The sequence below is a fragment of the Acomys minous genome (genome assembly GCF_964271855.1).
Source record: "Acomys minous genome assembly, chromosome: 14".
In the NCBI taxonomy this organism is placed as follows: domain Eukaryota; kingdom Metazoa; phylum Chordata; class Mammalia; order Rodentia; family Muridae; genus Acomys; species Acomys minous.
Window position 1 is genome coordinate 92,523,750 of NC_140496.1, and position 142,943 is coordinate 92,666,692.

A 142,943-nucleotide genomic window follows, 5' to 3' on the forward strand; every position below is an offset into this window, starting at 1 on the left:
ACCCCACTGACATTTACCAACATTTGTCAAGTGGCAAAATGTTTAGTGTGAGAAAGCTGACACATAATAGCTTTGATGTTTCAATAAATCAACTTAAGACAGTAGGCTATAGGTGCATCCCATTGCTGTGTGGAGTCTCTGCCAAAAATACGGCTGATGATTTCATTATCATAGCGTTTCATCCTAAGCTTCCTGTGTGTAGACAAAATTATTTGTTATCACCAAGGTTACTTGGCCCCACTGTTATTATGAGACAGGATGAGCGGTGAGGCGTCAGAAGAGGTGAGAAAAGACGTGGAGGAAGATGAAAAACAATCAACCTCTGAAGGGGGTGGGGAGGCTTAAGAGACAGTCTATCAGGGAAGTGGTTCACCAAACAGGGGACGACCTGAGCTCTTCTCACTGGACGCCGCTTGTCAGAAAGGAGGAGTCCGGAAGGAAGCCGAGACGTGCGGAGATAATGCGCCAAGCAGGATGGAAACTGCGAGGTGGTCAGCGAAGGGCCACGCTAGACCCGGAGCAGAGCTCACGTGGCCTCCAGAGCACCACGGGAGGCGGAGGCTGCGGTGGGGAGGACGCCAGCGCGCGCCCCTCCCCAGGCTTTCAGCTCCGCCCTCCAGGCACGTGACGCCACCGTCCGCTCTCTCGGTGGCGCAGCGCTCTGTTTCTGCCCTCCCGCCGCGGCGCCCTTCTTCTCCCGGTCCCGTCCCGCCGCCTCCCCCACCCTTCCCGCGCGCGCCAATCACCGCTCGAGCTCGCGAGCGCCCGCCCCTCCACTCCGCTCCTCGCTCTCCCATTGGCTGGAACCTCAAGGACGCGTCCCGAAGGCGGGCGGCAACCATTGGTGGGCCGAGCCAGCCGAGTGCCCGGATGAGGGAACATTCTGCAGTATAAAGGGCGCGAGGAAGGCGGGAGACGGCGCAGTTTGAATCGCGGTACGACGGAGGAGTGGGCGCCGGGATCTCGCTGTGCGTCCGCCTGGCCTCGTCTCTTTCTCGCTCGTCCGAGCTTCAGCGCAGTCCGAGATGGTAACGTGTGGGTGACGCGGGGCCGCCGCGGGCTGCGGGCTTCGAGCGGGCGGGGCTGCCGTCCCCGGGGCTTGGGGTGAGGCGGCGGCGAGTGGGAGGGTACGGAGACGGGATCGGGACTAGCGGAGGGAGGTGTTTTTTTTTAAGCCCGGAGCTCCGGACGGGAGGCGACGGTTGGGTGGCGCGCGCGCGCGCGCTCGGCGCAGTTGGGAGCCGGCGCGGGGGCGCGCAAACCGCGGCGGGCGCGCGGCAGGGGTCGGCGAGGGCGGGGGCGAGCGGGGCGGCCCGGGGACCCAGGGCGGGCAGAGAGCGCGCGCTTGCCTCCTGGACGCGGCGGCGGTGGGGGAGGGGCGCGCCCGCCTTGGTAATTCTATCTTCTCCGTCCCTCCCGGGCTCGCGGGCGTCGGCGGCGCGGCAGGCTGGCGGTAAGGCTGGAAAGGACTCCGGAAAGGCCAAGACAAAGGCGGTTTCCCGCTCGCAGCGAGCCGGCTTGCAGGTAGGTAGCTTGCTGCCGCAGTCGGGTGACCGGGCCTTTATGCACCCCCCTTGCTTGTTTGTCGGCGCCCTGCATGGGTGTTCCATCATTGCGTGGGTGATGTGTCGCGACTCGGCCTACGGAGGCAGTGAATATTGGGGGTGTGTGGTGGTGGTGGGGGGTCGTCGATCACATGTGTTGCTACCAGGGCGCGTTGGTGCACCACCGTCCTTCCTTGGCTTTCGCGCGCACATCGTCTTCCTATCTTTGAATCTATCTTTGTGCATTTTTTTTTTGTTTGTGTGCATAAAAATCAAGTTCCCTGTGGGCCGTATTCATCGACACCTGAAATCTAGGACAACCAGCCACGGGCGTGTGGGTGCGACCGCTGCTGTGTACAGCGCAGCTATCCTGGAGTACCTCACCGCAGAGGTAAACGGGAGTACGCCTGTGATCTGGAAAAGCTTTTGGGGGGGCGGGGGGAAAGTGGCGAGAGGGAAGGAGGAAAGTGATGCAAGAAAACTCCCAAGCCTTGAGCTCGGCGCGCAGACCGAGCGAGCGCTAGAGGGAGCTAGTGTTCAGCTAAGGATCCTGCTGAGCCAGACTTTGCTGCTCTTGCAAATGCAGTTGCGTGCCCCTTCTATCCTTTGCATAATTTGCATGATTTTGTCATTCGGGTAGTTGGGGGGGGGGTTGACAACAGTTGGTAGATAAAGATCATTGAGGTTTGGTCAGCTTGGTGGATCTTGAGGAAATTACGTTGGGAGGTTGATCATCAGATTTTGCCTTTTAGGTACTTGAATTGGCAGGAAATGCATCAAAAGACTTAAAGGTAAAGCGTATTACCCCTCGTCACTTGCAACTTGCTATTCGTGGAGATGAAGAATTGGATTCTCTCATCAAGGCTACAATTGCTGGTGGTGGTATGTCATTACTAAAACTCATTACATTCCATTTAAGAATATTTTTTAAATTTCCATTGCTTCTAAAAGGGCAATTTAGTGTATTTTGATAAATCATAGTGGTCTTAGCGAAATTTGGTTTACGTTTATTTTACACCATTCAGTTTTTGCTAAGAGTATTTGCTTTTTAATTTAAGTTTTACTTTCTATTTGAACTTAAATGTTTTTATGGCCTTCCGAGTTGTAGAGTTACCTGCTTTGGTTCCGTGTACTGTTAAAAATGTTTCAGCAAGAATTGATTAATTCCTGCCACTCTCCTAGGTGTCATCCCACACATCCACAAATCTCTGATTGGGAAGAAAGGACAACAGAAGACCGTCTAAGGATGCCTGGATTCCTTACTATCTCAGGACTCTAAATATTCTTAACAACTGTCCAGTGTTGGTGATTCCAGTGGACTGTATCTCTGTGAAAAACACGATTTTGCCTTTTTGTAATTCTATTTGAGCAAATTGGAGGCATAATTAGCCTTCCAGCCAACCAAATTTCTGCATTCGAGTCTTAACCATATTTAAGTGTTACTGTGGCTTCAAAGAAGCTATTGATTCTGAAGTAGTGGGTTTTGATTGAGTTGACTGTTTTTAAAACTGTTTGGATTTTAATTGTGATGCAGAAGTTATAGTAACAAACATTTGGTTTTGTACAGACATTATTTCCACTCTCTCGTGGATGAGCTCAATAAAGGTCATATCCCAAACTAGTTTTAAACTTGCCTAATAATTGGGACTCGTCTCTTAGTTCTCTTCAGCAACAAGTACATGTCTTTGCAAGATCCAAGTCATAACACAGTGTTTTGGGGTTTGTATTTTCGAATAATGAACTGTTAGTATCTTAGAACCTAGGCAGAAGCTGGAGGTGGCAGATGTTTGTCCTTTGTACAGTTAACAGTAATGGAAGACACTTAATATCCTAAGGTGGGACAGCTGGTCGGGTACACACAGACCCTCAGGGTATAAGGAAACTACCTCCACAGAAAGAATTTGGAATGTGGAAGATAAGCGTGCTCTCACTGACCAGACACAAGAGAAACGCTAATCACTGGGAGTGCATGGACCAGGGGAACATGGGTTTAGATAGCGATCAGGCTTGTTGGTATACATTGTCTCCTTTCCCCTTACTGAAACTAAAGCAGCGATGTGCATGCATGGTACTTCCTGAAGCAAAACAAACAAGGTGCTAAGCAGCCTATGTAGGTGAAAGAACTGCTTCCTGCTTTATGTTTACAGCATTACAGCTGATATAACTAAACAAAAGAGCTGCATTATACCTGCTGGGTAGCCCAGTTGTGAGTCAGGAGTGTGGCCTAGAGGGGCAGGGAAACCCCTAGTAAGGGTTGGGGGTTCCACAGCTTAGACACAGGAACTTTCTATGGGATCCATGCCTCAGTCTTTGCCCCTAACGGAGGCCTGGGGCCTTGCCATACCTATGAGCCCAGAGGCGGGGCCTCGGGTCCTTAGGAATCAACTGATAGTGAGGGGCCCTGTCCCCGACCCGATGGCGCGGAAGGCAGGCTCGGGTCTGCAGCCGAGGCCGGGGTCCCTAGTCTTCCCGCTCCCCTCCCCGGGTACCCGCTTCGGCTGGGTAAGCTCGCCCAGGCCCGGGAGGGACGCGGCTGGCGCCGCTGCGGCCGCGGGGGGGGCGGGGAGGCGGCCGTGAGGAGGCGGAGCTGCGAGGCTGCCCGTCGCCGGGCCGCCGCCGCGGTGCCCGCTCCTCCCCGCGCCGTGCCGCGCCGCGCCCCGCCCGGCAGCCTCGCCTCCTCCGCGGCGGGCCCCCCTCGCAGCTGCGCGGCCGCGGACACCCAGGCAGGCGCGAGCCATGGAGGGCAACCGCGACGAGGCGGAGAAATGCGTGCAGATCGCTCGCGAGGCCCTGAGCGCCGGCAACCGCGACAAGGCCCAGCGCTTCCTGCAGAAGGCCGAGAAGCTGTACCCGCTGCCGGCCGCGCGCGGTGAGCCCCGGCCCCCGCGTGACCCCGGTCCCCGCGCCCGCCCTCCGCCCTGCCGGCCGCGGCTGCTCCAGCCCTCGGGGACAGCGGCGGGGTGCTGCGGGGTGCTGGGTGACGGGTCCCCTTCCCAGGACAGCCTAGGCCCCTATGAAGTGACAGGAGCGGGGACTCCAGAGGCTTATCGGGCTTCAGCATCCCCGGGCTCTGTATGTAGCTAGCTATTCCTTAAGTATCTTCTAATACCTTAGATGACACTGCTTTTCCCAGGGAGAGGGAGCGAGTCCCCTACAAGACAGCTCCACTTTCGACAGGGATGGTGAAGTTATTAATGATTCCTAAATAGTGGCTGATTTGGTGTGACACCATAAGTACCCTCAAGTTCTGTACATTGCTGAAGAGTAGGCAATGGACTTACCCTACTTTAATTCACCTTATTCATTGTCTAACTCTAGGCTTTGAGAGCATACAGTCAACACAACATTCACAAAGCGCCAAGAGTTGTGCCTAGTATTTTATAAGACGCCCCCCTCCCCTGTATTGCTCAGAAAAGTCCCATGTTACTTGACCAAGAGCGGCTACTTCGGCAAACGAACAAATGAATGGATGAATGAATGAAAAATACCTTGCCCAAGGTCGTACAATAAGTGGTAAAGTCAGAGTAGTAGCTGAGTTTTAATCTCCAAAAGGCCTAATTTAACTACTACCGTTTTGCCTTGCCGATGGGATGACAATTACTGGTTTAAAGTATTTCTAGGTTAAGAGAATTAAGAAGAAACTTAGTAAGCAGGGCCCCTGCTTGACTTTTGTTTTCTTGATTCATTTTTTTTTTTAATTGTTGAAACCTTTTATCTCTGCTGCTTTTCACTTTATTTTTTTTGTTAGTATTGGGTTAGGACAGGAAAATATAGTGAAAGGAAAGTTAATTTTCATGTAAAAAGTGCGACATAAAATTTACCGTTCTAGCTGGACACGGTGGCTTACATCTGCAATCTCAGCATTCTGGGAGGCAGAGGCAGGCGGATCGTTGTGAGTTCGAGGCTAGCCTGGTCTACAAATTGAGTCCAGGACAGCCAAGGCCAGACAGAGAAACCCTGTCTCAAAAACAAAACAAAGTATCATTCGAATCATTTTCAGGTGTACAATTTAGTAGCATTAAGTATTTTCACGTTGTGCACCATAGGATCTGTACTTTTTTATCCTACACCCTCAAAAATGGTCCCAGTTAAATAGTCACCTTTACTCTCTGTCTCCTGGCAGCCACCTTTCTACTGTCAGTTTTCATGGATTAGACTAATTAGGTACCCGATCTACGTGAAATCATACAGAATTTGATTTTGTGTGCCTGCCTTATTCACTTAATAACTTAAGATTTCATCCATATTGCAACATTTGACAGATTTCCTTTTTAAAAAATGCTGAATAATATTCCATTATTTATGCACATGTGTGCATAGGTGTAGCTGTGCACATACACAAACATCACATTTTCTTTTGGAGGGGTATTTGTGTGTGTGTGCGCGCGCGCGTGCGCGCGCGCACGCATGCGTGGAGATCAGAACACTTGCGTGTAGGGAAATGTAGGGACTGAACACAGGTCTGCGCCCTCTCACCAGCCATCATTGGTTCTTATTCATTCAGCTGTCAGTGGGTGTTTGGTGCCCTTCCACCTCTTGTCTGTTGTGACTAATGCACCAATGAGCATGAGTGTCTACAAGCCTGCTTTCAGTTCTGCATACATACCCAGAAGTGGGATTATTGGGTCATATGGTAATTCTAATTTGGGTTTTTAAGGAACGACCACATTGTTTTCCAGAGCGGCTGTGCCATTTTGTACAACAGTATGCGTGGTTCCAGTTTCCCAGTGTCTGGTACAACACGACACTCCCAGTTTTGGTTTTCAAGGCAGAATTTCTCTGTATATCTCTGGCCATCCTGGAACTCACTCTGTAAACCAGGCTGGCCTTAATGTCACGGAGATCTGCCTGCTTCTGCTTTCCAGTGCTGGGATTAAAGGTGTGTATGCCTTCACCGCCCAGCTGTTGTTTTGATAGTGGCTAATCTAGTGACTATTCGGTGATACCTGTAGTTTTGGTGGCATTTCCCTGGTGACTAATGATGTTGAACGTTTTTTTAAAAGTGTTTTCGGCTATTTGTATATTCTTTGGAGAAATGTTGTAAGTTGTTTGCCCAGTTAAAAGTCAGTCTGAGCTAGTTCCAGGACAGCCAGGGCTACACAGAGAAGCCCTGTCTCAACCTCCCCTCCCCCACCCCCTAACAACAACAAGTGGCTGTTTTTGTTGATATTGGGTTATAGGGGCTTTTTATGTATTCTGGACATTAACCCCTTGTCATCTATAGCTTACAAATCTTCTCATTTGTTGTATAAGTCATCTTTTTACCCTGTGGATTGTGTCATGGGGGCAGGGGGCGGGACTTGAGCTTTATGTAGTTGGTTTCATTTGTCAATCTTTGTTATGTTGTCTGGGCTTTGGGGGTCATATTCAAGAAACCATTGGCAGGAATTATTCTTGGATCCCTTCTGCTATGTAGGTATATTTCAATTAGTTGTCATCTGGTCCTGGAGGGACAGTTTTAACAGTGAAGTAGTAGCTACTCTAGGCAATGTAACCTGGCTTTGGTGGCCTGGCCACTCACCAGCTGGTTTGTAACCCTAGACAATTTTGACTAAGTTCTTGGCCTTTTCATTTGTGCGTCAGAACAGTGTACTGACCCTGGGTACTCTGAAGACTAAATGAGTTGATATAAACCGTCTACTAAATGTTACTATCCTTTCTATTTTACAAGTGTAATCATCTAAGAATCCTTAAAATGTGCCCAGATTAAGCTGGGTGATGGTGGCGCATGCCTTTTGTCCCAGTACTTGGGAGTCAGAGGCAGATGGATTGCTGTGAGTTCGAGGCCAGTCTGGTCTACAAAGCGAGTCCAGGACAGTCAAGGCTACACAGAGGAAAAAAAAAAACTGCCCAGATTTATAGCTGGTCATGTTTCTATCATGTAAACAGCTAGAGTGAGTCTACGAGGACACTGCCAAATAATAATTTGACAATTATTTCATACCAACATAATTATTGCTATGCAAGTCATGGATGTAGGGAAAATTAAGAAATGGAAGGGAGAAAGTCAAAGATATAAGGGTGGTAATTATCAAATAAAGTGGTAGGGTGTAATTGTGGAGTTGTCTAAAACAGTTCAAATGCAGACTTTATCTGCTGGCTCTGTAACCAGGGACAAGATACTTAGCCATTCTAAGCTTTAATTATAAGCAAAACGAAGATATCACCACAGAGTTGATGTGACCCAAAATAAAACAGTATGACTGGTTCTGTGAAAAATGTCTTTTACACAGAGAAGTCCCAGGAGATGTTTATGGGAACAATTTAAGAACTCAGAGGAGGGGGAAATCTGGACTATTCGTGAAAGATCCTAATAAAGATTTTGTTGGTTTGGTTTGGTTTTTTGAGACAGGGTTTCTCTGTGCAACTAAGCCCTGGCTGTCCTTGTAGACCAGGCTGGCCTTGAACTCACAGAGATCCATCTGACTCTGCCTCCCAAGTGCTGGGATTACAGGCGTGCACCACCGTGCCCAGCATAAAGATTTTATATAAGAGAAAATTGGAAGCAAAGCTTCAATCAAGGCAATATCTTCAAGTGAACATGTCTTGCTGTTGCCTAGCTGCCTGCATCCACCCTTCAAGGGAGAAGGGGGTCAGGTAAGGAAACTGAACATTGTAAAAGGAGGAGGAGGAAAAGGAAGAGGAGGAGGAGGAAGAAGAGGAAGAGGAGGAGGGGGAAGAAAAATTGGAGCTTTTGGTTGAATTGAAGTTTTATTCCTGAATTTCACCCATTCTAGATGACTACCAAGCTAATAGCTCATGAGAAAAATTGGAGCTTTTGGTTGAATTGAAGTTTTATTCCTGAATTTCACCCATTCTAGATGACTACCAAGCTAATAGCTCATGAGAAAAATTGGAGCTTTTGGTTGAAGTTTTATTCCTGAATTTCACCCATTCTAGATGACTACCAAGCTAATAGCTCAGGAACATGACTGGACAGTCTTTTGGATCTACGTGTACTGAGGCAAAAGAAAGAATGCGTTTTCACGTCCATGATTATGATGAACTAGAAACCCCAATATTAAATTCTAGTTACCCTCCAGGATTTTGATGTCTTAAAATTTTATATCAAGTAAGAAGGAAATCTGGTAAAACAGTTTAATGAACTGGCAAGATATTTTCTTGAAGAAAAACTTGATAGTGAAATGGGTGGAAGGTGTTCCTGCATTCCATGTTTGGCTTGGGACTTCTCTTCTCCGTATGCTTACTGACTAGCACAAACTTCGGATGTTCATGCTTGAGTTCCGTTTGCATGTTTGTTTAACAGATCTGGTTTATGCTTGGTAGAAGGTTACACTACCACTACAATACAGTTTTAAGGCTCAGAGCACATCCTTTTAATTTTTAGAGCCAGGCGTGGTGGCACACGCCTTTAATCCCAGCACTGAGGAGGCAGAGGCAGGCAGATCGCTGGGAGTTTGAGGCCAACCTGGTCTACCAAGTGAGTCCAGGACAGCCAGGGCTACACAGAGAAACCCTGTCTCAAAAAACAAAACAAAACAAAAAACAAAAAAAATTTTTTTTGTTTTAGATTTTTTATAGTAAGTAGGGGATAGTTTGAAGCATAGTTTTTTCTTTTCCTTCCCTCTCTCTTTTCTTCCTTCCTTCCTTCCTCTCTTTCTTCTTTCTATCTTTTTAATGAGACAAGAGTCTCATTGTGTAGACCATTAACTCACAGAGATCCACCTGCTGCTACCTACCAATTGCTAACATGCTAGGTAAGATTAAGGGCATGTGTGTACCACCGTGTCTGGCCAGTAGAGTTTTTTTTGTTGTTGTTTTGTTTAGAGAAGAACATTTTTCTGCTTGTTCTTTTTAAGAACATGGTAGCATTTGAATCAAATGATGGAAAACAACCACAGAAAAGCATTCGCTGTAATGAGTGAACGGTTTAACCCATACATGCTACCTGCTTAAACATTTAAAACATTCTTTTGAGTTTATTTTCACCCATGTGAAAGATGATGTGTATTTTTCTACCTGTTTTTCTCCTGATACTTTGTATTTAATACAAAACTGGAAGTGTTCCCCTTCCGGCTCACCGCAACCCATAGCAGTTTTTAAAACTGTCATGTGCATCTGAATCATTATACATCCTAGTTCCTTTAAGATCATCCCATTCTCTTTCCTAATTGGCTTAATTAAAATTCAGCGATGAGAACATTTAAAACAATTATTTCTGTATCCTCCAGTTAAGTGTTAGGAAATGACTTCCGAACTTCCATTAGGTTGGGAGCGGCTCAGACGGTAAGCGCTGAGGAGAGTTTGGGTTTGAACTTACCGTAGTGTGCCTTGCATACACGGTTCCCCTTGCTGAGCTGCAGTTTTCTCAGTTAAATGAGCGTTTACTTATCAAACGCGTACTTCTCTGTGCCAGGTAGCATTTTGTTTGTATATATATATGTATATATATATATATATATATATATATTAATTTATTCATATTACATCTAAATTGTTATCCCATCCCTTGTATCCTCCCATCCCTCCCTCCCGCCCACTTTCCCCCCACTCTCCTCCCCTATGACTGTGACTGAGGGGGACCTCCTCCCCCTGTATATGCTCATAGGGTATCAAGTCTCTTCTTGGTAGCCTGCTGTCCTTCCTCTGAGTGCCACCAGGCCTCTTCATTCAGGGGACGTGGTCAAATATGGGGCGTTTGTTTTTATTTTATCTTACGTGTTTGGATGTTTCTCCTGCGCATATACGTCTTCACCATATGTGTGCCCATTTGCCCTCAGAGGTGGGAAGAGCACATCGGATCCTCTTGAACTGAAGTTATAGACAGTTGAGAGCTGAGCCATCTCATCTCCCCAGCCTCCGACAGTGTTAGGTACTAACTAGGGAGTAAGTGGTCACATGACAGAATCTTTTTTTTTTTTTTTTTGACAGAATCTTTTTTCATGGCATTTACATTCTAGGGGAGAATTAAGTATCTGTTCAGTGTAACAATGATAATATAATTTCTATAGTTCAATTTTCTTTCTTTTTTTCTTTTTCCTCCTTTCCTTTCCTTTCTTTTTTCTTTTCTTTTTTGAGATAGACTCTAGCTCCAACTCTATAGGCAGCTGAGGATGATCTTTAGCTTCTGATGCTCCTGCCTCTGCTTCTCCAGTGCATCACTACATCTGTGGACACTTAGAACCTCATGTATGCTAGGCAAGCACTCTTCCAAATTACCTATGTTCCCAGCCTACCTTCCGTTTTGTTTGTTTGTTTTTTGTTTTTGTTTTTGAGACAGGGTTTCTCTGTATAGCTCTGGCTGCCCTGGAACTCACTATGTAGATCAGGCTGGGCTGGAACTCCCAGAGACCCTCGTGCTTCAGCGTCCCCCCATTATCATATTGCTATACAAAGGCTTTCCGAATTCCGTTTTTAAGATAATAAGACTGGATTTTGAGCTCCAAAATAGTAGAATTTGTCCCAATTTCATTTATTTAATTAAAAAAGATATACTCATATATATGTGTGCCTGCATATGTTTATATTGCTATGTGCATACTGGAACCCATGGAGGCCAGAGAGAGTTTTAAGAGTCCATGAAACTGAAGTTCAGACAGTTATGAGTCGCCTGCCCCTCCCCCCATATGGGTTGAGTCATTTTCCCAGCTCCTGTGCTGATTTTTAACTTAGTGAATCCAAGGAGTGTCTTTAACATGCATGGACACACACACACACACACACACACACACACACACACACAGCCATTGTTAGGGAGAGAGCTCCTGTGCATAGAATTACAGAAAATTTTTCATTTCTCATCGTAACTACTGAAAAATCTAAAGCAGCCATATAAAGCCCATTTTAGCATCAACCCGTAATCCAGCTGTTAGTGCAGATGTCTAGCACATCAGGAATGATGTTTTAGCTAAGAATGAGACAATGAAGAGAGACACTTTGTATTAGGGTTCTCTAGAGTCACAGAACTTACGGAACGAATCTCTACCTATATGTCTGTCTGTCTGTCTGTCTGTCTGTCTGTCTGTCTGTCTGTCTCTCTCTCTCTCTCTCTCTCTCTCTCTCTCTCTCTCTCTCTCTCTCTCTCTCTCATCTATTGAGCTGTAAATGGGAAGTCCAAGCATCTAGTAGTTGCTGGTCCCCCACGAGGCTGGGTGTCTCAGCTGGGCTTCTGTATAACCTGGAATCCCAAAGGAGTCGGCTCCAGGGCCAGTGAAGGAATGGATGTGCTGGCCTAGCGAGGGCAAGCAGGCAGAGAGCAAGCAAGTGGCTTCTTCTCCCATCGTCCTTACACATGCGTCCAGCAAGAGGTCTGGCTGAGATTAAAGGTGTGCCTCGGGATCCCAGTCAGCAGCTGTGTCCTTCAGCCGCACGGTCTGGATCACAGGTGTGCCCTCCATTTCTGGATTCCAGATACAGTCAGGCTGACAACCGAGAACAGCCACCACAACCTTCAGCTCCATGGACTGAATGTTTGTGGCCAGTGTTAGTATCCAATATGACTCTTTCTCTGTCCCCACAGCTTTTACAAATAACGGCTTCGTTCTTAATTGAAATACTTCTGTAAAGAGGCACTCAGTTAATTTCGGAAGTGCGGGCTGAGGTTTGGTTGTTTTTGTCTGGTTTTGTTGGTAGTGGTGGTGGTTTTGGTGTTTTGTTTTTGCCAACACAGGGTTTCTTTGTCGTAGCCTTGCTTGTCCCGGACTCGCTTTATAGACTAGGCTGACCTCAAACTCACAGAGATCCACCTGCCTCTGCCTCCCTGAGTGCTGGGATTACAGGCATGCGCTACCACTGCCTGGCTGGCGTTTTGTTGTTTGAGACCGGTTCTCACCATGTAGCTGTGGCTGTCCTGGGACTCAATTGGTAGACCAGGGTGACCTTGAACTCAGAGATGTACCTGCCTCTGCTTACCAAACGTTGGGAGTAAGGCGTACATACCTCCCCCTGGCTACTTTGCTCTGTTTTCAAGCAAAGACACTGGCTCTCTTTCTCCCCAGACAGCTGCTTGTTATTTTTGAGGTCTTTGGTCAGTGGAAACCCCTTTATAATAAGCGAATAAAGCTCCTGAGTCTTATAGGTCTTTAGTTACATAGCTCTTTGGTATAACAGTGTTTCAGCTTCCTCTGTATATTTCCTATGCTACATTTGGAGTCAGCCCCGTGTCTTATAATCTTGGTTCCTTTCTGTGGAAAATGGTGTTTCAGCATCATGGGACAGGGACTAGGGACACTGCGACCACTAGGTTGCTCATTGTTTGGGGTTCTACTCAAAGCAAAGGGTTAGGAAGTGAATAGTGGCTGTGGGTTTGTCTGTGCACATCTGTCTGTTTTGTTTGGTTGGTTTGGTTCTGCTTGTTTTTGTTTTTGTTTTTGTTTTTGTTTTTGTTTTTGTTTTGTGACTGGCTGACGTTGAACTCACAGAGATCTGTCAGCTTCTGTTTCCTGAGTGCTAGAATTAAAGACCTGGGTCACTGTGCCTAGCTAGAATCTTGTCTTTTTTAAGCTTAAGAGTGTGTATCATCCCTTCCAGTTCTAGGTAAGCATTTGAAGTTCTTTGCTTAAATGTTTTCAGCCTCTATGTCTGTCTTCCTTAGCTATAGTGCTGGTTCTTGAAAACTATGGCGTCATAGTTACATCTGGATCTCTTTCTCTGTTTGTGCTGGATCGTGCACATAACAGTTTCAGAAGAATGTAGTCAGAACTAACCTACCAGGATAATTGTCAAAAACAGTTTAGAGTTTTTTGCTTTGTTTTTGTTTTCCAAAACAGGGTTTCTTTGTGTAACAGAGCCCTGGATGTCCTGGACTCACTTTCTAGACCAGGCTGGCCTTGAACTCACAGAGATCCACCTGCCTCTGCCACCCAAGGGCTAGAATTAAAGGCATGCGCCACTGGGCCCAGATGCAGTTTAGAATTTTTAATGTGTTTTTCTTCCCATTTACACATTTTACTTACGTACGGAGCTGCACCTAGGCTTGGGAAAATACACTCTGTGTTCCCACAATGGTAAAGCTGCCTAACAGCATTCTAGGACACATCCCTGTAGTTAAGGAATGCTGACTATAAAGCCATGCAAGGCTCTCCTGAACAATATGAACTTTGTACATGTTTAAGTTAGGCTTCAGGCTAACTTTTATGACTAATCATCCTCTGTTCTACACACTTACAATTTGTCTGTTTTTCAGCAATTAGGGTCGTGGTAGATAGGCTCTCTCATTCCTGAGTAATTCAGAATACATTTTATAAGATAAGGACATCCATACATAGCCACGTTATAGTAATCACATTTAGGCTATTAGTTCATGCATTTGTTTAAATTCTGCCAGTGGACCCCATTGTATTCCTTATGATAAAAAAAGACATGTGTTTTGTTTTGTTTTGTTTAACTGGGAAATACACAGATACACATGTATGTGTATATATATGTTGTGTTGGCATTCCATTGTATTTAATGGCTATATTTTGTATATGTATATATATATATACATATATATATATGTAACATACATATACACATATATACCTGTACTCACCTCTTATTTTCAGTCCAGTAAAACATTGTCCATTCTTACTGTCTTAGTCACTGTTCTATTGCTGTGAAAAGACACCATGACCATGGCAACTCTTTTTTTTTTTTTTTTTCGAGACAGAGCTTCTCTGTGTAGCCTTGGCTGTTCTGGACTCGATTTGTAGACCAGGCTGGCCTCGAACTCACAGAGATCTGCCTGCCTCTGCCTCCCAAATGCTGGGATTAAAGGCGTGCATGCCACCACTGCCCTGCTGACCACGGCAACTCTTATAAGAGAAAGCATTTAACTGGGGACTTGCTTACAGGTTCAGAGGCTTAGTCTGTTCGCATCCTTGGCCGGGAGCGTGGTGGCAGGTGTAACGATGGAGAAGTAGCTGAGAGCTGCATACTGTCAGCCTTGGCAGCAGCTTTCCAAAGCTCAAAACCCACCCCCAGTGACACCGCTTCCAACAAAGCCACACTAGTCCTTCTAATCCTTTCAAATGGTGTCACTCCTTAATGACTAAGCATTAAAAAAAAGATGAGACTATGGGCGGGGAGGCTGTAGAAAGATTATCTTGTGTATTGTATGGATACAACACATGCCAATTAAAAAACCTCTGCCCTATAGGAAGGTAGAGTAGAAGGTGGGACATCAGGCAGAGAGGATTCTGAGATAGAGCCAGGCTCAAGAAATTTGTCCAGGAAGATGTGAGGAAGACAGACTCATGGTACCTGAGTAAAGGTAACTGGCCATGTGGCAGTGTGTAGATTAGTATAAATGGCTTATTTTAAGTTATGAGCTACTCGGAGAACAGCCTAGCTATATGGCCTAGGTATTTGTAAATATATTTTGAGTCTCATGAATCATCAACCCGCAGCATGGGTCAGAAGGAAAAACAATCATCACAACAGGGACGGTTCTTGTTTGGACCACCCCACCCACTTTCCTTATTTCACTGCCTCCGATGCTACTCACTGAATAAGTGTAGCCCTCACTTTTTGTTGTTATGTGTTGTAAATCAACTCTTTAACCCCCATAAGCTCAGTCATGTGTTTGTCAGTGACAGCCAGTTTGATCTCAAAAAATGTTTCTTGCCCCAAGCCAATTGGCCCTGCCAACCTCAGCTGATAAAAGAAACAAAAGGAAAGAGAAATCGTCTAACTTTCTAGCCCACTATTTTAAGAATATTTGCAGAGGATTTATAGCATCACAATACAGTATTATTACACTCCATCTTCTCTCCATCATCTTCCAGTCTTAATTCTACAAGTTTCCATGTGATGTTTGTCACCAGTCCCCATGCCAAGGTATATGTCACTATTTTGGGTTTCTGAAGCTTGTTTCCTAGTGGGTCTCGGGGAGAGTTTGTGGAACTATGTTCCCTAAGTTCTAGAATGCTGGAGACAGTTTACTTGTGACTTTACTGTTGACGTTTGGAGGCTGTATTAGGTTATTCTGCGAGTTGCTGGAATAAAATACCCAAACAAAACCAATCTAAGGACGGGGGTTTATTTTGGCTCACAGGTCTGTGGGAGAGCCCACAGGGAAGTCATGCGGCAGGAGCTTGAGGTTGCTCAGTCATACACATCTGCAGTCAGAAAGCAGAAAGATGAATGCTAGTGCTCAGCTCACTGTCGCCTTTTTATGGAGTGAAGGGCCCGAGCCCAGGGACAGGTGCTAGCCATATGTAGAGTGGCTTTGCCTGCCCCAGTTAGGCTCATGTAGAGCATCCCTCACAGTCATGGCTCAGTCACGCCCACTCATCAGTCATGCTAGATCCTGCCAAGCAGATGGTCAGGGTTAACCATTTCCGGGAGTCATTAGCTCCCACTTGCTCTTCTTGGACATGCAAGTGTGACAGTCCAGGGTCTTGTGCCAATGATGGACAAAGTGTCTGACAACAGTCTAACTTTTCTTCTGTATGAGGCGTTTGAGTGTCTATTTTTGTGCAGCTTTATGTGAGTGTGTCTCAGGTGCCATTTACTCTTCAGACTTCTGATATTTTTTTATGTCATTTAGATGCTTTTGTTTACATGTCAGAAGTCTTCTAATTGTGTTTGTTTTGTTTCTCATTTTATTTTTCTTCAAGGTTTCTATTTTCCATATATTCCACAGTCTTTGCCACTTTCCTTCAAAGTTTTTTATTTTTCACTGTCGAACCTTCCAACCTTTATGCGTTTTATTTCTCTGTATGGTACTGCTTGTTGTTTTAAACAACCTTGTTTTTTCTACCTTAGCCTCTCAGGCTCATGTAGTCCAGGCTGGCCTTAAACTTGAGACCCTCCTCCTGCTTTGGCCTCCCAAGCTCTGCTGCTACGCGTATGCGTCCTTGTGCTAGACCTTTGCTCACTTATGGTCTCACTATTAGCTTGAGCTGGTCCAGAAATTGCTGTGTGGACCAAGTTAGCCTTGAGTTAGTGGTGATTTTTCTGTCCCTGGCTCTGCTTTCTGAGTGCTGGCATTAGAAACCTGTGCCCCCATGCCTGGCCAACCCTGTCTTTTTGGATGGATTTTTTTTCCTCTTTGAGTTCATAGACCTTATTTATTATGTGTATGTATGTGTCGACATGTGTGCACACATGTATGCACACATGTATGGGTGTGTGCATGCCAGCTTTGGAATTGGCTGTCTCTGTTCACCTTCATGTGGGTTCTGGGAATTGAACTCAGGTGGTGAGGCTTGTACAGCAGGCACCTTTATCCGCTGAGCCCTTCCTCACTCTTTGCTGTATTTTGCTCATCCGTGATCCGGATAAAGAACTTCTGAGTTGCAGTTTTGACTGTTCTTTCCTACACAGCATTGTCTCTCAGTCACTTGCCGATCTTTGCAGTGACACTGATTGTCCTTAGAGGTCATACTTATTTGCTTTTTCATGCCAGCCCTCTGCATTGTGTTTGAGCTCTCTAGCTATCTTTTACTATTTACTTATTACTTATTTACTTATGTAATGTTTGCTTATTTAGCCTTTCCAATATACAGAGATCCTTCTGATTTTTTATGATGTCTAGAAGTACGTCACCTAGCCAGGAAGGAACCAGCGTTGTGTCATCCCCATCTCTCTCTGTACTTTGCTTTTTCACTTGTTGTTCTGTGCCTTTCTCTTCCAGGCTGGGTCCTGTTCCGTACAGTTTCACCTTAAGTGTGGACCAGGCACTCCTGGGTGAAACTCCTTCTTTTTCCTGTATTTCCTCAGCTTTGCCTGTAATGCGTATTGGATATTTGGTATCTTTATTTCTGTTCTGTGAGCTTGGCAAATACCATTTCCTGTTCTCTTTGTCTCATGCGGACACTTAATATCCACACGTATCTTGTTAGTTGTTGATGGCTTGTGTCCATTGTCATGTATTAGGGGAATTTTGTTCATGAAGTCGTGATTTTGCTACTTAGTTCTATTTGGTTTTATTCAAGATTTAGAGAGATTTAATTTCTAGGATCCTGGCCTAGCAGGGTGGTACACTCCTTTTACTGCAGCTCTAACGAGTAGAAGCAGGAAAATTTGGGGTTATAGGCCTGCTTAATCTACATTTGCCTTTTAAAAAAAGTTTTGCTATTTACGTGTTATGGATCACCACTTGCTACACAGCCTTTTCTGATTCTGTTGTGATTATATTAAATGCAGGCTGAACTCCAGCTGAAAGTTTACTATATGATATGTCTTAGATTTTTCTTAATAACTAACAGATTACTATATCAGCTACAATTTGCTTGCCATAAAATACAGTTTCTTTCTTTCATGACCTCTTACCTGTTAGCCAAGAGGAAGGAATGGTAGAAATTTCTCTAAGGAATGGCTGTTTTTGCAAATTGGCCAACAGCAGTTGAAATTTTTAATATATAACTAAGGTTGTGCATGGATATAACTTTATTGATATAATTTATACACTAAATAATTGACTCATTCAGATTACACAGATGGCTTTAGTGGGCTCAAGAGCAGTGTGACTGTTGCCATAATGGAACACTTCCCAACCCTGGAAATAAAAGGACTCATTGGCTGCCCTCTCTCACACCTCATTTCTCTGACCCACTAGCCCTGGCCTTGGCAAAAACTAATCTACTTCTACTTCTACGTGTGCTGCCTTTATTGGTTCTGTTTCTCTTTCCTTCCTTCTCTCCCTCTCTCTGTATCCCTGCCTCCCCAGCTTGGAGATTAACTCCAAACTAGCCAGGCCACTCTCTGCCTGTGAACCGCATCCCTAGGCCTTGTGCTTTTTACGTGAATGAAATCATGTAGTCTGTGGTCTCTGTGCCTGGCTTCTTTGGTTTGGCGTATTGTGTTCTATGTCATCTGTGTGACCGCCATGTTAATATTTAGTGTCATCTTATTTCCACACAGATCCTCCCTGTCTACATGGCTCCTCTTGTCATGAACACTTGCCGACTCTGTCATTATGCATAATGACACGTGGTTTTGCTTCCCAGCCTGTTTGCTTTGATTTAAGTCACTTTTTCTTTTCCTTCCTTCCTTTCTTCTTTCCTTCCTTTTCAATCAGGATCTCACTTGGTAGTCCTGGCTAGCCCAGAATATGCTATGAAGAAGACAGGCCTCAAACTCACAGCTGTCCTCCTGCCTCCACTTCCAGAATGCTAAGATTAAATATTTTTGTTTGTTTGTGTTTGTGTTTGTTTTTGTTTTGTTTTGTTTTGTTTGTTTGTTGAGACAAGGTTTCTCTGTGTAGCCTTGGCTGTTCTAGACTCACTTTGTACATCAGGCTGGCCTCGAACTCAACAGCAATCCACCTGCCTCTGCTTCCCTGAGTGCTGAGATTACAGACCCGTGCACCCCACCACACCAGGATAAATTACATTCTTATAATTGATTTTTTTCTTTTTTTTAAATTAAAGATTTATTCATTTATTATGTATACAATATTCTGCCTGCACATATACCCACAAGCCAGAAGAAGGCACTGGATCTCATTATAGATGGTTATGAGCCACCATGTGGTTGCTGGGAATTGAACAGCAGTCAGTGCTCTTAACCTCTGAGCCATCTCTCCCGCCCAATTTTTTTCTTTAAAGATGAGCACAGTTGCTCGTCGATTGTGGTTCACATGACACTAGTGTTTTTGTTTTGTTTTGTTTTATTTTGATTTTAGATTTGAAGAAGTCATTTTGTGATCTAGATAGAACACTGTCAGTTTTCATTCCTTTGTGCCTGTAAGGAGACAACAAATAGAGCCGGAGATCTGTCTCACTGGATAGAGTGCATACCTAGCATACAAAAGCTTAGCTTAAAGGCATGCTGGCACACGCCTATAATGTGACCCCTGGGTGCTTAGGCCTGATGATCAGAAGTTCAAAGTCTTTCTTTATTGCAGAGCAAATTCTACGCCAGCCTAGGCTATGTATGTCCCTGTTACAAACAAACAAACAAACAAACAAACAAAACATTAGTTGTTGGACTTAACATCTTGAACATTAGTTCAAGCTGGATACATTTGAAGTTTACTTCCTTCCATCCTTAATGGAATTATCCCACCCTTAATAAATTCTGTTAGTTATAGGATTTAGATGTGTTAGAACTACCATCATGTTGAATTTGCTGTTATCATTTGTCGTTTTGTTGGGCGTAATTATTTACTGTTTAATTTTAGTTTTTATGGGCAAGTTCATACCTTATACACGTACACAAAAGAAAACAATATGATCGGTCCATTGCACCATTATCTTTAACAACAGGGAATGTGCTGAGCACCCCTGCTACCTCACTGTTCCTTCTACCGCTACTGTTGAGCGTCTGCTTCCCAGGCTACTTTAAGGTAACCCTAGATATCAGCGCTGTTTTGTCATTCAGTGTTTATATTTATTCCTACAGTGATGGTCACCACTCATGTCTGTGGCTCTGTACATAGGACACACTTTGATTCTATCTGACATGTGAACACTTCAGTGTCCTTTCTTAGGTATATGATTTGAGAGGTGCCTTTTTCTCATTGTTTGTCTAATTAAAAATATATATTTCTGTGTACATTTGTGTTTACGTGCATATGTGTTTGCTGGTACCCCCAAAGGCCGGAAGGTATTGGATTCTCTAGAACTAGAATGTAAATGATTGTGTGCCACCTAATGTGGGAGCTGAGCCCGGGTTCCCTACAAGAGCAGTAGTCACTCTGAACTGCTATGCTATCTCTCCAGCCTCTTTAAAATGTTTTTATTTATTTTTATTTTGTTATTTTTAAATGTAAGACATTTTTAGGTTTTTTTTTTAAAGATTTGTTTATTTATTACATATACAGTATTCTGCCTGCACACAAGAAGAGGGCACCAGATCTCATTATAAATGGTCATGAGCCACCATATGGTTGCTGGGAATTGAACTCAGGACCTCTGAAAGACAGTGCTCTTAAGTACTGAGCCATTTCGCCAGCCTAATGTTTTTATTTATTTTGTGTATTTTAAAGAATATTACTGTCCAACTCAAGTTGACAAAGTTGACAACTGTTGCTCTTTTTTCCCCCCCTTAAAAATTGTACTTCAGCGTCCTTCAGTTCCTTTTGCTGCTGTTGAAAGTAAACAGAAGCCAAATCTCTGCTTTAAAAGAAAATAGTCTCATTAACTATTTTTCCTCCTGAGATGGGGTATCTCGGTGTAACATAGCCCTGGCTGTTGTAGAACTCACAGCAATCCACCTGCCTCTGCTTCCGGAGTGCTGGGATTAAAGGCGTGTGCTGCCACGCCCGGCTCATTACTTACTTCTAAATGTTATCTTTTGTGTATGTGTGTGGGGAGGGGGGTATTCTGCAGTTTCACTTTGTGTTAAGTGTGTCATGATCATTAGATAATAGTGATTTCTAGTTTTTAACTTTACATGTCTTTGCACACGCCTAAGTGATAGAAGTTTACTTGTTTTGTCTTGCTTTGGGGACAGGGTTTCATTCTGTAGCTCTGGCTGGCAGGGCTCACAGAGATGTGTCTGCCTTTATGCCCAAGCACTGGGATTAAGGCATGTGCCACCACGCCGGGAAAGCAGGCTTGTTATTTAGCGATGTGGTGGCTTGTGTCTGTAATCCCAGCACTGGGAAACTAAAGCAGAACTGAAACTTCAAAGGCAGCTTGGACCACAGAATTCTAGGTCAGCCCCAACGGCATGGCAAGAGTCTGTCTAAACAAAGGGAGAAAGAAAACAGTAACACCCCAACACCCACGCCCCCCCCCCCAAAAAGGAACCGGAAAGGAGAGGAGGCCATGCTAAGTCCTTTACAGATTCTCTGCTGTGTGGCTCTTCAGAAGCTCCTGTGTCTGTGTCCTGATGTACGTAGGTGCAGTGTCCTTTATCTGTCTTTCCACAGCATTATTGGAAATAATTATGAAAAATGGAAGCACTGCTGGAAATAGCACACATTGCCGGAAACCTCCAGGCAGTGGGGACCAGAGCAAGCCCAGCTGTTCGAAGGACGGCGCGCCTGGTAGTGGTGAAGGTGGAAAAGTCTATACCAAAGACCAAGTAGACGGAGTTCTCAGGTAGGAGCGAATGCTGATACGTTATCTCCATGACCATTGCTTCTGGCCAGACCTAATTGATGTTATAATGCCTAAAAAAAAAGGTGTCTGAAGCACAGTTTAATAGAAGGGAAATGGAGGGGTTGCCTGGGTGTCCTGTGCTTTGTGTGTTTGTGAAGTCAGCCTGTAAGGAGTTAAGCTCTGGAAAGGTCCCTTCTTTTAATGCTTTAAAAAAAAGATTTATTATTTATACAATATTCTGCCTGCACATGTGCTTACATGCCAGAAGAGGGTACCAGATCTCATTGTAGATGGTTGTGAGCCAACATGAGGTTGCTGGGAATTGAACTCAGGACCTTTGGAAGAACAGCCAGTGCTCTTAACCTCTGAGGCATCTCTCCAGCCCCGGTCCCTTCTTTTAAATTTGCTATTAAGTCACGACAAGTTTTTCAAGTAATTCCTGGAAAATAATGATTTCACCTTTGACTCTACGCACTGTTTGGGCTATAGTATTGAAAGAGAATGAGTCGCTTTGTTGTACTGCACAGTTGAAAACAGGAGCATTTCATCTGAGGAAAACTGAGAAGAATGCAGCAGTATCTAAAGTTGTCTGACTAAGAACACTTTTTCCCTTTCCTTTTCTACAAGGCTACCTTTGTACAGACACCATGGTGCCCACTTTGCTGGTCTTGCTGAGCAGTCCTCTCTGTCTCGCGAGCCTCTCCGTGCACTCCTTCATGAAGCACACTCAGTGCGGCTGAGCAGCGAAGAACTTGGCATTAGAAATACAGCTTTACTAATTTTTAAAAATAAGAAACAGTTTTCTTGGGTGGTGGGGGAGACTAAACTCTTAGGTATGAAATGCTTCAAAATAGTTGTTTTGTTGTTTCCTATTGGGAGTTAAGGAAAAGTGTGCTGCTGTGGGGCTTCTGGGCAGCCAAAGTTTGCCAGGGACGTGCCCCGAGCAGGACGGGTCAGAGCTCTGAGAAGAGTGGGCAGAATGAAGGTCCCAGGCGAGTAGTTAACGCAACAGAGCAGGGCGCTGGCTCTTGTCCTTCAGACACTGTCTTTCCCCATCCTTCCCCTCTGTTTTTCCTTGACGTAATCACATGACATTTACCTTGAGGCTCAGATTTTATCTCATAAGGAAAGTGACTTGTCACTGTGTCGTGAATCTAATATCGACATATTTGTATCTTCTTTGTTTCTGCTGTATATGAGTGCTAAAGCTGGATTCTGGATTCCCTAGTCAGGGTAAAGCTGTGGAGGAGGACCCTTGACTGTGTGATGGTAGCAAGCACTTCAAAGGCCTTAAGTGCCCACTGACCACTTCCATAATGCCGCACCATGCCACATTTGACTGAAAAAGGGACTGAGAGACTGTTTTCCGGCTTCTTTTGGGCAAAGCTATAAGGAAACAGTACGCTGGAGACTATGTCCTGAAATGAGCTGTGCTTTCCTGGAGGCATTGCATTACCTAGGGTCCTTTTTGTTCTTTTTGGATTTGTTTACTTTTAATTTACATATATGAGTGTCTTGCTTATGTGTATATGTGCATGCTACATGCATGCCTGGTGCCTGTGGGAGCCAGAAGCTACGCTTGTGGGTGCTTGGGACTGAACCTGGGTCCTTAGGAAGAGGAACAAGTGCTGTAACCACTGAGACCTCATCACTCCAGGGCCCCACACCATGGATGTTCTGCCTACAAATTTAACTGTATGTTATTTTTATGACCCCCCCACACACACACACACAATGGAATCTCCTAATTGCTTGGAAGTGTCACCAACAAACAAAGTTACAGTTGTAAATTTTGGAGAATAATAGTCTTGCAGAGTTGCAGATTTGTTGTTAGTTTTTTTTTTTTTAATCTATATTTTCTCTTCTTTCTCTCTCCCTCTCCCTCTCTCTCTCTCTCTCTCTCTCTGTGTGTGTGTGTGTGTGTGTGTGTGTGTGTGTGTGTGTGCATGCACACACATGCACACGCTCATATGTGTGTATAGGGGTGGAGAGAACACATGTGTTAGAACACACACAACAGAAGAACACAAATGAATAAAGGAAATGTATTTGTTTTAGTATGGGTGTGAGTATGAGTGTGTGCATGCTTATGTGTATTTGTTTTTTATAATTTTTAACAAAATCTCAAATGTTCTATTTTACCAATAAAGACTCTGGATCCAGATGCTGGGGTGAAAGCCTGCTAGCTCAGAGAGGCAGAGAAAGCATCCAGCTGACCTTCCTCCTCCTCACCTGATGTCCCAAAAGAAAGTTCTTCTCCATACCTGAAAAGCCCCTCAAACTCAATGTCCCTCCCTTCTACTTCCTGGGTGTCTTTCTATCCATCCTCCTGGCTTCTTTTCACTCGCAATGCTTTCTTCTATGTTCACTCCCTGTCAACTGGTTGTTTGCTTCACCTCTTGACCTGTGGTTGACGTTATTTAATCCTGTTCAGGCAGAAAGCTCTTGGATTAATGGTGTGAATTTGGGCTTAGCCACACCACAACCAGAAACAGGTTTTCCCAGTAAGCAACACAATCTCGAGGTTCACAGTGTGAGCAAATATCCTGCAGTGGTTTTTGTCTTTCTCCGAAGGCCAAGGGACTGCCTTAGGAGGTGGGGAGTGGGGCTGGGGCACCTTGAGAGGAAAGAATGAGAGCTAATAGTGCAAGCCAACCTGTGTGTGAGGTTGGACGTGAAGCTGCTGATGAGGCTGGAAGCTTGAGGAGACTAGGAAAAGCCTCAGTATCTTTACAGATGGAATGGAACGAGTGCAGATTTGGTGTTGATTGAAGGCCCAGCCATATTTAAGATCACAATTCCTTATGGATAGATGAATTACCTTAGAAGCATTACCTCTATTACAGATTTATTCTCTAAACCAATAACTCCGCTATATCTATAAAATTCTACATAATATAAATTATATCTATCTATGTATAATGTAAAATGTATATATAAAATCCCCTTGTGGGACTAATTATAAAATATTCTTTTAAGCAAAGCTCTAAGTTATTCAGAATATTCCAGTCAGTTCACTGTATGTAGGTTGCCTAGTTGCATAGTGTGTACATATTCATAGCAGACTTCATAAATGTGGCCCTAGTGAGGCAGCAGCTTAGAGGCCAGAACTTGCCTCTTCTCATTTTGTGTTTGCTTTTATTTATGCTCAGGGGATTTTCCCCAGGAAAGTACACTGTCCTGATACAGAAGATGATTATGCAAACGAGTTGCTCAGTAACAGTTGGCCTCATTGGGGAGAGGCCACGCAACAAGCCTGCATCCGTTGCGTAAGTGTGAACTCACATCAAGACTGAAGGAAAGTGGTGTAACTCAGCGAACAAGTGCTCGGACCACTAAGCGCTGTGTCTTTGAGTTAAAATACATTTTAGAAATTGAGGAAAATGAATTCATTGTATTGGAAGGTTTTGCTTGTTTGTTGTTTTGCTCTTTGTTTTGTATTGGAAGTTTTTAATACATCAGTGTAAAAGGGCTATTTTGTATTTAAACACTTAAGATCAGTGTGGAATCTACAGCCAATGACATCTGTACACCTGTCCTATAGAACTTTCCTGCCCAGGGCCTGGGCTTCCTCTCCCCCAGAGGCTCTTAATTTCTTGGTTCTCTGTGGGCTCCCCTGTTGGAATAAACTTACCAGTGTGGCCTAGGGCACAAATAACTGAGACAAGACTGTAGTGTATTGTAAAGCTGCAAGCACTCACGATGCTGGGCAGAATCTAAAGTACTGCTAGTAAACTAAACTAAACTACTCTAATCTTGTGGCCTCAAACCCCACATACATCCCTATCACTTGCCAATCTGATTGATCATCACGTGGCTTCTCCCCAACTGCCAACTGTCCAGCTACCAGCTCTTCCAACCCACCTCTTGGAAGCTCCACCTTCCACATTCCTGTCCTTCTGCCCAGCTGATTGGCTACACAGTGCTTTATTGACAACTGCTACATCCACTCAAGGCATTCCTCCACACTCCCCTGGAGAGCAGACCCGACAAACCTGCCTTTGTACTTTAATTTGGCTTGAATTGGTTTATTTTGTCAGTGGAGTAAAACCTATCACTGTAGTGCTGGGGGTTGAACCCAGGGCCTCATGGGTGTTAGGCAAGCACTGTACCAACTGAGCTACATCTCCAGCCGCTGGAATCTATTTAAATGAATATCGATAACACATTTAAAAAGGGAGTGCGAGTTGAAAATGACTTCCTTCTCCTGCCACTATACTTCTGTTCCCCTGGACCATAGCTTTTCTTACTGGTCCCAAGATGTTATTAATATCAATATTACAATATAAAACATATTTCAAACATTAAAAGACCCAGTCTTTAAAAATTAAAACCTTAAAAATGCAGTCTCTTTAAAATATCCAGTCAGCCAGGCATAGTGGTGACTGCCTTTAGCTCCAGCACTCTAGAGGCAGAGGCAGATAAAACTCTGCAAGTTTGAGGCTAGCCTGGTCTACATAGAGAGTTCCAGGATATCCAGGACTACATAAAGATACTCTATATAAAAAATAAAATATCCAGTTTCTCTAAACTCCAAAGTCTCTGTAAATTGAAATTCTGTCAACTGTGGGCTCCTATACAATTAAGAAAGAAAAGAAAAGAAAAGAGCTTGACAATTTCCTTACTCTAAGAGGAAAAGAATCACCGCACAGTCAAAATGAGATCAAAGCGAAACTGAAGTGCATGCAGCACTGAAGTCTGGCGTCCGTGTCGGCTCCACAGAGCTTGCCACAGAACATGCCTTCTCCGGGCGGCTCCGCTCCCCTGCTGCTGCTGGCCTTGCTGAGCATATCCCAGAAAACTCTTATGATTTCGCTAATCTTACCCTTCTCATGCTTCTCTCCGTGTGCGTAAAACATCATTGATGCTTTCATTATAAAGTAGAATGTAAAGCACCTTCACTCCAATAATTTTGGGGGGGGAACCTGTTGTGTACCAAGCACTATAATAGCTAATACATTTAGTAGTAAAAGAACAAAACAAAAACCCAAACAAACAAAAAAACAAAAACAAAAAACTGCCCAGCTCTTCTTTGAATTGATCTGTGAGTTTTTCCTCTCCTGCTCCTCCCCTCTCCTACCCCCCTCCCCTCCCCTCCTCTCCCTTTCCCTCCCCTCCTCTCCTGTCTGCTCCTGTCCCCTCCCCTCCTAACCACTCCCCTCCCCTTCCCTTCCCCCACCTTATCTTCCCAGTGTTTTCCTAGTGACCAGCTCTTCTAGTTACTTATCTGTCGTTATGTTTTCAAGACACAGAATACAGACCATAACTGAAGTTACAAAATACTGTACAAAGAAAAAGTGGCTTTCCCTCCCTGCTGCTAGGGCTGGCCTCACAGAGCCTCCCCCTCCCCCCTGCCCCCCCCCCCCCCCCCCCCGCGGTCTCTGTATGCTCTCTGCCGCTGAGCTCCACCCCCAGCCCTGCACATATCTTAGCTTTGGGGACACCAGGTTATCTGGTTGTAGGATTTTGTCTTCCTAGAGTCCTTGGTGTTCTCTCATTCCTTCAGTGTTTCTCTTCTACTCCCTGTATGTTTTCAACACTCCAGGCTCCAAGCGTCAGTGTGTGAACTTTTTAAAGAACAAACTACTATACACAGAGAAGCCCTGTCTCAAAACAAAACAAAACAAAACACCCGCAAACTGTTTTAAATAACTTGTAGGAATGGATTGATGGAAATTGGATATAAGAAGTATTTTTTTATTCCCTGTATTACTTTTCAATGTTTTATTAACACAGGAGCCGCGGTCTCTTTTTAGACTCACTCAAGTAAATTTTCAGTAGCAATAGTGAGGAGTGAGCTTGGCTTGGCTTCAGACCGTCTCCTGTGCAGACGCTAGCCCTGCTCTCGTGCTCAGCTAAATCTACACAGTGCACTCACCAAGTTCTCACAGTGTTTACTCCTTAGTGGAGACATAACATTTCAGGACTTTCTTCCACTTAGGTTGCAGTGACTGCCCTGCCCTTCCTCCGTATTCACCGTGGGCTTTCTATCTGTAGCTGTGGACCATGCCGTGGACATTCCTGTGGGTAGAGGATGACCTGGATGAGCTAGCCACAGATAACTCCTTATACCATTCTAATGGAGTGACATCGTGTTCTTGCTTGAAATTTATATCATAACCCTTTCTTGTTCACAGCATAAACAAATGTAAAAATTACTACGAAGTCCTTGGGGTTACAAAGGATGCCGGTGATGAAGATTTGAAGAAAGCTTATAGGAAGCTGGCATTGAAGTTCCATCCGGACAAAAATCACGCCCCTGGAGCCACGGACGCATTCAAAAGTAAAGTTGATTCATAAAGCCTCACTACAGTCTTTTCTAGAATGCACTTTGCGGTGTTTCAGAATGTGGGATTCTGTTTTTCTTCTGGCTTCAGAGTGGTCTGAAAACCCCTTGAGACTTTTAGTACTAGCTTCCATTGCTCAGCCGAGCAGATACAGTGTGGCTGCAAAAGTCAGCAAGCTGGTATTCTCAAGCCCGAGTAACTTTTCCAGGTAGCACGTGCGCCTCCTAGTTTAGTTTGAGAAAGTGGGTGATGGTTTGCCTTCCCTTCCAGCATACGACGTCTGGCTCCACGTCAACGAAGAGTGATAGTTTTTCAAGGTTTTCCTGGACATGGTCTAGAGCCAGGATTTCCTAGACAGTCTACTCTAGGGAGTTGGTGGTGGTCTTATATTTCTGTGCCACCTGATCAGGTTTTATGATGCTGGGCCTCAACCCCAGCGCCATGCACATGCATGTTAGGCAACGATTCGGCCACTGAGCTGCATCTCCAGCCGGTGGGTTTATGAGCTTGGATCTTGCTGTGCAACTCAGGCTGGCCTTGATCTTGACAGTCTTCCTGCCCCTGCGCTGCACAATTCTGCATTCTTTATCTGCGTGTCTAATAATGTGATTCTTTCTGCTTCTTCAAAATTGATTTCTTATCTCTTGTCTGTGTTTTCTATTTTGCTTTCTAACAGTTTTTAAAGTTTTGGGAACCTAGTAAGTATTGTGTGAAATAGGAAGAAATATTAGCTAACTGGTTTGATAATTTCCTATTTTGTATGCTACACTGAAAGTTAGACAACTCTCTCTTCCCTTCCCGCATTTGCATATGCTCCCTTTAAGTTCACCTCTCTAGGGAAGCATTTTATAGCTTCTCTCTGGCAGGCAGAGTGCGGGCCATAGGAATCTGTGCCCTGCCCTCCCCCGCCCCCCCCCCAAGACAGGGTTTCTTTGTGTAGCCTTGGTTGTCCTGGACTTGCTTTGTAGACCAGGCTGGCCTCGAACTCACAGCTATCCACCTGCCTCTGCCTCCTGGGTGCTGGGATTAAAGGCATGTACCACCACTACAGGCCTCCTGGGCTTATTAAGTAAAAGAAAAATAGTAATAATTTCATGTTTTGTTACAGTTTCATTGTAACAATGTGTTATCTATAGTGAAACATTTAACTCAATGATTGTTGGTTCTTGTGAATTTGGTATTTATAGAGCCAGTGTTTAGGGTTTTCAATAACATGCTGGAGTCTTAGAACAAAGGGAGTATTATGTTTAAATGTTTGGAAAAATAAAAGAATCCTCGATTGGTCCTTCATAAAAATACTGTTAAAACTGTTGACAATTCAGGCATTGAAGAGCAACGACTGTAACCCCAGCTTTCAGGGGCCAGAGGCAGGAGGATCACAAGTTTGAGGCCAGCAAGTTCCAGGCCAGCAGAGCTATGTGCTTTAAAATTCTTTTTGTTTTCCCACCATAGCCAGAGAGAGAGAGGTGGGGAGGGGAGGGAGGATACTGTTTACAGAACAGTTTTATTTGTTGAAGGAAGTTGCCAAGGAAAATACATTTGGGAGTTAATAATATATTCCAATGAAAGCACTGCCAAAGTTGTGCTTACGGCAAAGCAAAGCACCATGTCCTTAAGTTAGTCGTGGCACATTGAAAGTGTAGGAAATCCAGGATAGGCAAGATGGCTCAGCAGGTAAGGGCACTTGCCACCAAGCCTGGCAACCTGAGTGTGAGGCTTGGGACTCGTGGTGGAAGGAGACACATGTCATCCTATGGCCTCCATACATGCATGTACACACACATGCGCACACACATGCACACAAATAAATGAAATAAAAAGTTAAAAAAAAGAAATTATAGGAAACAGTATTTTAACTGATGAACATGAGTTTAAAAGGTTTAATTTCAACCTTTCCTGTTTTCTCCTGAGCCTGCCAGACGGATGGTCAGCTCCAGACCCGTGATCATGCAGGTTGCCCTGATCAGATTGGGTGGGTCACACACTAGGAAGACATAGTGTAGGATTTCTAGAGGAGGGGCATAAGAGAGGCTGGGCAGCGTCCGCACTCAGAATGCATTCTATACATGTACAAAATGATCGGGACAAATTTAATAACATGATGACAAATCTTATGTTTAAAAATAATTTGGCAATGGGTCATCTGAATGGTGTTGGCAATAGCGATTCTTCCTGGACTGGAGAGATGGCGCTGTGATTAAGAGCACGTGACGTTCTTCCAGAGGACCTATAATTCCAATCCTAGTGGATCGACCCCTCTTATGGCCTCCACAGGTTCTGCACCCATGAGCTACAAGAATAGAGGCCAAATACTTATACACGTAAAAGTAGGTAGTAGTAAGCTAGACAGTATGGTGCACACCTTAATCCCAACACTCAGGAAGCAGAGGCAGGAGTTCCAGGACAGCCAGAACTGCACAGAGAAACCCTTGGTGGTGGTAGTGGTGGTGGTGATGGTGGTGGTGGTGGTGGTGGTGGTGGTGATGGTGGTGGTGATGGTGATGGTGGTAGTGGTGGTGGTGGAGGTGGTGATGGTGGTGGTGGTGGTGGTGGTGGTGGTAGTGGTGGTGTGGGGGCTGGGGACTGGGGTTGAGGGGGTGAGAGAACAGCAACAAAAAGTTGAATAGCAGTGATTCTTCCTAACGTTAAGGATTCTAAGCTTGGCACCAGGTGTGGTTTTGCACACCTGCAATCCTAGCACTTGGGAGGTAGTAGCAACTGAGTCAGGAGTTCAGGGTCTCCTTAGCTACGTAATAGTTCAAGGCCAGTCAGAGCTATATGAGGCTGTCTCAAAAATAATAAACAAACGAGGCCTGGAGAAATGGCTTAGAAGTTAAGAGCACTGGCTACTCTTCTAGAAAATGCACATTCGTGTCCTGGAACCCATATGATGGCTCCTAATGTGTTATGACATCAGTCCTGTGGTATGTGATGCCCTCTTCTGTGTAACCAGTCATACACTAGATGCACAGGCGAAACAGTTACACATAGGAAATAAAAGTAACTTTAAACAGAAGAATGTTAGGCTGACCGTAGCTGGAAGGCTGGGTGGTAGAACGTTTGCCAGGTGTGCACAGGTCTCTAGAGCCACAAAACAAAAAACCTAGACAGATGTTAAATGTGTTTCTCCCATCGTGCATCGAGGTCATGTGACTGTTGTTCCTATAAAAACACTTAAGAACATAGGTGCGTGTATTGCAAGAGTTGCCGTTGCCTGTTTGAAGCAGGGGAGGGTCTCAAAAAGACCGTAGTGCAGGTTTGGTGTCGTATACTCAGGGTTTAATGCTCCACGTTGTGAGGGAGAAATACTACTTACGATGAGCACACAGGGAGATGACGATCTTCAGGGAGAGGACCACACAGTCAGCGTGCAGGCGGTTATCCATACATCAGAGTGCCAACTTAATTAGTCCCGAAGGGGATCAGAATTGGGAGTTGGTTCATGAGCCAGTTTTCACCCATAGAAACTGGACAGAAACCCCAACCTGTAACACACAGATTTTCAGTAAGCAAATGTAGTTAGCTGTCTTGCAGCCAGTGCCATCACACATACAGGCAGGCTGCTTCATGATGCACTTCTTGAATATCTGATGTATTCTTATTTATTTATTTATTTTGGATTTTTTTTTTTGAGACAGGGTTTCTCTGTGTCCTGGATTTGCTTTGTAGACTAGTTGGCCTCAAGCTAATAGAGATCTGCCTGTCTCTGCCTCTTCAGTGCTGGGATGAAAGGCATGTACCACTACGTCCAGATTCTGATGTATTCCTTTTTAAAGATTTGTTTATTTATGTATACAGTGTTTTGCCCACATACACACCTGCATGCCAGAGGAGAGCACCATATGTCATTATAGATGGTTGGGAGCCTCCATGTGGTTGGTGGGAATTGAACTCAGGACCTTTGGAAGAGCAGCCAGGGTTTTTAACCTCTGAGCCATCTCTCTGGCCTCCTCTGATATATTTTTAACCAGGCCTCTGTTTAGAAAGGTCAAGCTATTTCTCCCTATGCAAAGGCAATGTTTTGGTATATTTTGTTTTCTTTTTGAATAATATCTATTATATTTATATATATATGTATGTATGTATGTATGTGTGTGTGTGTTTGAACATACATGCCTGCATACATGCTCAAGTGTGCACACACAGATATCTGTAGCTCAGAGGACAATTTGCAGCAGTGGATTCTCTCCTTCTGCCATATGATTTCTGGGCATTGTATCAGGTCACCAGGCTGGTGGCTGCTGCCTTTACCTGCTGAGCCACCTCCTTGGCCCACTCTTTGGTCTTTATATGAAAACTAAAGTAGAGTTTAATCACACTGAAACATTATTTTATAGAAAATGGAAATCATTTTCATTTTATTTTCTTCATGAGTAGAAAAATAAACATAATTAGATTAGGGAAGTAAGTTAAATGCAATATTTGTGCTTTTTTTGTAAGGCAAAGAAATGCTCCTAAGGACAGTAAAGTAAATGTGGCTGATTGTCTTTCCCATGAAACTTGTTAAATTTACTATAGCAAAGAAGTATTTATTATGCACAATGACTTTCACAACATACCTAAACATGTTTTACAAATTATTCTAGTGACACAGATTCCGTCTCTCTGACATAAACGCTGTTGAGCGTACCTGGACTTGGGGTGGGTGTAGCTCAGTGGTCCTTGTCCCCATCTGCCAGGCCTTTAGTTCATTATCCATCATCACCACCAAACAAGCAAATTACAAAACCAAAACAAACCCCCAAACTAGGACACGTTATCTTTAAAGACTGAGGTATGCCAGAGATGATGTGAACGCACTGTTTGTGTGTATGCAATCAGCATACACACGGAATTTGTAGCAGAGCATGGATGGCCATTTGTTTCATAAATAGCTGTGGGTCCTGTGCTATGGCTTGTGCTAGGTTTGGACAACAAAAGATAAAAGAAGGTGAAAGATAAAGCAAGGTTAGCATGAGAGTCAGTGGAAACTTATTCATATCGTAGGTAAGAACTATTTTGGTGAGATGTTTGGCCTTTATGATTAGAGAAGAGAGGGAGGGTGAAGGCTTTGATGTGAGAATGAGGCGGAGTACTTTAAACACAGTGGGTTTTTAGACAGTTTTGTCCCTAGCCCCGACGCCAAGAACATTCTGCAGTGAACAGGTCAGGTGGACACAGGGAGACTGAGAGGTGGGGAGAAGGTTGACGAACTCGGCACTCAGCACTTAGGAGCAGTGTGGCAGGGCCACGAGTGTCTGCCGCCCTCGCATGTTCCAGATTAGGTGATGGAAGACATGACAATCGCCAAACACCAAGCAACACGGTGGGACTCAGGGGGAAGGTGGGGGATGGGGGTGGCGGGGGGTGGTGACTGCCCCATAGTGCTCAAATGCCACAGGGAAAGCTGGCCTCACACTGACCAGGCTGGGCCGTTCATCCTTTTCATGAGATAGCAGATGTTCTAATCTCCTGAAGGGATAGAGAGAGGCGGGAGGACTTGGGAGTTTCGCTTCCTTCCTTCCTGTAACTGTTTACTTACTTATTATGTGTAAGTGTCTTGGCTCCATGAACGTATGTGCACCACATGCATGCCTGGTGCCCTCATCATGTCCCCTGGAACTGAGTCACAGATGGTTGGGAGCCACCATGTGGGTGCCGGTAGCGGAACCCAGGCCCTCTGTAAGAGCAAGTCCTCTTAACCAGCCTCAAGAGTTCTCGTTCCTGCTGCACGGTCCCTCTGCCTATCCCCTTCCTCCCGTAGTGTCAGGAGGCAGTGTAGGGGCTACACCCCTGCTCACCTGGACATAAACAGCCATTCTCATCCTCACAGGGGTGGCAGATTAGTTACCTTCACACCCACTTTACCAAATACTTGACTTATTTATTTTGGGGTGTGGTTTAAGAAGTCTGTCTCTCATGAAGGGGAAAGGGCAAGGCTAGTCACACAGTGGCAGATAGGAAACAACGAGAAGAGCTGCGGAAGGAAGCCAGGTTAGATACCGCGCCAAGGGCATGACTCACATGGCCTACTTCCTCCAGCTAGGCCTCACCTCCTACCTCTCAGCACCTACCATAGATAGTCATCACATGACTCCATCAGAGGCGGGAGCACGCATTCAGTCAGAGCCCTCGTGGAATTGTGGGAAGTCAGCACAGGCCCAGGCAGTTTGCAGTCTAGTCGTGCTGGCAGTTTGGACTTGCCATCACAAAGGGGCATTAGAGGTGGCCTAGTGACACCAGCACTTCACCGCCATCCAGAAGTAACAAGGCTAGATAGAGCCTCATGGTGTCAGTAAAAATCACACGGAGTGCAACAATGGGGTTGCCTCTTCTCTTCCTAGCCAGGAGACAACTGTAGTCCTACTGTGACCCCATCTCTCCCCAGCATCAGTGAGGAACTCCACACTCCTACCTCACTTGGTGGCATCTTAGGGGGAAGGAAGGAAGCTGGGTGTCTGTGTCTGCCTGGAAGTGGTGAAGTAGTGTCACCTCCCACCCAGCCATTGGAATGGCTGGAGGGAAATAAGTTAAACAGCAACATTGAAGACACAGAGCTTCACAATTGACAAAGATGTTACCACAGCTGTGGTGCAGGTGTCCTGAAGAACAACCCTCAGTGTGCTTAAAGCAAATATGGCCAGCAAAGGAATAGAGTCTGAACAAAGATGAAAAGAGCAAAGTGGAAATTAATTATCAGAAGTAACAAGCTGAGCGGTGGTGGCTCACACCTTTAATCCCAGCACTAGGGAGGCAGAGGCAGGCGGATCTCTGTGAGTTCAAGGCCAGCCTGGTCTACAAAGCAAGTTCAGGACAGCAAAGGCTAGACAGAGAAACCCTGTCTTGAAAAACCCCAAAAATAAAAAATAAAAAATAAAGTAATGATCCGAAAGAATGAATGTATGACTGGAAGAAAAGGCAGAATGAGTAAAGAACTGATGAGCTAGAAAACAGAAAAATAGGCTCGTTGTACTTGAGCAACCAGGAACACGATGCGGAGGAAGCAGCAGCTCACAGAGCAGGAGGCGGTAACGAAGATCTACTGCTCAGGTCAGTGCGGCTCTGAGAGGGAGGGAGACAGGGCTGCACCGTGCTATGATGATCGAAGTTTGGAGACTTCTCAAACTGGACCAAAAAAATGTAAGATGTTGAGAAATTGGATGAGAGCCTCAAGGAGTAATCAAAAGCAATGCACAGTGAGAGACATCACAGTCAACCTGCTGAAAATTAAAGACACACACTTTAATATTACTAATTACTAAAGTAATTTAATTAATTACTTTAATAAAGTAAATTTTGAGATGAGAAATCTGATGGAAGGCTCCCACTCAGCTTAGTGCTCTGTGGTCCAGTCACTGTTCAGGTGAGGAGGTGTCAGGGTAGATAGGGATGGTCAGTGACTGCCAGATCTGCAGCAGACACAGCTGGCTGTTAACAAAAGAACCCAAGAGACCAAATACTGTAGGTTACAAGATACAAAATAAACACAAAATCAGTTGTACTACATTTTTTTTTGCAAGAAATAATGTTGACATAGAATATTTAAAATAGAGAAACATTTACAAAATTAAAAGACTTATACATTCAGCGAAAGCATCATATTTTTAATGCTGGAAATGGCACAATAATGATAAAAATCAGAGACTATGTAGAGAAATGTAGCAGAACACATGTGAGGGCTGGAAGACTGAACACCCTGAGCGTTACGGCTGATGGGTACCCAGTCAGCACGCTTTCTCTCTCAGTATTGCACCAGAAGACAGGAGCGAGTTATCCTCACTCACGTGGAGAAGCAGGAGAGCTCACACAGGTGGGCAGTGGGTCCAGGTTGGTGTGAACATAGTCAGCACACCTGCTCTCTGTACTCACACTAGCAGTTATCAGAACTGAAGGTGCTAGCAAAGGAATAACCGATAGATCAATATGGAATAGGGTGGAGAGCCAAGATCAAAGGCCTGTATAAAATGCCCAGTTGATTTTAGACCAAGCTGCAAAAGCAAGTCTGTGAGGGAGGATGATAACCTTTAAAACCCCGTTTTAGCATTTATTTGTATGTCTGTGTCTCTGTGTTATTCTGTACATGTGATTGTGGTACCCCTGGAAGCCAGAAGAGAGCCCTGGATCTTCAGAAAAGGAGTTGTAGGCGGTTGTGGGATGCCTGACATGGATGCTGGCAACGGAACTCTGGTCCTTTGAAAGAGCAGCAAATGCTCTTAGCTGCAGAGCCGTCTCTCCAGCTCCCTAGATAGCCTTTTTAAGAATTGGGTTTTGAGCCTGGTGTGGTGGTGCATACCTTTGATCCCAGCACTCAGGGAGGCAGAGGCAGGTGGATTTCTATGAGTTTGAGGCCAACCTGGTCTACAAAGCAAGCCCAGAACAGTCAGGACTAAAAGAGAAACCCTGTCTCGAAAAACCAAACAACTAACCAAACAACAACAAAACAAAACAAATAAACAAACAAACCAAAAAGCATTGGGTTTTGAATTATTGGATGTACCTTAGTCACACTTTCATGTTTTAAATAAAACAACCTCACAGACCCCCCAGAATGGGTCACACTGCAAATAAAGAACAAACATTTTTTTTTTTATCTTTCAGGGACAAATCTTTAGGACATAGCACTAGCCAATGCTTCCATGAGACTTGACGCCAAAGGCATGGTTCATATGAGGGAAAGTAGGAAAGATGTTCTCTCTGCTCTATTAAAAGTGTGTAAACAAAAGCTAACATTGAAGGGACTCTGTCAAGCACACATGCAAGGAAAGACTAGTGTCTCATAAGAAGATCTTTCAGTGTGAAGACTCAGTTTAGTGTAAAACCAGCACAAGATGCTAGGTGTGGTGCACACTCTGACAGTCCCTGCTGTGGGAGGCTGAGGCAGGAGGAACACTTGCTCTGTGAGTTTAAGAGATCAGACTTGCAATATGATGGGACCCTTTCTCCAAAGATTTTAAAGATAAATAAAAATGGAAAACAATCATTCTTAGCTCCAAATGAGGTATGTGCATGTGTATTGCCCACTCCAAGCTCAGGAAACACTATGAACAAAGGATGGCAGCTTGTGGCCCCTCCCTCCAGGCATGCCGTGGCCATTGCATGCTTGAACGCCCAGCAGCTAAGGTCCTACTTGCTTAAGACTGCAGAAGATTGGTCCCATCACCGGCCCATTGGGTGAGGGGCTCACAAGACTCCGCCCCCTGATTTATAGGTAGTTATCAGCAGCTAGGAGGGCTCTGGAGCTCCCTGTCATCCTGAGGATCCCTAGGCAGTTGGGAAGGAGGGACATTTCCTCAGTGGTACAGCACTGGTCAATTGCTCCTGTTCCTGTGCCTGGCCCTCACCCGTGTTCCTGTAGGCAGCTCTAATTAAACTAACTGAGGAGTACACAGAGATGTGAAAGGAGGGCCAGGGTGATGTCTCAGTAGGTGAAAGTCTGGGTAGAGATCAGTTGTCAGACCCCATATAAAGATGGGAGGACAGAGCCACCTCCACAGTGTGGTCTTCTGACTTACACATACACACACACACACACACACACACACACACACACACACACACTCACACACACACTCACACACACACACAGCAGGTAAACACACACTGGCACACACAAAAAAGAAATGACATTTTACTGCAGATGATTTTCACATGGCAAAGAAGCCCATGAAAAGAGTTCAGCATCGTTAGCCATTAGAGAAATGCAGAGTGAAAGTCCAGAGAGAATTGCAAATATCAGAGTACTGTGCGCCTGTCATGACGGCCGTCATAGAAGATGGCAGTGGCTCCTTTTAAAAAGGCTCTGGGTGCAGAGAATGGCTTATTCATGTATTCTTGAGGAGAAATAAAATGAGAATCATTTTTCAGAACAGCTTTGGAAGTTGATCAAAAAACTAATTCTGAGCTACCAACAGTTGAGCAATGCACTCTTGGCATTTATCCCAGAGAAATGAACATTTACATTTATACATAAACCTGTGGTGAAGGCATATAGCAGCTTTATTGTAATAGCCCCAAACTAGAAGGAGCCCAGCTGCCATTCAGGGATGAGCAGTAAAATCAACAGTGCTGTATCTATACCATGGACTACTATGTAGTAATAAAAACAAACACACTTCTGACATGGCACTAGCCACATCAATCTAGATTCTGTGCTCACTGAAAAAAGCCAGTTCCAAGGAGTTCCACTTATGTGAAGTAATCCTATTCTTTTTTTTAAAAAAAAGATTTATTTCTTTATTATGTATACAATGCTCTGCCTGCATGTGTGTCTATACACCAGAAGAGGGTCCCAGATTTCATAGATGTTTGTGAGCCACCATGTGGTTGCTGGGAATTGAACTCTGAACCTTTGGAAGAGTAGCCAGTGCTCTTAACCTCTGAGCCATCTCTCCAGCCGAGTAATCCTATTCTTATATTGTGTTATTTATACAAGATGTATATTTTTTTATTTTTGTGTGACACAGTCTCAGTATAGAACCTAGGGTCCTTCAGCCCATGCACTGACGTTATAAGCATGCATCTCCCCCACCCGAGGCTTTCATTTTTTTCTTTGTTTTCTTGGGGGTTGAGTTTCAGAACAAGGCTTCTTTGTGTAGCCTTGGCTCTCTTGGACTCACTTTCTAGACCAAACTGGCCTTGAACTCACAGAGATCTGCCTGTCTCTTTCTCCTGGAGTTTGGGGATTACAGGTGAGCAACACTGTGCCTGGCCACTGAGGACTTTCAGCATCCTAGGAAGGATAGCATAGGGAAGTGGCCAAAAGTTCAGTAGTTGTCAGGAGTTGAAGAGAAGCATGACAGGGGAAGAGTTGAGTATGGTTGTAAAAGAGGAGCTCTGAGGGCCAGTGATGAATTAAAGTACTTGAAAGATGGCTATAGACTGTTCTACACTCTATTGATGGTTAATGGCAGCACTCCATTTATGATTCTTTGCTATAGCAGATAAGATAGTATCATCCAGGGAAATTAGATTTAAAAATGTGAAGATCTCTATTTTATATTTTAAAACAGCATCAATCTCTAATTACTGCAAAGTAAAATATTTAAAGAAAAAACTAATCAAAAAGTCTTTTATGTGCAATAAATGACAGTAAGGTAAAAATGCGCTTTGTAAAGTTTTGATCACCAAAGTAAAAATTGTATTTAATTCTCTCGATAACAAGGAGCTGTAAATATTCCTGATTTTGCACATGTACAAAATGAGTGAATAGTTCAAGGATAGCCTGGGCTATCTACTGAGACTCAACTAGGAAAACGAAACACAACAACACAGAAGACTTCATGCTAGACCCTTAGCTCTGCACTTGAGGCATACACGGCCCCTACTCTCACTTGGGACTTCTGTCTTAAGGGAAATAAATTGTTTGGAAATAAAATCGGTGTTAGCGTGCAAAAAGAAACAAGAGATTGTTAGTGGCAATGTCTTGGAGTAGTAGCTGTACATATCATGCTGGGTGTTGGACCTCAAACAACTTACTTAGCAGCAAACCTTGAGATCCTTACTGTGTTGAAAATATTAATGGGTAAAATGCAGAAATGGCAGGTCCTCAATACACGGTAGTGGATACTGCTGTGATTGTTTTGAACAATGTTGTTTGTAAGGGTGGCCTTGAACTTTTAATCCCCCTGCCTCAGCTTCCCAAGTGCTGGGATTATAGGTATGTGACCCCTATCCATGGTGTGTAGGTTGAACAATCTGGATGAATGGCTTGATTTGGGAACGCAAAGGAGTTTAGAGGCGAGGGCTCAGCCTTGCTGTGGATAGACGAGCAGTGAAAAGAGTTGGCTGACTGGTACAGAAAGCTACACTGGGAAATAGCATGTGATGGTGCACATTATGCATGTACTAGTTAGAAGGAATCATTACCAGCTCATGAATTCTTCAGTTGGTTTCAAGTAATACTTGAGTTGATGCTGCTGTATGTGGGACACTCTTCTACTGAGTAAAGACTCTGCTTTCCAACGCTTCTTGTCTCCCCCCCCCCTTTTTTTTTTTTAGAGATTGGAAATGCCTATGCGGTTTTAAGCAATCCAGAGAAACGGAAACAGTATGACATCACAGGCAGTGAAGAGCAAGCCTGCAGTCAGCAGAACAACGGCAGGTTCAATTTCCACCGAGGCTGTGAGGCCGACATCACTCCGGAAGACCTGTTCAATATCTTCTTCGGCGGGGGATTTCCTTCAGGTACTCCAAGTTAACTGCATTTCCTCAGCTAGACTTCATAATAAAGACTTGCAGCGTTCTCACCTGGGCTGCTCTGTCTTCAGACAAGAGCTTGACCCTAGCGCAGAACTCACTGTGTAACCCAGGGTCATCCCTAACTTACAGCAATTCTGCCTCAGTCTCCCAGGTGTTGGGTTATAAGCTTGAGCATGAGGCACTCCCTGCGTTTCCTACAGTGCTGGCTTTCTGCCAAAGGAGGGAGAAGGTTAAGGGCTGCCACTGTAACCAAGCCTGCCTTTTCCCTACAGAATACTTTAATTAAAAAAAAAAAAAAAGTTGGGCTGGAGAGATGGCTCAGAGCTTAAGAGCACTGGCTGTTCTTCCAATGGTCCTGAGTTCAGTTCCCGGCAACTACTCAGAGGCTCATAACCATTTATATCTGGTGCCCCCTTCTGGTGCACAGACACACATGCAGGCAGAAGCTTATAAAAATAATAAATAAATCTTTAAAAAAAGAGTTGAAGAGTGCAGATACCTTGTTTTATTAAAAACTGAAGAAAAGGAGTACAGGCAGCCAACCTGGAGGCAGTGGATCATAATCATTACAATCAGAGGAAACATCTAGAACCTGGCTGGGTGACTGACCTTGGTTCCCTGAAGCCTCACATGACTTTACAGACTGCTAATGCCATTGTGTGTAAACTTTTTCATCCGGATCTGATTGATACACATCTTTTCTCGGTACATTTTTGTTATGGTGCAGTAGTAATAACCACTTGAGCAAAGCTGTAAAAAATTGTAGTTTTCCACTGAATTTCCACAGACCTTACAGTGGGGGTACGAGTAGCATAAACTCTTATTTTCACTGTGTGTGAACTGTGTATGTGGGAATGGATTTAAGAATAATTTCTTCAAGCTCTAGGTTGTTTTTTGGCATTCACTTAAGGTGCTCATTCAAAATGAAAATTTGACCTGATGTTCTCTTAATATCTTGGAGAGCGACAGTTCTCATCGATAGGATATTTTATAAAGCATCCTTAAGTTGTAAAAACACAAATGAATGATCAAAACTGGAGCCCATGTTTTGACAAATTGGAATACAGTATCTCTAAGAAAAGTTACCAAGTTAGGAATTTTGACTGAAAATATGCTGGGAACAATCAGAAATCTTTGAAGCAATCATTTCTTTCCTAATGGTTTGCGGTTCTCTGTTACTTATAACTTGGTTTACTTTGTCAGTCATCTCATTTCTGGATCTTCACCCCATTTGAAAAGAATGTCCGTCTTTGTATTTCCATCTGTGATCCGCTTATAATGTAATATATAAGCACTTAAAAACATTAATTATAATGCTCTTTAGATTTTTAGATGTGTTTGTTTCATTTAAGTGCAGAAATCAGAAATTTCAGAGTAGAAACTATCACCAACAATGATATGTAGCGTCTTTGAGGAATTCTTACCCACATTTTTGCAAAGAAATTTCGAAAGCTGGGTGTGCTAGCTCATGTCTGGTTTGGACAGTGTAGGTGAGACGATCAGGCAGACACATTCATTGCTCCAAACAAACATCCACTATTTTAGTAACTCTCAAGGAGAGTGGGCATAATGACATGTGCTTTTAGTCACAACAAGGCGAATATGTACAGTGAAAGGCCACGTTGTTTTCCCCCATCACAGTGGCTTCCTAAGTTAACCTTGCTTTTAATTTTCCAGGTAGTGTACATTCATTTTCAAATGGCCGGGCTGCCTACAGCCATCAACATCAACACCGGCACAGTGGGCACGAAAGAGAAGAAGAAAGAGGAGACGTATGTTTATCATGTGACTGTAAATCTCAGAATGACAAATTCCAGTTCAGGAAAGCAATTAGGATTGACTAAAAATAGGGCAAGTTGTTTTAGGAAATAATGGGTTTTCTCTTAGCAAGTGTTCAAAAGAGACTCAGAGATCCTTCGAGAGTAATGTGGGCACAGGAGGTGAGGTCAGGGTAGAGGTGGTGGCAGCATGGATCTGTCGATTTCCTGTTGCATAGTTCTGACAAAGGTGTATCTGTATTTTGCATGTTCTGAAGCTGGCTTCTTTTGATTGATCCTAAGATTTAGAAATGATGCTGAAAACCCGTAGTTAGAAGTATCTTTGCCTTCGCTTGGTCCTAATGCAGATACTCCTGATTGCCTGTATTGGTTTAACTTCTTATATAGAAAGCAGAATGGAAAGGACACTAGACTAGCCATGAAGAGGAAGCCTGAGGCCAGCTCCAGCTTGTGTCCAGTGCCCTCACAACCCAGTCATCTGTATGACAGGAGGAGGGCTTCCTTATGTCTACAATGGGCTCAGAGCATAGCATCGCTTTTCAAATTCTGGCGAGTTTGTACTTTAGAGGTGTTAGCCGAAAGGTGGGCTTACCCAGCAGGTTTGGGAGCACTGCCCGCACTGCCCGTAGGCATCTGTTGTACATAGGGGAGTGGGTGGCAACCCCTGGCTGGCTGACAGTCACAGTCTGTCCCTCTCTGATCTTTTTTTACAGGGAGGCTTTTCCGTGTTTATCCAGCTGATGCCCATCATTGTATTGATCCTTGTGTCGTTGTTAAGCCAGTTGATGGTCTCAAACCCTCCTTATTCCTTATATCCCAGATCGTAAGTAGCTAAGAGAAGTTTTGCAAAGTTTAATCATTTTAAAAATAGTTAACATAAGTAAAACAATTGTGTGATTCTTGGTGGTGTACGCTTCTTTCTGCTATGGATAAACTCAGAAGTTCTGTGTTTGAATTTGAATTTAATGTAGTAGTTAGTACACTGACATGAAAGACAAAAAAAAAATGGTCTTAGATGAGTATCATCAACTGGGAAACAACTTAATAAAATGAACAGGAGATAAAGGAAGCTTAACCAAAATGCGTACACTCTGAAAAGTGGCTTGAAGCAGTTTTTGAGGATGTAACTAATGCTGATGTAATTTCCTTTCATCTTGGCTCCATGATTTGCATAGTAGGACATAGGCCTAACTGAAAGGATGATCATGTCTCTCTTTTGCAGTGGATCAGGACAAACTATTAAAATGCAGACGGAAAACTTGGGCGTTGTTTATTACGTCAGTAAGGACTTTAAAAGCGAATATAAAGGAACACTACTACAGAAGGTGGAAAAGAGCGTGGAGGAGGATTATGTGACTAATATTCGAAATAACTGCTGGAAAGAAAGACAGCAGAGTAAGTCTATCAATTGTTTTTAGTATTTTAGAAAAGACATCCTTTAGAGTCTTTGGAATTATCACTGTCCATTTCCTCCTTAAGGAGAGCTCCAAAATCACCTGGTATATCATTGGAATTCAGTGCATGAAGAGGTGCACTCAGTCCCTGTGTTTGAGGCATCTCTCATCCATGGATTCAATCAGTTGTCAATCAAAACTATGCAGAAAAAGAGCTGTTGTATCTGTCCTGAGCATGCGCCAGTGTTTTCGTCAGTGTTCTCTAATCCAGCCAATACCACAATTATTTGCGTGACATCTCTACCAAATTAGGCAACATTTGTGAGATGGAGGCAACATACACAAGAGGATACATGTAGATTATATGCAAATATGGATGTTTTATGTAAGAGACTTAAATGTCCTGGTATCTTAGTGTCTGGAGACCCTGGAAGCACTCTAATATTGAGTCTAATATTGAGGGTTGATTGAAAGGATTTGTATACCTGTGGCAAACATAGTAACTGGCACAGTGTTAAGAACTTACTAAATGGCAGTTGTCTTACTGTGTTTTGTTGGGTATTGCAGTCACACGTTATCTGGACGACCAAGTTACTTCTCTCCACGCTAGCCTAGCTACTTTATCATCATATGTTAAATTCAGTAAGCATGTAACATAGTGGCCCGGACCAGTCAGTGTTCCGTGTTATCTGCTTAAGCGATGATGCTGATGGAACCAGTGCTGTGCGGGTCTTGCAGAGCACAGCCACCGTGAGTTCATGAGGCAGCGGTGATGCTGATGGAACCAGTGCTGTGCGGGTCTTGCAGACCACAGCCACTGTGAGTTCATGAGGCACCGATGATGCTGATGGAACCAGTGCTGTGCGGGTCTTGTAGACCACAGCCACCGTGAGTTCATGAGGCAGTGGTGATGCCATGTCTTGTGGACCTCATTCCCATCCCCTGAGCCTTCTCAGTTCTCCATTCCTCCCATGCTCCCTGGGCTTCAGAGGTGATGACAGAGATGTCCCATTCAGGCCTTAGTTTATAAGTCTGCAGTCCCCACCACCAATTGCCAAGAGAAGCTTTCTCTTCAAAGCCAGCAGCATGTTAGTTGTAGGATATAAACAAGTGTTTGAAGACAAGTTCACTGTATCCATTTAGCAAAACAGCAGCACAGCTTCTCCAGCTGAGCCTGTGGTGTCCCAGCGGTAGGGTTTTGACCAGGTTCACAGTACCAGATGTGAATTCTGTCCTGTGGAACGGACCTCAGGTTCAATCAGAAAGTGGTTGGTTACCCCCATATCAGCCATAATACTATTGTGTGATGGGCGCACACTGCCTAGGAGATTACTAGACTAGCACCCAGCATCCACAGCTCACTAAGACTGCTCATAATAATTCTTTGTCAGCCTTCATAGCTCCTTTGGCACTATGAAAGCTCTCTGGGAAGGAGTAGGCTCTTCGCTCAATCCTAGTTTGATTCTCCTGTGACCAAGCATGTAATACGTTCAGCCATAAGGTCTTATTGTCTTATAGTTCTACCAGGCAGAATTATGCTTATTTATTCGAGTTGTGTATACGTGCGGTACTTTGCATATATGTGGAGGGGATGCATATATGTTCCAAATTTTTGCCATGTGTGAAAGCACACCCAATCCTGGCACTTGGGCGATGATGCAGAAGGACCACAGGGTTGAGGCCAGCTAGGGCTAGCTAATGAAACCCATTCCCAAGAAGAAGAGGAAAGTGGAGGAGGAAAAGGAGGAGGGGCTTATTTTATGTTGTGTTCTTAACTGTCGGAATCATCACAAATCACAACAGATACAGCCACTCGTGGTTACGATTCTCAGGGTGTGTTTTAGAAAAACCCGAGAGGGTGTTCCAGAGAGCAGTGCCTCCAGCCAGGTGGCTCGGAGGGTGGGGGAGGGGGGGAAAGGCTCTGGGAGAGGGTGGCAGGGCTCTAGCCTTAGTTCCTTTTGATGTTGGTTCTATGTGCTGAGTTCAATGTAAATTTATATATAAAATCATCCAAGGGCTGTGGTGGTGCATGCCTTTAATCATAGCACTCAAGAACGAAGGCAGGAGGATCTCTGGGTTCAAGGTCATCCTGGTCTATATAGTGAGCTTCAAGCCAGCCAGGTCTATGTAAAGACCCTGTCCAAAAGGGTTTTTTTTAAATTATTGTTTTTGTTTTTAGTAAAAGAAAAAGTCCTAGTGAAATAGTTTATAGGAATCATACTTGATTCTTTCTTCAAAGTCAGTCAAGAGAAATATATATGTAAATACATGAACCTCTCTAAAATGTTATTTAAACTTGAGCAACAGAGGTGATGTAATTTATTATTAACAAGCAAACATTTTGTATACAGAAACAGATATGCAGTATGCAGCAAAAGTGTACCGTGACGAACGGCTGAGGAGGAAGGCGGATGCCCTGAGCATGGACAACTGCAAAGAGCTCGAGCGGCTGACCAGTCTCTACAAGGGCGGATAAGCCCAGAACTGGCCACTACTGTTGAAGTACTCTGTCTTTTCTGTAAATTTCATTTCGCTGTGAAGCTGAAGAAGATTTGATTAAAGACTAGGCTGAGTAGTTGATTCCTAAAATCTTGGACTGTTAATGATCTACTGGCTCACTTCAATAATAGAAACTGAAAACTAAATATTTTAGTATGCTTCTGCAATTACTTTCATTTAAAATCTTATATGATTCCTTACAATATCTGGAGAGGATTATCACACCTGTAGCAATTGCCAGTTTTTGTGATTCTCCATTATTCCTTTGCCATGTAAATATTTTTAGAATGATTTTGTGTACATATGAGCGCTTGCTTTTTATTTAAATTATTTTAGTGTTTAGCTCCGTGAGACCCTTTGTTCAGGCAGATGGAATGGATGTCAGTGACATAGTCACATTTTCCATTAGGTGTTTGGGTGTGTGGAGTTTAAACAAGGAACATTTTTCAAAAAGAAAAAACAAAACTTTATGTAAAATCTTCTATCAGTGTAGAAGGAATTGACATTTTTAATATTGCTCTTATATTCCAGAATATGTAATGAGATAAATGAACTGGTGTATACTATCAGTATGCTCTTTAGTTTTATGAATTGCTAAGCCATACATAGGAATGAAATGCTATAAGATAGATTTTAAAGAAAATATAATGATAAATATTATGCTAAATGAGTTTTCAATGGCAAGTTGCAATTATTCCATTTGCAATTCCAGTAATTAAAACTTAGCCCCAAATGTTCACTTATGTGTCTTTCAAGGCTATTGAAGCTTATGAAACAAAAGATGAACTTTCTTCCCATGGAAATTCAGTTTCATGGAGCTAACTGAAGCAGCACCCCAAAGCAGATGGATCTTCTACAAATAAGTAGTAGAACAAAATGACTGCGACACCCAGCTTCGTGCCTTTCTGCCTGCAGTTGGCTTACCTGACAGCATGGTCTGTTGGGCCACAGCAGTCCTGAGCAGAGACAGAGGAGCAGCTCAAGCAGTGATTGACAGCAAGCAGCTAGATCAGTGATTGACAGCAAGCAGCTAGATCAGTGACTGACAACAAGCAGCTAGAGCAGTGACTGACAACAAGCAGCTAGAGCAGTGATTGACAGCAAGCAGCTAGAGCAGTGATTGACAGCAAGCAGCTAGATCAGTGATTGACAGCAAGCAGCTAGAGCAGTGATTGACAGCAAGCAGCTAGATCAGTGATTGACAGCAAGCAGCTAGATCAGTGACTTACAGCAAGCAGCTAGATCAGTGATTGACAGCAAGCAGCTAGAGCGGTGATTGACAGCAAGCAGCTAGAGCGGTGATTGACAGCAAGTCATCCGAGCATTCTGAGCTCTACCAACCAGGCCACTCATCAGATACTTAGAATGAGCTCCTTGTAATTAAATCTGTAGTATACAGTGGGCAAACACAGCTGGAACTTGAAGTCTTGGTGCTTAGTGGGATTGCTGTGACTTCTGGTCTCGTATGTTTAATGGTAGTGATGGCTTAATGGTTCTGCTTCATACAGTTAAAGAATTACAAACACTTTTTGGTAGTTTTTTGCCGTTCCTCCACCATCCCTTGCTCGTGAATGAGAATGTCAGGCAGAGTGGCATTGTGCTTTTGCTTAAGGATTTATGTCGTTGGTTTATGTCATCTGTCGAACACTCTTTAAAACAGTCCCTTATGTTCTGCTGTCAGATTCTCCAATAGAAATACCTGACTATAATAGTGGGTTAAATTACACACATTCTCCTAAGAGTCTGGACAACCCAATCAACCTTCTAGAAACATGGCCTTTAATAGGAGAGCTACAAAGAAAGTTGAGGCTTGTTGTCAAGTTTTCACATAATACATTTAGTGTGAAACTATTAAAATGCTATATATCTAGTCATCTCTAATTTTAAAAAATCCTTTTCATCACAATCTACATATTTTTCTTACTCTCTAAATAGAAGCTGAGAGATAACTTGAAAAAAACCATGTTCCTCATTACCTGCTTCCCCAGGATGTGGCTGGCCATGTTGACTCCTCTGGCGCAGCCTCCTCCGCATGCTCTCATGAAGGCCAAGGGCTTGACATAGGAATCACCACTCTTTGCTTGGAATAAACCTGGGGCTCAGTTCCACACAAGTGCTACACTCACAATTCCGGGGCACTCTCAGTCTTGTTCTTAGAGCCTTCTGAGTTCTGCTCCCTTCAGCAAAATCCTGTCTGACGATTAGCCTGAATCAGTGCTGTTTGATCCATGTGAATGGTTCTCTAAGGTTGCATGCCTCTGAACACAGCTGTTCATATTTTCTATCCTTTCATTAGCATCTTCTTCAGCTGTCATTTCAGCGTTCACTTTGCAGATTTCTGAATTCCATTGAGCCATTATTCTTCTTTCAGTTTCTTTGCGTCTTCATCACCTGGTGATCTTGTTTTCTGGTACAAGATGATGGATGAAGCTTAGAGCTTCTCCCAGTGTCCTCTGGTCCTTGAGGAGGCTGCCATGATGTTTTTGTGATGTTTTTTAGTTCTTGCTTGTTGTGTCTGTCTGTCTGTCTGTCTGTCTGTCTGTCTGTCTGTCTCTCTCTCTCTCTCTCTCTCTCTCTCTCTCTCTCTTTCTCTCTCTTTAATTTTGAGTCAAGGTCTATGTAACTGTAGCTGGCTGGCTGAAATTCTAAATGTGGACCAGGCTGGCCTGGAATACCCAGAAACTGGCCTTTGCTCCACCACCCCACCACCCCCACCCATGCTAGAATTAATGGCATGTGCTCTCACTCCTGATAATACAAGTTATTTTCAATAGAGAAATGCATAGTTTTCCATTTGCCATTAAAATGATGAATCTCATGTTTAGCATATGTTTAGCATATCCATTGAAATGTACATTCCAAATTCTCTAGTTTTTAAAACTCTATGGCAACTAAATTCTTAAGTTTCTTGTTCAAGTAGGTCCTTCGCTCTTTAAGTCCAATGCACTTTTTTTGGGGGGTCTTCATTTTTCTACTTTAGATCTAAAGAATGATGCATTGTACGTGTTGCTTCAGCTCAGTGACACCCCTTAGTTTTCCTTTTCATCTTCAGCCAGGTCTTCACTAGTCATCTCAGTCAGCTCAGCTTTGGCTCCTTGCTCCTAGGGTAGCCTTTAACTCAGAACATTCAACCTCAGGCTTTTGGGATTCAGCCTCAGTCATTCCTGCAATTCTTGCAACTGTTTGGAATGGTTTTATTTGGATTATTCTTATGTTTATGGTGTGTGTGTGTGTGTGTGTGTGTGTGTGTGTGTGTGTGTGTGTGTGCGCGCGCGCGTGCGTGCAGGAGCTAGTTCTCTTTTTATACCTGTTCAATTCTATGGATCGCACTCAAGTCATTAGACTTACGCAGGAAGTAGTTTACCGCTGAGCCATCTTCCCAACCCTCAGATTGTTTTATAGCTTTTAATTTTGTAGGTGGTGTCATCAGAGAGACTTTATATAGATAGGGCTCTTTCTTCCGGGTAACTATGTGTCATCTTTTCATTTTCTCTCTTCTGTTTTTTAAATTGTGTTTTGTTAGCACATATAAACTATATATAACAATGGGTTTCATTATGACATTTTCATACACTCATATAATACATTCCATTCTCTTTACCCCCATCGCTCTCTTTCTTGCCCTCCTACTCCACTGATCCTTTTTCCTGCTTGTCTCTCTCTCTGTTCAAGTCTTATTGCTGTTATTGTTGATGTTGTTGTTGTTGACATTGATGTTGTTGATGATATTATTGTTGTTGCTGATGATGTTGTTGCTGTTGCTGTTGATGATGACCCGAAGAATTTTCATTATGGTTGCATGTAGGGGCATAGGTGAGGGTTATATACAGGAACACAGGCACCAGTGTTCTTCCTCCCTCATCAACCACTAACTACCCTATATCCTCAGGGAGGCATTGGGCATCATGAGCCCTTCCTCCCTCCAGGGCAGGATGCGGAAGGCCAATTTTATAGAGACCTTGTGCAGACTCACAAAGTGTGATGACTACGTCATGGCCAGAAAACAGTGTTCTACAACTTCACCCCTTCTGGCATTATTTTCACCCCATCTGTAATGTTTGTTGAGCCTCAGTGTGGGCAATGTTGCATGTTTCACTTATGCTGAGCACTCAGTGGTTGTGTCTTCTCATTATTATGACCTTCTCATTACTGTGAGCTCTGCAGCTACTTCTGTCTACTACAAAAGAAGTTTCTTTGACAAAAGCTGGCTGTAGCACTCACCAGTGGGCTCAGAACATAGCAGGCAGTTGGTTGTCTTTTTATTTTAGTGGAAATCTCTGAAGTTGCAAAGTTCTGTCTTCATTTTAGTGTGTTCTGTGGTCCTCATGGTTTTACATTTGAGAGTCTTGATGTACACTGGTATTATTTCCTACCTTTTCTCTTTTTCAAGTAGTTTTCTGTTCCTATTTTCTATTTGCCATTCATTGAATTACAGAATATAGAAGCTGCATGAATTTTTGAGTCATCCCTGACAGGGGCCATGCTAATTTATGTATTGTTCTGCTGTTAAGTACATGTCCTACAAAAGTGAACCCATGTTATAAAACTTTAATATTCTCTTGAGCCTGTATAATAAAAATATTCTCTTGAGCCTGTATAATAAGTCCCTTAAAAGTGTAGCATTCTAATTAACTTTGAAAGCTCATATCTATCTGAAAATTCATAGAAATTTGAATGAAAGTTTTAAGGTATTTTTTCCAGTTTTAGTGGGAAATGTACACTAATGTGATTGATATTTATAGGAACCAAACCTTCCTAATCCTACCGTAAAGGGATAGAGAGGATAGGTCAGGTTATCAGATTGAGAGACATTAACACAGCATGAAGTCATATATGGCTTCACACAGTATTATGTTTTGGGTTTGTTGCTGCATCTCATCACATTTATTAAATTAAATTAAATAATTGTTAGATTAAACAGAAGTTGAAAATCACTGCAGGAGTGGTTGATTGAGTGCCTGGCATCTTAAGCTACATATAAAGTAAGTTGGTAAAGACTGAATCCTTAATGCTGCCTGTACTGTGGAAAGAACTAATTGGTATCTTTGAATTTAATTTTATGTGTCATTAGGTAACTTGAGCTGAAAGATTTTTGTGTTTGCTGTTTACTCTTATAATAAAAATCTCAATATCTTCCAGTCATATTTTTAGTTACATGGATTTTCTTAATTTCATTGATCACTTTCATCTTTACTCGGTAGCTCTTTACCTTTGCATATTAATTAGGTTTCCTAGTTTTTTTTCTGTTTGGAAAATAGTTGTAATTATTAGTAATTGGCATTTTATCCCTTTATACATAGAGAAATACACACACACAGCTTGGGAAGAAAGGAAACAGCACATTTTCTCCTTTCAATCCCCTTATTCCAGAGTCACTGCTAATAGTTATTTAGTCATCTCCAAGTCTTAGGAGTTTTTTAACCAAGTACATTAATTGAATGCTGAGAAATCTCAAATTTTACATCTAATGGGAGGAAATAACATTTTGAGACCTGATTTCATTATATTACATACTTATTTATGATTTTCAAATAAGGAAAATTAAGATCTTTAAGGTATACAGTGTGTGTGTGTGTGTGTGTGTATGTGTGTGTGTGTGTGTGTGTGTGTGTGTGTGTGTGAGTGTGTGTGTGTGTGTGTGTGTATACCAATGCATTAAAGTACACTTTTGTGTCATCTCAGGTGTTCACAAGAACAGGAATGTGGAATGCCAGCCCTTAATTTCAAATGCACTTTTATGCTTAATTTTTCTTACTGTGTTAAACCTTTTACACTGATATGTAAAATAAAAAGAAATGAGTTCTGACTCTCCTTATCTTTATTAATAATATTTGAAATGCAACTGTTTAACACATGATATGGTTGTTACTGTGTATTCAAATATTTCATTAAAAAAAAAACTCCAACTTTTTAAAGCAGTGAAATATTTCTTGGTGGACTAGAGGGCCAAATGAGCCATCTCTTCAATTAGGTGAGTATGTGACAAAGAACCAACTGGTTTAAAGAGGAATGAGTGTCTTTATTTAACTTCTCCACATGAAGCCTGAGCTTTGTTCTGGATATTTTGCTGTCCATCTCTCTATTGAGTAAGGCAAACAGAAAGGAAGTCTGTAACACTTTTTATTATCTGTATAGGAAAATGTATGAAAATGACCAGCCTAATTTCAATCATGAAATAGCTAAAAACCCTTGTCTAGGAGCCATATCAGAGTAGTTAAAATCCTTAAAATTCTCTGTAAACCAATGAAAATGAAAGAATAGCCTGACAGTAACCTCCACTTTTTTTCCCTCTAAAATCTAGTTTTTCTTTACAAATAGAAGTCAGGCCTCGTAGCTCACACATGTTGCCCAGCACTTAGGAGACCAAGTGAGGCAGGGGAGTAATGCATTGGATGCCTGGGTACCTTGTAAGACTCTGTCCCAAATACAATAAAAAATAAATAAAATGAAGTAGATACAATCAGGTTATTCAAGCAATTCTTGCAAACCTTTAATAATCTGTAGGCATCACAGTCCTGAATCCAGGTTCCCCTTTTGGTCTCATTTCTATAAGACAGATACTTTCTTATAAATGAAAACATTTTTCTTCAAAGCAGTTATTCAAGACATGCTCCTTATATTAAGGATTATGTAGCCACAGTTTTGTAAATGCCCTCTGTGTAACTTTTTCCTATTGTGTGATTCTTTGTCAATTAATTTGATCTTCTGCTGGTGTAGGGGCCAATAGATTTGTGAATATTCTGTGGATGTGTCCATGTATACGTGTGTATATATATATATTTAAATGTATATATTTTCCAGCTAATACCTCAGATGTGTGATTGTTTAACAAGTACCATACTATTTGCACAGAGCAGGGCTTCCATTAGTAGGTTCTTATTTCAATATTGGACCATTAGTCAATAGAACTGTATTGATGTGAAATCTTTCAGTTGACCTCCATGTTTTAATGCGCATTCCTTTTACAGGACCCATGTGTCATACAAAAGTGTATATTTCTGAGTCTGGTAATCCAGAACTGGTTATTGAAATGTCCTGGCTTAGTAAGTTATTAAAACTTGGGCTGACTGGCTGCTGAGATGTCTAGTTAACTGCAAAGAGGACACAGGCACCTGATGCAAGTGCCAGCAAGTGTTGCTTGTTTACCTGTGAGATTATGCTTAGCCTTTCAGTGGGAATGTCAACCAACATAAGAGGGAACTTGGAGTGGCACTGTAGCATTTTCATCAGTACCATCAAAATCTATTGTTTTTGGGTTAGGTGACTACAGTAAGAAAGAAACAATTGGTATTTGTAATTTATTTGTATTAAAAAGTTCTTCATCTTTGTATTATTATTATTATTATTATTATTATTATTATTATTTTATTATTATTTTGGTCTTTAAGTTGCTATGTAAGACCTTCCATTTAAATATTTAGGTTTTTTTTTTCCTTTTTTTAAGCTGCAGGTAATTTCCAAGGTGTGATACAGATTTTCAAGGTCTGGTGAGATTTTAATGGAAGCCTTGTGTGTGTAAAATGAAGTGCTATTGGTTAAGGCGATCTTCGTAGTGCATTCAAGATCACATAATTAAGTTTAACAATGAAAGATCTGATTTGTAAAAATTTAATGTTATATCAGACTTCTCTAAGATTTCATGTGAGAACTCTTAAGCTGCTTTTGATTTTTAATGAATGTTCTAATGAATGATTTACCAATTTTTGTCTTTCGGTCTCCGTAATTTATCTCAACATATTAATAAAAAGAAGGGATGTTCTCACCATAAAAGGCTTATCTTCATTATACTTATTCTTTTTTTGGGGGGTGGGGGGATCCAAGGTCTCACTATGTAGCTCCTGGAATTCACTGTATACATCATGTTTGCCTGGAACTCACAGAAATCTGACTGCTTCTGCCTCCCAAGTGCTAGAATTAAAAGAAAGGCATGCACCACCATGCCCAGCATATTTTATTCTCTTGATATGCTCATTCACTTATTAAACCATCCAATAAATGTATGAATCCCTGCCGTGTTACCGGCAGAGCTCTAAGTGTAAATTTAATCAAGAAAACATTGTCAAAGAAATAACTGGTTTTAATTTTGATAAATGTGAGAGGACCACAGATTACAATGAGATCATTTATCTAAAGCACCTAAACTATTCTGGAAAGGTCAAGGAAGATACCACTGAACCAGAAAAGATGGAAGGGAAAAACAATAACAAAACAAAACAAACAAACAAACAGTGAAGTAAAATATTAGAAGAGCCGGGCGTGGTGGCCCACGCCTTTAATCCCAGCACTCGGGAGGCAGAGGCAGGCGGATTGATGTGAGTGTGAGCCCAGCCTGGCCTACACAGCAAGTCCAGTACAGACAAGGCTACACAGAGGAACCCTGTCTCGAAAGACAAACAAACAATTAGAGAAAAACTTCATGCAGTGTGTGCTAACTGAAAACCTTGGTTCACACAACTGAGGGTGCTTGCACAAGACCGAGACAGTCAACAGTCTAGCATGTAGTAGGGAGTCCCACTTGAAACTGGGGAGCTATGGCCAGTTGATGGCTTCTAAGAGAGGGAGTGTCAATTTTCTTTCTTTTTGTTGGTTGGTTGGTTTGTGACACGGTCTCTCTGTGTTAGCCTTGGCTGTCCTGGACTTGTTTTGTAGACCAGGCTGGCCTCAAACTCACAAGTGATCCTCCTGCCTCTGCCTCCCGAATGCTGGGATTAAAGGCGTGCGCCACAATACCCTGCAGTGTCAATTTTCTTTAAGGGTGGTCCCCTGGTAGGTTGACCATACCCAACTGGACTTGATATGTTATTGGGGGGGGTGGGGAATGGAGGGAGGTGAAGGGAGGACACAAAGTTTGAAGGTTACAGACATGGGGATGGACTTGGGAGGCGTTAGAGCAGAGGAGCGGGGTATGATCAAAATACAATGTATTAAATTCTCAAAAGACTTAAAGTATTAAAACTTTATGAAAATAAACTCGGGACCTGGGACTTCTAATAAGAAGGCTGTTCAGTTCCTGCTCCTCAAGTGTCCTCATTCACAAGAACAGATTTAGATAATGGGTCTGGAAAAAAGCATACGCATAGTCCACACAGGAATGTCTTCCGTTGTTGCTGTGTTCGGAGGAAATTAGGGCGCAGGGGGGCTCAGGCCTCACGCCAGTGTCTTGTGGCACAGCGCGCAGGCGCAGGAAACCCCCCGGGGCGTGGGGAGGGCGGGGCTGCCGCGCGCGCAATTCCGCCAGGCTTCCCCGGAACTTCGGAATCGTAGCAAGTGCTTCCTGGAGCGCATCGGAGGTCACGAGTCATGTGACAGCGGCTTGACAGGCAGCTTCAGGGAGTCGACTGGACTACGGGGACACCCGGGCAGGTCTCCCCAGGCTGGAGATCGCGTGCGTCTGCAGAGGTCGCCCCGTCTGTCGGCGCGGGGACAGGGTGGGCGGGCGGAGGTGGGCCGCCCGGGTTGGCCACCCGGCAGGGTCCTGGGGAACCTCTTCACTCCTGGACGGAGATCCAGAACTCTCGCCTGGCCCTGACGAGGGTGGGTCTCGTGGTGCTGGGTCTGGGGAGGGTGAATAAGCCCTGGCTGCAGAAAGAGTCACGGAAATTTTCCTTCCAGGCGTTCAGATTGATCCTGTGAGAGAAAGGGGTTCATCATGGCGGACGTGAGTTGACACCCCTTCCCAAGAGAAAGGGGGTGGAGGAGGCTTGCATGAAGCTACTGAGCGGGGAGAGGTGGAAATTTGTTCCGTCCTTAGCCCCGACCCTCTTCCCGGATCTGTAGTAGGGGGACTAATAAGAGAGTGGACTTGGAGGGTCCTGAGTTTTTATCTGGAAAGGTTGTAGTGGGGCACTAAGGTGCCTTAGCCCGAGAGAACTGTATTCTTCCCACTTCCTGATCTTATTGGGGCGTTACAAGGACCCTTTGTAGTTAACATTTGAAATTGTAAAGGATGACTGCCTTTCCCGACGGTACCTGTTCTGTAGGACGGTGCTCTGAATCCTTTCCCACTAAGTGCTCAACGATGTCTCAACGTTCAGTAGGTTCCGTGTGGCAATCTAAAAGGATTTCTAACTGGTGGCCTTTAGCCACCCATGTTCCGTTTTTGTGTGTCCGCTTAAGACGAGAGCGACAGTAAGTTCGTGGTGGTAACATGGAAAAATAGTACTTATTCAGGTTTGGAGCTAGAGGTTCAAAACAGCCCACACTTAGGGTGGAGGTCATAATTGATTCTTGAATTGTCGGCGAATGTTTTCAGGAGAGTGTGTAATGAGACAAGGTAGCCTTCTGCTCTCTTAGCACCAACCACGTTCCGTGTTAAATACTTCACTTTGTTATTATCTTTGTCAAGAAACTGAGTACTAGAGCAGCTTCTGTGACTGACTTAGGAACATTAGAAACGATCATGGAAAATCTGCGTGGACATGGGAAGAGAGTTATAAACTATTACATACAGCAGCAACAGGATGTAAATTATTAGGAAACCCGGGATCTCGTTTTACAGCAAATATGTATTGCTTCCCAATTTAAGTACACTAACCTATACACCGTACTACAGTTTTACAGTGTTTTTTATGATTAGCGTCAGTGATTATCCCTGTCGGTACATAAGGAAACTGAGGCCTAGAAAAAAGAGCAGTTAACTTCCTCTAAGGTTAACAAGTGCACGATGCAACACCAGTTACAGATGGTGACTCCATGTCCTTTATAGGGGGATCTGGACAGGCCTAAAGGAGCATACTATAATAGGATATTTTAAAATGTTTCTCTTTCAGGATCTAAAGCGATTCCTATACAAGAAGTTGCCAAGGTAAGAAATTAACTAGTTTGTTGCTGAATAAGTTCCGTGTAACACATTAATCTTACAAATGTTTTTGTTTGTCCTTTTTTAAATTCGTATTTTACATATGTCACATTTAAATGCACACCTAACCCCAGCTGTCCTCACTAATGATTTGGGTTTATAGATAGATAGCATGAAGCCGGGTGACTTGGTTATGGCTCAGCAGGAAGTGGGTGCTGCAGCCAGAGCTTAGATTTCTCGACACTTTCAAGTTTTTTTAAAAAACACATTATTGTAGTTGTTTATTGGAGTATTGTTTAAAGTTCTTAAGTAAATTTAAGAAAAAGGCAGTTGATATTATTGGGAACTAATTGCTGGATCAACATACTCCAGAAATACTAGGCTGCGACAACAGCTCATATTTAAAATAAAATAAAAAAAAAAATCAGTCTTCTTTTGCCTCAACACTGTGCTTGTGATGTGCCCTCTTACAAAGGCCCAGGTGTTGAGGTGAGCAAATGTCTTTTTTACGTATTTTACCAGTCGGAGGACTTTCTCTCTCTCTTGAACTCATTACAACTCACCTTCAGTTTAATGTTTAAAAAAAAAAAAAGTCTATTGACAAGCGTCTCTCTCTTTTCTCTACATTCACAACCATTTAAAATAATGCTCACAATTTGTGATCATTCAGGACGAGGCAGGAGGGAGGGGGAGAATTGCTGGAGTCCTGCTTTCCCTGTCCAGAACAAAGCAGGCAGATGGGATGGAATGGCCTTTGAGGTAGTCCAGCAGAGGAGTCCATGAAGCCCTTTCTCCTGTCCCCAGTGTAAAGTCAGGAGTGGCTGTGCATGCATTAGTTACCGCTCATTTCTGTAGGTTGGAAAATTAACATTCGCTTAGACTTGCTTGACTTGTTGGATGTGTTAGCGTCCTGGCTTATGCTTGGGCTCTGATTATAGATCAGTGGAAATGAGTGACAGTGGCTTCTGGCTTTTATTTATATTGTATTTCTTATGTATTCATGAAGAAAACACTATTGGGTGTTAAGTAAAATAATGATTATCATCGGTTTTTTGTTAATGAAATCTTTAAATTAACTTTAATTCCCTTCTGCTTAATAAAGTGGCAAATTATAGAGACCAACTGCTGGTTCTTTTTCACACAAATGGACAATATGGCAGGCAGTTGTAGCTTTGTATACTAACTAATGAATGACAAAAGAAACCGTGGTACACGCTAACCCATGCTGGGAACAGGCTAACCCATGCTGGGAACAGGCTAACCCATGCTGGGAACAGGCTAACCCATGCTGGGAACAGGCTAACCCATGCTGGGGAACAGGCTAACCCATGCTGGGGAACAGGCTAACCCATGCTGGGAACAGGCTAACCCATGCTGGGGAACAGGCTAACCCATGCTGGGAACAGGCTAACCCATGCTGGGAACAGGCTAACCCATGCTGGGGATTCTTACTGATTAGTGGGGAAATAGTTGCTTTGTGACCTTAAAAGTTTTCAAAACATTAAAACTTTTCTTATTGTTGATTACAAATATTTTGGGGAATGCAAAAAACCTAGCCAACACAAGAACAAATGCAATAGCTAATATTTGCTTAGGACACAAACACATTAAAAACGTTGTGGACGTGAGCTGGACACAGTGGCTAGGTCTGTAGTCCCAGCATTTGGAAGGTGATGGAAGTTCCAAGCCAGCCTAGGCTACATGAGATTCTGTTTCAAAACAACAACACGGGCAGTTAGATGGCTCAGTGGGGAAAGGCCGAGCTGTCGAGCCTGGGGTGCAGCGTGTGCCGTGTGTGCCGTGCGTGGTTGAAGTAGAGAGCCGACCCCACACCTTGTCCTCTGACCACAGGCACGCACACATACAATAAATATAAATATTGAAAACAGCAGCTAAAAAGCAAAGGAAACATTGAGCTGCTTCTCAAGCTTCATGAATTCCTGGTTTAACGGTTTTATTTCTTCTTAACAAAGTCAGGTGGTTCCTGATATCAATAAAACGTGTTTTTATTGTTAAGTTGTTCTTGCTGGGCATAGTGGCACATGCCTATAATCTCAGCACTCAGGGAGGCAGAGGCAGGTGGGTCTCTGTGACCAGCCTGGTCTACAAAGCGAGTCCAAAGCTATACAGAGAAACCTTGTCTTGAAAAACCAAAACCAACCAACCAAACAAAATTGTTCTCGGGTTTATATTTGAAAATCTAGTTTGGACCTCAAAATATCATTTTTTCCATGTTTTGCTATAGCAAAATTTTATAAGTATATGAAAACAGTTTGTTCTGTGCCGTTTGTGGGAGATTTGCAGGGATGGTGGATAGACAGAGTGCAGGCGTGTGTGTGTGTGTGTGTGTGTGTGTGTGTGTGTGTGTGTGTGTGTGTGTGTGTGTGTACACTCAGCAAACCTCAGCTATGTCATCAGCCCCAGGATGGTATCTTTAATATTAGTGTAACACTGTTTTTAGAATAAAAAGGGTTCCTTTTTAAATAAGCTTTAGATTTTTCCTGATAAGAAAAGTTATTTCTATGACTATATCTGTTGATGGCCCAACAATTAGTAAAATCCATTCAGAGCACCCTTTGCCTATTATATGTATGTAGAACTGAAAATAACTTGTATGCTTGTGACCTGATTTCTAAAAAGAAATGCTTTAAGAATGTAGCTGCTTCTGCGTTCTTGGGCATTTGCCTCTGTGGACTTGTAATCCATTAAAAAGAATGTCCTATTTTTTTACCCCTTCTTTTGGTGCATTAGTTACTATTTAAATTAATTATTGTAGAAATTAGAAAAACTCACTCGTGCTATATAGATTTTTCTTTTTTTTTTTTTCGTTTGTTTTTCGAGACAGGGTTTCTCTGTGTAGCCTTAGCTGTCCTGGACTCATATTGTAGACCAGGCTGGCCTCAAACTCACAGCAATCTGCCTGCCTCTGCCTCCAAGTGCTGCCTCCTAAGTGGTGGCATACACCACCACATCCGGCTTTTTCTAAACATTTTTTATATCATATTGAGCACCTGCTTTTCAATTTGATTTTTTTTTTTTTGAGTAGACAATATACTTACAAAATTTAAGACTCCGGCACTTCCTATGTCTGTCCTCCAGTCATGTAGTTCTGCTGCTAGGAACATCCAGTGTCAGAGGCATTTACGTACTTATAGACAGACAGGTGTGAGCGCGCTTTGTGTGCAACACAGGCACACACATGTATGCACGCACGTGCACACACATGTGAAGTTTGCTTACCCGCTCTGTTACATCATTTGTAGCTTAAGGTACATTTTTCAAAACTGGAGCTTCCTTTTCACTTAAGAACATAGCTTTGAGAGGCTGACAGATTGTTGAGAAGTGAAGAGCACTGGCTCCTCTCGTAAGGCAGGTGGGGTCAGTTCCGGTAGCTCTGTTGGGTAACTCCAGTTCCAGGGAATTTGAAGTTCCTGGAAGGGACCTTCATGTACACAAGTTGGCTCAGATATTTACTTATTTTCAATTAATGAGGCTGGGCAGTGGTGGCAGACATCTTTAACTCCAGCACTTGGGAGGCAAGTGTAAGGACCTGAGTTGGTCCTCAGATCTTAAGTGAAGTCAGTGTTCCTATACCGAAATGGGAGCTGGAAGCTCATGGCCAGCTACACCGGCACATGAAGTGGCAGAGAAGAAAGTGAGGCTGCCTGTTCCTTACCTCCACATGCACATGCACACGGTCATGTCCCCCCCGCCCCCCACATACACGCACACAGACTTTGAGATCAGGTCTGCTTAGTGCCTAAGGAACGCCCCTTCCTTCTCAGTTACTGGATGCCCTTATGTTCAGCTGAGCTCCCACTTGCCCTGAAGTCTTTTCTCCCTACAGATCTCTTGACAGCGCTTCTCACAGCAGTAATACCTTCCTTAGAGTGAGACTGGTCGCTAGCCATGCAGTGTACGAGTTAGTTGGCGGTCTAGCTTTCCTTGTTACAAGATGAGCAATATGACACGCCCCAAAATCTAGAAACCAGCATCGGAAAGAAGCAGCAAAGTGGAAAGAGGTTCTTCTGTTTTCACCTTTGTCACTACCCCCACAGCTGACCTCATTTCTGCTTTTACAAACCATGGAATGATAAAACATAAACTTTACTCTTAAGTAGTAAATATGTATGCTGTAAATAGTCTCAACATTTCAGTAGTACACATTCATTGAATTTCTAGGAAAGTTTTCATAAACATATTAGAACATAGTTTAACAAGAAGGTGTGCACGCACACACACATGGGCGTGTGCACCCACACATGCATATACACATATATGCACATTTTTCATAAATGTACATGAAACAGGGCAGAGAATTTAGCTTGGTTAGACCCTTGCTACTCCCTAAGTTCAGTCAATAGTGCTAGAGGAAGAGGAAGAAAAATACATATGTAATATATATATACATACATACACACACATACATACCTATATGCTTGAAAGTTACTAGCATGAGTCTGAAGTACATATTTGTAGAAATAAGAATGATTTTGTAATACTGACCTTGGTTTTCTTGCAGCGTTGAAGGGCTCCATGCAATTGTTGTGTCAGATAGAGACGGCGTACCTGTTATTAAAGGTAATGCTGAGTACTTCACGTATATGGCCTATTTACTTTTGACAAAAAAAAAGTCTTATATTGAAATAATTAAAAATATATAAAGCTTATTTCAACAAACTGGAAAGACTGTTTTAGTTGGTTGAGGAAGTATGCCTTTTGTTGCAGACTTGCTATTGACCCTGTAGTAAACTCCCTGTCAGCTGGACCATGTAACAGCTAGAGTCTCTGTGTGCGTTTACCATAGGCCCAGTTTTCCACTGAAGATGCTATGGTATAATCCAAACCAGTAAATATATCTTTAGTGTTGAAAGTGAGTGTGCAAGGCAGACAGGCAGTCAACCCCTAAACCACATCACTAGCTCAGATTGATGTTTTTTTTGTTTTTTGCTTCTTTACTAGAAATACATATCTTAAAACTTTAATGTCATAATTACTTTAGTTGATCAGAATGTAAGAAGTTTTAAAGGACTACACCTGTATTAATTCTTGAGAATATCATGCACGCATTCAGTGTGTTTTGGTCATATTCAGTACCCCTCCAAATTTACCCAGGATGGTTTTCGCTGTCCTCAGCTTTTTTAAAAATGTACATTTGCTGTAATAGAGCAAGTATTAATTTGGGTTGCTTGCTTACTCTTTGCGTCATCTGGCATGATCAAAGTAGACGTTGCTAGTTTTACTTACCAAAGATTAAATAGTATCTTAAATTTCTTTCCACATCAGGACAAGTATATTGGGTAGTTTTAGACATTAGGATTAAAACATGCTTTAGAAGTTAATGGAACATGGCCAAGTGCAGAGAGGACACTTCCTGTCCAGAGCTGTGCATTGAGTTGGTGACAAGACATGATAGAGTCCATTGTCCACATGTCACCCACCACACAGCCTGGGCGGCTGTGAGCAGGTCATCTCCCTTTGTCCCTCTATAGAGAGGGCAGGAACTGGTGATGTAGCTAACATTAGTGCAGCCCTCCGGGAGTGAGAGGAACCGGAAGCTGGCGCCAGCTCTTGGGCTGTGAGCTTCTGTGAGAGCCACTGCGCTTGGGGCTTTTATGAGAGCAAAAGATTTTGTAGCTCTTTCCATTTTCTTACAGCACAGTCTCAGCTGGCCAGGGTTTGCTTTATTACACGTAGGTCAGTGTTTCTTCCCGTAGTTACTCATGGTCGCTGTGCTTCTGATTGAGCCCTTTCCCACCTGAACTGATGAGGCCCTCTCAGAGGTAGCGTTCTCAACACGGTACATGTACCTTTGTGCCTCGGCTCTTATGGGTTTCTGCTTTTTTGAAAGTTGCTGTTAAACTGTTTCCACCGTCCTCTGCTTCTTCCCCAGTGGCTAACGACAGTGCTCCAGAGCACGCCCTGCGGCCTGGCTTCTTATCCACGTTCGCCCTCGCAACAGACCAAGGCAGCAAACTCGGACTTTCAAAAAACAAAAGCATCATCTGCTACTATAATACCTATCAGGTCGGTCCTGACCTCACCGGCCATGCTCACACCTTGTATAGACTGTGGGATAAGTCTGAATTTTAATATGAGGGGGATAGAATTTTTTAAAATGTAGCCTTCAAGTTACTTATGTTAAAACTAGCCTTTTAAAAATGTTTTTATACTAGGCAATAACTATTTTAGAGAGGTTCTTAAAATTTTTTAAATAGTTTGTTATCCTATAAAGTGTACATTAGACCACTGTTAATTCTGGTAAGTGGTGCCGTTAGCTTACACGGCTGTGATTCCTCAACACAGTTCCTCTGTTGTATCAGGTAAAACACTTGCCTTAAAAGGTCAGCGGTCGGCTGTTTGGATGCATTGTTCACCATGCAACTTCACTATTTAGATCTTATTTTCCTTTTAGGTGGTTCAGTTCAATCGCTTACCTCTGGTGGTGAGTTTCATCGCCAGCAGTAATGCCAACACAGGTACGTTAGAAGGGTTGCAAATGCAGATGTTGATTCTGTGTACTATCATGCCTGTGCAGCGGAAATGGCTGGTGTGCAGTGCAAATAGCTACATTTGTGGCTCAGCCTCACCATCACTTTTCTCTTGCACTTGAGTCCTAGGTCCCATGTCGGCATACCCAGGCCTTGTCCATCTCATAGGGTCATTTTCAGATGCACATGAGATGGCGTAGGACATTGGTCATTTGCAGTAGAAACTAGTCAGTTCAGTGTTGGATTTTGCATGCTGGTCATTGCTCACATTAAAGCAGCCTACAGAAACAAAGGATTACAATACATAAACTAAACAGAACACAGGCTGGATGCTGAAAGTGACTAGTTCTGCAGACCAGCCAGTGAAATTACAATGTTGAGATCGTGAATACTTGTAGACTAGTTAAATGTGATTGAGAATTTAGTTTCGTTTCTGTTGCAGTGGTAAAACACTCTGACAAAAGCCACATGAGAAAGGGTTTGTTTTAGCTCAGAGTTTATAAGAAAAATTTTCTAACCTTCTAATTTTTTGAACTCTCTTTTAGGACTCATTGTCAGCCTAGAAAAGGAGCTGGCTCCGTTATTTGAAGAACTGATAAAAGTTGTGGAAGTGTCTTAATCTCACAGTGGTTTTGATGTACACCTTGTCTTCATTGTAACAACACTGCACCAGTCCAGCAATCTTCAGACCCCCGTAGTGCTTGTATCTATTTACTCAAGGGGCCGCTTTTCCATCTTACACTGAAGAAGAGCCCATCCCTATAATGTATAGACAGATCAATTGTTATATTTATGTGTATAAAGTCTTTTCTTACTTAGTGAGATCTGGGAATGCCACAGAAATGGTTCACTCTATTGCAGCTCCCATGGAGTTAAGTGCCGAGGGCGGCAACGGATAATGAATGGTATTCTGTGCGGTGCCTCGGGGTCAGAAGGTCACAGATGCCCTTGAGCCAGCAAGCACGCCTGCTGTACACTTCTCCCACTCCACAAGCCACACACAGACCCTTATACTGAGAATAATAACAGGGACATAGTTTTCTCAAGATCGTATTTTATTTCTTTGCATTGAGTGTGAGGAAGATGAAATGGCTTAGTAAAAATAATAATGTCAGTACAATCACTAACTTTCCTCTGTTCGGACTCAGTGCACGTGGGGGTTACTAATGGACTTGACTCTTCTTTGAGGGTGCTGCTCTTCAGTGAGAACGAAAATCACTGCTTATGATTTCTCTTCTACTTTCTGTAACCGTGCTTTAATGACTGTGTTCCTTATATAGCTGAAATGCCATGTTACTGAATTCTGTTTCCAATATCAGTATGTATATAAAAATGACAGTATAGCCATTTTTCATACATGAGTATAAATAAAATAGTATTTTTAAAAATACAGAAGGAGCTCTGTATAGGCCTGTTTTTTTTTTCAGACTTTGACTTTAATGGATATAATTAATTCTGTCCTTCAGCCCCATGAATAAGTAGTGAACAATTCTTGAAGGCATTGTATTGGAGATTGTTGTATAAAGTGTCAGAAAAACCTCATCCATGAGCGTGCCTGAGTCACCAGGAAAGAGGTTCTTTCTGCTTATGTGCCTAAGAGGCTCAGGCGTGCGTCCAGCGTTCAAGTCTGGCTCTCCTCGTCAGTTTGTCACTGGGATGGCTCAGTACACACACAATACTGTGTGCCGGTTTCCAGCACTCCTGCTGCACAGCTGTAGACAGGATGTTGCCTTGGACTGTCTGCTCCCGGGACACTGCAGGTGTCCTTAGTTGGCTGAGCACCCTGTCGCTTTTCCTTCCCCTCATTTTCCAGTCCAGTATGAGATGAATTGCGAGTAAAGGAAGAGGGTGTATGAAGTGCTAAGAGAGAGACACCAAAGACGACTGCAGAGCCTCAAAGTAGGGCTACTTAAATCAGGCAACAAAAAGTGGGAGAGCTATCAACTAACTGTTAATGAACTATGAGATACACCCATTAAGATACAGAATTCTCATTGAGTTCCCACTTGATAATCCCTAGAAAATTCTTGCCAGGTACATGAAAAAGATAGGTAATTATAGGAATAAAGTAGCAGATTTGTTTTGGAGAGGTGATACTAATTGTTTAATTAGCCAGGTGTGGTGAAAGGCTAAGCAGAAGAAGGGAAGGTTTGAGGCCAGCATGGGCGACTTCATGACTTTCTCAAATGTGAGTGGCAGGGCACTTACCTGGTGGACTTGAGGCCCGGAGCTGGAGCCTCGACACTGCAGAAAAGGATGTGCGTATCATCTCAGGACCTCAAGAAAAGGAACGACTAGTAACTTAATGCCGCCGTGGGGTTTCCATCTCGGGGAATGTATGGCTACATTATTGTCTGTGAGATTATGCAGGTGGGAGTTGCTAAACACTCTTTTGTACAGGTAACAGGAACCTAGAATAGCTTTCAAAATCGTACCGATTTAGTGCTGAGTGTGCATACAAACGTGGAGGTCAAAGGACACGTGTGGGACTCAGCTCTCCTGCTGTGTAGACTCTGGGGACTGAACTCAGGTTGACCAACCACACTCACACACAGTAGCAATAAATAAATGTTTTCAAATATTTGAGCAAAACAAAATGAGATCGTTGGGGAGAAACCTGTGTCAGTTCTCAAGCAGATCAGCAGGGTTTATATGACCTCGTTATAAGGGATTGGTATAAGGAACTGGGAAATATAACTGAGCAGTAGGCCAGAGACGGAGACCATCTCCACAGCTCTTTCCCCTTGCTCCAGAGACCCTCCCATTGATTGGATGAGGCCTGCTCATACTCTGTTAACTAAACATTTGCATCCCGAAGCCTGTCAACCCTACAGAGATAGATTCCCTTCCCAAGTGTGCTCTCCTATCCGCCCCCCGACCCCCTTTGGAGACAGGGTTTCTCTGTGTAGCCATGGCTGTCCTAGACTTACTTTATAGACCAGGCTGGCCTCGAACTCTCAGTGATCTGCCTGCCTCTGCCTCCCAAGTGCTGGAATTAAAGGCGAGTGCCACCACGCCCGGCTTGTGCTCCCTCTTTAGCTTGCCAGACAGCTGTACTTGTGATACTCAAAATATGGCCCACAGACCAGGCTGTTCTATCCACTGACAGAAAATACAGAAATTGGTGCTTAACAACTTGCTTCTTCTCAGCACTGAAAAGAACAATCTGCACTAATTTAACACAGAAACTATGTCTGCTGAGTCTGATATTTTCTTTTCTTTTTTTTTTTCTGAGTCTGATATTTAAGACGGGAATTATACCTTCACTTTTTATTACTCGTGTGTCTGTAGGTTCTGGCGGCATAAATACATGTATGTGTGTGGTGGTGGTGGTGGTGTGTGTATGTGTTGACGGGTGCCTGCACAGGCCAGAAGAGCCATTGGATCCTTTGGAGCTGGAGTTACAAATGGTTCTGAGCTCTCTGCTGTGGGTGCTAGGAACCTATGGTCCTCTCTCCAGCACCCTTAAATCATTTTTAATGGAATTTTACAGAATCCCTGTCTATGAGAGGTCAGGAATGTTTTAAAAAGTAAAACTGGTCCTCCAGCACATGTGGCTAAGGAACTCTACTTGAAGTCCTTGAAGTCATGGCCAGTCAGCTTGAAGCCACGGTGAGTACAGGCTGGAGCCTGGCCTCCACTGTATACTTTCCTTGGCGAGGAAGAGATTAAAGAAGGTCTTTTTAATTATTATTATTATTTTTTATTTTTATTTTTTTTTTGGTTTCTTGAGACAGGGTTTCTCTGTGTAGCCTTGTCTGTCCTGGACTCCCTTTGTAGACCAAGCTGGCCTTGAACTCACAGCGATCCGCCTGCCTCGGCCTCCCGAGTGCTGGGATTAAAGGCTTGCGCCACCACACCTGGCCTTAAAGAAGGTCTTAAGTGTGGAAGGAGGGTGAAGGACATAGGCCCTATGTCCTCTACTGTAGTCTTCATGGTCTCTGCCCGAGCAGGCCCACATCATCAGTGTGGGGGAGGGGAAGTAGGTGTGAGTGGGAAGAGAAGGGCCACCTCACAATGTCTTCTGACCGCCCAGGGCCTCTGATGCAGGGTGCGGCTTCCACCAGACTCCACTAGTCTTTCCTTATCCAAGAGGGGAGATTTTACTGTCCTAGAAAGACTATGTGGAGTGATATTTCCCCCAGAAGGAGTCTTAACAATAATCGCTAACATTTGGCGTATCTTTCTTAGATACAGGACTTAGAGATGCCTCATTCACGATTCTCCTGCGCCACCCCCCCCCCCGTCTCCCCCCTCCCCCGCCCCCCCTCCCCCGCTCTGATCTGCCGCGTCTGCACATAGCACCCTCCCTTCTGCCATTTTGGGTTTGAAGAAGCTCTTCCCTCGAGGATGAAGCATGACGCTTTTCCTGGACAGCCAAGAGCAGATAAAGCATACACCCTGCTGCCGTACATACTGGACATTTGATAGTTGCCCTGTTCCGTGCCAGCTCCGCTAATAGTCGGTCTGATGACGTCAGCCCCACTAACAGTCGGTCTAATGCCCCGCTCACTTTCCTTCACTGCTTTGCAGACCCCTCGCAGTATTGACTACATACATGGTCATATATGTATTTATTACCTTATCCATAATCCACTGAAGACCTGGGAGGATGTATTTCCCAGGCTCCCAGGCTTCTGTGCCTCCTACATTAATTGGAGTGCCACCATTGTTTATGATATTAATCAGTTGCGTCTAGGTTGAAAGGGAGGTGGAGTCTTTCTGGAGTAAGCATCCCTGCACTGATGAGAGTGGAAGAGAGGAGACCAGTGGACCAGAGCCAGGGAAGCTCCTGAAAGGCTCCCAGCACGGGCCCATTTGTATTCTGACTTTATACTCTAAAACCACAAGGTAGGCAGGCAAGCAGGCAAGCGTTTACAGTCAGCAGATTGTTGAGGGCAACGGCCATTGCTTTAGCTATTTCTCCAGGTCGTTCTGTTCCAGGTAGCAAGTGAAGCCATGCTTGGCAAATAGGCAGTGCAAGCAGAGCTTTGAGGAAATCACTAATAAATCAGTATCTAATAATTGGTCCTTTTTACCATCTTCTACTTCAAAAGCAATAAGTATGTTATAATAACAAAATTGGACATGTACAACAAAATCATGCATTTTTTAATTTAATAAACAGAACCAAAGGATATAAATAAGCACATTTACAGAAGGTAAAAAAGAGTATTTAGTATGTGAGGAAAGACTCGTTCTAAGAAAACAAAACCATACATCTCAAGGAGGAGCCATTTGTTACTCCTTATTTCCCAGACTCGACACAATACATTTCATCTTGACATTGTTTTATTCCATGTAATACAGATATAACAGATTAATTACTGCCCTCTCTCACAGCCAGACAAGTATCCTACCACTGATCCACACCCCAGCCCCAAAAACCTCTGAAACAAACAAAAATATTTTTTTAAAGTCTTCATTGTTTAAACAACAGGAAAAGAATTTTTAACAAAGTACTATGAATGAATCCTGACCCAGCTTGAGAAATACCAAGATGAGTAAAGCCCCCTTCTGGGCGCATCCTCAGAGGCATCCCAGAGATGAGCGTGCTGACATCACGGAGGTTTAATCCATTTGTGGGTCAGAATTGGAACAGACTATTGGGGAGGTGGCAGAGTATGGAAGATGGAGCCTGGTTGGAAGTATGCCACTTAGGACATGCTCCCAGAGGTCTCTGCCTTGCCTCCCTTTCCTGTTACTGCCTTGCTCTGCTTCCTGCCTGTTAGACTTGAACAGCTACCCCACCCTATACCCACCCAGCATGGTGGACTGAAACATCTGGAACCACAAGTAAATTGTTTCCATTGTTCGCTCAAGCATCTTGGTCACATTGGCTAAAGCGCTAACCGTTGCCCCTTTCTACTACAAGAACAGGGTTCCATCAGCTCCGCGCCGCTCGCTGGCTCGTCACCTCTTTGTTTCCCTTCTTTTAAAAAAAGCCACACCAATAATGATAGCAGAAGTTAACTTCTGAACTTCCTAACTTCTGAACACCTGTATTGCCGTCCAGCTCAATTCTGGTATTCTGGTTTACAACAGCTGTGCATCATGAGCTCTTACGGAGATTTGATTTACTTCCTTCCTTGGAAAGAGAAGGGGCCCTTTAATAAGGTTAGGGTACCCCACAGGCCTAATCTCATACAGCTGATCCTGGTAAAAGAGACGGAGTGCAGGCATCCTTTATGCAGAAGTCTCAATTGATTGGAAGAAATGACAGCTTAAGAGGACTTAGTGCTTATACTTGTATTATATTTGTAAGGATAACCATTAAACTAACTTATCCACTGCTTATCACCCTTTCTCAGTGTGTATGTTCTTGCTGTGTAAAACATTCCCTCCCATTATTATACATTAATTTACTTTTTCCTATCTAGTCACCCACAAGCCATGTAGTTCTTACAGTTTTCATTAGAAGTGAGTGAGCCACTGGGCTTTTAAAAATGTGTGTGTGTGTGTGTGTGTGTGTGTGTGTGTGTGTGTGTGTGTGTGTGTGATGTGGGGGACACATGCTGTGACATACATGTAGAGGTCAGAGAACAACTTCGTGGAGTTGGTTCTCTCATTCCGCTTCTGTGTGAGTTTTGGCGTTCTTACTCCGGTTGACAAGCTTGGCATGGCGAATGCTAAGATGGCCGTCTGAGCCATTTCACCAGCTTGATTTCTAAGCCTTTTAAAGGGGAAACAGAATCAATGTGTTGAACATTTTTTCCTTTATGTTTTGGAAACTTTATTAAATGATTTTTTTTCCTGTTATGTGTATGTGTGTGAGTATGTGTCCCTGAGTGCAGGTGCCCAAGATGGCCAGAGGCATGAGACTCTGAAGCTAGTTACAGAAGTTTGTGCACCACTTGATGTGGTCCTGGAATCTGAACTCAGGTTCCCTTGAAGAGCAGATGCATTTTAATGGCTGAGCCCTCTCCTCAGCCCTATCTGAGGTGTTTGTAGATAGACAAAACAAAAGCAGCCCTTCCTTGAAAGTCCTTGGTGTTTATTAGCTTAGTTTGCTTTGTGAAAAAGCAGCCTGCGCTGGTCACTGCTGTTGCCTTAATGTTGAGTATAGTAGCTCATCCTGAAGTTTAGTCGGGCGGACCTTGATTTGGGGCGGGACTCCGGGCTGGTGACTAAAGTCAAGGAGCCTAAGCCGCTGTGACAGCAAGCAAACTGTCTTGCTCTGTGTGCTTTGACTGCCTCCACCTGGAAGTGAAAGCTGGGCAGTTCTCATCAGCGGGGCGCTGCTTCTGTGTTCTCAAGCAGATGGCCAGGTCCTGCCAGCTGTTTTCCATGAATCAGCAAACAGCATACAGCTCCCAACCACGATCTACTTTTGGTTTGTTTTTAGAGGAAATCCCTCAGTGAACTTTCCCTCTGAAGCCTGCCACAGGTCGGAGCACTTGGAACACTGCACCTTGCCCCACAGCTGGGGCACTTCTAAAGTTCTATTTGAAGATGAATGACCGAGTCCGGACAGTGTCCTCTCCTTGATCCAGCTGTTTTCTTATTTTTGACTGTAATAAAATATAGATATGCGTATTATTGAGTCACTTTGAGATACTGACTGTGAACTAGTGAGGAAGACATGTTAAGCAGCCAAGGAGAATCAGTTATAAATTACCACGTCTTTGCCAAGTACTTTTGTTTTGTTGTTATGTTTTGTTTTTTGAGGCAGGGTCTCTCTGTGTAGCCTTGGCTGTCCTAGACTCACTTTGTAGACCAGGCTGGCCTTGAACTCACAGAGACCCACCTGCCTCTGCCTCCTCAAGTGCTGGGATTAAAGACGTGTGCCACCACACCCCAACTGAACTATTTTTTATTTAATTTTTCTATAATAATTATGTGTCATTTAGATAATGATAAAACACATGGAATTAGAAAGAGAGTCATTTCAGCCCAGGTTTGCCCTGGCAGAGCATTTCCCCACTGAGAATCTCAAAACGAGCACTCTATTAACTTGGATTTCAAATGAAAAAAGGAAAAAAAAAAAGGCACAGATGCTCAGCAATGTTCCCAGACCCTGCTTTTATTTGGCAGAGAGGAGTCTTCCTACCACTGAGCTACCAGCCTGGCCTTAAGGAGATCCATTTTCAGGCAATGCCTACAGATTCAATAATTAGAGAGAGAGAGAGAGAGAGAGAGAGAGAGAGAGAGAGAGAGAGAGAGAGAGAGAAGAAAAAATGCCTCCTTGCCTTTGAATATACCAAGGGTTTCAAGACAGTATGTTATGGTTTGATCTACATGTAAAGGCTTGGTCCATGGCATTGAAGTGATGGGGGCTTTAAAAGATGAGCTTGCTGAGTGTGAGCACTCTGGGAGGAAGATGCAGGTGGATCTCTGTGAGTTCGAGACCAGCCTGGTCTACAAAGCGTATCCAGGACAGCTAAGGCTACACAAAGAAACCCTGCCTCAAAAAAAGGAAAAAGGAAAAGAAAACAGTGGAACTTACTGGGAGGTCTTTAGTTCACTGGTACACTGCCCTTGTTCTGGAGAGAGTTCTAGAAGTCTGTGCTTGACCCCACCCCCACTCCCCACAGTTTATCTCTGGCTTCCTGACATTTCCATCTTCCACCTGTCTTCTGTCTTTATGTTCTACCATGAGGTCTTCCTCAGAAGCTGAGCTGCTGTGCCCTTGAACCTCAAAGCCTGTGAACTTCCTTTACATCAAAGGTGGCTTGCCTCCTGGATTTCCTGAGACAAACAACAACCAGACTAATATATTCCATTACAGGAAGCCTCAGAAAGCTTTTCCTTGGCTACCGGCTCTCTATAATGTGCATGAGAGAAACGTAAGATAAATTCATCCAACTGTCTCCCCTTGGGAGGTATGCAGCAGGAAGATAAAACACCTTAGGTTCTTGACACACACAAGTGCAGCTTACCCTGGGAACCATGTACCTCCCCAAGCTCCACTTTTGACCATTTAAAAGGCTTCCCAAGTTGAGACACATGTCAGTGTCCCTGTCTGAGATCTTCCAATCCCAGTATTCTCTTCCAAACAAAATGAGAGTTACCAACACACCTTACAGGAAGATGGCCAGCAGCTGGTGCTAGGATAGGCTGAGCTGCAAGTGTAACTCCACTGTCCCTCTTTACCGACCCCCTCTTTATACCCCTTAAGAATGCACAGATTGAAGAAGACACCCTCTTACTAGACAGGACTGCTAGTGGAGGGAGGGGAACACCGACCCACCCACAAAAACTTCAATCCAAAATTACCCTGACTACAAGATGTGCAGGGGGAAAAATAGAGCAGAGAGCTTGGCCCAATCTGAGACCCACTCCATGGGAGAGAGCCAACCCCTGACACTCTTAATGATGCTCGGCTATGCTCAGAGACAGGAGCCTAGCATAGCTGTACTCTAAGAGGCTCCACTCAGCAGTGGATGGAAACAGATGCTGAGACTCAAAGCCAAACATTGGGCAAAGTATAGGGAGTCTTGTGGAAAAATTGGTGGGGTTGGGGTGGGGGGGGAGGAGTGCAGGGGGAAGGATAGAAGGACCTGGAGGAGACAGGAGCTCCACCAGAAGATCAACAGAGCCAACCAACCAGGGCCTAGAGGAGCTTGCACACACTGAAGTACCAACCAGGGACCAGGCATGGATTGGACCTAGGCCCCATACCCAGATGTAGCCAATGGGCAGCTCAGGCTTCCTGTGCATCCTTTAGGACGGGAAGCAGGGGTTGTCTCTGACCTGGACTCTGTTGCCTGCTTTTTGATCACTTCTCCCTGCCGGCGCTCCTTCACCAGGCCACAGGGGAAGAGGATGCACTCAGTCCTGACACAATTTGGTGAGCTGAGGTGGGTGGGTGAGGGGTGCGGGGTGGGAGGATCCCCTTTTCTGAGGAATAAGGGATGGGGAAGAGGGAGGGAGGGTGGAGCCAGGAGGAGAGGAGGGAGGGGACCACGATCGATCGAGATGTAAAGTGAATAAATAAGTAAAAAAAAAAAAAAGAATGCACTATAATTTTGCAGAGCTGCAGACTTCCTCCCCTTTATTCTAGGGCCTGCTCTGACAAGCGGAGCACACTTGAAGTCATCTACATGTTAACAAGACTGGAAGTCTGGGGACTTTCATAACTCACCAACTTCCACCGCAGTATTTTGATCCATTCATCCGCTTCAACGCCTGTCTTTGCACAGAGATAAAACGTCCTGAATGGAAACACTAAGCTGATGAAACAAAAGAAAGAATGTGAGATGGCCAGTATAACTACGTGTATGCACCCTGGTTGAGCAGCATGAGTGGCTTCTAGGGGAAGAATTGATGGGGGCTCTCATAATTATCATGGTATCTTTGAAGAACTGGTGTGGTTCCTGTCAGCCTCTGCAGAGAGGCCAGGGACGTTTTTTAAGTTTGTATTATTGTAGGCGAGATCCATATTCTCCCAGGACCCCTGGGGCACACCCACATCCTTGTGCTGTGCATGTCTTCTGTGGAGTGTCAGTTTACTCAGCTGGGCTTTGCAGTGGTCCAGAGCCTGTCTCTGGGTCAAAGGACAAGCCAGGCAGATAACAGGCTTTGTGGAAAGAACGCATCTGTGCCGGCTGCTTTAAGGAGAGTAGCCCTTCCTCCTGCCGATGTGGCCAGTTTCCAAACATAGAACAGGAAAAAGGGACCAAAAAAAAAAAAAAAGCCTCAGTTGTTATCTCACTCAATCTTTGCCATGCATCAGTCTCTGTCATAAAGAAAAGCAACCTTTCTTTCAGCACAAAAGATTTAGAAAGCGCATGACAACTCTTCGTTTGCTGCCCCCTTATTATTTAGGCAAAATCGTTTGAGTGATAAAGTCAGGCCTAACATTCTGGTCATTCTTTCTCTCCTTATAATCAAGACACAAATGCTGTATTTTTTTCTACCTTTTTACCCCTCCCCCCCATATCCTAGGCTGGCCTTGAACTTGCTACATAGCAGAGGATGACCTTCTCCTCCTGATCCTTCTGCCTTGAGCTGAAATTCACAAGTGTTTCTATCACCTTAATGCCAAGGCAGCACATCTTGTAGATGCCAGGCCTGCAGGTGGGTGGGGAGGGAGAGACGCTGGCACTGTACATGAAATGCCCAGTACCAACTGTAAACTGGTTTCTGGACTTGTCATTGATATCTCCTGCGGGAGACATTCTGATTTACTCCACAAATTCATACAAATTTCCCTCTCTTCTTGCAAACAGACATTTTAATTAGCTTAAGCCAGTTATGTTATGGACAGTTAAAAAAAAAGATTCATTAATTTATTTTATATAGATGAGTGCTCTATCTGCATGTACACCTGCATGTCAGAAGAGGGCACCAGACTCTGGTATAGATAGATGGTTGTGAGCCACCATGTAGTTGCTGGGAATTGAACTCAGGACCTCTGAAAGAACAGACAGTGCTCTTAACCACTGAGCCATCTCTCCAGCCCCATGTTATGGACATTTATGTTTCGGCTAGTGTATCAAGCAGAAGCTTCAAAAGACAAGAATTTCCAGGGTAACACTGGTTTTCCTGGTACAAGGGCCAGGCATCGCTGATACATCTTTCTTCATGTCTGTGAAAACACAAGGGCTGAAAGTAGCCACTTGGATCTGAAGGAGCCAGCTGGCGAAGAGCCAAAGAATAGTAGAGACCACACGTGGGACCTTGTCACTGTACCCCTGCCTCTCAAGTTGTTACTCAAGAAAAACAAATCGCTGTCATCTCACACAGCAGCAGGTATTCAAAAGATGTCTGTTGTTGGTTGATGTTGTACGTTGCTCACTTTCTCAGGTATAGTAATGAAATTACCCTTCTGTATATAATATCTTTATTCCCAGTAGGTACACAAGCAAGATGCTCTATCGTGCAACTTTCTTTCAACTCCCTTAGGAAAAGAAGTGATGAAGGAAAGTGGTGATAAAGAAAACCCGGCAAGTTCTTAATGCACCAAGGTTGGAGGGAGACTAGCTTACACCTTTCAGCCTGGATATGTTTGAAAAACTTTCAGACAGAAGTCAGTGGAGAAGAAGACACGCCTTCCTTTATCAAGACACTGTTAGTCTCAGAGATGTTTCATCCTCTACTGACTATTGCAGGGCAAAACCTCTTCTATCTGCAAGCCAGGCAGGGCCCTCTCAGGTCAGACCACCTACCACCGGAGTCAGAGAAAAGATAATGTAACTGAGAGGAAAATCTCAAAGCGGTAACGTTGTCTTAAGAGGTGAATGGCCGAATGTGTCCTAGTTGTCCAGTGCACACCCCAAACCTAGCCAACCTGCCTCTGCGGAAGCCACGTTAGATGGGGCACTGTGGCCTCTGCAGCTGGAGACACTCCTGACATGCGAGCCCTTGTGTGAGGTTAAGTCCATGCACCTGCCATCCAGACATGCACACATTTAGATAGCTTTTTATTCCTTGGCTTAAAAGACTTTTGGAAACATTTCCCTTACGAAAATATCTTACCAGAAACAGTTTACTCTCTCCTGCGAATAGTCAAATTGAACAGCTGAGCACTCTGTCAGGTCTAGGATCCGAATTGGTTCTGGTGACTGAAATAAAACAAAAACAGAGGCAAACTAATGGCATGAAAATAAGCACGAGCGTATGTCCATCCTTCGTCCCTTAACGAGGTTTCTGCTGCGTGCAGCTGTCAGTTTCCTTTCATTAGGACTGGATGATGGGAAACCCTGACAAAGGGAAGGCACATGCTGGGGTTTGAGAACTAGTCTGTCTCAGACTAAGCCTTGGGGAGACTTTGCTGGGCTGCACGGATGGCTCAGTGGTTAGGAGGGTGACCTGCTCTGGCAGAGGATCTGTGTTCAATTCCCAGCACACACACCTGGCAACTCAAAACTGCCTGTAACTCCAGCACCAAAGGGCTCAGTGGCTCTGGCCTACCCACACAGAGACACATAATCAGGTACATAATTTAAAATAAAACAAATCTCAAAAAAAAAAAGATGTTGCTTTTGTCAATTTACATCAGATGAAGATAGATTTTTTTTTCACAAATGGAAAGGAATCATATTTTCTCCCATCTTTTTTTTTTTTTTCTTTTCAGTTTTTCAGGACAAGGTTTCTCTTATAGTCCTGGCTGTCCTAGACTCACTTTGTAGACCAGGCTGGCCTCGAACTCACAGAGATTCACCTGCCTCTGCCTCCCAATTTTTTCCCATCTTTTAAAAAACTTCTACTAGTGCAGAAATCTTGCGTACAAAAAGGAAAGGAAATCATTTTAAGTTGGCATGATAAAATGGACCTGGGCGGTGGATATGCTTTTAATAAGAGGGGACATCGCTTTATTAGAGAAAGCTCCTGAGAATGGCAGGGGTGGAATTCCACTGCCCCGAACAGAAGGAGCCCTATGCTGCAGAGAGAGCCACAGCTGCGCCAACCCACGAGCAGCTTCTCGGGCTGCTGAGGTGGCTCAGTGGGTAAAGATGCTTGTGGTCAAATCAAGCCAGATGCCCAGAGTTAAATCCCATGATCCTCATATGGAAAGGAGAGGGGCAACTCCCATAGGTTGTTCTCTAAACTCCAACCAAACTCTGTGGCCAGTATGCCCCGCCCCCCCATCTTATAAATAAATACAAATTGAAAAGAGCTTGAGTCTCTAGACTCTTGTTTCAGAACTGACATCTAAGAGGTGGGGTGGGGGTGGGGTGGGGGGGGAGGTGGAGGGGTGGGGTGAGTGGGGGAGGTGTGCTGATGTCTCTCTCACCATCTGGTCTTTGAAATATTTCAGTTCGTTCCTTTGCAAAGTGAACCACCTTGTTTTCCAGGTCTGAGGGGAGAAAATTTAAGTTTGAAATCAAGAACATAATATTTGAACTTGTTAGTTTATTTTCATTTTAAAAGTGTATAAAAATTTAGATAACATAAGTCTAAAATATGTTGCGGTGTTATGTCTGAGAAAAGCTTCAAAATAGCTATAAAAAGTAAGATGATTCTGTGTTTTCTTAGATCACAGTAGAAATACCACTAAGTTTATTTAAATGACTAGATGCAGCTGTTGTGAATATTCAATCTGATTTATAACAAGCCGCTTAAGTTTCTATTTTAATTCTATAATAAAAATAGGTTTCAGTTTTGAGAACCTGCTATGAGCTACATCTTCAAATCAGAAATTTACATATATTTCATGCATGCTCCTGAAACTTTATTTATATATATTGTATATTTAATAATATATATCCAATATGCATATAAATGGCATCTATTGTTATTTTTGTTACTGTTATTATTATTGTTATTGCTATTTCACGAGTAAGCCAATAGAGATTTGGGACCCTCTAATCACATTACACTCTGAATTGTACCTGAGGCATCCACAGACTCACAGCAAAAACACTTGCTGCTGGCTATCACCGATCTATGCTCTAACAAAGCCCTTCTCTGTCTCAGCCGGCAATGCACCCACTTAAAAGAGACGATGGGCATTTCCGAAATAAATATTCAAGCATGGTTGTGCATGCCTGTAATCCTAACACTGCGCTTGCTGAGAAGTGAGGCCGTAGGTTTGAGGTCAGCCTGGGCTGTGAGAGCCTATCTGAATACAAAACAAACAAATCAACAAAGAGGCTACACATGTGGACATCTCCCATCGGCAGAGAGCAAGGGCACAAGTCACTGCACGGTTAGGTCAGACTCTAGCAGCCTGGGTCACAGGAGAGAGGCTCAGGGCTCTGACTGCAGAAATAGAGAAGATCTGGCACATTGCACAAATGGTGGCTGTGACACATGGAAACAAAACAGAACCTTAAAGGTACAATTGCAGGCAGGGAGCAATCGGGTGCCCTGGGCTTGTAAAGGTCTAAACTATGTTTACTTTGGCAATTTTATAGTGTAATTTTTTTTTTTTAGAACATCAATGATGCATTTGGCCTACCTTTCAGTAAACAGTTTTAAAAGTTTGATTTTTTTTTTTTTTTTGGTTAAAGAGAACAAACAAACAAACACCAGAAATGCTCAAGAGTGAATGGACCTCCTTTGTTCTTAACCCTTCCATGGAACATGCTATGGAGAGCTTCGTTTTTCATATGAACTGCAGGTTGCTCTTACACAGGGCTTTGCCAGAGAACAGTCAAGTCATTTTTAAGGTAAATATAAGTGGTTCAAAAATAAGTTTATAATTTTCTTTAAAAAAAAAAAAAACAAAAAACAAAATCACACACTTCCTTACCTTTACGAGGCCACCCTGTTTGGTGAGATAGCCTTCTTTGGTGCCCAGCTGCAAAAGAAAAAAAAAAACTGAAATGAAGCCTGGAATTGTCACATGTTGGGCCTTGTGCTCCTGTCCTGTTTCATCTTGCAGACCTGGGGGTGAACCCTCACTGCAGGCAAGCACTTTACACCACGCCACAGGCTGGCCCTTCTGTCCCGTTCTATGAAGAACATGTCCCCCGTTCATCTTTAACTAATCCTCTTTCGTTCTTCCGGGTGCCCAGGGAGACGCTTTGCAGACTGGATCATCTGATACATCCCACGTCCACAGGCATTGGTAGAAGGCTCTGTTAACTCAAGGTGGGAATGTAAAGCCAATTAACTGCTGGTGGTATTGGTATGTGTTAGTGTGCTCCTTGCATCATTGTAGGGATCCTAGTATATAAGCTCCCATATGTAACCAGTGGTCGACGCTGTGACTGCCTTTGTATCCATCAGCTCTGCACCCTTGGGTGCACTAGCTACGGACTGAGGCATTTGATAAAACATTGAGTCTGTACTGAATACGTATAGATCCTTTTTAAAAATCATCCCCTAAACAAAACATTCTATTCACTGTTGACTTGGGATTTATACTTCATTGGGTGTGTGATAAGTAATCCTATATGAAGTGTATGCAAGGAATTAGATAGTTTTAATGCTGTGCCATTTCATATAAGGGTCTTGGACATCTAAGGACATTAGCATCCATGTGGCATCTTGGAAATACTGACTGATCCCAAGGGATTACTACATTTCGGATAGCGTCTTAAGAAAATGAAAATGAAATTGATTTCTTTTTTTCAGGGCTTTGCTTTTTAAAGTTTTAAGATGGAACTAGGAAGCAGAAGTGGCAATATTTATTTTATTACGTAGTTTTCCTTCTACACAGTCCTCTCCATTCCAAAGCCGTCTCGACACTCGCATCCCATTGGGAAGAGACTCACAAGTGTAAACGTATTTATACTTCATCTATTCAAAATGGGATTTGAAGTACAGATGAGTTGTTTTAATCTGTTCCATTAGTTCAAAGGTAACAGCAGTACTTAGCACCTATGAATTCTGGCAATGGTGCAGAAATCTACACAGGCCAGGGGCCCTAAGACCAAGTTCTTCATCATCCCTTAACCTTCTGCACAAAGTGAATTCCTGGGAAGTTGTTTTGTTCTAATGTGATCTCATAATATATCTTTTGTTACAGAGAAGAAAACAATTAAGAACTGGGAAATTATTTTATTGACGTCAGGGTTCTTCTTATGGGACTTTCCAGGGTGTTCCTTGCTGAGGTGAGTTCTTCCTACCTAACAGAAAGAGGAACCGGCAAGGTTCCAAGGACAGAGATGAGCAACAGCTCAGAGCCACTTCTGGAGTTCTGATGGCAGGGAAGTCAAGATGAACACCCTCCGTGTGCATCTCAGCCATTTTCATCACCACTGCTGAGGCTGAGATCACGTAGTCATGGTGGTGGATTTGATATTAAAGAAATTAAACTGAGGCGCTGAGGAGGTGGCTCAGTGGGTACTTCTTGCTCTTCCAGAGGGCCTGGGTTCTATTCCCAGCACCACATGGTAATTTACAGCGTCCTGTAACTCCAGTTTGAGGGCATTCAATGCCCTCTTTGGCCTCTGACGGCACCAGACATAAATGTGGTACAAAATACACAGAGGCAAAATGTGTACAGCATACACTTAAGAAAACTGAAATTGTGGAAAAAAAATTAAACCGAGTTAAGTATTTTTTTTAAAAACGTGTAAAAAGTAGCATATTGGGTTGCTATCCATACATGTCTATAGAGATAAAATAATTAAGGGTAAATATTTTTGTAAAGGATCCTGGTAGAATTAGCCTCTGAACTGTAAGCTAAGGGACAATGCTATGTGCTCAGTATTACCTCTGTCGAACACACTAAAAGTCTAGTGTTTTCTGTGCTTTTGATAAGTGAACTGCTGACAATGGATGACCTGAGGATACAGTTTGATCCAAAGTCTCCACATACATAAAGAACTGCCATCCTTAAACATGGTATGGCCTGTAGCAGGGAGGATGTTTGGAACAGCTCCAAGTTAGAAACAACCTAAATGTTGTTTAATAAAGGCTTAGCCGTGCTGCCTCCTTTACTGTTTGCCATAAGCATCCAAAGTCCTCAGGTGGAGTGAGTGTGTGGACGTTCGTGCACTTTAGCACAGAGTGGCAAAGCCCAAGCAGAGAGCAAGGGAATCCGTGTGGATGCTGAGGCTAATGTGATGTTAGCCGTGGGAACAGCAGCCTGGGGTGGGTGTGGGTTGGTACAGCTGGGTGGGGGTGAGGGCTTCTTCCTGAACAGATGGAGGTGGTGACAAGTGTTGTAGTTTCACAGAGAAATTGGTGAAGGAGGCGTCTGCAGTGAGAACAGGGTGGCAGTGGCCTGGGAGTCCCCTGGGGGGATGGGCAGCAGAGCAACAAGTTGGCATTGTTTGCAGGCTATTGATCACTAAATTCCTCCCTGTGGGAGGAGGTGCCACAGATAATCAAAGGGGAAGAAAAAAACGAGAATGAGCCTTGTGGTTCTGGTGAGGGCTTCAGTTGTTGCTCTGTATCCATGGAAGGAGGACTGATAGATGGACAGATGGACCAACAGACACAACATAAATTCATAGGGACCCGAGCAGACACACATATTTTTTCCTAATCCCCAAGTAGGTAGGAGAGTGACAATTCGGTCAAAATAGGTTTACGTAGCTCAGATATCAAGCTGTAAAGTGCCCCTTTATGGCCAAAGAAGAACAAGGCATTTGTTATGAAATAGTTGACTTCAGATATGAGCACAAGGAAAGCCTGTGGCAACTTGCTGCATCAGAAAACAAAGTTATCAAAGCGTTAGGAGGCCAAAGACACAGAAGCCACCTCAAAAGGGTTCTTGCTCACTAAATCCCAAACACTTTTGAAGGATCAAAATAAATTGTGATAGGATCTTAACCCATTGATTCACAAAATGCTGGATAATGTGGGAAGTCAAGGGCTTTCTCTACATCAGCCTGGTGGCCAACAAACATAAAAGAAGTAAGAACCTCTGAGGCCCACCACTTGAAATAGCCAGGGCAGTGGTTAAGAGAGCTAGTAAACACACTGATGAACAAAATTTGAGTTAGGAGCGGAGTGGGCATATTCAAACACTCTCCAGTAGCTTTCCTGAAATTTTTATTAACAACAACAACAACAAAAGAATAAAATATTTCTAAAGTGAAGAAAGCTGGCGATACCTCTCCCTAATCGAACCTTTCCTTATAGAGGAAACTGCAAACCTGGTGGATCTGAGGAGGCAGTGAGGCACAGGAGAGTCCCTTGTGGTGTTTTTACCAAACCACACAGTCCAGTTTAACCGTGACTCAGAGAGAGACATGCAAACATACAAATAGTTTGCGAAAGGATCAGCCTTTAAGAGAAAGAGAGCGAAACGCAAGTAAAAAACTGAAGATCAGACACGGGTGATGCTCAATCAACACGACACATAAAACTGAAGAGAGATCCCCGTGCTCTGGAGGACTGCGTGGGGAATAGCTCAGTGAGCTGAGCGGACAGCACAGGGGCATAGCAGTAAGTTTCTAACTTGGATAGTGCTGTGTGGTCACTTAAAGCAGTGCCTTTTTTCTATAGGAAATGAACTCTGCAAAATTTAGAATGACCAGGCCTCCTATAAGCAAGGAACTCTTAAATGGCTAAGGGAAGACAAAGCTTTTTGGATTATTCTTGCAGTCATTCTGTAAGTTCAAGATTACTTCAACCCTTAAAATATGATTAAAACAACTGGTACAGTGTTTTGTATCCATTCAGCCTACAAAGCAAATAACTGACACAGAGAGACTAAAACATACTTTAAAGCTGCCAGCACTTTGCCGGGCAGAGTCTGAACTGATTCTAATCTACTCCTAAACTAAACAAACTACTCTAAACCTTATAACATACATTTATTCCAAACACTTGCCACAATGAACCCCAGGCCAGTCCATGTCCAGTTCCCACCGTCCTCCTCCAACCGTCCAAAACCCTCTCCTCTCCCCAGCTGTCAAACGTTTTCTCCTCCCTTCCAGGAAGTCCTGCCTTCTACTTCCTGTCCTTCTGCCCAGCTGATTGGCTAAACAGCACTTTATTGATGGTTGATACATTCACTTAGCATTCCTTCACAAACAACAACAAACCCAAGCCAAGTGTGGTGACACACACCTTTAATCCCAGCACTCAGGAGGCAGAGGCAGGCAGATCTCTGTGAGTTTGAGGACAGCCTGGTCTACAAAGAGAGTACAGGACAGCCAGGACTACAAGAAAAACTGTCTCAAAAAACAAACAAGCAAGCAAAACAGAATGACTGTTTTAAGTAAACATATACTAAATAGTAGAATATTAAGGAATGTATGTAATTGTGTTTTAGGAAGCCATGAAATGTGCAGAAGATGTTCACAGCATATATTAAATATGTATATTATAACTCTGCAATGAAGAACCTAAACACACACACACACAGTGAGAGGGGGGGGCGGCGGTAATCCTGGAAACATCCAAAGAAACACTCAAGAATAAGCACACATCATAGAGAAAGATACCACAGACACGAAACTCTCTCGGAGAGGATTGTTCAAAGGAAGCTAAGGCAGCACGTACTTTCACTAAGACACTCTGAGTCAGAAACTTGAAACACATTATCCCTCTGTTATAGCTACATTGTCTCTTATTGCCTCTCCTATCTTCCTACCATCTTGATGGTGACCAGCTCGCGTCCTAAGAGGTCTCCTTGCCTCTCACTCAGTGTCAAGACCACGGAACAGTTAGTAGTTAGGGGGCCTCTTTCAAAACGTGAAGACTTAAGTTGTGTGAGTAAGACTCAAACTTTCTCACCATGCAGAACATCCGCCTTATGCAGTGAAGGCTTTTGGGGTCCGTGAAGGAGCCAGCTGGCATCTGGAGAGCACTGCAGGACACTGAGCTTGTCTCCTTAGCTGTCCTACTGCTGGCAAGCAACTCTTTCTGGCTCTTTTGTCCCCTTTGTGTCTCACATTCCTCCTAGTGATGCTGAGCCTGTTGGTCCTTGATGCCCCGCTATGGAATTTCTGCCTCACAGATCTTCTATTACTTTCTGTCTACTCTGGCTTGTTACTCCTTAATGTGGACTGTCACTTCCTTTATTTAAAAACACATTTGTTTGTGGGCAATTTCATATATGCACATAACACAATTTCTACTTCCTCTAAATGACATTTCTTCTCAAACGTTTCTTGTTCAGGGAGGTTGCACTGCCCTTCCCTTAACCTCTTTGGTATTATAGTATGACAGGGATTGTTGTCTGTGACTTGCAGTAAAATGGGAACTGAATAATGGTAGGTTTTTGCCTAGTTTACTGCAAAATTCACACTACTTAAAGATGGGCTTATGGTGGGCACTTAAAACAATTTGTTTAACAAATGAATTAATTAATGCTTTGCTGTTTATTATACATGAGTAATAAATTCCCTAAATGAAACTGGCAACGGTTATTAAGTAATTTTATGTAAGCACCAGCAATTGAAGGGAAATGGGACTGCTTTCACTTTTACTTCAAGCAAGTTCTTCTTCTATAAGTATGATGTAACGTTCTTCCTCCACAGACAGGGTTCAGGCAGTAACTGAATTCTCAAAAGAGAAAACAGAAGTGTGGATACTTCAGAGTTGGGAGACAGAGGTGCCACATCGGATGGCTGTTTGGGACAACTAGTAAACAAAGAGGCCTTGGGCTCAGAAGGGGACAAGAATGCTAATCTGACCAGAATCCTTCCCTCAGCCATGTCAGTCCAGGCTTCCATAAGCAATCAGTGATGAGATACGGTTCCAGAGCTATTAAAAAGCCTTTATTATTTTGGTTGGTGTCATTACATAATAAACCCGTAGGTGTCTCATTATGCATTCCTCCTCGGCCAAGCACTAACCACTGCTTAAAATTTCCCTCCTGTGTTAGTCTACATACTCAGGCAGGGGAACTATCTGATACAATGAGGAAGCAAACAAAAGGTAATATGACTTCCATAATTTGGTCTAAAGAGTCCTTGTCTTACCTGAGACCAAAGCTACAAATGAAGTACTGGATGAATCTTAAGAGATCATAGTTTCACTGACCGTGAGTCTCTGGAATCTTTAGAAGCAGAACCTGAGTGGGAAAAGTGGACATGGGCTCCTACCCCTAAGAAAGAAACTGTTTTTAACTGATACCTGCTGGCAAAGGAAAAACTAATTTTCTTTAATGGAATCTCACTGGGTACAATGACCACACTTCAGTGTAGACCTAATGGCCAGGAGAAGTTGGCCAACACAAAATTAGCTCACTGGTATTCTTGTCGACTTTTTGTCTTGTTTTGCTTCTGGGAGACCTTTTTTGTCTTATTGGTTGTATACTTTGGTTTCTATTTGTTGTGTTTTTGTTTTTGTGTGTGTGATACATTTCTTGTTAGATTGTTTTCTTAAAGAGAACAGGCATGAATTGGGGAGGGAGGGAGGATCTGGAGGATTTGGGGAAGGGGAAAGTATAATCAGAATATATTGTATACTTTTTTTCCCTCAAAAACGAAAGAAAAGAAGGAAGGAAAGAAGAAAGAAAGAAAGAAAGAAAAAGAAAAGAAAAGAAAGGAAAGCCAGGCATGGTGGCACACGCCTGTAATTCCAGCATTCAGGGAGGAGGAGGCAGGTGGATCACTGTGAGCTCGAGACCAGCCTGGTCTAAAGTGAACCCAGGACAGCCAAGCCTACAGACAGAGAAACTCTGTCTCGAAAAGCTAAAGGCAACAAAACAAAACAAAGCAAGTCCAGCAGAGGAGAATGTCAAGTTAAACAGTTGATGCAGCAGGTGGTTTTGTGACAGGTAGAGAGCTAAGAACAGGGAAAGAGGAAAACTACAAAGGGAACTGGCAGGCTAGAAAAAAACTGAGCAGAGGTAGTCTTCATCTGATCTCTGGTCTGGTCTGACTCTGGAATATGTATCACTCACTTTACTTTCCTAGATTTCTCTAGTTCTAACATCTGATGCTTCCTTTTGCTAACTCTAACAAAACCAACACACACACACACACACACACACACACACACACACACACACACACCAGATCTTTTGAAACCTATTTCTAGCATTTTAATTTTTGAGGAGTCTTAGTAAAGCGGTTAAAATTAACCATCCAAGCTACAAAGCCGCAAAGAAGCATACACACAAGGATTCCTATATATAAGCTGTAAGTGTGTGCTCACATGTACGTGCAATAACATGTATATGGAGGAAACATACACCAGGCTAGCTGGACTTGAAGCTTCCCAAGATGCTCCTGTCTCTGCCTCTCGTCTCCTACAGGGAATAGGACGCGCATGCTTCTGAGTCCTTGGTTTTACCTGGCTATGGGCATCTCAACTCGGGTCCTCAGGTTGTGTGGACAACGCTTTACCCCTGGAGCTGTGCCCTAGCCCTTCTTCCCCCTTTAATGACACAGCATCTTGCTACACAGCCATGGCTAGCCACAAATTTAGCCCTCCCTGGGCTTGCAGTTTCCAGACAGCACCATCACACCCAGCATGGTACACTTAAGAAGGCCTTCTCTGGCATCAGAATAGAAAAAAACAAAACAAAAAAAAAACAAAAAAAACCTCACTTCATGGACAGGAAGGCCCCATCTACTTTAGTGTGTTTGGTAGCTGAGTAACAGCAAGTGGCTGTGTTTCAAGGGCAGGATTGGTTCTTCCTGTTTTATTTGGGCATTGCCATTTTTGTCATCTGCCAAAACTGAGGTTTATCTTACTACAAGTAATCAGTGTGCCAGGAAGAGATAGCAAGTGGAAAAACCTGAAGATAAGGAAGCAACCCGAAGACTGCGGCTCACAGAACAGGCACCGGTGAACTCTGGGAGAATTCTTTCTCTCTGTGGCCGCCAGTCAATGGAGAATGAATGCTAGAAACACAGCACCCCGAGTTTCCTGGTGACGCTGGAGAGGGCTTTTCTTTCATGGACAGTTGAAGTGAGAAGGAAACTGTTTCTCTAAGTTTTGAGCAGCTTGTTAAAGAATGACTTCTCAGGCAGGTAGGCCAACACGTCTCTCACTTACTCCACCACGAACATGTCTGGCTATTTACAGAGAGACATTTCAGTGACATTTCCTAAGTTTTTGAAATCCTATCATTAAGGCGCCCTCCCCCCCCCCCCCGAGTGTTTGTGTGTGTGTGTGTGTGTGTGTGTGTGTGTGTGTGTGTTCGTGTTCTATAGGTGATGGAACCCAGGACCTCACAATACCAGGCAAGCACTGTAACACTGAGCTACAATCAGCCAAAGTATTTGTAGATTGCTTTTTGTTTGTTTGTTTTAAATTTCCCTTGGACCAGATGAACAGAAGTATAGCCATCAAAATATAACAATTTCCAAGTTTTGTATCTCTCTCTAAAATGTATTGTTTTTTTACAAACACGTTTACAAAAAAAACGATTGTTTTATCGTTAGATTGTTCGCTTGTTTTCAAGGCATGGTGCTACAAGACATCTCTGGCTGGCATGGACCCCCCTATGTAGGCCAGGGTTGAACCTCAAGTCTCAGACTCCCAAGTGCTGGGATTGTGAGCGTGTGCCACTCGGCTGACTCCAGGCTAGAGCTTTTATGTGAAGCAATGGACTTTAGTTCCTGCTGCGCTCAATGGCATTCAGTGACGGACGAGCACGGTGGGCACTTACGGAAGGCGCAGTGGGCACGAGGTCATTCTCTGTCCTTCCTGTCTGCATTGCTGTGTGAACCCGGACCGACTCGTAAATGGAAGGCTCTTCCACTTCTCTTGGGTAGGGATGTTTCAAAACAATCAGAGTCCCTGAATGAAAACAGAAATATACATACATTCGTATACACATGCATATACATATAATCCAATACGGCTCCCAAGGGAAGATCCAAATGTCAACGAGGTGACTGACTGGCTTGTAAGGAATATTAATTTATTTGTTTATGTATCATTAAGTGTGCGTAATGTGTGTATGTGTGTGTGTGTATGTGTGTGTGTGTGTGTGTGAGAGAGAGAGAGAGAGAGAGAGAGAGAGAGAGAGACAGAGACAGAGACAGAGACAGAGAGAGACAGAGAGAGACAGAGAGCCAGAGACAGAGAGGGGGAGGGAGGGAGAAGGAGAGAGAGAGGTATTTGGAAGTCAGAGAACAACTTTTGGGGAGCATTTCTCTCCTTCTACCATGTGATTCCAGGGAACAAACCCAGGTCACCAGGTCATCACCCCCTCTATTGTTATACACGTGTGCTGAGCCATCTTCTCTGCATTCAGAGAGTACCAGCATCACGCAAGCCATGGCACTTGGATGTGGAGATGTTCAGTATGTTGTAGATGAGCAGTCAATGTAGTCATTTAAATGAACAGGGCAATGAGGCCCATGGAGTGATGTGGGCAACGTGGGATGGATATTCAGAAGAAAGGCTTTCAGAAGAAGCTTGGTGATTGAGCTAGACCTTAGGCGATGACTAGAGAATTTGCAAGTGGACCCTAACAAAGCTGAGAGCACCCGGCACAGGGTGGGTCTATCTTGCTGCCCTTACGGCATAAGAGCATTGGAACAGAGGTAACACATCAGAGGACCTCAAAACCATGGCCTTCCAGCCCTCTTCCAATGCTCTTCCCGCACCTCAAGGAAACTCCGGCCTGACTTGGGTGAGTGTAGCATGAACAGATGGAAGCTCATTTGCAATTGCTTCCACTTCCATATAGAAGAGAAGGTCAGGCAGAAAGGGGGTTCAGCTCAGACAAGGAGGGCCCTGGGAACACCATTCGGAAGCTTGGAGAACGTCTGACTTGGCATTCTGATGTTTCCCATTCTGCAAGCTTCCCCCAACCGATCAGTCAATCAGAAACTGGAAACGTCCGGCCAAAGTCTTTGTTTTTCCTCTATTGCAATGGCTTCTCACTCATCTTCTGGGGCTTGTGAAAGGTCCAGGGTTTCGGATGTGCTAGGCACAGGCTGCACCACTGAGCTCTAGTCCCAGTCTGCTTCTTGCTTTTTTATTTTAGAAAGCCTTTTCTATAGCAGCTCTATTCAGGACTGTACTAGGCATAAAGAAAATAATTCAATCATCAGGTAATTTGAGCAGTATTTGCTCAGCTCTGGGCCAGGCACTTGTGTTGGCCACGGGGCCATCACAGCAGACACGGATGGGTTCCCGCTCTTATTAAGCTTATCGTCAAGATCCAGGGACCAGAATCTCAAGGACAATCCATTATAGGTGTAAGATGTGTTATGAACAAATGAATAAAAGAGGGCACAATCTGAAGGTGGGGAGGGCAGTGGGGACCCATGGGTGGTCATCTTTGAAAAGATGGGTTGAAAGACTCTAGAAAGGACAGATACCGAATTGGGGCAAAAGAGGGGCCAATAGTGACAGAAAACGGTCTCCTTGGTGGTGCCAAAGCCCTGGATGCCAGGGACAACTGTGTCCTCCAAACACTGACCCACTGTCTATAGACATGGTAGACTATAAAATCAGACGCACTGGCCCAGATAATGGGGCTGCCATAAAGTGGGAGGGGGGAAGGAAACGATGATACTGCCTTAGAGATGAATACGATCCTGCCCTCTCCGTATTCCATTCGCTGGCCTCACAATGACAAACGGCTTGACAGCTCTCAGAGGGCACAGTCCTCCCCCCTGCAGCTTCTCTGTGCTGTCTTTTTATCACTGTGACACCGTCCTCCCCCCCCCACACACACACCTGAGAATTCATCCCTCATCTGTAGAGCAGGAGTCAGAATGACAGCAGAGGCATCGAACCCAAGAGCAGCCGTTGAGCAGGCCCCGGGGCTGTGTGAACATTGGGCATCTCTGCAGATGCTGGGTGAGCTCAGGGCTAGTGTCCTGTCTATGTAGTCTACCCCTCAAGAGGCCCCGCAGCTCATATGACAGGCAGTCGCTATCTAGAAAGATCTCTGGGCCCAGCCGCCAAGACCAAGGTGGACTGCTCCTCTCCTGTCCTCTGCACATGCTGACCTAGGGCAGCCCTTCTGTGTTTTTGTTCTTCCCCCAACTAGTGTAAACAACTACACTTCCTTCACAGGGCTGAGCTGTGCTCCAGAGAAAGGGTGTTTGTAGAGATTACAAAACAGGACGTATCGTTCTTTGAAGATGAACATTTAAAAGTCCTTAAGTGAAACTCTAGTGAATGAATTTTGGTGAGCCTGATTTTTTTTCTTAAAGATTTTATGTGTGTGTATGTGTGTGTGTGTGTGTGTGTGTGTGTGTGTGTGTGTGTGAGAGAGAGAGAGAGAGAGAGAGAGAGAGAGAGAGAGAGAGAGAGAGAGAGAGAGAGAGAGAGAGAGAGAGTCCACTAATTGGGTCCACTTCACTTAGTTTCTCCTCTGGAAAGGCTCAGCAACCTCAGTAGGGGTTGACTGCTGTTTCCTGGCTTCCCAAGCATTGCTGGAGGTCCACTTTTGAGAGCTAGGCCCCTGCAGGCATAGCCACCACTGACAGCCTCAGACTTGCCGTGACTACTGAGCTGGTTCCCTTTGCTCTCTTGTTCAGCTTGCCCGTGCATTTCCTCTTCTCATACTCCAGTGTTTTAAAATGTAGCTAGAGACGCACCTACGCATAACTTTCACCCAAAGCCCGTGACAACATTTTTTTGCTCTACAGAAAGGAACTCTGGGTTGACGAGTTGAGACAAAGGCAAAGGCGCCACGGGACTTTGTTAGAAGAGTCAGATGAAAGGCGGTGGGGAGGTGGGGAGAGGGGTGGGGAGAAGTTGCAGTGGGTGTGGCAGAAGACAGAGAGGGAAGCAGATCAGAAACCGGCTGCCCTAACCACTTGGTTCCAAGTTTCACTTCAGTTTCTGAGCTTCATGAAGGTTGCTTCCTGCCGCTGACAAGAGCCTGGCTTCAGACATATTCATGGGGGTGGGGGTGGGGGCATCATTCTTCAGATGACCAGAGCTGGACCAACATAGGCATTCTCATGTGATGGAGCGAATGATAACATGGAGATTACGTGACAGATACATCCAGACACAACACCGTGATGCGTTAGGGGAGTCCTCTAGATGAAACTCAGAAAAAAGAAACGGCCTGAGGCCTCCTCAGGTGTTGTTTTGCTGTAGGGAGCAAAATGTAGTTTGGCACACATGTAACTCCTAATGGGAAGACTTTTATTTTCATATTTATTTAATGCACTAAAGTTAGGTCTCCCAGCTGGGCCATAAAGTGTTTGAGATCAAGAATGGTTTTTGAGGGGCCTGGAACAATGACTCAGTGGTTAAGAGGACCTGGGTTCAGTTCCCAGCACCCACATGGTGGCTTACAACCATGCATAACTCTAGTTCAAGGGGATCTGATGTTCTCTTCTGATCTCAGAGGGCACCAGGCACGAGTGATGTAGGCATACATGCAGGCAAAACACTCATACACATAAAAAGAAATAAATCTATTTAATTCACCTCTATTTTATCAGTGGCTAACAGGGTCTATCTGGTGATTGGCACTTGATACATATTTGTTAAATTACATAAGTGAGAAAATATTCACCCATGTTTTATTTATACTGTTCTGGGTTCAGAAAACAGTTTTGCAATTGTCACTGTGTGTTTTTCTGATCACTGCCATGATAATGTGGCTTTGTAATTGTGGGGAGTCCTAACTGAATAGTCCAGTCATTTTTCCTGTGCTTGTTTGACATACTTGAGCCAACATTCATTTACAACTATAGCAGCCTTACTATCTCATGTCTACCCTCCCAGAGAGAAAGAAACACACTAAGAAAAGGGAAGTAGACCAGTTAGCCAGTTAGCCAGGGTAGAAGATTCTGTTCAAATGCCTAAGCCAAGTCAGGTCACTTGCTTTCGAGTGGTCCTTTGCTTCTACTGTACAAAGCTGCGTGCTAGGGCTTGAAATATAAGACATTACAAACATCCCATGGTCACACCTGTGATTAAATGTTTCACGGTATACCCAAGAGCTTACAGCTCCTGCCTTGAATCTGATGTAATTAGTTACCACCAACGGGGTTAGTAAATAAATCATAGTGGTGAACACACATGGAGAACCATTGCTCCATCATCACAAGAAGGCACCGCAGTACGAACTGTTACCACAAGCTCAGCGTTAGATGCCAATCAAACCAGAGCTCAAAGCTCAAAGCGGTAGCATAATGTGCCGGAGTCCACAGGGCCGGCAAGAGGCGGAAGATAGAGTGGACTGGAGACTTCCTGGATCTGCTCATCGCCCCACAGTCATTCTCAGCCTCAGTGTCATTGCCATGGGGAGCACACTCCTCCCCAAGGTGGGCAAGAGTCCAACGTATAAGTCAAGATTTGAAGACATGGGTTCACTGGAGGCAGCTGGAGGAATGCGGGTGTGAGCATTTGCTTTCTTTTCCTCCGCAGGCCAGTTTATTCATTTGTAAAGGAGAAATTAAACGCTGCCTTCCATTTCTTTTCTTTCTTATTTTAAAATATTTATTTATTTATGTATACCGTGTTTTGCCTACATGTACACTTGCATGCCAGAAGAGGGCACCCAATTTCTTTATAGATGGTTGTGAACCACCAAGTGGTTGCTGGGAATTGAACTCAGGACCTCTGGAAGAGCAGCCAATGTTCTTTACCTCTGAGCCATCTCTCTAGTCCCATTTCTAACTGCCTGGAAAGCGATTCAAACACACTGGCCCCAAAGTGGGAGGAAGATGGCCAGAAAGCTTTGTACCCAGTGCACGGCCTGCTTCCTGTAGCTATGACATTCCCTTGAAGGACTTTGTTCCCACTTCCCCCTCCTGAGCATTTTCTTTCATCTTCACTTTTTTTTTCTTTGCCTTATTTACACAGGCAGTTTGATGTCCTTTCTCGAGAGAGATACAATCAGGCCTACTGTTTTAGGAATGTTTTCTGGATAGTTTTAAGATTACTTTTCCTAGTCTGAGTGTTTGAATAGAGGCCAGTGAGATGGCACAGACGGGTAAAAGTGCTTGCTGCCAAACCTGATGGCCTGAGTGTCATACCTGGGCCCAGGAAGAGAGAAATGGCTCCAGAAAGCTCTTCCCTGACTTGCAAATGTGCGCGCACACACACACACACACACACACACACACACACACACACACACACACACAGTAAATAAATAAATAATAGATAAGTGTAATGAAAATATTTAAACACCCCTCAAATGGCATTTCACTTAAATACCGTGAGAATAGCCATAACCGTAGGCAGAAGTTGAAGCCGATCCACTTTCCTCAACAATAAAGTCTGTATCGCACAGCGCAGAAAGCACCTGCTCCTTCTGAAGCTCAGCTTAGACTCCAGCGGTAGCTCTGAGGCTTACTAGACGCACAGCCTTGGGGAAAGTAACTTAAATCCTCTTTTTCTATTTCCCCATCTGAAAATGAGGTCACTGTGTGTATGCTTGTGGGCAGCTGGGAAGTTTAAATGGTGCGATATGTGTGAAACTGTCTGAGCCAATGCCTGGAACTTGCTAAACATCCCACAGTGTGGCCTCCCCACCCCCTTACCTTTTTTCATTTGCAAACACACCTCCCCTACTGACTGAAAAACATTTAATGCCTGGCCTGCTCAAATGGAAGAAGTGACTGCTGGCTGGATTTGGCAAAATTCCAACTTGTCCATTAAGTTACTTCCCGAAGCATCCCAGGCAGCTCTTACACTCTTAACCTCATTAGCTTGCAGCGCTGCCCCAGGAAACTAGCTGGGGCCACAAAATGAATAATAAGAGCTAAAACTTTTTACTAAAGGCCCAGTCATCCCACATCAAAGCAAAAGACAGAAGTGGAAATTTGACATTTGGGAAAGAACCACAGTGGGTCTCCAACAAACACAGCACCAACTATTCTAAAGGGAAGTTGCAAACACAGTACCTCACATGAAGCACTATGCATGTTTTCCTATGTGGAATAGGTGAACAAAGTTACCTTGAACTATAAAACAAAAACAGAACAAAACAACACACCCCCCCCAAAAGAAACAAAAGACAAGGCAAAACAAAAAGAACGTTCATGACGGTTTTCACTGGAAGCTATTTAAATGAGCAAAGGCCATTTTTGTTTGTTTTAACAATACTTGAATGCCCACCTATAAATATAAATGCCGTCCACATTTTCATGATTGTGTATATGAAACTTAGCTAATTGGAGGAAGAATCAGTAAATATTAACTATACTAAAAATGTCTGGAATACAATTTTCTGATATCATCCGTGACAAATGAAAGGCGGACTGTGGATGTAATCATCACTGCGTAGATACAGAACACTGACACATAAGCTTATGTTTTCCTTTTATCAGTTTGGCTGGTTAGAACTGCCCGGAGTGTTTGAGTACTGTACAGACTGTAGGGTACCCGCTTCCCAGCCCCCACCCGCACCCTGGCATGCTAAGGAAGTGATCAGTATTATTCTTTCAAGTTCTGGGATCCATCAGGAAACAGAACTCATCAAAATCCTCTCCTCGGGGAGTTTATGCTAATATGCAGAATAAGATAACTTTAAAGTGAGTGAATTACTGAAAGCATACAATTATCGAACATGTTGGAGGAAAAGCAAGTGAGTACATTGCATAGCTCTACTGTGGGCTCAGGAAATGGTAAGGTTGGAAACCTCTTCAGAGTGTGGGTGGTTGCAAAGACCAAGAACTTTGAATGAACAAACACTTCAGCGGAGGTCAGGGGGAAATTAGTGTTCTGTAATCGACTCAGGAGCCGGCAGGAGGTTAGGTGTGATTTAGGAAACCTGTGTCCTTCAGATTAAAAGTCAGAAATTCTGGGTGTTTAAGGAAGAGATGAACAGATGCTGCAATGCGACCCTTTGGATCAACACTTTCTCCTGTCTTCAAGACAGACGTCTTTGGTGACCAGCAACCAAGTACCTGGGGTGTCACGCTACTTACTGACGCTGTTTTCTGTCATTGGAGAGCACAAGGGCGAGGTCTGTGTCATTTTATGTGCCTCATCCTATTGCCCTCAGAGGCAGGGGCATTCCCTCCAGTGGATGAAGTAATATATGGTCTCCCTCTAGGGCATAGAGCATGCTGGGCAAATACTGGATCCCTTTTTTTAACATTAGTTTTTGTTTTGTTTGTTTGTTTGTTTTGTTTTAATTTGAGACAGTATCCTGCTAAGTTTACGAGGCTGGCCTTGGATTTGTGATCCTCCGACTCCTCCAGTCTCCTATTAGGTAGAATTACAGGCCTGGGCCACCAAGCCAAGCAAGATGTCTCTATAAATACATGCTCTTAGGCAAGGCAGGCCAAAGCTGGGTCTGGGAGTAAACAACAGGAGTGGCCTAAGATATTGCATTTTAGTTTTGATTCTGGAAGATCTAGAGAAGAAAGTTCTGGCAGAGCCTTGTTCGACGTATGAGCAAGTAGTTTTCCGGCACTCTGCTTCAAACCACCAAAAATTTAGCTTGGAGGTCTCCTGGTTCCTTGGAGCTAACAACAGGAACTCTTGGGTTTCGTATTTGAAGGCAGGGTTTGCTATATGGTTTAGGCAGACTTTGAACTTAGGATTATAGGCATGTACCACCATCCGTGCCCACCAGATGCCGGTGCATACATGAACAAGAATAAATGGGCTATTTTTAGAAGGTGGCATCTTGCTTTCCACGCACCACTCCTCATGGCCACAGTGGTGACTCTGTGCCTTCGGCAGCCCTCCTAGGCTCAACAGTCATCGTGACTTCATCACCCTATCTTGTTTTCCGGAAGCCTATTACTCCCACGGTGGGCAGATTGGAACATTCAAGTGTCATGAGTTTTGTCCCTTGAACAAGCTTTGGTGGCTTTGCCGTCATCTGGTGGGGACAGATAAGCAAGTAGAATTTAATGTATTCTAATTCAAGGGCTTGAAGTCAGCAAGTCCTGTCCACATCCACCAGCTGAATCGGGGCCCCAAAAGCAGCAAACTCAAGGGCTTGAAGTCAGCAAGTCCTGTCCACATCCACCAGCTGAATCGGGGCCCCAAAAGCAGCAAACTGTTTATCAGACAATGGATAGAAGAGAGAACGGACAGTGACCAGGATAACAGTATCAGCCTCCTAGAGTAAGTAAAACGGGAGCCACAGTGATAATGCACAGAACACTTTAACTTTGGATAAACTACACTATGAACTCTAGTGCTAACACATTAATCACAAGCTTTTTTTTTTTCTCTTCAAGACAGGGTTTCTCTGTGTAGCTTTGGCTGTCCAGTCCTGGACTCAGTTTGTAGACCTGGCTGGCTTCAAACTCACAGGGATCCATTGGCCTCTGCCTCCTAGGATTACAGGCTGTGCAACTATGCCCAGCTCCTCCCCGCCCGCCCCCCCCCCCGCCCCCCCTCCCGCCCACACACTTTTTTTTAAAGTTTGGGTCTTGTTATGTAGTGCAGGCTACCCTCTACCTTGCTGTGTAGCACAGGCTCACCTTGAACTTGTGATCATCTTGCCTACGGGCTACTAGAATTACAAGTACTGTACTTGGCTATGTGATTTCTTTAGTCAGGATAATGTATTTATAAAGAGGCTGGGCATTGCTCTAAATGCAGTGTGAAGGTGACCGATCCTACCGTAGCACAGTTTGCAGATGAGCCTCTTGTTTGTGGTTGGATCTGTGTGGCAAAGTGTCAGTCAAAATACATGACTACACTCACTTTGGTCTCATCCTGCCTTGAATCTGCCAGAAGGCAAGATGTATACCTTCCCCTAATTTTGAGAAGGTACACTAGTGTGCACAGATAACCATAAAAGAGATTTAAATAGTGTCTAGGAAAGAAGTTTAAGTGAAAGACCTGAAAAGCTGGGCCGGTGGTGCAGGTCTAAAATTCTAGCACTCGCAGAGGCAGAGGCAGAGGCAGAGGCAGACAGATCTCTTTGAGTTCGAGGCCATCCTGGTCTACAAAGCAAGTTCAGGACAGCCAAGGCTACACAGAGGAACCATGTCTCAAAAAATGAAAAGAAACAACAACAATAGTGAAAGAAAGAGAGAAAGAAGAAAGAAGAAAGAAAGAAAGAAAGAAAGGAAAAGTCAGGCAAGGTGGTGCATGCCTTTAATCCCAGCACTTGGGAGGCAGAGGCAGGTGGATAGCTGTGAGTTCGAGGCCAGCCTGGTCTACAAAGTGAGTCTAGGACAGCCAAGGTTACACAGAGAAACCCTGTCTCGAAAAGCAAAAAAAAAAAAAAAAAAAAAAAAAAAAAAAAGAAAGAAAGAAAGCTGACTTTGTCTGGGCAGAAGAGAAAGTGAACAGATAATGATAATGGTTTTGACAGCTACAGAATTCCAGGAGGTAAATATCCATGACGTCATTTATTCATTTACTCTCACATGTGCACTGATAACAAATATGGGGCAGGACAAAGGGAAAGTCCCAGCTTTAAGACAGTCTTCTCCATTTCCAGAGACCAAGAATTGGATAAAATCAAGTGTAGGGTTGAACATGAACAAGAAATAAAGCCACAGGGCAGGGATTAGTGAAACTGACACACTTGCTCAGGTCAAGGCAGCGGAGGAAAGGAGTGTCCTCAGATGCATTTGTTTATGAGAGCGAGGGCAGGTTAAGTGGTGAAGCACCTGTTGGGGCTGACTGCTAGGATTTCCATCAGGAAAAAGGCAGATTTACAGCTTTAGGTTCAGGTTCACAATACTCTACCATAAACCTTGAATTTTCAGTACAGGAGAAGCAACTGTTCTGTGGTTTCCGTGGGTCCTTTCATCCGGGCCACACACTGATTCACCCTGGGGTCTGCCGCAGTGACAGAAACGGCAAAGACAGAAACCAACAAAGGCAGCTCTTCCAGCCACACTGACAGGCAACAAGACCACTGGAGTGGGGGGGGGGCTTTCCTGAGCAAACTATGTAGGGATCCCCGGAGACCAGCTGTGCTCCTAAGTGTCTCATGCTACAGGCTCTTGCAATTGTCCCACTGTTGATAAACTGAGATTTTCCAACAGCCAGAGCAAATGAAGCTGGAATCCATAAGTTCAGAGGTGACTTTTTACTTGCTTTCTTTATAGATTATAGACAAGTGCCAGCATAGCTTGTGCTTCGCCGCGGATAGACTGTCCTTCGAAGGCCCATGGCTGAAGGTGTGACCCCCTGCCTGGCCTTATGGGAAGGTAGGTCATGGGTAGTGTGGCCCTGAAGGGGATATTAAACTGGGACTGAGAGCTACTTGGCTCTCACTGATGCACATTCCCACCGTGATGACAATGGGGTAAGGTGGCTCGGACTAACACCTCTAAAGCCATCAGAGGAAATAAACTTTGTTACTTGTATGTTCACTTAGCTCAGGTGTTAGTGCTGGCTTAACAAGATGTGGTGCTTTTTTAAAAAAAAATATATATTTTTATTATTAATTTTCCAGCTTGACTGTCTAACTACTGAAATGGGAAGTTTTGAATCCTTCCAAGCCATACCAAGTTACAGTCCTAAAACTTTGTAAGAAACCAAGGTGACACAGATACGGGCTTTTATTGCTCATAGACATGCTTTCTAGCCAACATTTTCAGTAATGAGCACTTGATCACTGTGGCCATTTCATGTGAAGTTTATCTTTGAAAATATTTCAAATTAAGTTCTCTGGGTCTCCCCTACACACACACACACACACACACACACACACACACACACACACACACACCACAGTTTCTAAACATAGCAGTTTCATGTTACAGGCACAGTTTTCTGTCAGTGTCCATGCCTAAAATGATGAGGACAGAAAAAAAAAATCTTGCTTTGTTTTTCTTTTCTTCACTGTACGCATTATAAAATAGAACACTGTAAGTAAACTGTCTTTTTTTTTTTTTTAAATAAGGTCTCACTATCTACTTTTGCCTGGCTATGGAACTAACTGCATGAACCAGACTGGACTCAAACTCACAAAGGTCTGCCTGCCCGTGTGAGCTGTTAGTGTCCCGTAACTCAGCACTTGTGAGACTGAGGGAGGAGGATCACAAGTTCCCGGTGAGCTCAGGCTGTGGGGACATATGCATTCCCTGCCCCTCACTGTGCGAATCTTCTTAGTCCCAGGAGATGTCACCAGATTCCAAGCAAATTCTTATGCAGAAATATGAATCAATAACCTTCTTAAACAAACCAGGTATTTGTTTATATATATATATATATATATATATAAAGCTGGACTAAGCTTACCCGTCTCGCTTCCGATCAAAGGCTGATTTGCAAAATGCTTCACAAAATCCTTTAAAGATGAATATTCATTAAAGCCAAATTTAAACGAGTACCCAGTGTATTCGACGTGAAAGTGCTTGACAGAATCTTTGGCTCTGAAAGGAAAAAAATGATAGTGTTTAATGTTATTTAACAAATGATGATTCTTTTTGAAGACAGATATAGCAATATGTTAGGAGCACCATCCACCTTTGAGAACGCAGAACACACAGCCATCAGATCACTGAGGATTTTTTGTTTGTTTGTTTGTTTGTTTGTTTTGGTGTTTCGGAGACAGGGTTTCTCTATGTAGTCTTGGCTGTCCTAGACTCACTTTGTAGACCAGGCTGGCATCGAACTCACAGTGATCTGCCTGCCTCTGCCTCCCGAGAGCTGGGATTAAAGGCGTGCGCCAGCACACCCGGCAAATCACCGAGAGTTTTAAAGGCTGTCATTCATTTCTTCTGGAAGAGACACTCTCAGCTTTTCTCCTACCAGAAGACAGGAGACAGTTCCTTGCCTTCTCCTGGACTCACTGCAAGGGTTCTTAAACATTAACGTCCATGAAGGACATGAATCCCTGGAGCAGAGGTGACAGAAATGACGTGTTTGTCCTTGGCCCTCCTCTTTTGTCAGGAGTCATCAGAACTCTGCTTCTGTCATTGAGTCACATGACCCTAGTCTCTCCTCCCTTGCTTGCGTGATTGTCTACTGAGTAAAGCGTCACATTTCCAAGGCTATTATTTTCAACTTCATTTTTGAAATGAAAAATATAGCATAAAGTCTCTCTCTCGCTTGCTCACTTTACTTGTCCCTACTTCATCTTCCCAGCTTCCTCCCTCATTTCGTCATTTGTACCCCAACTTCACAATGTATCAGCGTCAACTGGAAGGTTTGTTGAATCCCAGGTTGCTGGGTCTACCTCCCTTAGAACTTAGGTACTAACGGCTTCTCAGTGGATGCTGCTGGTCTGAGCAGCCAGCTTCAGGACCACTGTCCATCTGGGCCTGCTGTTCCTCTAGGAGGAGTTATTTCCACCTTTGCTTCATACCGTCATTGCTCTTTTCACCTTCCCACTGGTCTCTGCTGGTGGACAACCTTGCTACCCATTGAGTTCCCCAGTAAATTCCACCTCCTTGGCCAGTATTACATGATAATTCGGCCATACATTGAGTGCCTTTTTACTTCTCACCCAAACACTTATCTTCCATTTTTTCATACTATTATTATACACTACTTTGTAGCTGGATTTGGGTCTCATTGGCCCTATGAGGCTGCACTTCTCACCAACAAGGTCTTTGAATGAAGATGTCTGGTACAAAACTCATGCTTTCAAACATCTATTCCTAAGGAACTGAACAAATAAATGAATAAAAATAATCATACCTCTAAATAAGTGGCCTACAGGTCCCGTCGCCTCTCCTAGTAGTTTTGGTTTTGGTTTGTTTTTGTTTCCCCTAGGCGTTACCAAGTATTTGTAATGAAAACCAATGACTTGTATTTTAATTTTTCATGAATAGCAATCTATTCATAAGTAGCTTATGGTCAGATGAGTCTGTCACACATAGATAAAATGTGATTTGCTTGAGATAGTTGGAAGACCCGTGCAACAGAGCACGCTAACATGCTTTCCACCTGGCAGGCTGTCACCGTCTCTGTCCATAAGAGAAAGCAGGAATCTTTTCCCCACCAGAACAGGAGTCCATCTTGAATGCATAGTTTCCCCATCTTTATTCTTTATTTTCCCTTGTGTATATGTACACGTGTTCTCGTGTGTGCAGGTGCATATTTGTGTAAGCAGGTATGCGTATGTTTGTGGAGGCCAGGGGTTCACCTGGTTTCTCATGAGTCTTCTGCCTGGATTTCTTGAGGCAAGGTCCATCACTGAACCCGGGGTTCATTGATTCAACAAGGCTGGCTGGTCAGAGGCTCAGAGGGATATTTCTACATCCTCTCCACCTCTCCAATGCCGGTGTAAAAGCACATACCACCATAACTGAGCCAAACTCAGTTATTCTTCCTTGCATAGACTTAACTATTAGTGACTGAGTTACCCTAACCACTAGCCTTTTTACTTAGAAATTTTATTTTTAAAAAATTGTCAGGGTAACCCCAAAATATTAATAGATATACTTTTCCCCCCTTCCTTTGGTTGCCTAATTTGTCCTCCACGCACTACCTATTTCTCCCTCTCTCCTTCAAATAGGCGTGTAGTCTCACTGCCACGGGGGGTGGGGGGGGTGGGGGGAAGGCATGGCAGGCCGCATTCACAGATGCCCCAACCCCGTGGAGTGCTGCTTCCAATTATCCAGGTAAAAGCTAGTCAAGATGAAGCTGTGAAAAGATTTTTGTGGATCATTAAATCTCTAAATTGCTTCATCTTAAAATAGGAAGAGTCTCTGCGTGGACCTGACCTCTTCACATGAGCTCCATGAAACAGAATTCTCTTTGTCCCTAGAAGAGGACATCAGAGAATTGTGCTTTGGCTGGCAGGAAGGCAGCAAACATCTCTGCCTCATGCACTTCCCATGTAGGCCACAAAGAGAGAACTGCAGTGGCAGCTGTCAGTTGACACTGCTCCTCAAATGATGGCCCTGGTGCTACCACAGCAAGGAAATGAAAGAAAAGCATAAGAGGCAAGGGGGAAGTGATAATGGCAGACTGAGATCCAGACCGGAGCCCCAGCTGCAGCTGAAATCATCTTTATTTCAGGCTGGTAGAATCTGAAGAGAGAATCCACCCATGCTAGGTCTGGACTTTAATACATGAAAGAACAATGGCATGGTCAATTTGTGTTGTTTTAAGCCACTACATTTTTTTTTTTTGGTAAGTTGTTATGTGGCATAGAAAATTAACACCTAAGGTTCCAAATCCAAAGAGGACAATCAATGTTTTATTATTTGCTTTTGAGCCCGCAGCAGCCTCAACAGTTGTTTAGAGAAATACTGTGTGTGTGTGTATGTGTGTGTAAATGTTTACACGTGTACAGGCACACTTATATGTGCAAGTGCATGTGCATGTCTGTGTATGTGCACATGGAGGCCAGAGGCCAGCCTTGGTTATTGCTCCTGAGACACTCACTATCTGTGGGGCCCTGCTGGAGAGGTCAATGTCTGACATATCTAGATAGCCAACTGAGCTCCGTCTATTACAACAGACTCCTTTTCTCAGTGCGGTTTTCCCTTCCCCTGAGCTGGGACCCCCAGATCCTCTAAGGAACATCACAAAGCTCTCAGGAAGATTACAGGACCAGCCCTTTCCCGATAGAACGTGTTCAGCAAGCACCTGGAGATTCCAGGAAGTACCCCACCCTATGCTAAGGAGATCCTAGCCTTCAGAAAATGACCTTTAATTGTACGTGGAAGTTTTCCCCCACCTATAGGATATTTAAGTACTGTGTTTTTCTTCCTGTGATAGGAACTCATTCTACTGCATGCAAATGAGCTACTGGACCACTGCATGTAGGATAAGTATCCTGGCACCTCTAGCCCAAGCAAATCAGACCCAGTCACCTACAAACCCCTCTCCACTGTCCAAGGTTTATAAATAAAGGCTGGCTGGTGCGCTCTCTCTTGTGTTCCCACAGTTCCTCTACTGTGACCATCTGAGACTTTATTTATTCTGGGGAAGAATTGCTGGGCACCTGGGGCTTGACTGGCAGCCAAAGAACTTAAGGCAGTGATGGAAGAGCTGCCTAGGCAGCCACTGACATGTGCATCATCACAGTCAGCTCAGTGCTGACCAATGGTATCACTACCAGACTTGGAGCTTCAGGGCCTTCAGGTGTCCAGTGACACAGTGGAATTAAATAACTCCCAATGTTTCCTTTGGTTTTGACATATTTTTCCTGCAGTAAATGGAACAAGGAAGATTTTTTTTAAGTGTGTGTGTGTTCTTATGAGTGCAAATCTTCCTGAAACTTGAGTTGCAGGCCACTGTGAACTCTCAAGCACAGATGCTGGGAACCGAACTTGGGTCCTTCGCAAAAGCCCAATGTTCTCAACCACTGAGCCATCTCTCCAGGCCTGGGAAAGTGTCTTTACTGTCTTGCCATGCAGAGTTTGAAACCCTTTAATCTGATGACTCAACCAGAATCAGGGAGCTTTAAGTGACAGATGAGACTGAAGTCTACCAAGTCCTTAAGCACCTACCTCACCGAGAGAGAGTAGAGGCCGGTCTGCTCATTGCTGTCCCTCAGCAGGTAGCTACCATCACGTCCATTGGAGAGCAGAAGAGCCTCGGCAGCGTGGCGTGTGAGGTTGCCGTGATACCACCTGCAAAGGACAGAACAGTGCTTTCCTTCAGGGACAGCCATGGGCGACCCTTCTCTGGGGGTCTCCTCTCAAAGATTAATTAGCAATATTCTCCAGCTTAAGAATGCCAGAGAGTTCCGGAGGCCAAGCTCTCAGCCCCACCGTGATGACAGAAGCCACACTCTCCGCCCCCCACCATGAGGACTAGGAATTCCTGAGTGTGACGGGTGGAAGTGGCACATTGCGGTATGATATAGGCCGATTGTGTTCAGAAATAGTTTTCACATCACCCTAACCTCCAGTTCCTAAGAATGTGACCTTTTTTGGAGAGAAGTGAAAACAAGGCCAGTCAGGTGGAAGCAAACCAGTATGGCTGGAGGAGAGATTTCCATATAGGAGTATGCTATGTGACCAGCATGGTAGCCAGAGCTCCAGAGACACCCAAAACAGGCCCTTCCCCACAGCTTTCTGAAGCAGCCAACCTCAGAGATGGCTCGGTTTTGAACTTCTGGCCCTCGAAGCTGTGAAATGGTGGACTGCTCTTTGTCAAATTACCCAGTGTGTAAAGCAGCCCCGCAAATAAGTGTTGTTTGAAGATCCCAATCTAAAATAGCCATAATGGAGAGACCCAGGAAGATGGCTCCATGGTTAAAATACTTGCCCCACACGCATGAGGACCAGAGTCAGATTCACAGTCGCTGTACCTCACAGGCCAGTTGTGAGGATGCTCATGTTAACACCGGTGAAGTGGCACACAGCAGAGCTCAGTAGCTTAGTTACTATTGCCCATTGGTGAGATTCGCTCACCTATACTTGGCTAATTCTCTGCTGTGATAAACATTCCTCAGACTAATTTGTTATTATTATTTTTTTTTGAGACAGGCTTTCTCTGTGTAGCCCCTATCTTGGACTCCCTTTATAGACCAGGCTGGCCTCCAACTCACAGAGACCTGTGTGCCTCTGCCTCCCTGGGTGCTGGGATTACAGGCCTGTGACACCACACCCACCTGGCTCCTCATTCTCATTTGTAGCATTTCCATTTAGTTCAGATAATACAAAGTTAGGTACTAGAAACAGTTGCCAACTGCAGGGACCCCCCAGTCCCAGGGTGCTGGTGCTGGTGATGCAGAGACAGCCAGTCATTCAGATAATGCCAGCGTGCTGAGATAGATGCTGTTTCAAGGGGCACTGAGACATCTTTTTGTCAGCAGCACAGGCATCCGCTGTAATGTGACAGAAAGTGTCAGTCTGAGCAGATGAACAGTAAAAAGTAAAGTGGGAGTCGGGAAGCAAGTTGCCGCACACCTCCCAGGCGCCTACTTCCTAAACCCGCATTTGCCGATGCCTCTTTCTTTGGCAGGCTTGCTCTCACAGACAGAATTACACAGACTCTGGAAGCATCTGGAATGGGTCTCCTTCTCTCTCCTTCAACTTCTCTTCTTATCACGGGCTTTCATTTCTTTTACCACACAGACTCCTTGTCTTCTCCGAGTACCTTTGAGGTTTTGAATTTTGAATTCTACCTAAAAGCTAAGTTCTGATGTGAAGAACGGAGCAGCGCCACGTCTGTCTTGTCTGGCTGCTGCTGGTTACACACGAGGCAGCCTAACTTGCTCCAGTCTCCTCAGAATTGCCCCAGGGAGCTCACATAGAGCCTGCTGTGGACAAGAGCTCCCTTTGTCTGTGCCTTTGCGAGAGAGACTGTTATTTGTTGAGCGACGTGTGTACAGTAAGAAGCCAGCTGGCTAGTGGGCAGTGCTAGGAGAAAAAGTGAGCTAAGGAGCATCTACCTTGGACCCAAGCAGTTAGGAGCAAGGCGACCTCTTCTCGGTGTCTCCACCTCTCCTGCTTTAGCTCAGGAGCTGTGTGGTCCCCTGCAAGAAGCAACTCAAGCTGTCACATGTCCAGGTGACAAGACACAATGTCCAGAGAGAAAAATCTTGATGGCATGTATTGAGATGCCGCCTTGTGTTATACGCTGCTCCCTGGCTCCTTAACTTTTGCAAAAGAGAACAAGCCACACGCTCTACCAAACTAGATATCACTAACATGCCAGACGCTCTCCTCGCTGCTGGTCATACGTGGCTACACAGTTTGAAATAAGGTTTATTTTCCTACTCCAGGTCTTTTGATTTTACTTTCTCTAAAGAAACAAAAAGGTTAGACACTAATACCAGTAACAATGTTTTAGAAGCAATGTGTTACAGTCACCTTTTAGCCTCCTGACTTTACACATTTTCACAGTTATGTCTCAAGGTCAGTGGCATTAAGAGCAAAGACTATAATTAGTCTAATTATAGCCTTGGACAGAATACTTGCATCAGGTTTAGAAGACTATCAAAACTAGCAGCTGACCTTGAAGGAAACAGTGGCGTTATCTCTTCCATGATACAGTACAAATTAGGAAACACTCACCCACTATCTATTTTTCATAGCTGCCTCTCAGAGAGGAGAACACAGCCAGGAGAACACAGGCAGGTGGAGGCCGAAAGCCGGTTCTCAATTCAGCCTCTCCTGCCTTAACCCCAGCACCTCCTCATGCTAGAACCTTCTAGGAGACTGTTCCAGCATGCTGGAAACACCAAAAGGTTTTATCCTTTAGTTTTATTATTTTAATTGGTTGGTCTAAGTTTATGTCTCATTTATGCTCTGTCCTTTGAAGGAAAGACTTTAACATTTTTTGAAATAACACACAGTACATTAAAAGCACAGCCCCCAAAAAGAAAGTGTTAAAAGAAAAAAAATTATCCATTTGCTATTTACTTAAATATTTTTAAAATTTATTTTGAACAAATATTTATGTAAAGCACTAAATTCAGTACCAGATCACTAAATGCACTGCCCTTGGTGTTTGGAAATCAATGTAAAGCCTTGCTCTGGGGTAACCACATCAGCAGCCCCTGAGTCCTCCTTAAAATGTATACTCTTGTCCCCCAGGCCCCGGCTGCTGAGGCTCAAGTGATTCCTACCCTGCTAACAATCTGAGAAACACGAATGTGAAAGACCCTCGATTCTAAGAGCGTTGACTCAGTAGCCCTAACGGCCTGAGCCTGATGTCTGGCATCTGGAGAGACAAGCAAGGCACAGTGCTACATGGGTTTCAGTGCAGAAAGGAAAGAGGGATCTGCCGGTTAGGACAACCAGAAATCCCCCACGGCTGCCATCTTACTATTGCATGGTACTGGATCTCACACAAGGTGAGAAGCAGAGAACCAGAGAAGCTTCCTGAAGGAAGTCGATCATGCTCTGGGCTCGAGAATGATGTTTTGTCTATGAGGTAGTGGGAGAAAGGACATCCCAAGAGGAAAGAACACCAGCAAAGACCATTCATGGGGTCAGTTTACGTATGGGACGTATGGACAGCAGGATGCACAGGTGAGGCACAGGGTCCATGTTGAATAATGCAAAATTACATTAGGGGCACTGTGGTTTGCATCCTCCTTTAAGGCTTTTATTCTTATTTTTTTCCTTTTCCCTCCCTCCCTTTTATCTCTTCCTTTCTCCCTCTCTTCCCTCCCTCCTCCCCTCCCTCCTCCCTTCTTGGCAGTACTGGAGGTTGGACCCAGGGCCTCCACATGTTAGGCAAGTGTTCGACTACTACTAAGCAACGCCCTCAGCCTTAGAGTATTTATTTCTTGGTGAGAACACTTCCTAGCAACCTATGCCAACGGAATACTAGTATATTTAATCATACCTCTCCCTTCCTGGCAAAGAGAAGTGACCTGGAACTTGGATTCTGTCTTGAGTTACAAAGGGACATATACTTGAACCAAAAACAGGAATAGAAACTCCTGATTACAGGAAAGCAGATAAAAAGGCTCTGAGGTTCAACAGCTGGCATAAGGACTCAAAAAAAAATTTTTTTTCTGTTTCAAAATTGTTCTCAGTTTAGAATGAGAGTGACACCCCCTGAGGTCTTTTGATCCCAAATGACAAATGGGTAATGGTGTTCTCTCCTTCTTTAAAGCCACAGGACAACTGATTGATCTGTGGTTGAACCTACAGCCTGCCTTCATATCCCCTATGAACACAGTGGTGACAAAACGTGAGATGACGCCACTGGGTTTCCCACTCCGAGCTGTCTTCACTGGGGTTGACCTGACCTGGCCTCCTGACTTGCTCTGTAGGATTGCTTAGGTGTTGACCTCATTTGTACACAGAGCCAGTGCTGGGTGACTCAACGGTGTGGAAGGCAAAGCTCTTGGCCTCTCTGTGCCATCAGAAAATGCCAGTGTAGGATAAAGAACTCTCTGACTTAACTCAAGAGCACTCAGTGTTGTAGTTGGTATTACAGTCAGGCTGTAGCTGAGACAAGCCGGTCTTGTCTACAGAAGTGCATGGATGCACACACCTACAGGGTTGAACTAAACTTCTGAAGTTGAGAGAGACAAACAAAAGCTTTACACAAGGTTGGGGAAGTTCAAAAAGGCTCAGGTAGGTGCAGCGCAATATATGGGGGAGGATGAGCCTTCCCTGTGGTCTTTCCAACAGGGAGTTTTCAGTGATGGAGTCAGGATGGCCGGCACTTTCCATATCACTGCTCTAAATGTCCCACTCATATGCCCGACTAGCAGAGCCAAATGGTGAAGCTAGTTGTCCCAAGCTTTAGGAACCAGGGCTGGCAGAGACACAGCATGCAAATATCTAGCCACTAAAGCTGGTCCCAGATTCATGAGTGAGTGTCAAACCTTACTTCAAAGATAACAGGGCTGAAAGGAGAAGAGAATTAAGCAGGAGTTAGAAGCCAGGATCGACCTGTTCTTGGAGTTTGAGGAATAAGACCCAAAGTTCTGGGAGATAGAAACACAGATGCAGAGACTCAGAGACATGAGAGAGAGAGAGAGAGACATGAGAGAGAGAGAGAGAGAGAGAGAGAGAGAGAGAGAGAGAGAGAGAGAGAGAGAGAGAGAGAAAAGAAGAAGAAGGAGAAGGAGAAGAGAGAGAGAGAGAGAAGAGAGAGAGAGAGAAGAGAGAGACAGAGACAGAGAGAGACAGAGAGAGGGACAGAGCTACTGCAGGACTTGGTGTGCAGGAGCAAGAGATGGGAGGATTGGGAGTTCAGGGCCAGGCTACGTTACATAGTTAAACCAAGTCTCAAACAACAAGGGAAAGGATAAATGGAAAATGAAAATGGAGGGGGATTTCTCTCATCAGGACCCACCTCCAACTGGAATCAAAGAAGGGAAGAGATTAAAGAAAGGAAAAGGCAGAGAGAGGAAGGGAGAGGTGGAGAGGGAGGTGGAGGGCACAACTCTCACAGCTCACATAGCCAGACATGAGCATGTGTGGTGTGTGCAGTTAGGAGCAGTGAGCAGTGACTTGGAGAACAAACACAGATGGATACCCAGTGCTCGACAAGACAGAGGCCGAGAACGCAGAAGTCACAGGGAGAGAGACTCAGAGCAGACAGGTTCTGACACCAAGGAAAGCTCGAGACTGGGAGGGAGCAGCTGAGGAACACAGCCACTACCTAGAGAGAGGGGGTTAGAAACTGCATCTCATCCCTGCAAGTTCCTTGTGGTCAGTCCCCACGGGCAGCCTGCGCAGTGTTGCAGCACCATCCCCAAAGGGTGTGATGAAGGCAGTGCTTAGTTTGCACTGGGAAAAACATTCTGTGGGTAAGAACTTGAAGTTGCCTAGTCTGGCTGGACACAGACCCCCAAACCCAAGGTTCCCTCAAGAGGCTCCGTCTCCTGAGGAAATCAATGTTGACTGTGCCCCTGCTCCGATCACTTCTGTATCCCTCAGAGAGTGCTGGCTCGATGTTAGCTGTCTTAGGACCATGCTTGCCAATGAAAACCTACCCTTGTGGGTACAGGGGAAAAAAAAAAGGAGTGCTGTGCCTTCAGAGCTGTAAAAACTACAGGCAGGTAAATCCTTATCCATCTTTTCTCTACAAACTGCATAGCTTCAACCCTTAACCAGTGTTGGTTTACCTAGTTCACCAGTTTAAAAAAAAAAAACCTTGGATGGAAGGGGGCTAGGTGTAGAGTGTGACACCACCAGCTAAGCTGACATTGGCAGCCTTGAGTTCTGGTCCCGGCTTTAAGTCAACCAGCACTTACACAAGGCAGGCTCGTGTGGAAAAGGTAAAATGGATGCCCTACATCCCTGCTTCTAAGGGGCTCCATTTCAGGGAGAAAGGTGAAGTAGGTGGGCCTGGCCTTTCAGCATCCACACCTGCAAAGTGTCAACTATAAGCTGAAACTCTGAACGGCACAGGTGTGAGTCGAAACAGTGGGAACAGTAATGCGAACCCAGGCAGCTAGAAATGCACAGTGCTCGGGCAAACAAAGAGGGAATTTAGAAGCTATTTGGGAATCTCGAGCTTTTCACGATGTCTTTTTTTTTTTACATTGAAAAATAAAATAAAATGAAATAAAAAATCCACCCCAGCTCCGGGGAAGTGGGCCGATAAAACAAGACGGGGAAGATTCAAAAGGAGTGGAGCTATGTTTTGTTGGGGTGTGACTTCCACAGTGGAATGGCTAGCCCTGGCCACACTCATTACTTGTGCCATCGCTTTATCACCAACCTGTGCCTAAGGAATTCTAGGCTCCCGAACCGTGGCCACTCATCACGCTCACCCACCTAATTACCCTACTGAAAAATAGGATGTGATGACCATGTAATTAATTCTCGACTCCTACAAAAACATCCCGTGATCCCTTCCCATACACTGATCAAATCTGTCTCGGGCCCTCTGTAATCCAGACTGACGCAAGTATCCAAAGTTTAAAACGGAGAAATGAACCACCCCACCCCCCAAGATGAGACCTACACTTGCTTGAACAGAGACCAAGATAATGGATATCCTACTAAAAACAAACAAACAACAACAACAACAAAACAGAATAAAATTATGCGACATATGTGTTTACAGAAAATAATTTTAAGTAGGCATGCTTCTTGGGTATAAATGATTGACTTTTTAAATTTCCCCCAGTTTCTAATAATTAACACATTCATATAATTTTAACTGTTTATTATAATTTCTTTCTTTCTTTCTTTCTTTCTTTTTTTTTTTTTTTTTTTTTTTTTTTTTGGTTTTGAGACAGGGTTTCTCTGTGTAGCCGTGGCTGTCCTGGATTCACTTTGTAGACCAGGCTGGCCTCGAACTCACAGCAATCTGCCTGTCTCTGCCTCCCAAGTGCGGGGATTAAAGGCGTGCACCACCACCGCCTGGCCTATAATTTGAAACATAATAAAAAGTAAGAAATAATCTAAACAAGGTTTACATGAAAAAAATACTCATTGTTGCGTGTATGTGTATGTGATATGCGTGGTGTGGGCTGGAAGATAGCTTGTGGGAATTTGGTCTTTCCTTCCACCATGTGGGCCTCAGGGATCAAACTCAGACTGTCAGGTTTGGTGACAACCGCCTTTACCCACTGCTCCATCTCTCTGGCCCAATAGTATTGGCTGGATTGGCCAATATGGCCCAAAACATTTTCCACTTTTTTTTTTTTGCTGTGTCTTTTATATAGTTTTTGATGAGCAGCTGTCAAGTAAAATATTCATAGCATGACATGTCAGCCCTCTATAATTTCATATAATTCTCATGTCAATATAAATTAAGTGGCTTCATGTACGCATTTTAAAGGTGTAGATACTTTTACAGGACAGGTGACATGGTTAAGCGCTAGGTGATAGAGCTTAGGCTGGGCCAGGGTGGGGGTGGGGGTGGGGGTGGTAATCTGCCACACAGTGGCTGGAGGAGAGCAAAGGGCTCTGTTGAGGCCCAGCTACCATATAAAGTGCTATATTTTCTTATTCAGCTGACAAACACCCAGGGCCACCTTTCCCACCTGCAGTGTGTCCCTCCTGTGACAGACAGTGCTTTCCCAGACCTGTGAGGCCCCCATCCCACGCTGTCACATGGTTTTGCTATGCCCAGGGTGCCTCTTGCTCTGCACGTCCATGCTTCCCTCCCTTAGCCTTCCAGCCTTGCACAACGTCCTCATTCAACAGACGGACATATGAATGAGTGGACGAGCAGAGAATGCCACAGCGCAACCCCTCCCAATGTGAGGAACGTGCAGGGCGGATCTCCAAATGGGTGAGTGGAAGGAGAGACCATGGGAGGCAAAGAGGAACACAACTGAAGAGGAAGCTCGCTGGAGCCAAACAGCCCAGACAGGTCACGGCTTACACATCAAACAGCCACACACCACCGCCCGTTTTTAGAATTCACGATCTCAGCCAGCGGCACGGTGGCACATACCTTTAATCCCAGCACTCAGGAGGCAGAGGCAGGTGGATTGCTGTTAGTTCGAGGCCAGCCTGGTCTACAAAGCGAGTCCAGGACAGCTAAGAGAAAGCCTGTCTTGAAAAACCAAATAAATAAATAAATAAATAAATTAATTAATTAATTAAATAAAATAAAATAAAGAAAGGAAACAAAACAAAAATAAAAACAAACAAACAAAGAAAAGGAAAAAAAAAAAACAATTCACGATTCCAGAAGAGTCTACAGGAGGCGGAGCCTCTTTACTCTAACAGGTGTCACATCTCTATTAACACTTCTGACTGGATTATGTTCTAAGCCTATTTTATCTGTTTTTTCTCCCCTAGCCCAGAAAATCGAATGTGCACAGAATTCAGTAAGGCTCTGGCTCTTTGGGGTATGTGTTAGGTCCTGCTGCAGGGCGTGGCTGGCATGCCCTACCCTCTACCTGGTGGCGAGGCTTCCCCTCTCCCAGAGAGTCACTATATAAACCAGACATTTTGGTTCCATTACCCTTGCTGCCCTTGTTTTTCTCTTACCGTTTTTCCCACCTCCCTGCCCTCTCTTTCCCTGCCCCCCACGCCCAGAGCTTGCTTTCCCTTCCCTCTCCATCGTGAGCTGCTTCCAATAAACCTGCCCTTATGTATATATATATTATAGCTTCGTCACTGTTAGCTCGTTCTGATTATTTAATCAATCAATATTGGCCTGTCCATGCGCCCTGCCTATAGTGAAGTAGTGAAAGGCTGACATATTTTATAGCAGTAAGTTGTGTTGATTTGTAGAAATCAGAGAACTTTTTTTCTTTCCTTCAGTTTCCATGTGCACCAAAAAGTGTACTAGTTTAATGAAAAGGGAGAAGTTTGAGGGAAATTAGGAAGTGGTCTTTGCGGTTTAGCATATGGGCTTTCTACACCTGGGCACATGGCAAGAGCTAGGTTCCTTTCTCAGCCATGCATGCAGATGGCCTTAGTAACCCCAGCAGTGTGTGAATTAAATGAGCTCCTACAAGCAAAGGGCAAAAGACAGTGCTTGTGAGTGCTAAGCCTGCGGGACTGGACAGTCTCGCCATTACTGTTTAAATGTGGACTCGGCAAAGCAGCGATGCAGAGTGGGAGCCAATCAGCTGTGGGGTAATCTCCACATGTTTCTCAGATCCACCACCTAGGATGCCTGCGGACTGCTCAGTCAGTGCATTTGGCTTTTCCAGTCACTGTCTGCTCTATGAAATGACTGCAGAATCCTGCACCACAGGAGTTGGGAAGGTTAAACGCAGCAACGCCTGAGAAAGGCACGGGGTTGGTGCAGAGTTAAGTGTGCACAACTAATGGCTGTCACAGCAGGGACGCTACCTGGCCTGTGAAATAAGCAAGTGCATTGGACCTCGACAGTCTGGAGCTTTAGCCAGGCAGATTTCTCAGGGTCTTGCATGGAAAGCCAAGTAGGCGTGTCTTCAGAAGCCAGAGAGTGCACAAGCGGCTGCCTTGCAGTGGGGACGCACTGTACTTATCATCATGTACTTCCTGGGCTAGTGAGGACCAGTTCTGCCAACCACTTATTCTGTAGGGGCTGAGCACCAAGATGGTTGAATAGTTTGAAATAGTTAGGGAAAAGTGTGTGTGTGTGTGTGTGTGTGTGTGTGTGTGTGTGTGTGTGCGCGCGCGCGCGTGCGCACACACGTGTATGTGAAAATTGTATATAAAATTCACATGTCATTGTCCATAACTAATTTGGGGGGGGCACTCTCAAGTCATTTGTGTGTATGTTCTCGAAGGCTTCTTTGGTGCAACAGCAGCAGCTATGAGTAACTGTGGCACACTAAGGTTGTGAAGCCAAAATTGTTTGCCACCTTTACATTGCAAAGCTGACTTTGTTGTTGATGTTGCTTTGTTTAGTTTTTATTGCCAAGTCTCTGATTTTCTCTTACATGAAAGAAACAACAAAGGCTCTGGTTTCTTCCCTCCCCCAACACCCCCCCCCCACCTCTTAAGGCGGGATCTCACTATGTAGCAGCTCAGGCTGGCCTCAAACTCACAAATGCTGCCTCAGAATCACAAGTGCTGCGATTACTTATGTGACCATCCACTTTGCAAATCAAGTAAGGACAGGCAAGTGCTCCCTTAAAACAAAACAAGAAGAAAACCCACAACTCCCCACGTTTCTCTGCTCACTGAGCCATCTAGTTTTAAAAGGTCTGTCATAGCCTATACTTTCAGGTTTGCAAACTGTTTGTCTCCCAGACAAAGTCACCGTCATTAAAACAGCCTTCTCAAGTCTCTGACAGGGTTGAAGACCAGATAGTTTTACAATGAAGTTTAGTTGTTTAGGCGTTAAGATGTTTTTAGGTCTAGATAGATGTTTTAAGTTGATAAAGATGAGATATGATAGATATTGATTTACATTCAGAATTTTAGAAGCACCAAGATAGGAAAGATACTTTCTTCAAGGCTGCCAAATACAAATAGCCAAAACACTAAGAATGTAACATTTATATAATTCCTGATTGTGTCATGGGTCTTCTTGTTATAGGCAGTTTATTGTATATATGTGTAATAATATAAATGTATATGTAAAAAATGTTTAATTTAAAAAAAGACAGTCCTTAAAGAGAATTTATCAGTGTATACAAATGTTTACTAAAAAATAAAATAAAATAAAAATCAGAGCTTTGCTCTTGCTTACAGTTCCTCTGGGAATTGGCCATTGCATTAGCTTCAGGCTGGCGTCATCCAACTCCTTTTTCTAATTCCTGTGTAATTTGCCTGAAGCTAGGAAGGTTAAGAGGATGAATCTGTGAGGGGAGGGGATGGGGGAAGGGCATTCCTGGCTGCCGGTAGCTGGAATCCCAGGGACTCTCAGAAAAGACCACAACTGTAAGGCATTTCTGGTTTTGACTTTCCATCTTAATCTTTACACGCTTCCAGCTAAATCGGCAGAAGTTGCCCTGGCAACTGCTGTCCTCCGTGCATCACCTTCCTTTGATAGCCAAGTCTGCTTTATTATCAGTTAAAAGCGTGTAACCTCGTCGGGAGCTTTTCCTTGGACCTGGTTTTTGAACCGTAAATAACCCCAGGAATCCCCACCTCTTTGCGCCTTGTCTGTGTGTCCTGGGAACCGGAAGTGTGGCCTGGCTGTTCCTCTGTCACGTGCTCTCTGCATAGGTAGGTGTGTCTGTGGTTGGGTTAGAATCCCTGAGCCAATAGGACTTGGAAAACTGGACACAAGGCCTATCCATCCCACCTCCCACCCTGAGTTCTGGTGGTCCTGTGGTCCAGAGGCCCTGCGCCATGTGCGGATGCTGGGCATGAGGAACTAGTGATGGAGGACTGGAGGGCTGAGCCTTTCTCTCAGTGCCTGATCCACGCCACCTCTTGATTTGGAAAGCGGAGGAGTAGACCTAGCTGGTCCCAGAGCTGAGCCTTCCCTGCCTTGCTCCCTAGGCCTGCCCTGTTCCTTTCTACACCTCCACAACAAATAGGCGCTGTTTCCCGTCTCCTTTGGGGCTCACTAATGCACTTGGGTTGGCACTCAGAAGGAGTTGAGCAGCCTGATTAGGTCCAAGTCTCCTTTAGAGACTACACAGCCAGTGTTCTGCCAAAGCCCTGCGTGTTCTGGGAAGGCCGGAGTGATTAGCTGCAGTTCTGGGTTCAGTGCACAGTGTTTATATATTCCAGAGCCCGAAGAAAAAGAGAGACCAAAGAACCAAGAATAATCCCCCATGCCTTAATCTGTGTGTATGCCTTCACTAAATTATCTCTTTACATCTGTATAAAATACTCTAGGCCTCTGGTATCATCCCATTAAAATATTTTTTATTCGAGACATTAAACCTAGACATCTTTTTGTCTCTTCGTTACCAAAATAAATAAAGAAATCTTTTTTTTTTAATGGAGCTTTGAAAAAAACTGGATTATTCTGGATGCCAGTACAGATCATGCCTCACCAAAGTGGATTAAAGGTTCAAAGCACAAGTTTCATTTATATTCAGAATCTAGCCAGAGGCAACAGGTCCTTGCCAAGACTCCTCTGCTATCTCTATGAGAAGCCTAGCACCAATGTGCCAGGGGCAAGGCTGGCTGGCTAATGGTGGCGATTAACGTTCACTTGTGCAGGGTGCAGGCTAAGCCCTCAGCAGCTTGAAATTTGTTTATTCCCTGGTAGAGCAAATAGCTTGAAAAGGCTAATATGGAGAAAGAAAGGAATTCTAGGGATCAAGGATATCTTTGTTCCCCACACAGGTAGACCATTGATTATGTTTAAATGAACCAGTGTTCCTTACTGGTTTTCAAGGGAGGGGAAAATATGCTATCATTGATTATAGTGACAGTTGCACTCTTTCAGTTGAAATGGGTGAATTTATAATATGTATAATGTAGCTCAATGAAGTTATTAGCCACAAGGCCCTGACTCCCAAACAGAATGCCAGAACTTATTAGTGATTTTAAAATTTAGCAGCACACCCAACAGAATTAAAATCAATGATAAAACTGTACCCAACACTTCAGGGAATGTACACCATATACTTTGGTTCTCAAGTCTAGTCTTGCTTTAGAGACACGGAAAGGAAAGAAACAAATGTTCACCCCAGAGACAGGTGTGTGTGTGTGTGTGTGTGTGTGTGTGTGTGTGTGTGTGTGTGTGCGCGCGCGCGAGCGCGCGCGCACGCGCACTATGCATGGCCTGGGCACCAAGAATGGAAACAAAACAGAGGCTGAAGAGGTAATTCAGTTGGTAATTCACATACTGGAAGCCCTGCATAAAATGGGGTGTGGTGCTATCCACCTGTAATTGCAGCCCTTGGGGGCGGAGTCAGGAAGATGAAGAAATTCAAGTCACCATCAGTTATCCTGAATTGGTGGCTGAGCTACACGACACCCCTTGTCAAGCATAAAAACAAGAATTAAAAAAAAAAGCAAATACAAATTTCCTTTTGTCTATCCAGTACATAGAGAGGGTTGAGACCCACAGTATGGAGCAGTTTCTTCAGTGACTCAAGTTTGCCTTGTTCTTAGAACCAAACTCTGACCAATTCAAGAAAATGTCCGGGTCTCCTGAAGTAGAGAAACCTGGGTACAAATGCACCGCCTCTCTCAGGCCCTGGAGTTGGTGTCTGGCATCTATTCTTTGCCCAGTGAGGGACGTGTGTGTCTCGCCTACACTGGCTTCACCCTGTCCCCGCGTCTGCATCAGTATGGACCACAGACCCCTGGTTATACTCATTTGTGTCTGCTGAGCAAGCTGGGAGTTCTGAAGCATAGATCCTGCTTTCAGGATTTGTTTAAAGAGACACAGTTTAATATTTTTTGGGGGGGGGGTCTTGCTTTTCCTTTGGGGGTCTCTTACTTCAGTGGACCAAGGAGCACAAAGCTCAGTTACACAGCCCAGGGAGCTGCTGGTAAGGCTGTCACTGCACTGCTTGCCTCGGTGACTCTTGTATGAATACTGGCAGAGGAACCCTTGCTTTTTCTATTTTTGGTTCGAAGAGAAGCGCAAAGAACCTTTTGGCTCTCTGGTGGCCTCCTACGGAGTATCCTTTACCAGAATCCTGGCTGTCAGTGCCAAATGAAGGTGCAGACCTCAGATTTATAGCCAAGTATAAAGAATTATTGAGAGCTATTTTTAGACTTTTTATTAATTCATTATTATTACGTGTGTACATGGTGCATGTGCGCATGTGTGCCCGTGCCAGGGACCTTCCTGCCACGGCAGCTCTGTGGAGTTCACTCTCTTTCTGCCATGTGAGTTTCAGGGCTTGAACTCAGGTTGTCAAACTTAGCCAGGCTTAGTGGCAAGCACCTCCACTTTGCTGAGCCAGCTTTGTGCTTTGGGAAAGTTTACAATAACACAGCACCAAAAAAAGAAGAAAAAAAAAAAGATATAATCTTTGCAGTGTAAACAGAGGTTTCAAGCCTTGTTCAGCAGGGTTGGTGCCTCTGGCAGGTGTGTGGCCTTTGTTATCTCATGGATGGGGGGTGGGGGTGGGGGGCGTGTTAAACCCCTTTGCTGTCCACTTTCATCCTTTGCAAGGTGACGGTAGTTCTTATGTTAAGAATTCCAGCTATGTATGCAGACAGCAGGTCCAGCTTCCTCTCCCTTGGGAAACACAAATGTGCGGGTGCAAGGCTTGCTCTCCAAGGAAACTCCCTCTCCTGGCTGAGTGGCCTTTTCTTCACTCAATGTCCCGATGAGTAGTGTCTTCAGGGTCCCTTCTGGTGGACTCTGATGGTCTCACCTACACTCAGCCTGTCTATCTGAAGTGGACCTGTTCTTATCTTGGTCTGAGAGGCTGTGGTTGCTGTTACAGACACCCATCTATGCAAAAGCTCACAGTGCCTAGTGAGATGAAAGCGCTGTAAAAACAAGATTGCTCTGACAACTTCCTCCTTCTTTTTCTTTTGGGGGGAAAATCTGTCTTTACTCATAGCACTGTAGCCTTTCTGTTTATGGAACCAGTGACACACTTCTCTGTCCAGAGGCAGCGAGTAGAACTCTTCTACCTCTGGTTACCCATAAGCCAGTGCAGGATGCAAGAAACCAGGCAATTCTAGGGCTACAACCCACTTCTGCCCCAATTGCTAAAGGATGCCCAACAGTTGATTTTATTTTATTTTTCTCATTCCCTCAATCTGTTTTCACTTTTAGAAAAATATCTTATACTTTTATAATGAACCAGCCCCCTCCAGTAGGGAACTCTCACAAGTCAATACAACAGCAGGGAGAAGATCGGGGTGGCAGAAGAAAGCGACTTCTGAAAATACTCACTGATGGAAGTGAACTTTGACTTGGGAGTGGGGAGCTATACTCACTGAAAAAGCGCTCTTACCCCAAGTCCTGAAGCAGGTCTGTACTTCCATCCAATCTGCCCCACAGCCCTGAGGGATCCTGGGTACTCATGTTCCCTCCTAGAAGGTCTGCTCTGCCCATTCGTTCCTTTGCTTCTGATAGCTGACTCCAGGCCAAGTGCGGTGCGGGCGAAGAGAGAAGGGCTCTCTGGCTGAGCAAGCTGCTCCTCAGTAAAATAGGAGCCTGCTGGGGCGGAGTCTCAGCCTAGTGAGGAAGTGAAACTTGGTTGCTCCTCCTCCTCCTGACACTGCCACCTTGAGCCTGAGGCATAGGCAGGGGTGTTCTGCCAGTCAGGAAGTGCGCCAACCCCACCCCCGCCCCCCACGACAACCTCTGACACCCACAGGCTACCAGCCAAGTCAGTTTTTGCCAAAGCAAACAGAAGGACCACCCACCCAGTATGGGACTATTATGTCAAGCTCTGTGTAGGAGGTCAAACTGTAGCCAACCTGTAACCTATGGTTTCTAGAGGAGGGTGATTGCACACCCACCCACCCTATATGGCGGCACAAGGAGCACCAAGGAAACTTCTTCACTAGACACATCTTTTGAGTGGGTTAAAAACAAAAACAAAAACAGAGTCAAACAACCAGTCCCACTTGACCCTGCTTTGTTTACTGTCTCGGGATTTCCTTCCAATTTCCCCTTGAGGCTTGCGGGGTGGGGGTGGGGAGGCGGGGGCAGGGGGCAAGGAGCGGGTAGATGGGGGGTGGGGGGGAAACTTATTGTTTCTCTTACAAAGAAGGCTTGAGGGCTGAGGCTGTCACATGCCCAAAGCCCTGCCTTCCATCCCCAGCACCACTTAAGACCCTGTAACCCCAGCACTCTGGAGGGAGCGGCAGAAGAGGCAGAAGCCCGAGGCTACCCTCCCTCATCTACACAGTGAATTTGAGGCCAGCCTGGGCTAGGTGAGTCCCCACTTTAAAACAGAAACAAGCAAGGGAAACGATTGCGATTGCAGGGGAAGGAGGCAGAGGGAAGTTACGGAACAGCAGCTGTCCTGGGGTCTGCCCAGTGGGCTGAGCTGTGCTGGACGTGCAGTGTGATGTCTAGACTCTGATAAAGGGGAAATCCGACTGCCCGGAAGTACAGCCGCGGCTGGGTAAAGAGCCCTCTCTCTGCATGTACCTCCTCCCGCATCCCATGGTGACCTTGGGTTCAGCAGGGAGCTGCTTCATTTGGTATCCTTAACTGCTGGAATGAAGGCTCCTCCTTGGGAGTCTTCCTCTCCTCCGCTTCCCAGCGGCTCCCCAGGCCCTGGCTTTCTCTCGCTGCCAGTGAGACATTCCTCAGTGCCTTCAGACAGTCGTGGGGGAGAACAGGCTCTGATAGCACACGCATAACGGGGCAGCCACCTGCAGCTACGGTTCTTTTAGAGAGAGGGTTTTTGACGGGAGGAGTACAAGGTGCACTTCAGCAGGAAGGCCAGAGAGGGAGCCACTGTGCACTGGGCACAGGAAGCAGGACAACCAGGGCAGCAGATTGCTTGCCTGCCCCTTCCTTGCCTGTTGCCTGTCCATTCTCAATTTAGCATAATCCAGATTTTTGTTTTTTGTTTTGTTTTGTTTTTTTGAGGGAGAAGGGAGTCACAACCTAAGATTTTTTTTTTCTGTTTTTCAACCTTACTGGGCTGCTTTTCTGACGTGCTTCCCACTGACAGCCTTCTCCTTTGATAAGTCCCTTCCCTCGGTTAACTCCTTTTTCCCCAGGCTTCCTACACAGTCCTTGCCCTGCAGTCCTATCTACACACCCGGCACTGTTCAGTACTATCTGCTCCAACTAACAGTTGGTGTCCACAAAATTCCGGATGTGCATAAAAGTATTTAGCGGCGTAGTTTATATTAGGCCATTCGCATGTGGCTTTTTATCTTAGTTCTAATATATTTATTTCATGCATATGGGTGTCTTGTCTGCTTTTGTGCTTGTGTGTGGACCGTGGAAATGCCTGGTGCCCATAGACACTTGAAGAGAACATCCGGTTCCCTGCAGCTGGAGGGTCTGCAGTTACAGGCATTTGTGACCCACCACGTGAGTGCTGCGACTCAAACTGTGATCTCAATAAGTGCTCTTAAACATCTTTCCAATGTTAGTTCTTCATTAAGGAAACCAATGTTTGCTTTCAAATACCCTCTCAAGGTACACACACACTTAATTTTTTTGAATTATCTTATTCATTGTTGATTTTTCCCCCCTTTGGTTATGCTGGGGATTAACCCAAGACTTCATGCACTCTAGGCAAGCATTCTATCAATGAGTTGTGACTGGAATCATCGTGTGTGTGTGTGTGTGTGTGTGTGTGTGTGTGTGTGTGTGTGTGTTTTGTATGTGCTCACATATGCATAGGTATGTGGAAGCCTAAAGTTGACGTCAGCTAGTATTCTTTATTGTTGACCATTTTATTAATAAAGCACTGTCTCTCTCTGAACCAATTTAGGTTAGTCTAACCAGCCAGCTTGCCTTGGAAACCCATTGCCTCTGCCTCTGCCTCCTGGGATGACAGGCAGCCTTCATACCTGCCTCGATTTCAGGGCGAGTCCTTGGGATCTGAACTCTGGCCCTCACCCTCATACAGAAGGCACTTTATTCATCCGTTGTGCCATCTCCCCATCCCTAAGATAATCTTTTCAAAACATTTTATTTATCAAAAACTGGTAAGCCTTTCTTTAAATTACCACATTAAAATCATGAATGCTTTTGCAAACAATAAATAGAGTATAGAAAGAACTAATTTGTCCAGATGTTAACTTCATTAGAAGTTGGGTGTAGTGGCACATGCCTGTAATCCCAGTATGTGAAAGGCTCAACTAGGAGCCATGAGTTTCAAGCCAACTTGGACTACAAACTGAGTTCTAGGCCAATGTGGGCTGCAGAATGAGACATTATCTCAAAGGAGCAGCAGCAAAACAACAACAACAACAAATGTAAGGATGTGTGTCATTAGAAGAAAGACACCTAATACTTTACACTCCTAATGAAGACTGGGGAAAAGAAATTACTCCTTAGACATGAAGTCTGCGTCTGCTTTTTCTTATCTATTTATCCTTACAGAAAGCTCAATGCTCGCAGCATCTGTCTTTCATGCAATCACCCATGGTAGAGGTCAACAAAGAATGGTCCTCTGAGCGCCTCTGATGCCTGCTGGTTGTTAAACATGATCTCTTTATCCCTATAACTTAATGCAAATGGGAAATGAAGGACACGTCTTTGCTCAGGATTACCTTGGGCCAAAGCTCAGCAGCTAAGTAAGGGTTGAGATGCCTTGTGTTAGCCTTTTGTCACCATGGCAAACTCTGAACGAAACAGAAGAAAAGGTTCATTTTGGCTTAGAGTTTTAGTGCACTGTTACTTGAGCCAGAGGTAGGTATGTGCAGAGGAGAATTTTAGTGCCTGCAGCTGCCATGCAACAGAAAGAGAAAGAAAGGCCGAGGCATACCCTTCAAAGACATCCTCTAGTGGCCTCACCCAGCAGTGAGGCTCCACTTTCCTTGAGTCACCACTTTTCCATCGTCCATTGATGTTTTGAATGCATCAGCGGTCTGACTTGTTACTAAGAGAGAGCCACTCCAATGCTATCATCGGTGACATTACCTGCACAGACCACACAGGCGTGCGCTGCACTGGTCTGTGTCCGTAATTCTGATGGAATTGACAAGTCTAACCATCACAGGCTCCCCTCCCCCACCATCCCCCCTGCCTGCCCCACCCCCGACTTATGAACAGGGTCGGCTTCATTCCTCACCGAATTGAGGGCTATGGAAACAACTGCCAGTCAATTTTTCACAGCAAGCCTATTTCCCAAAGCAGTGTCCACCATAACGCCTCCTAATTCCGTGGGCAAGCTCTGTGCTGCGGTGTCTTTTAAATATAGCTGGAGGAATTGTACTTCAGATTAGCTCTGTGATCTCTGCTGCAACGGTGAGGTACCTCAAAGGCTGAGTCAGTTAATGCTTGAAGCTATCTCTGCTCTATTTCATTTTCTTCTCTTGCCCATAAAAACAGCCCAGGTTCTGTGTTAGATAAGACTTATACCTTGCTCAATTCAGGGTATAAAATTTACCCCCAAACCCTTCCTCTTCTGAGAAAACAGGAAGCTGGGAACAGAGGAGAAGTTTCCGAGGAAATGAGGAGAAAGAAAGAGAGAGAGAGAGAGAGAGAGAGAGAGAGAGAGAGAGAGAGAGAATATGTACCCTTTGAATTTCACCTTTCCAGTATATCCTTTAGAATCAGCGTGATCACCCCCAGACTCACGTGTTAAATGCCTAACCACCATTGTGACAGTTCTAGCTGACAGGACATTTGGAGGGTGATTAAGATCCTGAGAATGACATCTTTATGAAAGTAGCCAGTGATCTGGTTATGGTGAGCTACACTTGATAGCCAAATCAGAGATCTGGTCACGCTCATAAAGCCTCCAGAAAGTGCCCTCGTCCTCTCGTCCATCCAAGGCTATAGTGAGAAGTCATCAAACCGCAGCTCTGAAGCCTTATCAGGATCTAGGCACACTGGCACATGCTTCTGCTGGATCTGCAGCCTCTGGAACCGGGAGAAAGTAATGTGTTATTTATAAACTCCTTGATTGACAGGGCTTTGTTACAGCAGCCCAAACTCTGAAGGACACATGGCTTACTATGGGATTTACAATACTGAAAACAGAAGCTAGCAGACCTGTGATGTGCACTCCCAGGTGTTCAATAAATATTTCATAAAGGTTACTTTCAGTCACTGAGAAAGGAAAGACAGCCAAGTGGACTTGAGCTAAGCAGATGGCTATCCAAACGATGAGAAGAAGTCTTCATCTTTGAGCCTTTTAGGTCAGCACTGGTCACATGCCTCTGCTCACGGGGCTACTCCACTGCTCTGGCTGCCTTTCTCTCATTTCTTTTGGGAGTTTCTCTGCTTGCTTTAGGTCAGGGTTTCTTTTCCTAATCCATTTGGCCTGTGTTATGGTGAGCTATCCTTGGTCTCCAATGAGCTGTGGCGTGTGTTTGGTACTCCTGCAAATGGATGCCTACGGATGCCTACCATCACGGTTCCTAAGATACCTCATCATTTAGTGAGTGTCCATATGGGTGTTTTTATTTAAACACTTTCAAAAGCCCAGTGTCCAATGTGTTTTCTGAGACCAACGGCAGTTTCTTTTTTTTTTTCTTTTTTCTTTCTTTCTTTCTTTTTTTAAAAGATTTATTTATTTATTTATTATATATATATATACCATGTTCTGCCTGTGTGTACACCTGTAGGCCAGAAGAAGGCATCAGATCACATTACAGATGGTTGTGAGCCACCATGTGGTTGCTGGGGATTGAACTCAGGACCTTTGGAAGAGCAGGCAGGGCTCTTAACCACTGAGCCATCTCTCCATCCCCAATGGCAGTTTCTTAACTATGAGCCCTTGTAAAACTCAAGGAAACATTTGTATATTTCCAAGATATCATAGCATGGAGTAAACAGTCTTATGCCAAACGTGATACAAACAAAACAGCATACAAACAAATAAACAAACAAACACCAGACCAAAACTGAGAAGAGACAAAAAACAAACCCTGAAGCTCTGTGTCTCTGGGCCTCACGATGACATCATATGTGGTCCGCTGGTTCTGTTTCCTGATGCGTATGTGGTCCCTGTCTTGGGCCAGCTCTACTCAGTGCCATAGCTTTCCTTGGTGGATAGTCCATGTTTCTGGTATCCCCAACAGCCTGGAATCTCCATTAAATAGTAAGACTCACCTTCACAGCTTCACATGAAGGCCTTTTAGAGTCTCCTTCTAGGGAAACCAACACTGTCACACATTGTCTGGCCTCATAGCTTTTTGGAATCACAAGCCTACGTGATCCCTTAATTCTTAAATTTTGCATGTTTTCAGAATAGGAACCTCAGGATGCTGCATTCTGCTTCTGGCTTGAGATGTAAGCTAGCCCCCATTGACACAGATGCAGTACGTGCTGTGTGCCTGCCTGGTTGAACTTGTAAAACACTTCACTAGGCAGACACTTTCATTGAGGGAACGTTGAAGGCTTCTGAAGCATGTTTCTCTCACATGGATTTGTACTGTTATACCCTGGAGCTCCCCATACGCGGAATCTTGCCCTTGTTGAAGCATCTTTTAGCCCAGTGCAAAGTCCATGGATTTTCTTTGATGGTTCCAACCTCTTCAACATTGGTACACACTTGCTCTGTACCCATTTTGTCTATTTCTTTAAACCTGGACCCCTTTCCCTAGTATCTGCTCAATTTTCACATCTTTCTGCTCTCTCTCAACTAGAAATTTGGCTAAGAGTAGTGAGTAATAACACGGCCATAATGTCGATACTATACTTTCTCAAATTTCCCACCAAACAAATTAGCTTAATTTTGAATCCAGTCACATACAAGTTTCCAGTTGGAGAAATCAGCCAGACCTTTTTCCAGAATAGCCTCGTTCCTGACAGACTCCTGCCTACACTCCAAAACCTCATGGAGCTTAGTCTTTCCTGACTTTATTTTGGTCAGCATCCTGGCATTCTGAGCTCTACCTGAAAACCCCATTGTAAGCCTCCTCATCTCCAGATATTTCTGCATCCTTTCATCAAAAATATCCCCAAAGGCCTAAGAACCCCATGTTTGGATTTAGTCATACTGACTGCCCTCATTCTCAGTATCATTTTTTTTACTAGGTATAAACTCATTGCTATGACCAAATGCCAGCCAAGAAGCAGCTTAAGGGAAGAAGTATTAGTTTTGTCTCCCAGTCTGAGAGGATACAGTTACCCACTGTGGAGGAGGCACGGCAGCAGGTGGGTCCACAGCAGTGGGAGCGTGCATCATCTGGGACTCCGCACTGCCTCACATCTTGGTGAAACAGAAGTCAGAGGGATTGAACACGGTTGCATGGATCTTGGAGAGCTAGAGGAAAAAGGGGTAAATATTATCAAAACATATTATATAAAAATTTCAAAGAGCTAACAAACAAACAAACAAACAAACAAAAAAGAACGAGGACTCTGTATTGCTGAAATATTCACAATGGTGAAGTTATGATGTCAGTCTAGACTTCCAGCAGCAGAGAAAAGGAGAAGACAAATATATTTTACATATACAATGGGATTTTTTTTCAGCCATAAGAAGAATGCAATTATACTATTTATGGGAGAATGGATACAGCTGGAGACAATTCTATAAAGTGGATTAAGCCAGTCTCTGAAAGAAAAACTATGCCTTTTCTCTCATCTGTGGTTTCTTGATTTCATATGGCCACATAAATCATGTATATGTATTTAAACTGAAAGTAAATTCAAAATGGTGTGGGGAAACAGAGACAACTAATAGGAGTGGGGAGTGGTGGGGACGGGAGGGGGGAGTGGAGGGGACGGGAGGGGGGAGTGGAGGGGACGGGAGGGGGGAGTGGAGGGGACGGGAGGGGGGAGTGGAGGGGACGGGAGTGGGGAGTGGAGGGGACGGGAGTGGGGAGTGGAGGGGACGGGAGTGGGGAGTGGAGGGGACGGGAGTGGGGAGTGGTGGGGACGGGAGTGGGGAGTGGAGGGGACAGGAGTGGAGGGGACGGGAGTGGGGAGTGGAGGGGACAGGAGTGGAGGGGACGGGAGTGGGGAGTGGAGGGGACGGGAGGGGGGAGTGGAGGGGACGGGAGGGGGGAGTGGAGGGGACGGGAGGGGGGAGTGGAGGGGACGGGAGTGGGGAGTGGAGGGGACGGGAGTGGGGAGTGGAGGGGACGGGAGTGGGGAGTGGAGGGGACGGGAGTGGGGAGTGGAGGGGACGGGAGTGAGGAGTGGAGGGGACGGGAGTGGGGAGTGGAGGGGACGGGAGTGGGGAGTGGAGGGGACGGGAGTGGGGAGTGGAGGGGACGGGAGTGAGGAGTGGAGGGGACGGGAGTGGGGAGTGGAGGGGACGGGAGGGGGGAGTGGAGGGGACGGGAGTGGGGAGTGGAGGGGACGGGAGTGAGGAGTGGAGGGGACGGGAGTGGGGAGTGGAGGGGACGGGAGGGGGGAGTGGAGGGGACGGGAGGGGGGAGTGGAGGGGACGGGAGGGGGGAGTGGAGGGGACGGGAGGGGGGAGTGGAGGGGACGGGAGTGGGGAGTGGAGGGGACGGGAGGGGGGAGTGGAGGGGACGGGAGGGGGGAGTGGAGGGGACGGGAGTGGGGAGTGGAGGGGACGGGAGTGGGGAGTGGAGGGGACGGGAGTGGGGAGTGGAGGGGACGGGAGTGGGGAGTGGAGGGGACGGGAGTGGTGGGGAAGGGAAATCGGGAAATTAGGTCAGGGTTAAATATGCTCAACATGTAGAATATGCCCATAAGAAATTTAAAAATAATAATAGACCATCAGGTTCTATATCTACGGAATTATGCCTCCAGAGTTCAACCAGCCCCTAGCATCACCCAGGTGAGAAGATCGTCAGTTACGATCATCTCTATTTTCCTCCATGGAGGGTTAGAATTAACATCAACCTCATTTTGCATCTTATTGTGGTTAATTTGTAGGTAGGCCCTAATAAATGTTTATTATTAGGCTAATTACTATTAAAGCAGTATTTTCTAACTAGCAATCAAAGAGAACACAGACACCTGATGTGTTTTAGAGTAAGCCTGGGGCAAGGCAGGTGTGACCTCCTAAGCCATCTTCCAATAACTCCCAGTCTCTGTCCCTTCCATCTGCTTCTAATAATTTCTGTTTGAGCTACCTCCCTTCCATGATCCCCAAACACTTGCTATGGTCCTCCCTTTGGCCAGCTCTTCCTCTGCAGGACTTCAGAGTCCCTTCTCTGGCCCACGTGGCTCTATTCTATTCCATGGCAGTTCTCCTCCTTGCTCTTCCTCCATCCCGGCTCCTTCTCTTTCCCAAGATTCTCCTCTCTCCCAAAGTCCGGGAACCTTACCCACACCTAGCCCATGTGTCGGCTTTTTTAATTGATCAAATCGGAATACATTTTTAGGCAAGGTTACAATAGCAATCCTTGGAACACAGAGACAGCAAGCAGCAATTAGCATCAAAACACATCAGACCAACCTCCAACATAATCTAGTAAGGGACTGTATCTCTCCTTGTGCGTAGACTGTCTTTATCCTACAACACTGGGACAGCTCTTTCTCCTTTGTCAAGTGCCAGTGTAAGTTCTGCCTCTTTTTGTCAGTCTCACCCTATGCATTTGAGTGGGGTTTGTTTGTTTGTTTTGATTTTTGTTTTGTTGTTTTTTTTTTTAAGTTCTACTCTCTACTGAATAGATTATGTGAATTTCTTGGTGGGTTAAAGTTCCCTACTGGTGGGATGTATTCTGTGTATCTCCGTCACAACGTTTTGCTACTATGTTGAGATGAAACACTCTTTTTCCCCCTTGATCAATTGGTGAGGCAAATAAAAAGCAACTAGAGTTTGTTTCTTGTGACTTTTTAAAAACGAGCACTCAGATTTGCTTCAGCTCTTCTGCATTTGTACATAACGTAGGCTATGCTCGGGATCCCTTGTATTCAAAGAGGCTCCTGTCACAGCAGAGCCATGTGCCTTTGGACAGCAGTGTTCCAATCACAGGGCAATCAGGAGGCCCCAATGGTTGTGGGTAAGAAGAGCACCACTCTGTCCGCACCCCCTAAGTTCCTAGAACCCCAGAGCAGCTTTCCAACTTGGACTGTTAGGCTCCCTTTCTGCCCAGCCTTCACTACGCCACTCGGTTTTACCTCCTTAAGACGCGGTGTCCTGAAATATGCTAACATCTGCATTTGCGGGTTAGTGTGACAGGTGCTGTTCGCGCTGATGATGCGAGACACCATCTGCATGGAAAGGTCACGCTTAATCATCTTGGCACTGATTTCTCAGCAGAGAAATCATGGGCTGAAACGAAACCTCAAACTCTCCAAGTTACTGTATTTAAGCCGCAAAAGCAGCCGCCGACTCAACACAATGAGACCAAGTCACCTGGGCTCCTTCAGATGCTACAGGCCTTATCCAGATACCCTGTCTTCCCCGTTGACCCTCATCTATTGGTCAATAGAAGTCAGGGCCAGCCAACAGAATGAGTAGAGCAACTGGCCGGCTGTGGTATTTGTGAGATTTTGGGCTTCCTAGAGGCTTCAGCATAAAGCCGACCTGAAAACGGGTCATCTTTAAAACCACCGACGGTGGCAGTAGTAAGGAGACAGCTCAGCCAAGATGTCTGAACACTTTGGGGGTTGGAGTTCAGAAATGAATGGGAGCCATGCCGGGTACTGGGAACCTAGCCAGCCACCCAAGGTACTAACCAAGTTACGGATCTTGGAAGGGAATCTACAACTGCCGCTTTACCCAAGCAACATAAGCTCTAACTACATTCTGAGTCTTTGTCCTTATACCCACAGGCACAGGAAAGTTCTCTTTGCAACAGACAGACGGCTACAGAAACCACAAGTCATCAACGTGCAGTGGTGTGGTGCTCAATGCCAACAGAAAAGTCGACCATACACTTCCTGCAGCTACGGCTCGGGATCGTAGTCATGAATTGGAAAGAGAGCAAGGGATGCGTGGGTACCTGGGAGGCGTTGGAGGGAAGAAAAGGAAGGAGGAAAAAAGATGCGATTACATAAAGTCTCAAAAATTATAGCAAAACAAGAAAGGAATGGGAGGGGACTTAGAACTTCTGGAGAACGTTTTGGGAGATGGAGCTTCGGTTCTGCTGTGTGACAGGTGGGGCCAAGAAGCGTGGGAAAAGGAGGCACCCACGGCCCAGCGCTGCCAAGCTTAAGACGGGGTGACACGTTGTCTTAGACCACTGTTCTTTCCTTACTGACTCCAGCGACTCAAAACGCAGCAAGCTATAGTGCTGTTTTAAAAACTATAAAATTATAGTTGCTGTAATTAAAATTAGTGCTGAGCTAAAAATTAAGTCAGTGGTAAAAATCAGACCTTAAAAATACGCTTTACCGTGTACTACTTTAACTCACTAAAAGTCCTTGTACGACTGTCTTTGAAATTGGAACAACAAATAGCGTATTTCTTACGCTAACCCTTGAAGCTATGAGCTGGCGTTGCAGAAAATAGAACTGCTCTCGCCACCCAGCGGTAGCCTTCGTTTATGGATGAGGTACCCAGGCTCCCACACGAACTCAGGAAGGACCCGTGTGCTGAGGATATCTTGCCGCTAGGTGGCAGTCATACTGTATTGGGGCTGGGCTTGTTTTAAGAGCTTAGCTTTCCTACTGCCTCACCCTCGACCGTTTACATTATTATTAAAGTAGTTGAATCTAATGACGTTATCTCATGAAATTGTCACATTCATGGAAGATTCTAAACTACAATTTAAAAGTGATTCAGGTACAATGTGTACCCTATCTTGTCAGGTTTTACATGACTTTTTTTTTTTTTTTAAGATTTATTCATTTATTACATATGCAGTGCTCTGAGGATGGGATCAGATCTCATTATGGATGGTTAGGAGCCACCATGTGCTTGCTGGGAATTGAACTCGGGACCTTCAGAAGAGCAGACAGTGCTCTTAACCGCTAAGCCATCTCTCCAGCCCTCCCTGCCCCCACCCCACCTATGTATGGCTTAATTCTTAATTCTACTTTCTCAATGCTTCAGAGTTTTTTGGTTTTGTTCCGTGTAGCTAAGGCTGTCGTGGAACTCACTCTGTAGACCAGGCTGGCCTTGACCTTGGAGAATCTTCATGCCTCCATCTCTCTAGTGCTGGAGTTAAAGGCCTGGCTTGTTATTTCTTTTTTAATTGTCAAGACAAGGCCCTATGCTTCCTAGCCTATTCTCAAACTCCATAGGTATTAGAGAATTTCTGCTTTTCAGGGGGCTGGGATTACCAGCCTCTGCTATCACACCCGGTTTATGCAAACTCAGGGGTTTGTACTAGCAAGCCCTTTACCAACTGAGGAACATCCCCAAATTCTGAAACTTTGAAATCACTACCAAAAGGATTTAATGAACAAAAAGTGATTGGAATGGAAAGCTTCCGTTGTATTTCTAAAACATGTTCCTCCTCAAAATGCACTATGCTTTTAGAACTTAGTTTTTATTTGTTTGTTTGTTTTTCTTAGCCCATTTAGTAAAATACAGATTTTCTTAATATTTCCCTTTTTTCATTTAAAGTAAGACCTGGATGTATCTGTAAAATTACTGAGGTAGAATGCTGACGTTTAATAGTTTAAAGAAAACAACCTTAGGGTTCTCAGAATTACAGTGGAAACAGTTTGCAATAGTTCCCTATGGGGAAGATGACTTGGCTACAGGAAGGTAGAAGTGGGGCAAAGAGCAGAATTATGAGGAAATAGAAGATGTTTCCAGGAAAGGTATAGTAAAGAGAGGAGGGAAACAGAGGAAGGCACAGGCTAAGATGGTGGGATCTATGACCAAGACCTAGTGGAATGAAAACAGAAATATTGAACTTGGCCCGGAAGGGAAAAAAGATTTGCAGAGGAACAGAAGTGTGCGCTTCAGCAGAGCAGGGGAGTGGACAGTTTTGGAGTTGACACACTGGCAATAAAAGTCAAGGGCTAGAACTGGTGGTGTCTCCCAGGGGTTGTCACCAGAGACCCTAGAATCTTTGTTTTTAACAGCTACTCACGTAGTCTCATATTCCGCAAAGATTGAGTACCATCAGCAAAGCCCATGCCAGACTCTACAGATCTGAATGGCGTGGTGATGGATTTGTGGTTCCTAGGGAAGTGATTTATACTGTGAGCCTGTGTCACGTCAAAGCGCCTCAGGACCTAACTAGCTTTAAGGCTGGTATCCATCGACACTTCTAAACAGAAAAGGTCTCTGCTGTCCCTTGGACCACCCGTGTGTTATAGGGGGTGGGTGGCTGGAGAGAGAGAGAGAGAGAGAGAGAGAGAGAGAGAGTGTTCAAGCATGCACACACACATGCGTATGTTGGTAGTCAGGGGACTGCATACGGAAGTAAGGGGAGATTTTCAGAGAGAGATTGGCTTTTTTTCCTGCTCTAATGGTGGCAACAGAGGAGTCATGAGGTCCCTTACCTCTGTGCATCCTGGATGCAGCTCATGCAAGGGGAAGGCTAGCAGTGGGGCTCCTTGGCTCCCATGGAAAGTGCCCATGTATGCATGCTTTTCACCAGCAAGGCTTCCGTGGCTGCTGCAGAGGTAGCTTGTTCACACTGATGACCTTGGACCTAGAGGTCTCATGGGGTGGGATCTTGATCTTTGTCCAGATATAGCTTTTACACTTACGTGAACCTCTCCTGGAAGAGGAGAATGGGCTGGAAGCTGATTCCAGGGAGTGATTGATGAAGAGGCCTCTGGGGCAGTTAACCTCTGAGGTGAAGACTCTTGGTTCAGGGCCAGGCCAGGTAGAGTCCTGGTCCTGGTAACTTGGTCAAGCTCACTCTCCAGTGAGGTTTCATATCTTGGTACGAGGCAGCACTGTTATGCTCAGCAGTGTTATTCCTAAGCGATCTCGGTGGCTTCAGCCATCTGAGGCCATCTTTCTTTAATCATTGACAATGATAATGATTCCAGGTTCTCCTAATCCACATGGTTTGGCAAATCTAGTAACACGGTATGCCAAAGAGAGTCCTGGGAATCCTGGAGGCTTATACTTTCCTGGTTAACTTTTCCCCAACTTCTTATTGCTACGGAAATGTAAGTGGACGGAGCCAGCCCATGGGATGACTTTCCTCTCCACACCATCTACCCCAAAGCCTTCTAGTGAAAAGATTTAGGGAACAGATTTTTACTCGCATTGCTTGCTGTAGAACATGGCAGTCAATTCACATGATAGGGCAAGCATAGCCTAGAAAGCTAAGGAAAAGCCTTCCCATTGCGTGGTGGTTCTGGACTGAACTTCTCCGACACAACACCCTCACCGTTCATTGCCAGATGAGCAGTTTGCCCTTGTTCATTTCTTCACCACCTGCTCAGGAGCCTTTCACACTTTACCTCAAGTGACTGAGGTCAATTGAAGGGGCAGGGTCTCACCTGAAAGGGAAGCCAGTATTGACAACCAGGAAGCGCGTGCAAAGATCTCCAGGTGATAGCAGTTGGGCCAACTGTGCCCTGGATTGTAGGGGGTAGGGGTGGGTGAGGAGAGTGGAGGGTGGGGGGGCAGGGAGTGGGGATGGGGGCGGGGAGTATCCTCCTATGCTGTGGGTAGTTGGAGACTGTGTGTGTAGCAGTATTAACACTAATGCCACCTGAAAGGGGGGCTTTCTTTCTCAAGAACAGAATAAGAGATACAGCACAAGGCATCAAGGCAGCTGCGAGAGGCCCAAGTGATGGTGAGAAACTCACTTCTCTGAAAACTTCTGGACCCCCACAGTGCTGGCAGATGGATGGTTTGGATTCCACAACATCAGGAGCAAGCTGTGCAGTGACTTTCCTGGGACTGATGAACTAATGTGCCCTGGGGGCTAGTCAGGTAGTTACTAGAGAGGAGAAGTGGGTGCTGTTTCACAAATTCTCACATCCTCTTTTAATGTGCATCTTCCCAACATGCAAACCAAAGGCAGATAACTATCCTAAGGGGTGTGGTCACAGCATCTTAGACCTTACTGTTTAATGTACACTGCTTCCTTCGGAATGCTGTTTGAATAGATCCTGGTTGAATGGGTCCGAGGTGAATCTTTTGAGGGGGTTGCGTGTGTGTCTTCATTTGAAACAAGCCCCTAGTGATGCTGATGTTAATGAATGCCAGGGCCACACTGTGAGGAAACAAAGGTGCTCTCTGCCCTTCCCCAGATGTTAATCCCAAAGATGGGGGCGGGGGTAAAGACCACTCACCCAAATCATCATGGCCAAACTAATTAAACCAAGCTTTAAAAAAAATTCTTATATACAGGCTGCCTTCCCTTTAGGTGAGGTTCCAGAGATCAGTATTGGATGTGAGGAAAACAAAAGTTTTTACGGTTCAGAGACAGTGGGTTTCCAAGTGGGCGTGTTGGTGGGCAAAATAGGTGGGGTTACAGAAGTAAAACATAAGCATTTTAGTGTCATGACAGCCTCCTGCAACACAGGCATGATTGCAAGGTGGTCCTAACAACAAACAGTCATAACAAGGTAGCCATACGGCCCTTTTGAAACAAGGGTAGGGTTGGGAGATGGTTATTAACTTTTTGAAACCAAGACCTGACTGCCAATCCTGGAACAGGCAGTACAGAACCATTTGTAGTTAAGGTTACAGGTGGGGCACAGCCCAGTCCTTGAGAAACAGAAGTTTAATTATAAACAGGGATGAACTTAGTTTGTCTTCACCATAGGCTTTTAAGCCTAAAATGGAGACAGGATGGTTCTTCACAGCCCCTATATTTGCCAACAAAGACAAGACAGAGAAGTCAGTTCTTAACACCAGAAGCTGTAAAGCTGGAGGTAGACTGTGGCTTGTGCATGAGAAAAAAGACCAGGGATGACAGTCCTAGGGGTGATAGTCCTAGGGACGCTGTGTGGACAGCAGGAATGTATTTTATTCTTGTTGGACCAAATCACCAATAGCTTGTGTGAACAGGGTCCCTGCTGTAAAGCTCTTATGTCTGGCTCCATAGCATAGCTGCCTGACCAGGCTGTGACCTCCCCGTTAAAGCAGCTAACACTCAAACTAGGGGAGATTTGACCTTTTAATCACAGAACAAGAGTGTTGGACCATTTTCAGAGATTGAGATGGAGGAATCCATGTGAGAGCCCCATCAGTGACAAACAGCTAGATGCATTTTCATCCACACCCCGCCTTCCTTTATTGGCGATGCATGAACACAGCTTTCACCTCATGGGGAGAAGAGAACGCTTATTCTGCAGCCAAATATGAGCGACCAAGGCCCAGGAACATGGAAGTAGGTTACCCCCAAATTCCATGTTCCAACACAGAAGTAGTTTCATTAAGGGTTTAAAGTCACAGAACAAAGAAAGTCATTAGTGAAGACGTCTTTTGAGTCATTGGTGGAAACATCAGATAGGCCGTTAGAGTAGAACCGAAAAACATCTGTTGTGCGTCTCTTAGCTTTTGGGTTGGTGGAAGCCAGCTAATACATCCCAGTAAAAGCCAAGGCTCTGTTGCTACATTCCAAATGATTTGCCTATGGGTCTAGGACAAGTACAGTGGAGAGTAATCGATGGCTATCAAGAAGGCTAGAGATGGCCCAAGATAATTTGGCTCTGGACGTGCAACATCCAAAACTCTCCACAATTATTGGAGTTCAGATGGGTCAGCCTTGCAGAGGATTCAGCCTGAAAGTAGAACAGAAAAAAAAAAAAAACCAGTCATTTACAGCATCCAATACAAAGTGCATCTTGTGGCATCATCCGTCAGTGGCTGTAGCTGAGGCTAGATCCACACAACCTGGGCTATCTGATCCTTGCCTCCCACACTGCTTTTCATTTTCCTCTACAAGAGCAGTGACCACAAAAACAATAATGATGATGAGAATCTCCAAAGCAAATAAAACAAAATGAAAGCCATTGAGACTGCTCACCCAGCTGTGGAGGACCCGGAAGTCTCAGAGGCTACCATGGGTTTTAGGAGGAAAACATGAGGGAATAGGCTTGAAGTGACAAACGCAGAGCAAAGCAGCAGATGAAAAAGTGTTTGTAGAAGATCATGTTCCTACCTTTGTAGGGTTCTTTTTTAAACATTTTTTTTCATATTTAAATATGCATTGGTGTTTTGCCTGTATAAATGTGTATGAGGTTGTTGGATCCTCTGGAACTGGGCTTACAGACAGTTGTGAGCTGCCATGTGGGTGCTGGGAGTTGAACCTGGGTCCTCTGGAAGAACAGTTAGTATTCTTGGTCAGCTTGAGCCATCTCTCCAGCCCCACTTGGTAAGAATTTAATGGCAGAAAGCGAATTGAGCCCAGGACAGGCAGAGCTTTCATAAGTCAGATGTGCTAGTTTTTGCTTTCTTTAATTTCTGGCTGGAAAACCCAGTGTGAAGACTTTTTGAGAAATCTCTTAGCAATTTGAGAGTTCTAAGTGTGTCCTGCAGGTCACTGAATACCGTACGGCTGCTGAATTAGGTTTAGGTAAGACTTTCAGGTTCTAGGTGAGATGGCTCCTGCCTTTAATCCCAGCACTGAACTCGGCAGGTTGAGGCAGGCAGATCTTTGAGAGTTCAAGGCCAGCCTGGTCTACAAATCAAGTCCAAGACAGTCAGGACTACACAGAAAAACCTTATCTAAAAAAAAAAAAAAAAAAAAAAGGATGCAGAATACGCTATCCCCACTTTGGTACATTGCTTATTTTGATGAACAGCAAAATTAAGAGGGGATGCCTGCTCCTCCGTTTTGTCTTCTTAAGATAATTCCTGTGGAAATTCCCTCTCTGTACCAGAAAGAGAGATACTCTTTTTGTTGTTGTTTTTAATCTCACCCAACTGTTTTTATTTAATTTTTTTCATACAATGTTTTTTAGATCTAAACTTTTTTCTGTTCATTTATTTAATCACTTTACAGCCTAATTCCAGGCCTTTCCTCCTCTCCTTCTAGTCCCACGTTCATGCCTCCTTTTCCCATTACCTCCTTCTTCTTCTCAGAGAACGGGAGGACCCCATGGGGTACCAACCTACCCTGGCACATCACATCCCAGGAGAACTAAGAGCATCCTCTCCCACTGGGGCCTGACAAGGGAGCCCAGCTAGCGGGGAAGGGATCCAGAGGCAGGCAATAGAGTCAGAGACAGCCCCTGCTCCCATTGTTAGGGGCCCCACGTGTTGACCAAGCTGCCTCTCAGCTACGTATAGGTAGGTCCAGCCCATGCACGCTCTTTGGTTGGTCTCTATGAGCCCCCATGGGCCCAGGTTAGTTGACCCTGTAGGTCTTCTTGCTGTGCCCTTGACCTTGTCAACTCCCTCTTTCCTTCCTCCCATTCTTCCACGAAACTTCCTGAGCCTGGCCTACTGTTTGGCTGTGGGTCTCTGCATCTGTTTCCATCAGCTGCTGGATGAAGCCTCTCAGAAGACAGTTATGCTAGGCTCCTGTCTGCAAGCATTGAGAGATGTTCTTAAAACCAGAGCTGGTATTGCAGGAGAGTAAGGGCTACAGAAGGCAGTCAAGATTAACCCCCTGACAGGGGGGACATTGGCAGACTGGGCTTCATTTCACTAACAGGGCATTAGCAAAAAACCGGATACAAAGACGTCATGTAAATGCCGTAAAAAGGTCACCATCCTTGTGACACGGGGCTTTGAGGGTTTTTCTTAGCTCACTAACTCGCTCCTATTCTCAGCAGGCTTTCCCACAACACACCGTTTCTATTTCTAAGCATGTGACCCTGGTGTAATCCTTTGTCCAGGGACACAAGGGATCTGGAATGGTGCCCTCAGTACCCAGCACTAAACATCTCTTTCTTTTTTCTTTCTTTCTCTTTTTGGATACTAGCCGAAAGCCTAAGCACACTTTCTCTGAAACTCTGGGCTTTCTCGCTGTTTCTCTAAAGACCTGCCCTTTCCTCACCTGCTTGCTGAGCTCCATGGCCAACTTAAAAAGGCATATCTGTCTTCTCCCTCCTTGTGGCAGCTGCCTAAATTTATAGCTGCCTGCCCTTTGGTTTTTCTGTCAAACTTGAATAAAATGATCGCTGCGCTTCTTTCTGAGTCAGCTTTTAAACTCGTTTATAAATGTGCCTAAGAACTCACAAAAGGGAGCGCTAGGTTCTTTGGTAACAATGGTGGAGTTGAGGCCAAGATGAAATCTGTATGCCGGGGCCATTGTTAAAGGAGCCAGCAGTTAACTGCCTTTGCCTGAGCACCTTCGTCTGGACACACTAGGGAATTTGCCACTCACGTCAAACTCAGTGCATAAGCCTTTGGCCCTAATTCCTTCTTCTGTCTACGTTTTTTGTTGAGAAGGGCCCCGTGGGTGTATACATGAAGCTAACAACTTCCTTCCTTGCGCTTCTTTTCTTCTGTCAATGCTTCGTCCATCCCAGCAGAGGACACGGGACGAAGCTTATTCCCTACACAGGTAGTGAAAGGGACACACATGGCCACTGCTTTTGAGGAAAACATGGAAGACCACTGGCGGCTGCCAATAATAATGGCAGTGCGTCGGAGCTGGCCTTCAGTGACAGAACATCACCCGAATTCACTCACCGACAGTGAAGAAGATGCCACTGATTGTAAATTGAGAGGCAAACACATGAAAAGTTAGGGGCTATTTGAAATGTTAGTTAAGAATAGAGTCACCCTCCGTATTTCTGGTAGTCAGTGACTTTTCTCACGGGATCCTTGCTCCCCCTCTCCCCTTTGTGGTGCTAGAAACTGAACCTAGTGTCTCCTGAACACTAGGCAAGTCCTCTACCACTGACAGATACCCCTAGCCCTCTTATTATTTATTTTTATTTTTAATGCTGAGACAGGGCTTCACTAAGTTTCCCAGACTGGTCTTGAACACACTCTATAGCCCAAGGGAGCTCTTCAATTTGCAATCTTCCTGCCTCAGCTTCCCAAATAGCTAGAATTTATAGGCCTGAGCTACCTGACCCAGCTACTGATTTATATAAAACTAACACTACCCTGTGCCTAATAACCTATATCTGATACTCTGTATCATGAATTGTTTGGCCAAAGCACTTTATATGCAGGGAAGGTGATTCATGATGATTATTTGATGCTAAAATTCCTTAAAGGTACACTCACTGGCGGTCACTTGCCACACCCTTTGTTAACCATTTGTACCAAGCCCTCATTTGCACAGGGTGGGTTCTGAGCTAGGCTTTCTGAGACAGAGCTCCCTGCAGGCGGAGAAGGGCCCCTCTTGCCTGTAGACTGGACTCTCTTCCTTTGGATGGTACAAGTGTCACCAGGATATAGAGAACATAGAATATGAGGCAGACCAAGAAGCCCTGTGCCACACCTGTGGGGACCCTGAACCACAGCCTGGCAAATGCTTGGCTCCGCTGGGCTCTGGGCTTCTGTGACTCCCATGAGGAATGCTCTAAGAAAGAATGTCAATTTGCATAATCAGTCCCCAGCGATCCAGCAACTCCTGGAATGCTCTACTTCCCAAGAGTAACGTCCCCTTCCTGTCACTCTCACCGCTACCTCTTTTCAGCCCGAATTTTAAAATAACTATTCAATCAACACTAGGAGGTAGGACTCATTAAGCATTTTATTTCGGGAAGAGAGCTAAGGGAGCCATGTGGCCCACCTGTGGCAATGAAGCTTCCCAGAGTTCCCTCTGCTAGCCACAGAGCTGGGGCCCCAGCTGGGCTGTTTTCCAACTTGGTTGTTATATTTAGCCCAATGCAACGTTCTGCTCATCGCTTGAGCCCAAGGCCACGTTTTCGTGTCTCTCCCCCCCCCCCCCCCCCCCCCCGCCCCCGAGCCTGCATGTGGGCTGACCCATTTTCCTGGGGGCCTATCCTGTGAACCTGCTCTGGCGTTGCTTCATAAGGGGATTTTAGGGAGCTGAATCATTTGATCCTGGGGACTCTTTCCCCGACTGTCTATAGAATGGATTAGTTTATGGACACCTGCCAGGAGGAAGCTAGCTTCTGGGGGAGGGGCAAGGAACTCCACTATGCTGTGCAGCCAGAGTCTTAGGGTCTCGCGATGGGGGAAGGGGAACGCAGCATTAACTAGTGCCGTTTCTTTAATGGTCTGCAGCCTGCAGGTGTTGTCGGGTTTGGACAAGATTTAGCCAGAAAGGCTGTTGGTCTGGAAGGAGCTGACGGGAAGGAAGACTTGGTCTGAGAGAGCGGACAGGGTTCTGATACGGATGTAGACTTTACACTCTTCTTTGATGCCTCACTGCCCTGGAATCGGGGGACATTTGTGTCTCAAAAGAGGCATAATTACAGGAACCCGTTCGCGGTAAGAAGGCAAGATGGAGAAGTCTGGGGCAATTTGGGGAGACAGGAAGGGAAGGGAGCCCTGCCACTCCAGAGTCTCCTGAAGCCGCTCACCAGCTGGCAATCAAGAACTGGCGCAGTTACCGCCACCCGCTGTGAAGGCTGCGGACAGGAAGGCAGACGAATGGGAAAACAGCAGAGACTTATCTTAAGGCTAACTGCGCATGGCCTTTCTCCGTTCTCTGTCATAAACCTGCAATTTTCTAAGCATCTCATGAGAAGCCCTCTTTACAGGAAAAGAATTATCCTAAGCCCCTTGTGGTGCATAGTTATATCTTATCAGATTGTCATCCATCAAAGGCACCCCTGGATGGATGCCTGGATGCACACCCTGCAATCTCTTATCACAAAGCAGAAGGAGAAGGTTTTTTTTCTTCTTTTCTTTCTTTTTCTTTTTTCTTTGTTTTTTTCTTCTTTCTTTTCTTTTTCTTTCTTTCTTTTTTTTTTTCTTTTTTTCTTTTTTGGTTTTTTTGAGACAAGGTCTCTCTGTGTAGTCTTGGCTGTCCTGGACTTGTTTTGTAGACCAGGCTGGCCTCGAACTCACAGCGATCCCCCCTCTGCCTCCGGAGTGCTGGGATTAAAGGCATGCACCACCACGCCCGGCTGAGAAGTTTCTTAATAACTCTTGACTGGTAACTTGAATGCCTCCAAAAGTAGTGTATTAGCTATTGTTGAGACTTACATGAACCTGTTTTGTGACGCTCATGCTCATAGGTGGCCCTGCCCTGCCCTGAGTGTCTTCCTATTTTGAATAAACATCAATTCCGACTCTGTCTGGCTCACCCTGAAATTCTTTTCTGTAGCAGTGTTAAGGATCTGGCCTTACCTGCCCCTGAGAGTTATGGGAAGTCCTCAGGCTGCTGGTGACAGTTCTGAGTTTGTCCCCTGTTGTCTCACCACAGACAGTAAGAAAACAAGGCTATTGCTTCCATAGACAAATTTGCTAGTTTCTTCTTTCAAAGTTTACATGTTCTGAATGTTTGATTTTAGAACCAGATACGTTGGCAAGACTCAGTCTTATTGAAATATCTTGTTATATATTTGTTTATTTATTTTGTAAGAGAAGCGCATGCGCGCGCGCGCGCGCACACACACACACACACACACACACACGCGCGCGCACACACTCACACACACAAAACAAACTGAGTCCAAGATAACACCGGGAAACCCAGTCTCAAAAAACTAAAAAATAAAAAAATAAAATAAAATAAAAATAAAAAAGAATGTTTTATCAAAGTGTTTAACATTCAGTGAAAGCAAAGTCTATTACCTAATGTATTCAATAATATATGGCAGGTAAAATCAAGTAATAATTCTAATGATGCTAGTCTCTGAGCAGCTCCAACCAGTTAATGCTTTAGTGGCCCATGAGCGATTATTCTGGAAGTAAATGAGCATGTTAACTTCCTTTAACACGAACTCTTCACCAGTCTTTCCACAGCACTGCTTACTTCCGGTCATGTTTGGCCAGCTGTTATGCTGAGGGCTGTCTTGCTATCCTGCCTCTGAGGAAATCACCTGGCTACTTGGTTCGGTGACGTCAGCGGTGTGTTACTGGGAGACAGCTGTGCTCCACAATGACAGCCCCACTCCCTATACAGCGTAGAATCTCCTCGGATCTTAGAATTGAACACAATCAAGCCGAACCCACTTGTGATGGGTAATTTGTCAGTTAATGGAGCCCAATTCTTGGGTGTGCCTTGTGGCGTTTTCCCAGAGCCAATACATTCAGACCTAGTCAAAAAGTGAAGTTTTGCTGATTCATGTATCATTATTAGGACATGAGTTAGGTGAAGCATATCAATTCAGATGTGTGCCCAAGGCCATATCTTATCCTGTCCATTTCCTGTACGCCTGTTCTCTCTGCTTCCTGTCCACTAGAAAGACAAGATGGCTTCCCAAATGCTCTTGCTACCCTGATCTTCTGCCCAAGCAAGCATGGGCTAAACCCTTGAAAACCATGAGCCAAGATGAATTCATCTCACCTTAAGCTATCTTTGTAAAGTATTTTGGTCACAGAAATTAAAAAGCAATCAATAATCTCTTATAACACACCAAAGCCATTTGTCATTGTAAATAAGGGCCGTTGTAACTCAAATAAAAGTAAATGCCACCTCATCTTGGCCATCAGGTGAAAAGCCTCATCTCACCTTTAAAAGCCACGATTGTAGTTAGTTTTCAGGACTGAGTTGTATAACTTGTGAGTGTGTGTGTGTGTGTGTGTGTGTGTGTGTGTGTGTGTGTGTGTGTGTGTAACATATAACACTCACCTCAGTCTGCTGAAACCTTCTAGAAAAGGTTTGACCTATGAGGATGTTTTTCACCTTCTTGTCCCTAATGGAAGATTCTCCAAGTTAGGAAACTGTCTTCCATTCACCTAAAAGATAACTTTCCAAATCAGCAAATGACTCCAAACCAACTACCACCCTGGCCATGCACCAGCCCCTCCCCCAGCAGGCAGCACACCATCAGATTCTGTGAAAGGACACCAGGTGGGCATGTCTAATCGATGCTTAGTGCCAACTGTGTCCTTCACACTCACCCATCGCTCATGACCTGTTTCTCCCATTGCTTCCATCTTTGTCAAGAAGTGTCCTCAGCCTCTCCCCAGTGGCTGGACTTGAGGTAGAGTCCGGACTGAGTTTACGAAGAATGGCTGGCTCTGCTCTAGGATGATCTAGACGCCCTGAGAGGGGCCCTTTCCAGATGAGTGGGTGAGCTGCAGTCACGGTTGCACAGTGTGGGGTGTGCATGACACACTGTGAAGCATAGCACACACTCACAGCCCCGAGGACCATGTGGACCGTTCTGCCCATTCACTGTGCCCACACACTGGAATTGCTCTCCCGAGCCTCTCTCGTGGTTTCTGAAGCAGGGCCCAGTCCCTGTCATGCCGCGTCAAGAACGTGGAGATTTCTGATCTTCACCAGTTTAAGAAACAAAACAAAACAAACCCCATAACCATCTAGTTCATCATTCTTATCCCTAGCAGCACACCTCAAAGTAACTCACAACCTTGGCTGACTCCTTATTATCCATTCATAAGACACAACGTCCACTCTTCGTCTGGCTTTCACCATCTATGTTCAACCTACTGCCCCGCCCAGTGCCGGGGACTGAATTTAGGGCCATATACACAGCCGGCAAACATCCTACTACTGAGCTATATGCCCAGACTGCAACTTATTTATTTTCATTTATTCCTTGACAAAAGAAGAAAAATGATCCTTCTTAACAGATATCAGCTATTAATCTGGGCCTTGGCTGTCCTGGACTCGCTTCGTAGACCAGGCTGGCCTTGAACCCACAGCGATCTGCCTGCCTCTGCCTCCCGAGTGCTGGGATTGGCCTCATAGTGCTTTTTCTTATCCTCCAATTTTTTTACATTCTTTTTTCTCTTTCTTCTGTGATGTTCCTCAGTCCATGAGTAAATTAATATAGACATCCTACTTAGGGCTGAGCACTCAGTAGTTATTTTTCCTCGGTACTTTGTCCAATTGTGATCGCCTTTTTTAACCACTCTCTACTGCAAAAGAAGCTTCTCTGACCCAGGTGAGAACAACCCAAATCTGAGTATAAACGTAAATATTTAGAAGGCAGTTTGACAAGATGTCCATTGAGCAAAACAACAGCAGTAGATTCCCTTCCAGGGCTTACCACCTTCATATTTGTGGTCTCTTGACCAGGTATACAGTAGCAGAGTTCTCTCTTGTGGAGAGGCCTGAAATGTAAGCAGAAAGCAGTCAGTTGCTGCCACAACGATAGTGCCACTATTGCTGCCGTAGGCATACTTTGCCTGGCAGGTTAGTATTGTACCATGGGGCGGGGGTACAGTGACAGTTAAGACAACTAATGTCTTTTCTCCACACAACAGCCGGCATAACATCTTCTGCACTATGAAAACTAGCCACCAGGGGAAAAAATTCCTGGTCAGTTCAAACTTGATTTCTATATGTCCTGCCATCAAAGTGACTTCGGCTTAACCTATTTTTTTTAAACTGCTTTTGCATTGTAGCTTCTCTAAACACATGGTTCTCATGAAAATAGGTTGTATGTCTTATATTCTTTTGTAGTCACCTATTTATAATCTTTCATATTGGAACACTTGTCCTCCTAGCAAGAGGAACATTGCCTGTCCTTTGATGTGCTATGTTCTCATAGCTTCATGATGCTTTGGGTAGAAAATGTCAGCCTTGGATGTAACCATTGACTCTAACCGTTAATGAAGTACAGATGTCCCCAAAAGCCATTTGGAAAGAAGGTGATCTCGGGGCCGCTGCATGCACACTAATCCCCAGGGTTGTGGAGGAGTACAGTGTCGTTTTAATTCAGTTTGAACTAGCAGTAGCTTTGTTTAGACACCTGCTCTTCTCCAGCAACCCAAGGTAACTGATCTCTGTGTGCTTGTCCGTGCCCAGACAGGCATCCAGTTCCAAACAGTCAACTAAAATTATCTTTCTTGAGCCATCTATTTGAATCTGACATTTGTTCATTTCTTATCTTCAAAATGTACTGGAGAAACCAAAGAAACTTCTCACCACTGTCCCAGGAATGGTCTCCACACAGGCTCGGAGCACAGGAGCACTCAGGGCTTGGGGGCTCTCAGAAGTGCACAGTGGCCAGGCAAGCAGGG

General features: G+C 44.5%; 4 protein-coding genes across 9 annotated transcripts; 3 read left to right on the forward strand and 1 right to left on the reverse strand.

Moving 5' to 3' along the window:
• The first annotated feature begins 875 nt into the window (after positions 1–875).
• On the forward strand, positions 876–3,162 carry H2AZ1 (H2A.Z variant histone 1). Its single transcript, XM_084756591.1, has 5 exons — positions 876–1,028; positions 1,447–1,524; positions 1,822–1,935; positions 2,297–2,426; positions 2,727–3,162. The coding sequence occupies exons 1-5, from the start codon at positions 1,026–1,028 to the stop codon at positions 2,786–2,788; spliced, it is 387 nt and encodes a 128-aa protein (XP_084612717.1). The 5' UTR covers positions 876–1,025; the 3' UTR covers positions 2,789–3,162.
• A 982-nt stretch (positions 3,163–4,144) lies between these two features.
• Positions 4,145–51,422, forward strand: DNAJB14 (DnaJ heat shock protein family (Hsp40) member B14). 3 transcript variants are annotated; one of them, XM_084756588.1, is made up of 9 exons: positions 15,275–15,323; positions 19,700–19,779; positions 21,310–21,481; positions 27,619–27,764; positions 39,745–39,930; positions 41,623–41,717; positions 42,437–42,546; positions 42,946–43,118; positions 45,469–51,422. In XM_084756588.1, the coding sequence occupies exons 3-9, from the start codon at positions 21,327–21,329 to the stop codon at positions 45,591–45,593; spliced, it is 990 nt and encodes a 329-aa protein (XP_084612714.1). In that variant the 5' UTR covers positions 15,275–15,323; positions 19,700–19,779; positions 21,310–21,326; the 3' UTR covers positions 45,594–51,422. The 3 variants fall into 3 exon arrangements, with proteins under 3 accessions (XP_084612713.1, XP_084612715.1, XP_084612714.1); XM_084756587.1 differs by lacking the exons at positions 15,275–15,323; positions 19,700–19,779 and adding an exon at positions 4,145–4,413; XM_084756589.1 differs by lacking the exons at positions 15,275–15,323; positions 19,700–19,779; positions 21,310–21,481 and adding an exon at positions 4,150–4,413.
• A 3,435-nt stretch (positions 51,423–54,857) lies between these two features.
• LAMTOR3 (late endosomal/lysosomal adaptor, MAPK and MTOR activator 3) lies at positions 54,858–64,300 on the forward strand. Of its 4 annotated transcripts, none has more exons than XM_084757623.1 (7): positions 54,858–55,001; positions 55,229–55,274; positions 56,386–56,420; positions 60,937–60,995; positions 62,308–62,441; positions 62,830–62,893; positions 63,451–64,300. In XM_084757623.1, exons 2-7 carry the CDS (start codon positions 55,266–55,268, stop codon positions 63,522–63,524), a joined length of 375 nt encoding a protein of 124 aa, XP_084613749.1. In that variant the 5' UTR covers positions 54,858–55,001; positions 55,229–55,265; the 3' UTR covers positions 63,525–64,300. The 4 variants fall into 4 exon arrangements, with proteins under 4 accessions (XP_084613749.1, XP_084613750.1, XP_084613748.1 ...); XM_084757624.1 differs by having other exon boundaries at positions 54,867–55,015; XM_084757622.1 differs by having other exon boundaries at positions 54,885–55,044.
• Positions 64,301–68,005: 3,705 nt separating this feature from the next.
• Positions 68,006–118,911, reverse strand: DAPP1 (dual adaptor of phosphotyrosine and 3-phosphoinositides 1). The gene is made up of 10 exons (XM_084756590.1): positions 118,696–118,911; positions 117,525–117,748; positions 102,373–102,495; positions 98,204–98,337; positions 86,766–86,896; positions 78,045–78,092; positions 76,584–76,646; positions 75,326–75,411; positions 72,990–73,077; positions 68,006–70,416 (listed from the first exon to the last, which is right to left on the reverse strand). Exons 1-10 carry the CDS (start codon positions 118,720–118,722, stop codon positions 70,348–70,350), a joined length of 993 nt encoding a protein of 330 aa, XP_084612716.1. The 5' UTR covers positions 118,723–118,911; the 3' UTR covers positions 68,006–70,347.
• Between the last annotated feature and the right edge of the window lie 24,032 nt (positions 118,912–142,943).

Bases quoted from the DNA above. Each gene is read 5' to 3' on its own strand.
- H2AZ1 (XM_084756591.1), top strand. The intron at 1,525-1,821 runs GTAGGTAGCTTG...ATAAAAATCAAG, and splicing joins CGCAGCGAGCCGGCTTGCAG to TTCCCTGTGGGCCGTATTCA. The intron at 1,936-2,296 runs GTAAACGGGAGT...TTTGCCTTTTAG, and splicing joins TGGAGTACCTCACCGCAGAG to GTACTTGAATTGGCAGGAAA.
- DNAJB14 (XM_084756587.1), top strand. From the start codon at position 4,281: ATGGAGGGCAACCGCGACGAGGCGGAGAAATGCGTGCAGATCGCTCGC. The intron at 21,482-27,618 runs GTAGGAGCGAAT...TCTTGTTCACAG, and splicing joins CAAGTAGACGGAGTTCTCAG to CATAAACAAATGTAAAAATT. The intron at 41,718-42,436 runs GTATGTTTATCA...CTTTTTTTACAG, and splicing joins GAGAAGAAGAAAGAGGAGAC to GGAGGCTTTTCCGTGTTTAT.
- LAMTOR3 (XM_084757623.1), top strand. The intron at 60,996-62,307 runs GTAATGCTGAGT...CTTCTTCCCCAG, and splicing joins CGGCGTACCTGTTATTAAAG to TGGCTAACGACAGTGCTCCA. The intron at 62,894-63,450 runs GTACGTTAGAAG...ACTCTCTTTTAG, and splicing joins CAGCAGTAATGCCAACACAG to GACTCATTGTCAGCCTAGAA.
- DAPP1 (XM_084756590.1), bottom strand. From the start codon at position 118,722: ATGAAGCAGCTCCCTGCTGAACCCAAG. The intron at 98,338-102,372 runs GTAGGTGCTTAA...TTTTCCTTTCAG, and splicing joins CTCTACTCTCTCTCGGTGAG to AGCCAAAGATTCTGTCAAGC. The intron at 70,417-72,989 runs GTGAGTTATGAA...ATTTTATTACAG, and splicing joins AAATACTGCGGTGGAAGTTG to TCAAAAATAAGAAAACAGCT.